At 33.7% G+C, this 144179-nt stretch overlaps 8 protein-coding genes and 1 long non-coding RNA gene across 12 annotated transcripts; 7 read left to right on the top strand and 2 right to left on the bottom strand.

The window, feature by feature from the left end:
- The first annotated feature begins 5027 nt into the window (after window positions 1–5027).
- Window positions 5028–13298, top strand: LOC139894275 (topless-related protein 4-like). 2 transcript variants are annotated; one of them, XM_071877485.1, is made up of 26 exons: window positions 5028–5132; window positions 5389–5481; window positions 6075–6254; window positions 6373–6486; window positions 6585–6743; window positions 6825–7008; window positions 7103–7226; window positions 7343–7455; window positions 7717–7897; window positions 8025–8134; window positions 8251–8320; window positions 8434–8507; window positions 8648–8743; window positions 8828–8923; window positions 9074–9201; window positions 9586–9820; window positions 10111–10281; window positions 10356–10448; window positions 10581–10730; window positions 10828–10938; window positions 11021–11200; window positions 11417–11545; window positions 11632–11727; window positions 12209–12397; window positions 12565–12731; window positions 12877–13298. In XM_071877485.1, the coding sequence occupies exons 2-26, from the start codon at window positions 5402–5404 to the stop codon at window positions 13079–13081; spliced, it is 3435 nt and encodes a 1144-aa protein (XP_071733586.1). In that variant the 5' UTR covers window positions 5028–5132; window positions 5389–5401; the 3' UTR covers window positions 13082–13298. The 2 variants fall into 2 exon arrangements, with proteins under 2 accessions (XP_071733586.1, XP_071733584.1); XM_071877483.1 differs by having other exon boundaries at window positions 7714–7897.
- A 56244-nt stretch (window positions 13299–69542) lies between these two features.
- On the top strand, window positions 69543–76073 carry LOC139894277 (uncharacterized). Of its 2 annotated transcripts, none has more exons than XM_071877488.1 (12): window positions 69543–70025; window positions 70421–71441; window positions 72605–72773; window positions 72902–73011; window positions 73119–73188; window positions 73373–73446; window positions 73590–73685; window positions 73770–73865; window positions 73992–74119; window positions 74507–74741; window positions 75066–75296; window positions 75703–76073. In XM_071877488.1, the coding sequence occupies exons 2-12, from the start codon at window positions 70512–70514 to the stop codon at window positions 76042–76044; spliced, it is 2481 nt and encodes an 826-aa protein (XP_071733589.1). In that variant the 5' UTR covers window positions 69543–70025; window positions 70421–70511; the 3' UTR covers window positions 76045–76073. The 2 variants fall into 2 exon arrangements, with proteins under 2 accessions (XP_071733589.1, XP_071733588.1); XM_071877487.1 differs by having other exon boundaries at window positions 70414–71441.
- On the top strand, window positions 76073–95195 carry LOC139894276 (uncharacterized). The gene is made up of 9 exons (XM_071877486.1): window positions 76073–76630; window positions 76820–77782; window positions 91130–91960; window positions 92090–92236; window positions 92963–93069; window positions 93303–93675; window positions 93764–93835; window positions 93982–94091; window positions 94519–95195. Exons 1-9 carry the CDS (start codon window positions 76220–76222, stop codon window positions 94709–94711), a joined length of 3207 nt encoding a protein of 1068 aa, XP_071733587.1. The 5' UTR covers window positions 76073–76219; the 3' UTR covers window positions 94712–95195.
- Window positions 95196–106949: 11754 nt separating this feature from the next.
- Window positions 106950–122002, top strand: LOC139887611 (probable serine/threonine-protein kinase PBL28). The gene is made up of 5 exons (XM_071870688.1): window positions 106950–107952; window positions 108218–109138; window positions 119492–120116; window positions 120390–120457; window positions 121082–122002. The coding sequence occupies exons 3-5, from the start codon at window positions 119882–119884 to the stop codon at window positions 122000–122002; spliced, it is 1224 nt and encodes a 407-aa protein (XP_071726789.1). The 5' UTR covers window positions 106950–107952; window positions 108218–109138; window positions 119492–119881.
- LOC139887614 (probable receptor-like protein kinase At2g23200) lies at window positions 107040–107915 on the top strand. The gene has a single exon (XM_071870691.1). The coding sequence runs from the start codon at window positions 107040–107042 to the stop codon at window positions 107913–107915; it is 876 nt and encodes a 291-aa protein (XP_071726792.1).
- LOC139887613 (probable receptor-like protein kinase At5g59700) lies at window positions 108260–111633 on the top strand. Its single transcript, XM_071870690.1, has 4 exons — window positions 108260–109138; window positions 109717–109822; window positions 111375–111422; window positions 111575–111633. Exons 1-4 carry the CDS (start codon window positions 108260–108262, stop codon window positions 111631–111633), a joined length of 1092 nt encoding a protein of 363 aa, XP_071726791.1.
- Window positions 116058–118616, bottom strand: LOC139887612 (protein FAR1-RELATED SEQUENCE 5-like). The gene is made up of 5 exons (XM_071870689.1): window positions 118469–118616; window positions 117434–117995; window positions 117187–117334; window positions 116560–117129; window positions 116058–116453 (listed from the first exon to the last, which is right to left on the bottom strand). The coding sequence occupies exons 1-5, from the start codon at window positions 118614–118616 to the stop codon at window positions 116058–116060; spliced, it is 1824 nt and encodes a 607-aa protein (XP_071726790.1).
- Window positions 122003–122171: 169 nt separating the features above from the next.
- LOC139890567 (uncharacterized) lies at window positions 122172–124267 on the top strand. Of its 2 annotated transcripts, XR_011773370.1 has the most exons (4): window positions 122172–122262; window positions 122427–122539; window positions 123190–123595; window positions 123794–124267. It is a non-coding gene; the product is annotated as an uncharacterized lncRNA (long non-coding RNA). The 2 variants fall into 2 exon arrangements; XR_011773369.1 differs by lacking the exon at window positions 123794–124267 and having other exon boundaries at window positions 123190–123748.
- Window positions 124218–125293, bottom strand: LOC139890566 (F-box protein At2g02240-like). The gene is made up of 4 exons (XM_071873446.1): window positions 125244–125293; window positions 125086–125160; window positions 124873–124985; window positions 124218–124766 (listed from the first exon to the last, which is right to left on the bottom strand). The coding sequence occupies exons 1-4, from the start codon at window positions 125250–125252 to the stop codon at window positions 124361–124363; spliced, it is 603 nt and encodes a 200-aa protein (XP_071729547.1). The 5' UTR covers window positions 125253–125293; the 3' UTR covers window positions 124218–124360.
- Between the last annotated feature and the right edge of the window lie 18886 nt (window positions 125294–144179).

Below are 144179 nucleotides of genomic sequence, written 5' to 3'. Positions count from 1 at the left end.
AACTATCTTAATCTTTGAATTTAAAGTTTGTTTTTTGGGAAAATGATTTTTCATATGAACATGATAATATATCTAAAAATGGTGGTTAAACTCAAAGTAGAAGTAGGTTTTTCAAAATGGTCATCAAGATGTCGTTCTTTCAACGGAAATGACTGCCTCTTTCAAATCCGACTTGCAATCTGTAATTTTGACTATAAACCACTACTTTTTCAGTTTAGCTTTAAAAATTTGAGTTCATTATAAAACCATAGCAATTTGATTCACTCAAAACCGATTTGTAACGAAGAAGTTATGGGCAAAACAATATTGGTTAAAAATGGCTAAAATGACTACGTGATTATTTTGATAAAATCTATACTAACCATATCCTAGCTAACTTATCTTGTATTATACATGTATTCTAACATGTCTTGAGTTTTTCCTTGTAATATACTGGTCTTGGTTAAGTCCGAGACAATATCATGTGATCTTGATTAGTTAAGACAATAGTTACACAATACGTCGGATAAATCGAAAGACACCATATACACAATACGTCGAGATTACTTCAAAGACAATAGATGTATCTTGCGTCATGATTGAGTCTTATACAATACGTGTACACTATATTTTGATTATTTCAGGGTGATACTTTGAACTATATATGTACTACTAACTGTGGACTACTAACGTTGGACTGCTAACTTAATCAACTTATATCGTCAACACGTAAATAAAAATATGATGTGAATGTATTTCTATCATACTTTGATATATATATATATATATATATATGTATATATTTGTTATAGGTTCGTGAATCAATCCGTAGCCAAGTCTAATTTTCGACGAATTGAAAATCTGTGAAAGTGAGTTATAGTCCCATTTTTACTATCTAATATTTTTAGGATGAGAATACATGAAGCTTTGTAAATGTTTTACAAAATAGACACAAGTACTTGAACTACATTCTATGATTGAACTATTATACTGTGTATCCCTTTTTGTTTAGCTTGATAACCTAAGAATTAGTGAACGCCACTAATTGACGCGAATCCTAAAGATAGATCTATGGGCTTTGACAAGCCTCAGTCAGAGAATTTGAACTGCTTTAGTACTTCGAGGTTTGTATTATATACAGATGAGGTTCCTGTATGGGGATATTCTAGATGCATTTTTGTTAATGTCGGTTACCAGGTGTTCATAATATGAATGGATTTTATAGCAGTGAGCAGACCTTCACTTATTACGAAAATGAAATCTTGTGGTCTATTATTACAAATTGATATATATAGGTAAACCTATAACTCACCAATATTTTTGTTGACATTTTAAGCATGTTTATTCTCAGGCGATTATTAAGAGTTTCCGCTGTTGCATGCTAATTAAGGACAAGAATTGGAGTCAGCATGCTTGTATGATAATGTTTAAAAACTGCATTCGAAAAACACTTCGTTGTATCATATTATTGTTAACCATTATGTAATGGTCGTGTGTAAACGTTATATTTTAGATTATCATTACTTGATAATCTACGTTATGTCTTTTAAACCTTTGTCGATAAAATAAAGGTTACGGTTTGTTTTAAAAACGAATGCAGTCTTTGAAAAACGACTCATATAGAGGTCAAAACCTCGCAATGAAACCAATTAATATGAAACGTTTATAATCGATATGAACGTGGCATTTCATCATACACTTTTACCTTATGGGGACTGGGGCTAAACATCCGGTCATTAAAAATCAAGAATCTTGCACTTTTGAGAAAAATGGTGGTGGAGGTTTAAAACCGAAACCAATTGTTTGTGGGTTAAAATTAAATGTCGAATTTATGGAATTGACGTGGCTTACGGTCGGAGAGTGGGCTTGCTTGTCCTCCAACATTGGGCGTTTGGAATAACATTGTGTATACAGGTAGTCAAATTGGTGACTTGCAAATACCATTTAGAGGCTCTTTCAAAAAAGCAATTGGCGATAGAGGATCGACCTCCTTTTGGTATGATCACTGGTGTGGTGATGATTGTATGCGATTCATTTTTCCAAGACTTTTCAGGCTCGAGACTATATAAGAAGCTAGCATCAAATATCGTGTTTCAATAGCAGATTCATCCGGCAACGTTTAACTACGGTGGCAATGGTCCATATCGCTTAGCGAGTTTGAGGCCCTGATCGTTTTAATTTCATATTTTTCTTTTGATCTCAGGTCGGGTAAATCTTGGACTTGGAACCTGGCAGCGAATGGATATTTTACTGTTAAATTGTTATCTTTCAATTATCGACAACAATTTGCTAACGGTTCCGACATCCTCTTCGCATGCGAATTGGAGAAATAAACTAGTTCCGAGAAAAGTTGAAGTGTTCCTATGGAGACCTCTAAAGAGACAAAGATAAATAGTAAAATGGTAAGCAACTAAGGATAGATTTCACCATGGTAAGTCTTCCACCGAAATAGATTGTTTTAGCTTTCCATTCCGGGAGTTGTTTTTGAACTTGCCATTAGTGGGCTGCCACGAAAATATTTGTTTTCTTTGATCCCGATTGGCATACCAAGGTACACGAATGGAAAGGATCCGGGGGAGCACTCCATACGCTTTTGCCATTGCTATTACTCCATGTTGTGATATACCTACACCGGATATATTGCTTTTCTTCAAATTGACCTTTAAGCCCGACATGTCCTCAAAATATTTTAGTAACTTTGAGATATTTGGTGCATCATGCTTACACCATTTTTCAAAAAATATCATATCATCCGCATACCTTAGGCCTACTTTAGTATTTATTTGTTTTAACTTATACTCTATGACATGATATTGAGTTTAAGTATAGTTAGGTTCTATAAAATCGTCTACAAATAATATGACATTGATTATGAGTAAAAATTGTTAGAAAATTTAAAATATCTCATAAATAATAATGGTAAACGTCCTAATATTGATCGAATTTTAGATTAAACGAGGATTTCGTACGAGTGAGGAAGGGAATCTATGGTGCTTGCGACTATGAGGATTATGAAAGAAGCTAGCAACAACAACGCCAACTAAGGTTTCAGGTCAACCACCTCAAACCCTAATTTATAAAAAATCCGTCACTCCATGTGAAGAAAGTGAGGAAACCCTAATTTGTACAAAAATCGTCATTCAATATGAGGCAAGAAACAAAGGAAAATGGCTCCCGATGACAAATAGATGTCAAAAATCAACAACAACAAGCGAATACACAACAATCAGTCGATTATGGGATGTCGATTTACAGAGCGTCGATATGGATGGATAATATGTGAAAATAAAGATAAAGGGTAAGAGAAAAACGGGCAGGGCTTCGTTTCCACAGTAGAAACCGCCATTTTGGGCCAATCAGAGTATTTTAACCATTACGTGATTTAGAAAAGATATAAATATACAAATTTCAATAACAATTTAAGATCGTAAAAAAGATATATGGATCACAATCAATTACATGTTAGATAAATAGGAAAATGAACTATACATACAATATATATATATATATATATATATATATATATATATATATATATATATATATATATATATATATATATATATATATATATATATATATATATATATATATATATATATATAGGCAGGATCAATGGGGAAGTAACCAATCGGGGGGAAGCAAAAAAAAAAAAATTCGTTTTTTGAAAAAACTTTGTTCACAAACATTATAGATTGGATGAAGATATGAACATTTAGAAAAGACACTTCGTGATGAATGTTATTATTTTGGCGAGAAAACGATCGACAAAAATAACATTCAAGATAATATTGTTCGTGAAGAATGTTAACGTTTTTTTCTTCTTCATGTTTTGTGAAGTAAAATTTAGTCCGATTTAGAGTTTAGGGTTTAGGGTTTAGGGTTTGGTGTTTTGGGTTTATTCCATAAACCCAAAACACCAAACCCTAAACCCTAAACTCTAAACCGTTCGTGTTAAAAACTCAATCTAAATCCTAAATTTAAACCCTAAATCTAAACCCTAAACCCTAAATTTCTAAACCCTAATATCTAAACCCTATAAACCCTAATATTCAAACTCTAATATCTAAAACCTCAAAATACGCTCGAAAAACACGATAATTGTTATATATTACTTCTTCGAGCGTTTTTCTCCAAAATAAAAACATTTATCACAATGTGTCTTTATTAAATGTTCATATTTTCATCCAATCTATAATGTTCGTGAACAAAGTTTTTTCAAAAAACGAAAAAAAAAATTGCTTCCCCCCGCTTCCCCCCGAATGGTTACTTCCCTCTTGATCCTACCAATATATATATATATATATATATATATATATATATATATATATATATATATATATATATATATATATATATATATGTTTGGAGAAATATTCATTTATATTCTTAATTTTGCTTGAAAATTCGGGAGATAAATTTTAGTCCTTGAATCAATGTAATTAGTGGCTAGGATTAAAAAACAGAAGTCAATTACATGTGATTGTTATGTGATTGGAAGATCCAATCACATGTAATTGTAAGATCTAAAATAAAATTAATGATTCAACTTTATATATTTGTGTTATACTGTTTTTTATCAAATGACCACAAATAAATCTATCTAGTTTTATAATTATTGCAATTCTCAACTTAAAGGAAAAAAGAAGGTAAAATACAATATGCATACAGCATGCGATAAACTCTTTAATGAAAAAGTTTTTTTTAGGTAAGAAAAAGAACGCAATTTCCAAAGCTAAGTCTTAAATGTTGACAAAGTTAGCAACATCAGAAGTGGACCCCACAGGAACACAGCATCTTTCGTGAGGTCGTCCCCACCGTATCCTTTCCAAATAAAAATTAAGAACTCCTTTTAAAAGAACTCGTCGATATGCGCGACAAATATAAATAAAATAAATCCTGTCCACTTTTGATAAGTTATTTAGCTTATCAAACGTAACAAATGATTATCTACCGTTCTTATCAAATTCCTAATCGGGGCCCCATCCCTATCATCGGTTGTATTTATATCTGTGTCTCGAATGGTTCTTCGCTTCACACCTCTTTCACTTTCTCTCTCTAAAAACACACCACTTTATTCTTTGTTGAAATTAAACCTAAAATTTCATTCTCTCTCTACAAACCCTACGTTTTGTACAATTTCTCACCAAAAGGTAACAACATCTTTTTAATAATTGTATCAATTTCATACTCATACGCATCTAAATTGCTGTATCATGATAATCAATTGTGTTTATAGATTACGTATTTTCTGATTTTGAGTATGTATAGATATAAATGTTTTGTATGTACGTTGAATTAGGGTTCTGTTTACCCGTTTAGCTGAATTTGAAAGAATTATTGTTTTAATTCTCCGATCTGTGATGATTTTAGGTATTTATTTGCTTTTTTGATTTTAATTAATTGCAGTTTTTGGAAAACTATGTCGTCTCTCAGTAGAGAGCTTGTGTTTTTAATACTTCAGTTTTTAGATGAAGAGAAGTTTAAAGAGACTGTTCACAGGTATGGTTGATCTATTTATCTTTAAATATATATTTGTTGTTCATTTATTATATATATATACACACACAGGGTACAGGGTACAGGGTAGTGTTGTATCAAATACACTTTTAAAATGGTAAGAAATCAAGTTTTAATATTTTATTTTATAACCATTTAAATTGACAATTTGACATATTTACAAAAGTTTACATTTTTATACATCAATCAATCAGATACTCATTGATGCATAGTTTGAAATTTTATGATAATTTGAAAAATCATCAATGTGTAACTCAGGTATATATGCGCAGAGAATAGATGGGCTGGTTTTGATTTTGTTGACTTTGGTTTTTTTTTTTTTTTTTTTTTTTACTTTTATGCTTTAAATGTTCTTAAACTCTTCAATGAAGGTTTAAAAGTATGCACTATGTTGGAATTGTACACTTAAACGATTCAAATAAAAAGGATTGAACGTTCTTATTGTTTTTATTAAGTGTTAATATTTGTTCCTTCCTCTCTACATAATACGGAGTAGTATGTAAAATGACATTTGGTAATTTTTAGTCATGCTGTGCTGTTTTTGTCTACACTATTTTTTGTATTTGTTTGTGTAGGCTGGAGCAAGAATCAGGATTTTTCTTCAATATGCGTTTCTTTGAAGAAATTGTGACGAATGGTGATTGGGATGAGGTTGAAAAGTACCTGTCTGGATTCACAAAGGTTGATGATAATAGATATTCAATGAAAATCTTCTTTGAGATACGGAAGCAGAAGTACCTTGAAGCCCTAGATAAGTATGCAGTAATACAACTTTTATTTATAGATATTAATGTTACTGAATGTGTACTTATGCACTTGTATTTTCAAACTTTACGCATGGTGATAAACACTTATATTATAATTAATTTATAGGAAGGATCGTGCTAAAGCTGTTGAAATTCTGGTGAAGGACTTGAAAGTGTTTTCTGCTTTTAATGAGGATCTTTTTAAAGAAATAACTCAGCTTTTGACCCTGGAGAACTTCAGGTTTGTGAGGATTTTTGCAATCTGTGATATTCATTTTGTACTATCTGAAATTTTGTTGTATGAAGTCGTCATTTTACTATTCAAATACTTGTTTACAGGGACAATGAACAACTATCAAAATATGGAGACACCAAGTCTGCTAGGGGTATAATGCTCGGTGAGTTAAAGAAATTGATCGAAGCAAATCCCCTGTTTCGTGACAAGTTAAATTTCCCTAGTTTAAAGAATTCAAGACTGCGGACACTTATTAACCAGAGGTTCATATCTTTTTGACCCGTTGCATTGTTTTTTTGTTTCCTTTTCAAGACATCTTTTTGATTGTTAGTTTTGGGTTGTAGTCTGAATTGGCAGCACCAGCTGTGTAAGAATCCGAAGCCGAATCCGGATATAAAGACGTTGTTTGTTGATCATACTTGTGGACAGTCACAGCCAAATGGCGCACGGGCCCCATCTCCTGTAACTAATCATTTAATGGGTTCTGTACCAAAGCCTGCAGGATTCCCCCCTCTTGGTGCTCATGGCGTAAGTGTAGTTTTTCCTTTTACAGTCGGCTTAAATTATAACTCGAGAACTGATGTTAATATTTACTAAAATTTACCTCATTTGTAATTTTTAGCCTTTTCAGCCAGCACCTGCAACCTTGCCATCTTCTCTTGCAGGTTGGATGGCAAATCCAACCCCTGTGCCTCATCCATCCGTTTCTGCTGGCCCTATAGGTTTCGCTTCACCTAATAATGCTGGTAAGGTTTTTTGTTTTTTTAATTTATATTTTGTGATGATTAATATTATCCGTGATAAAGTTATTAAGTGGTGTATTTCTGATAACTGGTTTTCCCTGTTTTGTATTAAATTGAAGCTTTATTAAAGCGGCCAAGGACTCCTCCAACTAATAATCCAGCTGTAGACTATCAAACTGCTGACTCTGAACATGTGATGAAGAGAACGAGGGCATTTGGTATATCTGATGAAGTATGACACTGCTATTTTTTATTTATTTATGTTTGTGACTAAATCAAAATAAATCATGAGCTTATATATTATTTAACGTGTGTGTAAATCCTTCTCTTAAATATTAACTTCTCAGTTGATTAAATCGATCTAAGCTCGATTTTATTCTGACTCTAAAATAGAAGGACATTAATTGCCTTATATTCCGATGTCAACTATTCCCAGGATAACCAGTATGTTGTTTTTCCATATTTTGACTGGATGTGTTACTGTTCTTAGCAGGTCAATCACATGCCTGTAAACATGTTGCAAGTTGGTTATATGGGTCAAAGTCTCGGTCAAAGTCAAGGTCAAAGCTCTTACTCATCTGATGATTTACCTAAGGCTGTAGTGATGACCCTAAATCAGGGGTCTGTTGTCAAAAGTATGGATTTCCATCCAGTTCAGCAAATCTTGCTTCTTGGTTAGTTCCAACTTTCTATGTATCTAGTTTTTATATTCCTGTCTTTAATAGTTTACCTTTCAAGACATCTAATGCTGGTAAAGTATCTTGTGTTATCTAATATTTGGTTTGTTTTTATTTACATTAGTTGGATCGAATAATGGAGAAATCATGATATGGGAGCTCGGTAGTAGGGAGAAGCTTGCTCACAAGAATTTCAAGGTTTGGGATCTTGGCGCTTGTTCAATGCCTCTGCAGGTTTGTATGCCACTATATATTTTTATCTATCATCCGAAATGTTTCCTTCTTAACCATATAAGATGTATTTAGACTGAAATGCACTGGATGTTGACTTTGACTTGTGCTTGAAATAGGCATCTTTGACCAATGACAATAGTGCATCAATCAATCGTGTAACTTGGAGCCCCGATGGAACACTGTTTGGTAATATAAATAATTGTTCTTTTCAGTAATTTGTTCATTATTAAGTACTTTGTTAATGTAACAATTGGGAAATTGTTTGAAACTTGCGTTCTAATCTTGGAACTTACATATAGGTGTTGCATACTCAAAGCACATTGTACAGATATACTCTTATCATGGTGGTGATGATCTGCGAAACCACTTGGAGGTTTGTGTGTGCTCTCATCTCTTTTGTTCTTCAAAGTTTTACCTCTATAACTTAAGTGGGACAGGCTGACAGCTGGCGTTGTCTAATTGGATGTCTATGGCTCGTGAGCTGTATCATTTTATCTGCTTTTTATTGTACAGATTGATGCTCATGGTGGCAGCGTTAATGATCTTGCTTTCTCTTACCCCAACAAACAACTTTGCATTGTGACATGTGGAGATGATAGATTAATAAAGGTTTGTCTTCTAGTTGTTTTGCTCTCCTCCAAAATCACATGCTGTTACAATCCTCTATGTGTAATTTGAAGTTTCTTATTACAGGTGTGGGATGCAGTAACAGGGACAAAACAATATACATTTGAGGGTCATGATGCACCGGTATATTCTGTTTGTCCACATTTCAAAGAAAATATTCAGGTATAATCGAACTCTAGAAGTGACCATCAATGATGTTAGCAAAATATCTTTTAGTCCTTTTTATGATTTATTTACTATGCTACTGTGTTACTAAAATAATTATGCGCTAGATATAAGCTGCTAATTGTTTTTTTATAATCGTTGTACCAGTTTATATTCTCAACAGCAACTGATGGGAAAATTAAGGCGTGGTTGTATGATAATATGGGTTCAAGAGTGGACTATGATGCTCCTGGTCATTCATCCACCACAATGGCATATTGTGCTGACGGAACAAGGTTTAAAAACTTGAATCTCCACACTTTCTTAACTTTTGAATGTTATAGGTAGAAATTTTAACCCATTAGAGTAAATGGGCTGTAAAGTAGCTCAAATTTTTAGTGTAAGTGACAAAATATCCCCCTTTTTGTTTTAATTAAATTAACTTTTTATTACTTAACATGGTGAAGTTACAATCTTCAATGGAATGAAATACCTCCCGTCCACTGACTACAAGACTGCAGCCTAAAACCCAATATAACCCTAAGTGAACCATGTTAAACCATGTTGACAATCTAACCCAATCTTCTTTGCTACCTCCATTTGGTTTGATGTTGAAGGTATTCTGGCTATCTATGATGTTAAGTAACATATTTGCACGATGATATTTGCACAACTGATAGGTTATTCTCTTGTGGAACAAATAAAGAAGGAGATTCCTACATTGTTGAATGGAATGAAAGTGAAGGAGCTGTGAAACGTACATATAACGGGCTTGGAAAACGATCAGTTGAGGTTGTGCGGTTTGATACCATCAAGAATCGTTTTCTCGCTGCTGGTGATGAGTTTATGATTAAATTTTGGGATATGGACAATGTTAACTTATTGACTACAACAGACGCGGACGGTGGTTTACCGGTACTCTTTAATACTTTCGTGTTATTTTAACCTTTGTAATTTATTTGACTTTGTGGCACAGGTCAAAACAACCCGCCTCTATATGTCAGCAATTATATACTTTCTTGATAATTAGCTACTGTTATAAATATGATTACGAGTTTCTGTCATTCCCAGAAAATATGACTATGGAGACTTCCTGCATTTAAAACACATTTTGGACTACTTCTGTTTTTATTAAAGCTATTTTAGTTGCGTGTTTGACTCGTTACTCGTTAGATATTAAGCATTTCTTGTTGATGTATCTGCAGGCTGCTCCTTGTATAAAATTCAATAAAGAAGGGATTTTGATGGCTGTTTCAACAAACGAAAATGGCATAAAAATTCTTGCTAATCCTGATGGAATAAGGTTACTAAGAACCATGGAGAATCGTCCTTTTGATGCTTCCAGAATTGCATCTGGATCTGCATCTGCTGTGAAGGTAATGCATTCTTATGTCTTTCATCTTGTTTATCTCTTTTTAACGTCATACTGAATTGCTCCACACATATACAGACCCCCATGATGTGCATGTTTGGTGCTGCTAATATGTCTGTGGGACCAAGTATTATGGACAGGGTTACAACAATGCCCCCCATGATGGCGATGGTTAGCATTTTTAATCTTGTGTTTTTTCATGATTACTGTTTAACGAGACTGTGAACTAGTTATGTATTTGCTTAGTTATGTTAACTAGTGCTCATGATCCATTTTTTTTTTTTTATATGTGTGTGCATGTAGAATGGTGACAATCGTAGTCCAATAGATGTGAAACCCAGAATTGGAGATGAAACAATGGAAAAATCCAGAATCTGGAAACTAACTGAAATTACAGAACCTGCCCAGTGCCGCTCCTTAAGGCTTCCCGACAACACATCTTCACCAATGCGGGTATTTCTACACTCCATTTTATGTTGGTAACACCCAATTCGCTAGGTTTGACCAGAAATATTAGTTTTATTGACTTTGGTTTAACTTGTTCTCTAAGGTTTCAAGATTGATATACACAAATTCAGGATTTGCCATTTTAGCTCTAGCTGCCAATGCTGTTCATAAACTATGGAAATGGCAAAGGAATGACCGTAATTCTTCTGGGAAGGTATTTATATTTAACATTCTGAGTTTTTTCTAAATGTTAACATATCTCCTTTTACTTAACATGTTTTCCCCTTTTTTTTTAGGCTACTGCTAACATTGTACCTCAGCTATGGCAACCAACAAGTGGTATATTGATGACTAATGATATAAGTGATACAAACCCTGAAGATGCCATTTCCTGCTTTGCATTGTCGAAGAATGATTCCTATGTTATGTCTGCTTCTGGCGGGAAAATCTCTTTGTTTAATATGATGACGTTTAAGGTAAGATGACTGTTGTGTATCTTAAAGAAGGGCAATTTTGATATCAATGTATATGAAGGGCCTTGGCCTATGTCTGGACATAATTAGTACCTAATAAAATTTGAGCATCTCTCTGATTCTTTAGATCCTGTTTCACGATACTATTAGTTTCGTAATTAGTTTTTTGTTTTGTTTTTTTGATTTGATACATCTACATACTGTTTTCTTGATTTGCAGACTATGACTACATTCATGCCTCCACCACCTGCAGCAACGTTTTTAGCATTCCATCCACAAGATAACAACATAATTGCAATAGGCATGGATGATTCTTCTATCCAAATATATAATGTCAGAGTCGATGAGGTTGTTCACTAGCTCTTTTTCAAATTTAACTCTCTAGTGAAGTTTTTTTAAATACATGAACTGATGCTGATAATTTTTATGAGTAGGTCAAAACGAAGCTTAAAGGCCATAGTAAAAGAATAACGGGCCTGGCTTTCTCCAACGTGCTTAATGTGCTTGTATCTTCTGGTGCTGATTCTCAGGTAAGATAAACTCAATGACCTTTGTTCCTGGTTTGTTGACATTTTCTTTATCCAAATGTTAAAAGTTCATTCGGTTAACATGCTCTGAGGAAAGGTCAATATCAAGAATATCCTTGTCAAATAGAGTTAGCAAAATGTGTACTTTTTGGCCTGGGTCGAGCTGACCCAAATCATTCAGTTTTTATAGATGGTGTATCAAATATTACAATGCAAGTTAACATCATTTAACTTACAGTTTATTTATTTTTATTTTTTTTATATTTTTGATAAAATGCTGAATGAGCTTTACATCGAGTGACTTCTGGCTCATTTGATCTGCACAACCTGTTTGACCTGTTCCAAAGCTACTATCTATTTAAAAAACCTGTCTGACCCCTAGAGAAACATAACCGAATTGACCCATAATGTTAATGGGTCTAAGTTGCTTATACACTATAAAACGTGGGTATGTGTACCGTCTGAGTTTTATCTTTGTGTGCAGTTGTGTGTTTGGAACACAGGTGGATGGGAGAAGCAAACAAGCAAACAGTTGCAAATTCCAGCAGGACGTGTGGCTGCTCCCCTTGCTGATACACGTGTGCAGTTTCACCAAGATCAGACACACTTGCTTGCCGTCCATGAAACTCAGATAGCTGTTTATGAAGCTCCTAAAATGGAATCCCCTAAACAGGTACTATGTTTCAATATCTTTGAGAACATCATCACCTTATCAATCTCATATTGAAGTTAGGCATCTGTTATTTCCTTTTTGTTAATGAAAAGATACCTACTTGCAATTCGTGTAGTTGTGATTCCAATCTAAATTATTTTTTGATTCGTATGATTCTTGTTAAATAGTGGTTTCCGCCAGAGACAAGTGGCTTGATCACCAGTGCTACTTATTCATGCGATAGCAATTCAATATTTGTCGGTTTTGAAGATGGAAGTGTTGGTATTCTTACTGGATCAACACTCAGGTTGCGATGTCGGATCAGTTCAACTGCTTATTTGCCAAACAATCCAAAGTAAGTCTTTCGTTAGTGTATTTATCTTTATAAAAAAGTTTGTTTGACCTGTATACTTTCTGGATAAGAACTCAGATTGATCAATTTATAAGTTAAAGGGTCGATTTCGACACTACTAGTTTTCTGATAGCATATGATTTTGCAGTTCAAGGGTGCATCCACTTGTGATTGCTGCCCATCCATCTGAAGTTGATCAATTTGCATTAGGACTTAGCGATGGTGGGGTCTGTATTATCGAGCCATTGGAGTCGGAAGGGAAATGGGGGACCCCACCTCCACTGGAAAATGGTGCCGGACCAAGCAATACTGCTCCTGTTGCACCAAGTACAACAGATCAAGCACAGAGGTAACATCAACTTTTTGCAGAAAGATGCAGAAGATTTAGGTACAGTAGCATGCAGAGGATAGGCATAATCCATCAGAAATTAGTTTAGACGCGAACACCTTAACATTATAATGAATATTTAGACGTGATGTTATACTCGGGAGTAGAAAGAGTTAACTTGTTATGGGTGTAAATTTTATGAACTGGCAGAGAGTGTGGTTTTAGTATTAGACATAATTATGCGGTCAGTCCTTCTGATTTGTTTAGATTTCATGTTCAGTCCCTTAACTTTTTTTGCTTGGGGAGTCCTTGTGGTTTGCACGTATTGCTAGTGCGGTCATTGACCTAACGTCTGTCAAAAATATCCGTCAAGTGGCAGCACATGCTTTGCACATGAGGATGTTTTTGTCTTTTTACCCCATTTAGATAAAACTACACGGTTACTCCTTGTGGGTTGTCAAAATTTCGTGTATAGTCCAATTTTTTCTTGGTTAGTCAAATATTTTTAACTTCTTATATTTTTAACTTCTTTCGTGGATAGTCCAACAGTTGAATGAAAGTTAATTTTTAATAGATAAATCTTGAAGCTTTACCGGACACATAACCCGAAACCGAACAACAAAAAACTAAAAGAAAGAGAAAAAAGTAGGCGAAACAAGTGATCACCTGAAACGTCAAGTTATGATTTGGACTCAGAAAGAAGAAAAATCTTGGCAAAAGTTGGCTCGATGTTTCAAAAAATCAGCAATTCGAAAACTCGCAAACGAATCGGAATACGATTGTAACCAACTATAATCGTGCGGCTCATTGCAAAAGGAACAACGATTAAGTAACTGGAAAATGAAATCAAAGTTTTTATTTCTATTCACAATTGATTCAAAGAGCTAGTGACATGGATATCATGGAAGCGGCACAACAACAATATCGATGATTTATGCACGAAGAAATGGAAAGTACTTCTCGATTGTCCAAAATTTAATTGTCAAGCGTAATGAGCAATTGTAGACGTGCACAACTGGGACCACCGATCACTTTGCGAGACGACAAACCTTTATGGGTTGATCCGAAACCGAATCACGATGATTTATTCGCAGATGACATGATCTGTCGTCCACCCGTTCGACTAGGTAGTCGAAAAAGTCATAAAAGTTCGAGTTCACCTGACGACGTTTCCTCACGTTGCTCATCCGATGAAGTTCGTTCTCAAACCATGATAGCCCAACTAAAAATTTTCAAAACTCAAGTAAAAAAACGTTAATCGTCAATAATTAAACGAGTCGCGCGTTTAAAGTGGTCAACACAGCAATCAACCTGACCTTGTCTAAAAAAGACCGAAGATATCTGTAAAATATCGCGACAATATGAAGTCGGTATTGACACCGGACGAAGCCGAATATGAAGAAGATCCGATGACTCTCGACTAGTTTTATTATTATAATAATAAGTTCCGTATTATTTATCTATGTAATGTAATGATATTTATTTATTTATGTAATGTTTTGTTTTGTTTATTTAATGTAATGTAATGTTTTATTTTTATTTAGTTAAATGTTATTATATTATATTATATTATATTATATTTTATACATATATACTAACACTCCCCCTAAAAATCGTAGTCTCAGTTTTAACAGATTGTCGTTTTGCGTTTGCGTTTACACTACAAACAGTCCCTCAAGTTCGGCTCAATTTACAAAACGACCCCTCAAGTTTACACTTTTTCAGGGATAGAAAGCGTAAATATATAATTTTATTAAAATAAAAGAAACTAATTCCACCCGAATTTTTAATGGGCCCTATCTTCTCGCTTGGTGCGAGTTAAATTTTTCCGAGACCACCGTTCAACTCGAAAACATCAGGCGAACCCAACGGGACTAACTATACGCGAAACGGACATCGTTAAAAAAACACTAGATAACGGGCCCTATATTCTCGCTCGGTGCGAGTTAAATTTTTCCGAGACCACCGTTTAACTAGAAATAATTTTACGAACATAACGCGACTAACTATACGCGAAACAGACATCGTTAAAAACACTAAATATTTCGGCATATATTACATACATATACATACACGTCCAACAAACAACCCAACCTACTAGATATATTAGGTACCAAACAACGTATATCCATATTCGACCGCGCTTCGAATACAACCGTAGCAACGCGCGGTCGAATTTTTTTCTAGTTTTATTTATTTATTGTATCGAGTAGTAATTTGTCACACCCCCTAAATTGGACCGGGGGTAAATGTGACTAACCAATACCAAAACATAAGTGTAGAAGCGAGAACGATTCTAAATGAAACGTTTTTATTAAAAATCAATTGTATTAAAGCAGCGGAATCAAATAGTAATTACAATTGAAAATCCAAAATGAAATTAATAATTGTTCAATGCTATAATGTAAATATAAATGCGACTCCAATGTCATAGCAGCATAGCACCACGTAGCAAGTAAAGCTTATCAATCATCACTAAGACAAAACATGCTTAAAAGTGTCAACCAAAAAGGTTGAGTGAAATTCATAGGTTTATCGGTATTAACCAGTGTTATTAGACCACAAGGTTTAGTTATAAAGCAGTTGATATAGACATATCAGTTGAAAGTACTGTTGAAGTGTATGATATCGAAACTAAACAAATTTACCCCATAACACTTTATTCGTTCGTGTCGTTAAATCATTATTATGTATCCATTGACCAACGGTCACCTGGATAGAGACGTTGCTCTCAATAGGCATACTCACAATAATTAAGTTTGCGTTATGCATAGTAAATAACGATATCATGATAGAGATTTAGCATGAAACATAGCATGGCAGCACAGTTATAGTTTAAGCACTTGTGTCTAAAGCGTAAAACAGTTTAAAAGCAAACATGTGTCTCACCTCAAAGTTTGTAAAGTAATTAAGAAATAGTAAAAAGTGGGGCTATGAATTGTTAAGTTTGTCAATCAAGTTTGTGTCCACTATAATCAAAGTTTAGATGTTGTACAACTTTGCCCAAACCTCGGTGCTATTAAGTAAGTCAAAAGATGACAAGATGCGGGGGTCAGGAACTTTCGGCTAGACTTAGTATACTACCTTTCGTTTAATCCAAAACCGTAATCCCATAAGCAGCTGAGACATCATCCCGTGACCGTAAGTAGCGGTGAAATTCGTATAAGTCATACGTTATCGGTATGATTATAGTTTCAACGTATTATGTGTATAGGAAAACAACACTTAAATAGATTACTTATTTAATATGTTCTTATAATATATTATATAAGTTATAATATAGTTATAATTAATAATGTATTTCTATTATTAATTTAATTAAAGTTATAAGTATTATTATTAGTTTAATTATGTTTAATTATTATAAAAAAGCTATTAATCATAATTATAGTTCAAGTATTATTAATAACTAGAAAGTGGTCCAAAACGCGCTTCGCTGCGTTCTAACATATTTAACCATTAGATAATCTTACACGCACAGTTAGTAATACATTATGCATCAGAATGCTCTAAATAAAAATTTGGAAGTTGTACAATTGATGTAATCGTCTAGTTGATGCACATGCATTAATGAAACAAATGAATGTTTTTCCAGTAGCCCTCACTTTTAGCTTCCTTCGTTTCTTCAAACATATTCAGTAATAGAGACAACAGATACTTAGCATACTATTCACTATCAAGTTATAAATTTATAATATACAAATATACAAAATACATACCTTCTTGAAGAGTTTCTAATATTTCGCACACATAGAAATGAAACTCATACTACCACCAATCAAATAACGAAACATATCTTTCTCTGGTATCGTTCCATCCAACATCATATCATTACATACATCTCTGAACAGCCATATCCTAGATACATGAACATTTGATAAAAACTCGCGGGCTATTAGCATCAGTATTATGTCTAATATACAACAACAAATGTAAAAAAAGAAAATAAAATACTTATAAAGGAAAGCAAAAACCACATAGTTTCATGAACATACATTATCCTAATAAATGTACTATTCTCATTGCACATTGCACAATAGGAAAATAGAGAATCATAACATGCATGTTCATTAAAAGCGAACATTTTAAGACTATGAATTCGTTGATCACAAAGGCACATCTATGTTAAAAAAATGCAAAGGAAAATCATTTTTCAGTCAGAACCAAATGGGTACCATTTCAACTCTAACACAAACAATTAATTGAAAGTAGAATCAAGACATATTCTACTAAGATCTATAGCATAACAATACGTTATAAAATATCACCATTTGAAAGGTTTTCTTGGTCACATAATATATTGTTCCAAAGTGGGTGAAGGTTGTAGCAAAGAAATCTTCAATAGTTGAAATCAACACTTATGGTTAATATGTTGTCCAAGAAAACCTTCAAATTATATCTTCACCCACTTCAAGTTAAAATCACATTATATATTGTTCCAAAGCGGCTGAAGGTTTTCTTAGAATGTTCCAACAGCTACAAATAGAATATTTAGTACATGAACATATAATTTGAAAGATAACAATGATAACTGACCATCGAAAGAGGATTGGAGTTGAAGCGACCGAGGAGCATTGACGGTGCAACAACGTCAGCCAACGTAACTGCTGTCATGTTTCAGTTGTTGCTTCTGATATGGCGGAGGACTGGCCAACATAAAAGAGTCAATCACGATAAGCTTGACTCACACACCAACATGCAAATACAATTTAAAACACGCACTTACCAAAACAACGACTAAATTAAATTAAAAGATGTCACAAATCCCCTATAACTTAGCTGCTATTAAAATTCCATCTCTTTAGTCTAATTGTATAAATATGTTTAAATACATAATACATCATATACCTATGCTCACAATTTTCGCATCTAAAGCACCTCTTTTAGACATTTTCACAAACAGGTTGTGGGCAACATGCCAACATCAGCATGAAAAAGAACCCCAAAAATATACACAAATGCAAATCCACAAACGTTTTTAATGGCATATTTTTACAGGGAAAACAGGCTACGCGATATACAAATGAACATCCACAAACATTCGATTAACTGCATATTTTCTCAAGGAAAAAAAAAGCTAGGCTAGCATTAGGGTTAACACAATCGTCATCACCCACAACCAAAAAACCAAATAACTTACCCACTAATTATGAACACTTAAAAAGTTAAAGGAAAATACCAGCAAGCCATTGCTACATCATCACTGGAATGGTAAAGAGGTAATCTCCAGAAAATACGACACGTATCCCAGTATTCAAATAATGAGCGGTGGTGGAGGTTACTGTTCCTACCGACCGTAACCCAAAAATGACGTATAAAGGTGAAAAAGACAAAATATTTTACACATAAAACTACAATGCCATGTTTGGCTGATATAACTTATGAAATTAATATCACACTTAGTATTTATTATATAATATGTATTAGATATTAGATATAACTAGTTGTTTACCCTCACTTCGCGTCGGAGGTTCGATTTTCAATGTATTTTATTGCGTTTAGTTTAACGATGATGTCGTTGAAGCGCAACTCGAGTCGAACTAAAAGGTATAACCCGTCAAAGATTTAAATGTTATTTTAAATTAATAATATAGGTGCATCTCTGCGGGTGGAGAAAAATATAAAGGAAACCAAAAAAGAAAAAAAAAATTGTTACAACGGGTAGAGAAAAATATAAAGGAAACAATCGGTACTATTCATATTTTTTGCCTAGTAGATATTTGCTGCTGCTAATCATAAAGAAACCATCAGTACTATTCATATTTTTTTGTCTAGTAGATATTTGCTACGGGTGAAGAAAAATATAAAGAAAACCAAAAAAGAAAAAAATGGGAAAAAAACTGTTACCAAAAAAAAAAAAAAATGCTACAGTACCGTGAATAGTAATGTTCACGTGAATAGTGACCGGTGTACAACCAATGTTGCGCGATGTACAAGTGATTAAAGCGTGCGAATGGTGCTGTTCATAACTTTTGTCTATTAGTATGTATGGTAATTATCATATTCTTTTATTTATTATTTGTAATTATCTTATTATGTATTTCAAGTTTATCCATAACTACTTTAATTCTAGATAAAATTCAAAATTATCTTTAAAATAATATATTTTATTTGTAACGACCCAAAATTCATTTACCAAAAACGAAGCATTTTTTTTTAAAAGTTAGGTCTTAATATACATTTCATAATACATGACCTTTTCGATTCTATTTTAACAAAACATAATATCATAACGTTACATTTAACAACTTAATATAACCCTTTGTGCACAAATGTCACATTACAAAAGCATTTGTAATAATGACCCAATTACACAAAACACGGGTTAATACTCAATAACCCAACCCGATACCAAGAGCATAATCCCGGGGACTACCAAATTCTCAATCCGCGTCCAAATGTCTGAAAGCTAATCCTCCAAGCTTAAGCAACGTCTAACAACCCTAGTCTAGCAATTAGGCAACTCCGCATCAACAATATCTATAAAAAGGTAAACAACAAGAGGGGTAAGCATAAAGCTCAGTGAATCCAATAATTATATATATACATATACAATTTACCTACTTGCACCCACTTACACAAGCACGCATAAATTCCGTATATCAATGCATACAAGCTAGCATTTTCAAACGTACAAACTAGCATCATCATTAGCACATAATCTCAACAATATAAATGCAGAATAATAAACAACACACAAACCGTTGATGTTCGCAACATCCGTTAGTATTCAATACTAGCCCCGCGAATGGTATCGTCAACATCGAACTTAAATCCCATCCGCACTACTTAATGTGGTATCGTCAACATCGGACTTAAAACTCACATATGAGGTATCGTCAACATCGAACTTTAAACCCTCTTCACGCATCACTGCAATAGTGGTATGGCATCGTCAACATCAAACTTTAAATCCATACATGAGGTATCGTCAACACCGAACTTTAAACCCTCGTCAACAAACAATAGCACACACAAGGATATGGTATCGTCACATCGAACTTTAAACCCATATCCCACAAGTAAATAAACCGTATACGTACATATATAATTATTCCACTCACCTTGGAATGCCCACACAAGTCATGTATGACATGATCTCCGTCCTCAAATCCAAGCAAGTAACCACCTATATCACACATAGGTACGATATGCACATAAATAGCCATTCTCTAAAAGAGAACCCGATACAAACATCCCTTAGCCGAGGGATCACACCTTGCTCTCCAAAACCAGCCCATTTAACACCTAATGAACACAAATCAATTACCACTTCGGGTGGTAATTCAAACCCACTCAACAAAGTACAATTTGACTCAAATTATACTTTACACCAATTAGACCAAACCTAGGTCTTAACACTAAATTACTACTTAGGTAGTAATCATTTCAAACGTCATTTACACCAAAACCCCAACACGTGCAATATTGACCCATATTGCGGTTGACCACGTTTGACTTATGTTTAAATACCATTTTAACCCAAAATCACTTTCCACGATTACTTTCATTCAAATACGCCACTTAATACTTAACAAAAGTGTTTAACATTCATTTGACCAAAACTAGTGTCATCATCAAGTTTGACCCAACTTAATTTACCCATTTTCACCAAAGTCATAAAAACACCCCATAATCACTATCGGCTAGTGATTATATTCCAAAACACCAATTAACACCTAAATCAAGTATTTACATACTTAATTCGCCAAAACTTGACTCAAAACTCATTTTGACACCAAACCAAAGTCAACACCCATTTTGACTAATACTTGTTCTTAAGAACATCAAAACCACCAATACACTTACAAACTAGTGATTAACACCCAAATTGTGACGACCCGGAAATTTTTGACCAAATTTAAACTAAATCTTTAAATGATTTCGACACGATAAGCAAAGTCTGTAATGTTGAGTCTCAAAATTTTTGAACTACCTACATGGTTTCAGATAACTTTTGACTATTCCAGACGATATACGAACAATTGTGCGAAAATAAATATATATATATATACATATATATATATATATATATATATACATATGTACATATATATATATATATATATATATATATATATATATATATATATATATATATATATATATATATAAGTGTATATGTTAAATTGAATTAATATAACATCAGTTAATCATTTGAATTAAATATGTAGAGTAAAATATAAAATAATTAAGATGTTATTAAATTATATATATATATATATATATATATATATATATATATATATATATATATATATATATATATATATATATATATGAATTATGTACACAATTAATATTATATGAATGTAGTAATATTATATATATAAATATTAACTATTCAAAATATGATATCATATAATATTAAGAATTAAATTTAATTACAAGATTGAATATAATTTTTATATTATCATTACTTTCATTATTATTATTGTTAAAATTAATATTTGTATTATTAATATTATTATTTCAAATATAATATATATGATATGTGTAAGTTGGTATATTATTATTAGTAATTAAATTTATTAAAATTATCATTGTTGTAAATAATAATATTATTATTTATCATGTATTATTACTAGTTTCTTTATTAATAATATTATTAATAATAATAATATTATTATTATTATTAATATTGGTACATTTATATTTGTTAAATATCAAAACTTAAGAATTAGATATATATATATATATACATATATATAAGCAAGATATATAATTACAAATATATATAAATACATATACATATACAATATATATATATATATATATATATATATATATATATATATATATATATATATATATATATATATATATATATACGGTTATAAATAAACATAGATAAATACGTATTAAATCATAGGATCCAAATTCTGTTTTGCATCACAATCAACTATACTTGATTTTTGTTTACATCTCTAAAGACGTTTTCAGATATCAATCAATCGTACAAATCTTTGAATTTAACAAATTTATATTATTTATTTGCTTTTCTGAGTGAATAAACTGTCAAAAATCAAATTGCTATATAATTGAACGAATTGATTAATGAGAGGAATTAAATCATTCAGCTCTTATATCATCTTTATCAAATACCAGTTCCAATCAACTCCAATTGTCATAATTAACACATAAAAATTTAGTAAATAACTCGTTCTCTGTTTTAGTGCTCATTTTTCAAATTAAATGATTTTGAAATAAATTTCAAAATGTGTTAATGCAGATGTGTTAGGAATCTTCCACTTAAACTATCTGAAAAGTTTCAAAGTCCAATTCATCCTATCGAGTTCTAATTTTGGAGTCAAACCTTTATTTCAAAAAGTCAAACTTTTTGTTCATCATCAAATTTGAACTCAATTCAATGTTTTAGATTCAATTGAGGTTAAAGAAAGTTTCTAGGAGAGATTTGAAACATCTTTCATGTTATGATCATTGTCTAAAACATGTTAAAATTTCGAATGTTATCTAGAGTTTAAAAACATGTTCATAAGTCTGTTACAGCAAATTTTTTTAATTATTTGATTTAATTGATTCAAGCAATAATTATGAATCGTTTATGGTTGATTTTTAATTTTCTAAATACAACAATGGGACAGTGGTCAGTAGGGATTCGATCTCTGGTTAATTGATTTCGATGTTGGAGAAGAAAGGGGAATCAGATAGGAGATAGATAAATATAACTTGAGTTTAATATAATTGAGAAAACAGAATTGGAGCCGTGGTCACGGGTGTGTGTTGTGAGCGGGAGGTCTCGGGTTCGAACCCGGTTCGGGGCATTCTTTTTATAAAAGCTTCTAAGGTAGTTTTACATTTTTTTAAAAAATCATTATAATTATTATAATTATTATTGTTATTATAATTATTATTGTTATTGTATTATTGTTATTATTATTATTAATAGTATTATTATTATTAAGTATTAGTTTTATTATCAATAGCATTATTATTATGTATTATGAATGTTATCATTATTATTATTACCATTATTATTTATTATTAATATTGTTACAATTATTAGTATTATAATTATTATTATCATTACTAATATAAGTACCATGATAAAGATTATCATTTATTCATGATTATTATGATTATAGTTAAAACTTGATTAATTATATTATTATTGTTATAAAAATAATAAAATTCATTATTAGTTTCATTAAAATTTATACTTGTATCATTTTATAATTAATAGTAATGTTATTATTATTATTACTAGCATTATAATTAATATTTGTATTATATTTATCATTATAAGTATCATAATCATTATTATTATTATTATCATTATGAATATTATTATTTATATTATAATGAGTATTATTATTATGTAAGTACTAAAATCACTATCATAACTATCATTAACAGTAAAATTAATATTTTTACGATATTATTATTATTATTATTATTATTATCATTAATAGAACTATTAACACTATTATCTTTATTAGTAATATTAAGTATTATAATTATTATCATTTTTACCATTAGTAATATTTTATTAGTATTATTATAATTACTATATTTTAACAAACCAACGATATATATTTTATACATATAACATAACAAAATTAATATTTTCATATACAAAATGAATATATGAAACATATATATATTTTTAATAAAAAAATGATATAACTAATAAATTTATATATATATATATATATATTGTTCGATTACAATTATATGTATTAATAAATAAACAAATGATATAGGTTCGTGAATCCGAGGCCAATCTTGCACTTGTTCAATGCCGTCATATGTATTTTTACTACGAAATACAGTATTGTGAGTTTCATTACTCCCTTTTTAAATGCTTTTGCAATATATATTTTTGGGACTGAGAATACATGCGCTGGTTTATAAATGTTTTACGAAATAGACACAAGTAATCGAAACTACATTCTATGGTTGAATTATTAAACCGAATATCACCCCTTTTAGCTTGGTAACCTAAGAATTAGACAGACTATAGGTTCTGTTCCTAATTGACGCGAATCCTAAAGATAGATCTATTGGGCCTAACAACCCCCATTCAGGTTATGGATGGCTTTAGTACTTCGAGGTTTATATTATACAGACGAGAGGTTCTGTTTGGGGATATTCTATGCATTAAAGTTAATGTCGGTTACCAGGTGTTCAATTCATATGAATAATTTTATCTTTATGCAGACGAGAGGTTCTGTTTATAAATATGAAAATCTTATGGTCTATTAAAATTATGGAAATGATCGATTATGATAAACTAATGAACTCACCAACCTTTTGGTTGACACTTTAAAGCATATTTATTCTCAGGATTGAAAGAAATCTTTCGCTGTGCATTTGCTCAATTTAAAGATATTACTTGGAGTCATTCATGGCATATTTCAAAAGACGTTGCATTCAAGTCATTGAGTTCAGTAAAGATTATGATTAAGTAAATGACATATTAGATCATTTATAGTAGGATATTATGAAATGGTATGCATGCCTGTCAACTTTCGATGTAATGAAAGTTTGTCTTTTAAAACGAATGCAATGTTTGTAAAATGTATCATATAGAGGTCAAATACCTCGCAATGTAATCATATGTTATTGTATTCGTTCTTATGGATTAGGACGGGTCTTTACACAAATCCATGACAAATACTTCCAAATTCGTCATCAAACCCTAAACCCACAATAATCGGGTTTACTTACACAATACATACAACAAAACCCCCAATTTCATGAGAAATGGGGTTTATAACCCTAACTAGCTCAAACCCCAAACATGAACAAGAACCTTAAACAATTACATTCAGAGTTATAACTTACCAACACTACCACAACATAGCCGTGAACGAGGTGAACAACTTTAACTCTTGAGACCCGACCCGAATCACTCTTCTTGTTCTTCCCCAAATCCCCAATTCTCTCTCTAGAACCACTCACTCTCTCTCTAGGGTTTGATGTGTGTGAGGGTGAAGAAAAGAGGAAGAAATGAGGTTGGGATAAGGTTTGGATCAGTTTTATGGCCAAAAACCTGTCCACATGTGAAAAGACAATTATACCCCTCATTTAATCTTTAAAAACGAATTCAGCATCAGCTGCAGCTTTAGCCCGCGATGCGGCTAAAGAGCCCACGGTGCGGCTTAACACTGAAAACCAATGTCGGCCATTTTAAATGCACCAGACCATCATCTCAAAGGTTAACCCGTGGCGCGGCTCAGAGGCCCGCGGCGCGGCTCGATGCTGTAACTGATTCTGATTTGAAGTTCAAGGACTGAAGTTGTCCGACTCTGATTCTGATGTAAATTCTGAAAATGCATACTTGTTAGGTTAACTTTTAGTGGCACTTTCTAATGCACACATTTACTGACACTTTCAGGAACATTTTCTGATGCACAAAATTCAGGATCTTACATTATTTTTTACAGATCTAGATAAGTATAATAATCATATAAAAATTTTAGATAACATTTTATCCTATTATTTTATTTAATTTCGAATTTAATCTTTAATTATCATAATTATCGTATAATAATTTAAATAAATACTTTAAATATACCAAATATTTATATAATTTAGTAAATAGGTTGTAGATCATGTTTAGGTATTTTCTTCGTAATATTTTCTGTATTTGATAATTCTAAACAATTAAATTCATTTTTAGATATATATATATATATATATATATATATATATATATATATATATATATATATATATATATATAATAGTTTTGAATATTAAATAAAGAATAAATATATATAATGACAAATAAATTAGTTTTTGACTTCAATAACATTGATATGATTATTACCATCTGTAAAAATTACTTTTACTGTTTTTACTAATTTATAACCATTTATATTGATATTTTTCTATACATATATACGAACCGATATACAAATAAATAATTAATAATTAATTAATTAACCAAATAAATATATAAAAATATATTGTTATCATATCTACTACAATACTGTTTCTCATTAGTTAAAATTTATAAAAATAAATTTTTCGTATTTATTATGTATTTTTTTTATCGTTATACAATAACAATAATTAATAATTAATAATTCTTATTTAATATTTAAAAAAATTATAATTTTTTTCCGATTAGTATTATAAATTATAAAGGTTAGGAAACCTGTGAAAATTATTTCTCTTAATTTTATATATTTTTTACATATTTTAAATCGTATATGTATTTAAATTCGATTTTAATAACAAATAAATATTAATTTCGTGTTTATAAAATATAAAAACATTTCCCGATCTTAAACATGTATTTTTAACATATTATTTGTATTTAATTTCGCTGTATATGATTTATAAAAAAAAAGAAATCGACTAGTATTAAAACAATAAAAATCAAAAAAATAAATAAAAGAAAAGAAAACTTACAATTATTTTTAGCATGAAAGCCTCAAAGTTTTTGTGAAAAAGTTTATGAAGCCTTATGGGTGTATTTATACTAATAAAATGACTTGGAGAGAAAAATAGAAAGTCAAAGATAAATACAACTTAAATAATTAATTTCTTTTTTAATTTTTTTTTCGGCCAATCCCTTTTAAAGGGTTTTTAATTTCTTTTTTAATTTATTTTGGTATTTATCTTTATTGGAACATTCTAGACTTTTTAATTTGTATTTATCTCTTTTTTTTCCTAAATTAATATATATATATATAATTTCGGAATTTTATATTTATAAATAGTAATTACTCTGTATAATTTTAATTCAATTACATTTATTACCTTATAGTTTTATTACTTATTTAAATGTCACAATACATTTTTAACACCTTATATTACTTATAAGGTTAATCACACATTTTTTTTTAAGTTTCTTATTATATAAATATAAATATAAATACTTAATATATACTCCATATTTATTTGAACCTTTAATTATATCCTATTAAATAACAACCCTAGAATTAATACACAGATCGCAAAGAAACCTAGGGGTAAAATAGTAAATTTAAAAGTAGAAAAGTGAGGGTTATTATATAATTTAGGTGAGTTAAAGTTTGAGATGAAAGTGTAAGATAAAAGGTACTCCGTAGTTAGTTAAAGGAATGTTAAGTTTTTTAAGAGAGGTAATCTTTACACACAACTTTTTGATTCATGTACACTTTTATCTCATAAATTCACAGTTATATCCATAGATTAATCTGGAGAGTTGAACTTATATTATTATTCTAAGTATAATTAAGGATATAATAGGTAATTAGGTGTACACGGATCAAAAAGTGGTGTGAGAAGATACCTCCTTTCAGGGCCGTCTCAACAATTTAAAGGCTCTGGACGAAAAATAAAAATGAGCTCACATATACGTTAATTTTTTTTACTACGCATAAAAAAATAATACCCTAATTTATCTATTTATTTACTTACATTGTATTTAACTATTAATAACAAGGTATTTGAACTTACTGATAATTTTTTATTTGATTTAATAAAATATATTGAGAAAGATATTTATATATTCAAAATTTTGGACCCTTCTAAATTTTTTGGCCCTAGACGGCTTCCCATCTTGCCTATGTTCGAAGACAGATATGCCTCCTTTTTTTTTAATGATGTAGACTAATGTAAACTGATGTGTAGGAGATAAGTTTTATTAAGAGAGCAGCTGAAAACTTGAAATACATGGAAAATGGACAAAATTGCGCCGATTGTCTTTCATGTTTGCATCAAACTGCATGGTAAACCTTTTTCTTTTTTTTCCGATCTAGATGACCCTCAACTATCAACTTTAAACACGGATGACCCAACCACTAACACCCGTTAATTTTTTAACGTTAAGTACGCTCACATTCCAAGCACGTGAGGGCAGTTTCGTCCACATAATTTTTATTTGAAAAGATCCATAATCTTTCTTCATCTTCATCCCAAATTTATAAATGGGTTTTATGCCAAATTCAAGAGGGCTGATACTCACACACTTGATTTTAGTCCATACACACCATGCCATTTATAATGAAGTATCTATTTTACCCTTTCCTTTGTTAATTTAACTAGAAATAGGGTGGGCTCGCTTCGCTGGTCCAAAGACATATAAAAAAACGCAACGAGTGAGATGATTATCGTTATACAAAACTATATATTTCCCGTTAAAATATGTTACTCGTCCCATCTTTAACAAAATTATTAAAAAAAACTCACTTAAACGTAGAATTTCACACGATTTCAGTTTATATAATTCAACCAATCCACATAATTTATTTGTTTAAAATTATCTTAATTACATATCATTATATACCTTAATAGCATATCACACAAAATACTTAAATGAAATTTGCTGTACGATATTTAGGTCGGGCAAAATCAAGTGAAATATCACACAATAGTTTAAAACATATATTCTCTTCGTTCCAAATTAATAGTCATCAGACAAGAAACACGCAGTTTTTGAAAATTCCACTAACTTCATTTTTCACCAATAAAATATCGTCTCTCTCCATTATAGCCTCTTTTATTGATCTAAATACAAAGAGAACTATTAATTTAAAATATTCCAAAATAAATATTAAGCCTATTAAATTGGGATAGAGGGAGCATAAATCAAAATATATTATAAAATATAAAAAGTACTCCAGTAAGAGCACAGTGTGTCTGTAGTCTATTTCAGTGTCCATTTTCAGTGTCAAAAATGAAAGTCGAAATTGACTGACTGTGATATGGGTAGAGGTATTCTCAGTGTTCATTTCAGTGTCCATTTTTATATTTTATTTTTTAAAATATTTTTTTATTACATATGAAATGGAAAAAACTTTCATTAATAAATATTTAAAAACTTTTTACTTATAATAAAAATATATAATAGATTACCTCAATTTTTTTGGCCCAAAATAAAACTTATAGCCCAAAATTAAAACAAAAAGGCCTATGTATCTAAACATAGGCCTGTTTACTTTGGACTTATTCACCTTAATTGAATGGGGGGATTTTTCGGTAAGAATACTAAGGTGTTTACTTTTGACTTTTTGGTTAATGAATGCTAAATGGATCGCTGTCTCAGAAATGCAAAAAAGGGGTGTGGTCCCCATACAGTTTCTTTTCCCAATGCTACCATTCTCCTTCCATTTATTTAATTTATTCACACGATTAAAAAAAATCCTACCTTCACTTTAAACCACCACCATTCAAGTAAACCACCATCAGTTTCTACTCCGATGAACACTGAAATTTGTGTATCTCGAAACCTACCACCATCATTGAACTGGATCTACGAAACCCAACACCATAGTTGTGACGACCCGAAAATTTTTGACCAAATTTAAACTTGATCTTTATATGTTTCTGACACGATAAGCAAAGTCTATAATGATGAGTCTCGAAAATTTTGGAACTATGTTCATGTATTCAATTACCTTCGACCAGTTTTGAGATTCACGAACAATTAAATGTAAATAGATATGTGTGTATATATATATAAATGGTAATTGAAAATATAATTTGAAATATTATGTGTTATTGCTATTAAAAATTTAATTATGTAAAATAAATAAAAATAAGATATTATAATAATTAATATCTAAAATATATCTATATATATAATAAAGTATATTAAATGATTGTAATACTCATTTGATGTCCCGATTGATATTAAGTAAGTTAAATTCAAACTTATATGATTTTAAAATAAACAGTGATTCGAAAATGAGTTCTATAAATTTTAGGCTTACTAGAAATGTATTTGGGATCTAGTTACTAAAGTTTAGCACTTTTTATATTTTACCCGGGATCGGGCGTGGACAGTGAGTTAATTTTTGTTTAATAATTTATGATCGAATTTTATACCATAATGACTAAAATAAATAAATATAGTTAATTTAAAAATATGGGATTCTTCTAAACAATTATATTCACCACTGAGTAAATAACGGAGTACGATACACATATCCGTTCTAAACTGTCGGTAATTAGAATCCAAATTAAAACAAAGGCTCACTGTTACTTTTGGATTCATCACATGTGTTGTTATAAAATGATATTAAAATTTTTATTATAATATTTATATTATTGTTTGTGTTTCCCACTTTTAAAATTGATTACAGATAGTGTCGATATTTTATATGTTTAATTTTTCAAAATGTAAGAATCCAATGATAATACACTGTTTAATTTAGATATCAATTACTCCGTACTGTTTTTTGATTGGTACCTCTTTTCATCAAAAGTATGCTTTTATATATACAAGCATATGAGTTGTGAATATAAAACAAACCCACAAACTGATCCGTGAATATGATAGAAAACTACTGTACTTAATTGATACTTTGGGATATTTTGTTTTCCTTTTATCACATACTATCTAACTATCGAAATCCTTTGGATATAGAATAGACATTCCATAGACAACTTAACACCATCTCTCTTTCTTCTATTTTTGCTCACCCTAACCATTCCCATAAAAACTCTCATCCCTCTTTCTCTTGTAACCAGGAAACCACATCTTCTTCTTTATTGTTGCTACGTCAACCATTAACAAAGTTTGATCACCATGGATAATCACAATCCACTATCTTCATTGAATCACCAAATTTTAGCTACTACACTACTATTCGATCACCATTAGCTTGTTATCCGAGACCATCACCACCCTACTCTTCCATCATGAATCACCACTACAAAGCCATCATAACAACTCACCACCACGTCCACTTTTCTGTTCGACCCATTCAACCACCATGGTCATTTTTGTTTTCGTTTTTCTTCCTATTTCAATGCAACGATCAAGTTAACCAAAAAAAGAAAAAAAACCTACACTCATCGAACAACCTTGGTTACTGCTGCTCAGTTTTCATTTTTTCTTGTTTTCTGCTGTCGTGACCAAATAGCCACATCACTTCATTTGTGCTTCTCTGTTGATGATATAAAATGTTACGTAATGAAAGACGTCTACATTTTCCTTTATCTTTTGGCCATTTGAAAGTGTTGAGCATTATTATATAATGCATTATCAAGTGATAGTGGGTATATGAGGTGAATATTATAAACACAATAGGAACGTGCAGTTAGACCAAGGTTGGTTCCTTCAAACCCACTTGTGCCAACCAACTTCCTTTTTCATTAAGTTAATTATGTTTGATAATGACACATCTTCTTTTCCATTCTTTTTTTTGCTCGAAAGTTTCAATCACATAACCCCACCCCCATCATGAACAAAATGCTTAATAATATTACCATGTGGTTGCCACTGCTACTAATGCTTTTATTAGAAATATTCGGTACCACTTGCAGTATCATTTTGTTTGTTCCCCTTTATAACCAACAAATACCAATATATAACCCCCACTTAAGCAACTTGTGAATACAACGACTATTTCACAATAATATCGAACCACTTAATCTTTTAATGATGGGGCCGAGAGGATCCATGAGGTTGTTGGACTGTTTTGTTTTGGATCCATTTAGCAAACAAATGAATTTATCTTAAGTTCACTTGGGTCATCATAAACCCACCAACAGTTGTGTTGCTAACCTCTTGTTCGAACCACAAACTGCAACCATGTAATAATTTTTTTTCTGTCATATCTTGATCGCAAACAAAGTCTCTGCTGATGCTACTATCTTCATGATTAAAGCTAAAAATTACAAGTCATGAACTTCTAAAAGTTAGAGCTAAAGTGGACTATGTTAATCATTGGATTATATATTAGTGGGATGACTTGATCATGGTAGGGTCTGAGGACCAATTGGTAGTGTGACGGGTTGTACATGGACATAATCGACTAAGCTGTAAACTGATTAAACTAGAATTGAGCATGGGCATTTTATTTATAAAAAGATTAACCTAGTAGATGAACTAAGTGTGGACCGATGGGTTATGTTTGGTGGGCCGAAATCATTTATGATCTGATAGGCCAAAACTTGATTTAATTCTTGGGCCGTAATTCCTTTTATAGTTGGGCCGTGTACTAGATTAACTTGGGCTGCCATGTTTATGTCTTTCTGTTAGGCCAAACGACATGATAATGAGGATGCGTATATTTATAAATGATGATGTACGAAGAAATGTTGATGACAATTACGTGATTACTTGATGATAATCACTATGATTAAGAGAGGTATGATACATGTTGACGAGGTGATTAAGATAGTTATGAGGAGGTGAATATGAATGTACATGATGATGGTTAAGGTTATGAGGTGAATGATACTGATAAGGCTAAAAAGGAACATATATTTCATAGCAATATCCCTCCTAAATAATAGGTTTTCATATGTAATTGTATTATATTTTCATTGTAATTGTTTAAATAAATAAGTGCGAAGACAAAAGGCGAAAACGAAGATTTGAAGACACAAACGTCCAAAAAGCTCAAATGTTCAAGATACAATTCAAAAGGTTCAATTTATTGATGAAAAACGTCTAAAAATGACAAGAGTACAAGTTACAAAACGCAAAGTACAAGATATTAAATTGTACGCAAGGACGTTCGAAAATCCGGAACCGGGACATGAGTCAACTATCAACGCCCGACGCAACGGACCAAAAATTACAAGTCAACTATGCACAAGAATATAATATAATATTTAAATAATTATATAAATTATTTATATATTATATATATTTAAAAATTATGTCGACAAGCTATGAGACAAATAATCCTGAGCTGGATTTTCAAACTCCGCTACTCGCGGAGTTTGAAGGCTAAAAACTCCACGACTCGCGGAGCTGTCAAAAATCAAAACTCCTATAAAAGGTCACGAATTCCGCGAGTAAAAAAATAACATAATAATAATAATACTCCCTAGTATAATATAAATATAATATATATATATATATATATATATATATATATATATATATATATATATATATATATATATGTATAATATAGATTAGTGTTATATTAGATTAGTTCGGGTTATGTAAAGGTTATTTTACGGGTTTTAAAGTCGGAGCTCTGTCCGTGTAACACTACGCGATAAATAATCAATGTAAGCTATGTTCTCCTTTTTAAATTAATGTCTCGTACTTAAGTTATTATTATGCTTATTTGAGCCAAAGTAATCATGATGTTGGACTAAATATTAAAGACGGGGTAATTGGGCTTTGTACCATAATTAGGGTTTGGACAAAAGAACGACACTTGTGGAAATTAGACTATGGGCTATTAATGGGCTTTATATTTGTTTAACTAAATGATAGTTTGTTAATTTTAATATAAAGATTTACAATTGGACGTACCTATAAATAACCACATACACTCGATCGGACACGATGGGCGGGATATTTATATGTACGAATAATCGTTCATTTAACCGGATACGGGAATGGATTAATAGTCTATGGAATTATTAAAACAGGGGTGAAATTATGTACAAGGACACTTGGCATAATTGATAACAAAGTATTAAAACCTTGGGTTACACGCAGTCGATAACCTGGTGTAATTATTAAACAAAGTATTAAAACCTTGTTACAGTTTAAGTCCCCAATTAGTTGGAATATTTGACTTCGGGTATAAGGATAATTTGACGAGGACACTCGCACTTTAAATTTATGACCGATGGACTGTTATGGACAAAAACCAGACGGACATATTAAATAATCCAGGACAAAGGACAATTAACCCATGGGAATAAACTAAAAATTAACACGTCAAACATCATGATTACGGAAGTTTAAATAAGCATAATATATTTTATTTCATATTTCCTCGTACTTTTATTTATTGTCATTTTAATTATTGTTATTTATTTTATCGTTAGTTAAATATCGTCATTTACTTTACGCTTCGCTTAAAATATAAAATCGACAAACCGGTCATTAAACGGTAAAACCCCCTTTTATATATTATTATATATAATTATATATATTTTGTACAAATATAGTTGTTTAAAAATATAGTGTGCAATAAGCCCGCTCCCTGTGAAACGAACCGGACTTACTAAAAACTATACTACTCTACGATTAGGTACACTGCCTATAGTGTTGTAGCAAGGTTTAGGTATATTCCATCTGTAAATAAATAATTAAAACTTGTGTAGTTTGTATCGCTTTTCGTACTAAAAATATATAGTATTTTCGTACCCCCACGCTGCACACATCAGATACATGAAGTCATAATGATTGATGTTAGATGATGATATATGATTTATTGATTAGATGATGTTAAGAATTATGATAATGGTGTTTAGGAAAATGATAATGATAATCGATGATCTTGAGAATGATGATGATATTAGATCATGATAATGATGATGAAGTGATAAATGTTTGATGAACTAGATAATCATGCGGGTTAATACCAAAACAAATCGTTGGTTCATTGGTTTAAAGGTGTTATCGGGTTAGCGTGACGTCGCGGGTTCGAGCCCGGTCTAGGGCATTATTTTTTTTAGGAACACACTCTTCAAAGGTTGTAAACTTATTCTTATTACTATTCTTCTTCTTATTCTTCTTCTTCTTCTTCTTCTTATTATTATTATTATTATTATTATTATTATTATTATTATTATTATTATTATTATTATTATTATTATTATTATTATTATTATTATGATTAGGATTATTATTATTATTATTATTATTATTATTATTTTTAATATTATTATTATAAATATTAGTATTATTATTAGTATTATTATCATTATTATTATTATTCTTATCATTAACATGACTTTTATTATTATAATTATTATTAACATTATTTTATCAAATAAATATTAGATACATAAAAAAAAAATATGTTTGATACATAATATAATTATATTAGTATTACATAAAATTTTAGAATAAACCTATTAACATTAATTATATAAATAGTACATATAACAAACTACTGATTTTTACTAAATTTCTTATATACATATATTAATATGACTATATGTATAAATATTAATTATTTTACAAAATAAGTATATGCAACATATAATTGAAAACATAATATAAGTAAAGTATATATATATATATATATATATATATATATATATATATATATATATATATATATATATATATATATATATATATATCTTAATTAGAATTGGATTTGTGTATTATAAAATACTTAATAAATAAATACTATATATTTTGTCCCTTTTTAATCGTTTTAGCGTAATATTTGTATTTTTAGCTCATATTTAGTTTTAAACTTAGTTTTTGCCATAGTTATTTTTACTTCTAGATTTTTAGGCTTTGCCGTAAAATCCCTTAAGTGCTTTTTCTTTAGACTAAGATTTAGGTGCTTTAGAATTTTGCGACGCCATTTTTATATTTTAGTACCTTTTTAAGTTATTACCATTTGGGATATAGTTTTTTCTTTTAAGCTTTAATATTTTTAGACGCAACTTTTAATTCTTAATTTTTAATTCCTTTTTAAGTTACGACGCGCTATTTTCTTATTTTTATTTTTCGACGTTTTTCGACGCGCATTCTTTTTCTTTCTTATTTCTCGACGCTTTAGTTTTTAGGACTTAGAAATTTTCTCTATTTCTTATCTAATATCTCAAACAGAAAGAAAAATTATTTAAGTGGTTAAATTAATGGACGTTGACAATTTTCTGCTTCGTAGTAATAGTTGGATTTGTTAGTGGCTGAATTGTGAGCTTCCGATTTAAAGGGTTCTGGCTCCCTGCTGCATCTTTTGGCTATTCGAAACGTGGGCAAAAGCAGAAAAGTCTATTAATTGGACAACTTATATAAGTTTTTCTATTTTTATAACTAATAGGATAATTAGTAAATGCACCACATTGTAGCTAAAATTTGGCCATCGCAATAAAATGGAAAATTTTGAAAACAAGGCTATGAAAACTCTTTTTGATATCCAAAATCAATTAAATCAATACTCTCAAACGAGTGTTGATGACAATTCGTTCGGTCAATCTTGGATCACGAATGACGAAACAATAACTGGTTGTGAAATCTGTGGAGATTATCACTCAACATGGGAATGTTATTATTACGTTCCTATGAAAAATTACGCACCCACGAAACCTGAATAGAATGATTATGAAGAATACAATTCAAATTGGGATTATTCCCAAGAATATATCCAAACTCAACAACCAGTAGACGAGGAAAATTACGTGTCTGAAAATTTATTAGACAATATGAAAATCAAACTCGAAGAACTCAATGCTCAAAATGAACAAATGAGAGAGTTTGTAAACCGGCAAGCTGAAACTCTATCAGACTACACACCTGTTGATCTGAGGAGTCGTGTGCAAGAAAATCTCATATCATCGAATTTTGATGAATTCGAGAGCTCCGAAATCACCAACTATCCCGATGATACTTTTTATTCAGTCTTACCAATTTCACAACATATCGACACATTAGCCTCTACCGACGAAATCATCGATCCATCAATGGATAAAGAAGAAGTAAGGGTAACAAATTGGTACTCTTGGGAATACGATAACGTTGAAAATTTTACCCCCAAGGCCAAACCGAACTTCACCATTCCACAACCTTCCAACCCAATATTCTCAATAGACGAGTCATCCACCGGAAATGAACTACGAGCTGTAATAGATAATGACACCTCGAATTTCACCCAATTGGGTAATAGAGGTGAAAACTTTGACGTCGAGAATAAAAGGAAGGAAACGTTAGAAATTATCCACCCTATAATATGTATGTCGGTGTATATCGATCCATTTGACCAAGAACCAGAAAAGAGACATATCCATTTACTAAAAGCTACACTTAAAAAGAATTAAGTAGTGACGATCGGGTGGGTCTAAACTTTAAACCCATTAATATATTTTATACCACCCGAGATGTAAATAACTGGCTCACTATTTTAATTCGTGGAACTTATTCTACCGACTTCACATGTCGTCAGCTAAGTGTGGGGAATTTTAACCCCACTTAACGTTAAATTAGGGGTTCTGGTTAGTGCATAACTCGTTAATAAACATGCATAATAAATTAGGGTAAAAGACGCATTTTTAAAGATTAGCAAACAGTTCAGAAAAGCAACCGTTTTTGAAGAAAAATATGTGTGATAAAACAAGAAGGAATGAACGATGAGCCGCGCCATCTATCATTCGACGAGCTTTGTAATTACAAACTGGGTATTTTCAATCACTTTTCTACACTAATCACCCTCATGAATTTATAATTAGAGTCTGATTTCATGCAAATGAGGGCATTGCATGATCTCAAGTGTGGGGAAGGGTTATAAATTCTCTCGGGTTTATACTTGGCTTATTTTCTAAATTTTATGAAAATTTGAAAAATTTTAAACTAAATGAATTTAAAATCATGTTTATATATATTTATGAACGGTGAAAACTAGGTGTTAATACCGAAATTATCGTTACCTCGGAAAGGACATAAATTGAGAAACTCCATAAAACGATTGAATTCATTTAAAATGAAATAAAGGAGAATAAAAAGGCAAAGAAAGAAACTAAGTGTGGGGAGAATGTGCCAAGTTATTCAATTAAAAACTATCTATCACATGTTTCTGTAAAGTTTATTGCAGGTGCTTTTGTTTTGGACTAAATTAACTATTTTACCCGATGAAAGAAAAGAAAAGATGGATCTACACGATGAATCAATTCCATCATTAAAAGGAAGTAAAGTCTTCCGAAAAAGACACGCGCTTCTTGATTTAGGTCAAGAAGTTGTCGTCCAGACCAGTTGTAGGTTGACAAAAAATCTATAAAAGTCATCACTAAAATCAGCAGGAAATCCACGGACCTCAGCATCAAACAAGGTCGCCAAGTGGTCAGACTTATCCTAACCATGAGAGGATCTGTCTCGTAAAATGGGGAGGACGCCGTGCAAATTAGCTTGATAAGACTAATGAATCAGACCCCCAGAAAGGATAATCTCCTTTTAAAGATTAAAAATCAGCTTTTAAGACTGATATTACTCAATCCTTGAGATTGACTTTAAAGATTGAGAATTACAAACTCATGGAATTCAATGATATCTAAACTCGAGCTTGAACGAGAAAATATTTTGATCAAAATTAAAACCGATTTGTTTTCTGAAAACCTATTTTCAATGCGTTCATTACCATTGAACGTAAAATCCTAGGAATTCACCTAGAATTCATTAGGTCACCTGAACCAAATCGGGTGTCAACCGTAAGAACGGTGGTTGCATAGCATGGTCGAAGACAGGACCTTGTGCCAGACCGAAAAATTATAAGGGTGAGCTTTACTATTGCTCCTACAAAGGATAGTAATTGTGTCCGACACGTTATAGACCATAATCAAAAGCATGTCACGGGACATTGCCTTAACAGTTGCTTGTTCATCGCTTTCCTTTACAACCGGACGGTAGTTTGCCGAAAGGTAATATACGGGACAAGTAAACTGGACGTGTTGCTTTCCTAATGCAAGGTTAGCAAGTGGGTAACACAAAACCACAAGTGTTGAGCTAAAATTTTCAAATCTGAAACCCACAAAACCCACAAAAATATTTTGCAACACCGGTGAAGGGTTATTCCGGAAAACTTGTCTAGGGTAAAAGCTAGATTGAATTTTCAAAAGATCAAATGTTTTCATAAAGATCCAATTTCCTAACGGATCTAAATTTTCATAGTCATGTGGAACTGTAAACTGCCTTTCAAATGTGCACTTTGCTTTGGAAACCGAAAGTAAATCGGCTATTTGATTGCAAGTGTCGTTGACCTAAACCCGAGGCAACTGTGGATGACACACCCACCTTTAACCATGGTTCTATCGTTACTATCATTGTTTATACCACCATATCAAAATCACTGATGTACAAAGTGTGATGAATAAAAAAGTGATTCATGTATGTTTTTATTTCAAATTCTGTATTGCTTGAGGACAAGCAACGCTCAAGTGTGGGGATGTTTGATAAGGCTAAAAAGGAACATATATTTCATAGCAATATCCCTCCTAAATAATAGGTTTTCATATGTAATTGTATTATATTTTCATTGTAATTGTTTAAATAAATAAGTGCGAAGACAAAAGGCGAAAACAAAGATTTGAAGACACAAACGTCCAAAAAGCTCAAATGTTCAAGATACAATTCAAAAGGTTCAATTTATTGATGAAAAAGGTCTAAAAATGACAAGAGTACAAGTTACAAAATGCAAAGTACAAGATATTAAATTGTACGCAAGGACGTTCGAAAATCCGGAACCGGGACATGAGTCAACTATCAACGCCCGACGCAACGGACCAAAAATTACAAGTCAACTATGCACAAGAATATAATATAATATTTAAATAATTATATAAATTATTTATATATTATATATATTTAAAAATTATGTCGACAAGCTATGAGACAAATGATCCTGAGCTGGATTTTCAAACTCCGTGACTCGCGGAGTTTGGAGGCTAAAAACTCCACGACTCGCGGAGCTGTCAAAAATCAAAACTCCTATAAAAGGTCACGAATTCTGCGAGTAAAAAAATAACATAATAATAATAATACTCCCTAGTATAATATAAATATAAAATATATATATATATATATATATATATATATATATATATATATATAATATAGATTAGTGTTATATTAGATTAGTTCGGGTTATGTAAAGGTTATTTTACGGGTTTTAAAGTCGGAGCTCTGTCCGTGTAACACTACGCGATAAATAATCAATGTAAGCTATGTTCTCCTTTTTAAATTAATGTCTCGTACTTAAGTTATTATTATGCTTATTTGAGCCAAAGTAATCATGATGTTGGACTAAATATTAAAGACGGGGTAATTGGGCTTTGTACCATAATTAGGGTTTGGACAAAAGAACGACACTTGTGGAAATTAGACTATGGGCTATTAATGGGCTTTATATTTGTTTAACTAAATGATAGTTTGTTAATTTTAATATAAAGATTTACAATTAGACGTACCTATAAATAACCACATACACTCGATCTGACACGATGGGCGGGATATTTATATGTACGAATAATCGTTCATTTAACCGGATACGGGAATGGATTAATAGTCTATGGAATTATTAAAACAGGGGTGAAATTATGTACAAGGACACTTGGCATAATTGATAACAAAGTATTAAAACCTTGGGTTACACGCAGTCGATAACCTGGTGTAATTATTAAACAAAGTATTAAAACCTTGTTACAGTTTAAGTCCCCAATTAGTTGGAATATTTGACTTCGGGTATAAGGATAATTTGACGAGGACACTCGCACTTTAAATTTATGACCGATGGACTGTTATGGACAAAAACCAGACGGACATATTAAATAATCCAGGACAAAGAACAATTAACCCATGGGAATAAACTAAAAATCAACACGTCAAACATCATGATTACGGAAGTTTAAATAAGCATAATATATTTTATTTCATATTTCCTCGTACTTTTATTTATTGTCATTTTAATTATTGTTATTTATTTTATCGTTAGTTAAATATCGTCATTTACTTTACGCTTCGCTTAAAATATAAAATCGACAAACCGGTCATTAAACGGTAAAACCCCCTTTTATATATTATTATATATAATTATATATATTTTGTACAAATATAGTTGTTTAAAAATATAGTGTGCAATAAGCCCGCTCCCTGTGGAACGAACCGGACTTACTAAAAACTATACTACTCTACGATTAGGTACACTGCCTATAGTGTTGTAGCAAGGTTTAGGTATATTCCATCTGTAAATAAATAATTAAAACTTGTGTAGTTTGTATCGCTTTTCGTACTAAAAATATATAGTATTTTCGTACCCCCACGCTGCACACATCAGATACATGAAGTCATAATGATTGATGTTAGATGATGATATATGATTTATTGATTAGATGATGTTAAGAATTATGATAATGGTGTTTAGGAAAATGATAATGATAATCGATGATCTTGAGAATGATGATGATATTAGATCATGATAATGATGATGAAGTGATAAGTGTTTGATGAACTAGATAATCATGCGGGTTAATACCAAAACAAATCGTTGGTTCATTGGTTTAAAGGTGTTATCGGGTTAGCGTGACGTCGCGGGTTCGAGCCCGGTCTAGGGCATTATTTTTTTAGGAACACACTCTTCAAAGGTTGTAAACTTATTCTTATTACTATTCTTCTTCTTCTTCTTCTTCTTCTTCTTATTATTATTATTATTATTATTATTATTATTGTTATTATTATTATTATTATTATTATTATAATGATGATTAGGATTATTATTATTATTATTATTTTTAATATTATTATTATAAATATTAGTATTATTATTAGTATTATTATCATTATTATTATTATTCTTATCATTAACATGACTTTTATTATTATAATTATTATTAACATTATTTTATCAAATAAATATTAGATACATAAAAAAAATATATGTTTGATACATAATATAATTATATTAGTATTACATAAAATTTTAGAATAAACCTATTAACATTAATTATATAAATAGTACATATAACAAACTACTGATTTTTACTAAATTTCTTATATACATATATTAATATGACTATATGTATAAATATTAATTATTTTACAAAATAAGTATATGCAACATATAATTGAAAACATAATATAAGTAAAGTATATATATATATATATATATATATATATATATATATATATATATATATATATATATATATATATATATATATATATATATATATATCTTAATTAGAATTGGATTTGTGTATTATAAAATACTTAATAAATAAATACTATATAATTAATAGATGTAATTATGTGATTATAGGTTTTAATATATATTACTGATATAGGTTCGTAAATCCGAGGCCAACCTTGCATTGTTTAGTTTCGTCGTATGAATATTTTTACTACAAAATATTGTAGAGTGAGTTTCATTTGCCTTTTTACCCTTTATATTTTTGGGCTGAGAATACATGCGAAATTTTTATAAATGTTTTACTAAATAGACACAAGTAATCGAAACTACATTATATGGTTGAATGATCGAAGCCGAATATGCCCCTTTTTGCTTGGTAGCCTAAGAATTAGGGAACATCACTAATTTTGAGAATTAGTGCACGCCTAATTGACGCGAATCCTAAAGATAGATCTATTGGGCCTAACGAACCCCATCTAAAGTACCGGATGCTTTAGTACTTCGAATTCGTTTTTATCATGTCCGAAGGATTTTCCGAAATGATAAGGGATATTCTTATATGCATCTTGTTAATGTCGGTTACCAGGTGTTCAATCCATATGAATGATTTTTGTCTCTATGCATGGGACGTATATTTATGAGAAACGAAAATGAAATCTTGTGGTCTATTAAAATAATAGAAATGATTGTTTATGATAAACTAATGAACTCACCAACCTTTTGGTTGACACTTTAAAGCATGTTTATTATCAGGTATGAAAGAAATCTTCCGCTGTGCATTTGCTCATTTTAGAGATATTACTTGGAGTCATTCATGACATATTTCAAAAGACGTTGCATTCGAGTCGTTGAGTTCATCAAGATTATTATTAAGTCAATTATAGTTGGATGTATTATAAAATGGTATGCCTGCCGTCAACTTTCGACGTAAAGAAAGTTTGTCTTTTAAAAACGAATGCAATGTTTGTAAAATGTATCATATAGAGGTCAATTACCTCGCGATGTAACCAAATGTAATGTATTCGTCCAGATGGATTAGGACGGGGCATTACATGTGGTATCAGAGCTGGTATAACCGCGTCCATGTGTGGCGGGTTAGTCGTAAAGGAGGTTCTCACAGTGTGACATGTGGCGAAGCATTGGCTCTTACTCCTTGCGATCCATTACGAGGGTTGGCAGTAGCCGAGAGGCATGGCCGTAAAATCAATGTCTGAGGTACACTCAGTGGTCACCAGGCGGTTAGCTGGGAAGGCACTGGGTGGGACGGTGGTTGTCCCCACATAAATTACATGTGGTATCAGAGCGGTGGTCTTAGTGAACCAGGTCTGCATTAGTGTGTCTAACTGATAGTCGTTAGGATGCATTAATGAGTCTGGACTTCAACCGTGTCTGCATGTCAAAAGTTTTGCTTATCATTTGTTGTCAAAAATTATCTGCTTATCATTCTTAGTCTAGACACATCTTATTGCATTGATTGCATGAATAGTGTATAGACAAAATTCATATCTTAGCGTATATGCTAATCCATATCTTAGCGTATCTGTTACTGTAGACTGCCTGACATATGCCGTAAATTCCTCTGCAGTCTACGAAATCTTTAGTACTATATATATATAGATATTCTATGTAATTAGAATGTCATCTGGTATCCGAAAATCATTTCATATCGAAAAATTCTTTATTCAATCGTACGAAATGGAACATGTCACTAGTTCAAATTCTTCAGAACCCGATAGCTATTCCGACATGGATGTTCACCTAAGTTCCGGAAGCAGCGTCACCAGAATGAATCAATCAATCATCCATCCCCAATTTATCTGATGGGTTCGTAGTCTACTTAATCACTGGAGACAAGAAAAAGGTGATCCCTTCCACCCACCTTATTGCCCTCTCAACGATGAACCTGAAGCACTTACCGGCGAACCTATCCGAAACACCATTTTCAGCCTCATTTCCAGGGTATCTCGACACGATTATATTCTATCCACAATTCTAAACCTTATTCATCCACTTGTTCCGACCGAAAATCATCCCGGAGTAATAGCAGAAGTCAACGAGCTTCGCACCCGAGTTGTAGCCTTGGAAAATATGGTGCAAAATGTACCAGCTTCAGCAACATCACCGACACCAACAGTACCACCAACAACCCAAGTTTCAACATCACATGCCTCAGCATCTCATTCTGTACCGCGAGTATAATCATCGTTCTACATGACGTTCTATATTATTTATCTTCGTTCGACATGACAATTATGTAATCCCTAATGTTTTAGAGATTATATATATTCTTGTTCTAACGGTAAATCAAATGAGTTTAATATCATATTGACTCATTAAATCCATGAATACATCTGAAGAAAATATATATGTATATATATTTTCAGAAATATTGTAATTGAAAATTCTTTTGTACAAACTGTTAATGGTGAAAATATTTTAACGGGTAGGTAATACCCGAGGAAATATTTAGTTTTCATATTAACATGTTATACTGTACATTCTTCCAATCTGATTCAACAGTCATTTACTATCCTACTTATACTCACAGATATACGTATCCGTTCACCGCAGAATTACCAATTTCATTCAATTTCATATCTGGATTTTGACCTATCAGAATTCAACAAGTGGCATAATGAAGAAAACACTGGACAAAAATAAAATTTGTTAGAAACAAACAAATTAACTATGAGAGATTTTGTTAAGAATCCACGCTAACTGTTCCTAGCTAACTGATTACATTTTATTTATCGCAATTTAATTATCGTAATTTATATTCTCGCAATTTTATTTATCGTCATTTAATTTCTGTTATTTATTTTACGCACTTTAATTATCGGGACACGTATACAAGGTTTTGACATATAATATCGACGCATCTATATATATTATTTGGAATAACCATAGACACTCTATATGCTGTAATGCTCGAGTTCGCTATACAGGGTTGAGGTTGATTCTTAAATAATATATATACTTTGAGTTGTGATCGAGTCTGAGACATGTATATAACGGGTCACGACATGTAATAATTAATTCGAATATTATATATTAAACTATATATGAATTGTTGAACTACCGATTGTGGACTTCTAACTGTGGACTAATAATATTGGACAATTAAAACGAATTAAAATATTGATTATAACATATGAAACTAAACAGTTCTTCAAAGTTTACCACTTGATTTTATCTTAAACCTCATTTGTATCTTGACGATTACATTATGCATTCAAACCTTTCATGATTCTTAAAAACACCTCAATCGAGAGAATGAACCAACCACACTTCATCAATGGAAGGAAAGATATATGCACATAGAGTTATACACCTGAAAAATTCTCAGAACCTAAGTAAACATTTAACACGTATCTGTGCTAGCTCCTTTGGCATTGTTATTTCCTAAAATAACAATGCAATTCCTTTTCAAAATAGTCAATTTTGTCACAGCTTCAGCAAGTCAACTTCAACTTTTCATCCGGATTGGTCTTATTATAACACGATTGCCCTTTTTATTGTTATCGGGAAAAACTTTTATATTCCACCACATTATCAGCAGATGTACCAGCAACTTCGTTACTCTTTGGCGTAAGCCTCCCCGAAAAAAATCATTATATGTACTCATTGAAACCCCATCATCTACTCATTTGCATATTGTAACGATAATTGTCATACCAATTACTGAGAATCAGCAATCAGTATTTTGAATCTCGCAGCAATTCTACGCCAACAATTATATATATATATATATATATATACATACATACATACATACATACATACATATAACATTTATCTCCTAGAATTATGATCTTCAATTCTAAAATTCTGAAGAGCACCCAGTCTACGAATCAATACTCTGAATTTTGAAAATGCTGATGAAGCAGCAAAAACTGTAAACGACTTTAACAGTCAAAAGTTTGATGATAAAGAAGGATACGTTGGAAAAAAAACTCAAAAGAAAATTGGTACTGAAAACGGTTGAGCAAACCATGAAGGAGGCTGTGGACAAATCACAAAGACTAAATCTGCCTTCAAAGAACCCAAATGATTCAGTATCTACTGAAGTCATTAACGAATACCTTTCTCCTGACTCTAAACCCTTACGGACAATATTCTTCATCATCTTCTAATTTTAGATATTTTAAGATATCATCATATCTTTCATTATAAATATCCTCGATATTTCTGAAGATATTTTCATAACTATTCTTATCTGAAATCACTTATCTCTTCGCGATATCTGCGTTACATCATAAAGGAAACTGTTTTAGTTTCTAAATTCTGAGAAATTCGAATTTAAAATATGAATGTTTTTGAAGTAGTGTTGGGAACTGAAGCATGAGTTAGTATAATATAATGACACTTGATCAATGTGATTATATTACAGTAAGTCATGCTGAGTTTCTAATGGAACGTGATGATTCACAGATCATAACGTCATCATGTGTCATGTTACACGACTCTTACATTCTATCTAAAATATAAACATATCAAGAACATAATTTCTTGATAGTTCTATCTTTTCTCTTAAATTCTGGTAATTTAACCAATCAAGATCATGCTATTACAATCTCTCTCTTAGAACATTAGTCATGTTCATTCGAAACTTCATATCTACAAATTCTGGACCATTATTCGCTTGACTTAAAGTCAGGAAAAGAAAACCAAAGGATGGAACTCCAAAAAAAAAAAAAAATTAAAGGAAACGAAGATGGTAGATTTGTAGTGAAATATCAGACAAAGCAATCAAGACAGATCATCGCATTTAATCAAAGAGGATCCTAATTTCCTTAATTACCGAAGAATCAAATCTTATTTCGAAGATTTTCTTTAAATTCTTTGAATTCCGGAAATCAACCATATCTACGTCAAAGGATATGACGAAACATTATTTTCTCATTTCACTCTTTTGTGATAGCTTCACTTATACTCTTCGCGTAATCGAATTGTTTTATCCATATTACTCAATGATGATAAAACTCTAATTTCTAGCTCGTATGCGTCATGAAAACATACTTATTGTCATCCATGACCATCCCAATCAAATTTCGGGACGAAATTTCTTTAACGGGTAGGTACTGTGATGACCCGAAAATTTTTTACAAAATTTAAACTTGATCTTTATATGTTTCCGAAACGATAAGCAAAGTCTATAATGATGAGTCTCGAAAATTTTGGAACTATGTTCATGTATTCAATTACCTTCGACCAGTTTCGACGATTCACGAACAATTAATTGTAAATAGATATGTGTGTATATATATATAAATGGTAATTGAAAATATAATTTGAAATATTATGTGTTATTGCTATTAAAAATTTAATTATGTAAAATAAATAAAAATAAGATATTATAATAATTATTATCTAAAATATATCTATATATATAAATAAAGTATATTAAATGATTGTAATACTCATTTGATGTCCCGATTGATATTAAGTAAGTTAAATTCAAACTTATATGATTTTAAAATAAACGGTGATTCGAAAATGAGTTCTATAAATTTTAGGCTTACTAAAAATGTATTTGGGATCTAATTATTAAATTTTAGCACTTTATATATTTTACCCAAGATCGGGCGTGGACAGTGAGTTAATTTTTCTTTAATAATTTATGATCGAATTTTATACCATAATGACTAAAATAAATAAATATAGTTAATTTAAGAATATGGGATTCTTCTAAACACTTATATTCGCCACTGAGTAAACAACGGAGTACGATACACATATCCGTTCTAAACTGTCGGTAATTAGAATCCAAATTAAAACAAAGGCTCACTGTTACTTTTGGATTCATCACATGTGTTGTTATAGAACGATATTAAAATTTTTATTATAATATTTATATTATTGTTTGTGTTTCCCACTTTTAAAATTGATTACAGATAGTGTCGATAGTTTATATGTTTAATTTTTCAAAATGTAAGAATCCAATGATAATACACGGTTTAATTTAGATATCTATTACTCCGTACTGTTTTTTGATTGGTACCTCTTTTCATCAAAAGTATGCTTTTATATATACAAGCATATGAGTTGTGAATATAAAACAAACCCATAAACTGATCCGTGAATATAATAGAAAACTACTGTACTTAATTGATACTTTTGGGATATTTTGTTTTCCTTTTATCACAGACTATCTAACTATCGAAATCCTTTGGATATAGAATAGACATTCCACAGACAACTTAACACCATCTCGCTTTCTTCTATTTTTGCTCACCCTAACCATTCTCATAAAAACTCTCATCCCTCTTTCTCTTGTAACCAGGAAACCACATCTTCTTCTTTATTGTTGCTATGTCAACCATCAACAAAGTTTGATCACCATGGATAATCACAACCCACTATCTTCATTGAATCACCAAATTTTAGCTACTACACTACTATTCGATCACCATTAGTTTGTTAACCGAGACCATCACCACCCTACTCTTCCATCATGAATCACCACTACAAAGCCATCATAACAACTCACCACCACGTCCACTTTTCTGTCCGACCCATTCAACCACCATGGTCATTTTTGTTTTCGTTTTGCTTCCTATTTCAATGCAACGATCAAGTTAACCAAAAAAAAAAAAACCTACACTCATCGAACACCCTTGGTTACTGCTGCTCAGTTTTCATTTTTTCTTGTTTTCTGCTATCGTGACCAAACAGCCACATCACTTCATTTGTGCTTCTCTGTTGATGATATAAAACGTTACGTAATGAAAGATGTCTACATTTTCCTTTATCTTTTGGCCATTTGAAAGTGTTGAGCATTATTATATAATGCATTATCAAGTGATAGTGGGTACATGAGGTGAATATTATAAACACAATAGGAACGTGTAGTTAGATCAAGGTTGGTTCCTTCAAACCCACTTGTGCCAACCAACTTCCTTTTTCATTAAGTTAATTATGTTTGATAATGACACATCTTCTTTTCAATTTTTTTTTTGCCCGAAAGTTTCAATCACATAACCCCACCCCCATCATGAACAAAATGCTTAATAATATTACCATGTGGTTGCCACTGCTACTAAGACTTTTATTAGAAATATTCGGTACCACTTCCAGTATCATTTTGTTTGTTCCCCTTTATAGCCAACAAATACCAAAATATAAACCCCACTTATGCAACTTGTGAATACAACGACTATTTCACAATAATATCGAACCACTTAATCTTTTAATGATGGGGCCGAGAGGATCCATGAGGTTGTTGGACTGTTTTGTTTTGGATCCATTTAGCAAACAAATGAATTTATCTTAAGTTCACTTGGGTCATCATAAACCCACCAACAGTTGTGTTGCTAACATCTTGTTCGAACCACAAACTGCAACCGTGTAATATTTTTTTTTCCTGTCATATCTTGATCGCAAACAAAGTCTCTGCTGATGCTACTATCTTCATGATTAAAGCTAAAAATTACAAGTCATGAACTTCTAAAAGTTAGAGCTAAAGTGGACTATGTTAATCATTCGATTATATATTAGTGGGATGACTTGATCATGGTAGGGTCTGAGGACCAATTGGTAGTGTGACGGGTTATACATGGACATAATCGACTAAGCTGTAAACTGATTAAACTAGAATTGAGCATGGGCATTTTATTTATAAAAAGATTAACCTAGTAGATGAACTAAGTGTGGACCGATGGGTTATGCTTGGTGGGTCGAAATCATTTATGATCTGATGGGCCGTGTACTATATTAACTTGGGCTGCCATGTTTCTGTTTTTCTGTTGGGCCAAACGACATGATAATGAGGATGCGTATATTTATAAATGATGATGTACGAAGAAATGTTGATGACAATTACGTGATTACTTGATGATAATCACTATGATTAAGAGAGGTATGATACATGTTGACGAGGTGATTAAGATAGTTATGATGAGGTGAATATGAATGTACATCATGATGGTTAAGGTTATGAGGTGAATGATACATGAAGTCATAATGATTGATGTTAGATGATGATATATGATTTATTGATTAGATGATGTTAAGAATTATGATAATGGTGTTTAGGAAAATGATAATGATAATTGATGATCTTGAGAATGATGATGATATTAGATCATGATAATGATGATGAAGTGATAAATGTTTGATGAACTAGATAATCATGCGGGTTAATACCAAAACAAATCGTTGGTTCATTGGTTTAAATGTGTTATCAGGTTAGCGGTGTAGTGACCCGAACTTTTCCATGTTTATATATATTAATTGAGATTGATGTTTACATGATTAAATGTTTCCAACATGTTAAGCAATCAAACTTGTTAAGACTTGATTAATTGAAATAGGTTTCATATAGACAATTGACCACCCAAGTTGACCGGTGATTCACGAACGTTAAAACTTGTAAAAAAAAACTATATGATGACATATATATGGTTATATATATAGTTAACATGATATTATGATAAGTAAACATATCATTAATTATATTAACAATGAACTACATATGTAAAAACAAGACTACTAACTTAATGATTTTGAAACGAGACATATATGTAACGTTTATCGTTGTAACGACATTTAATGTATATATATCATATTAAGAGATATTCGTACATCATAATATCATGATAATATAATAATTTAAAATCTCTTTTGTTATTATAAACATTGGGTTAACAACATTTAACAAGATCGTTAACCTAAAGGTTTCAAAACAACACTTACATGTAACGACTAACGATGACTTAACGACTCAGTTAAAATGTATATACATGTAGTGTTTTAATATGTATTTATACACTTTTGAAAGACTTCAATACACTTATCAAAATACTTCTACTTAACAAAAATGCTTACAATTACATTCTCGTTCAGTTTCATCAACAATTCTACTCGTATGCACCCGTATTCGTACTCGTACAATACACAGCTTTTAGATGTATGTACTATTGGTATATACACTCCAATGATCAGCTCTTAGCAGCCCATGTGAGTCACCTAACACATGTGGGAACCATCATTTGGCAACTAGCATGAAATATCTCATAAGATTACAAAAATATGAGTAATCATTCATGACTTATTTACACGAAAACAAAATTACATATCCTTTATATCTAATCCATACACCAACGACCAAAAACACCTACAAACACTTTCATTCTTCAATTTTCTTCATCTAATTGAACTCTCTCAAGTTCTATCTTCAAGTTCTAAGTGTTCTTCATAAATTCCAAAAGTTCTAGTTTCATAAAATCAAGAATACTTTCAAGTTTGCTAGCTCACTTCCAATCTTGTAAGGTGATCATCCAACCTCAAGAAATCTTTGTTTCTTACAGTAGGTTATCATTCTAATACAAGGTAATAATCATATTCAAACTTTGGTTCAATTTCTATAACTATAACAATCTTATTTCAAGTGATGATCTTACTTGAACTTGTTTTCGTGTCATGATTTTGCTTCAAGAACTTTGAGCCATCCAAGGATCCATTGAAGCTAGATCCATTTTTCTCTTTTCCAGTAGGTTCATCCAAGGAACTTAAGGTAGTAATGATGTTCATAACATCATTCGATTCATACATATAAAGCTATCTTATTCGAAGGTTTAAACTTGTAATCACTAGAACATAGTTTAGTTAATTCTAAACTTGTTCGCAAACAAAAGTTAATCCTTCTAACTTGACTTTTAAAATCAACTAAACACATGTTCTATATCTATATGATATGCTAACTTAATGATTTAAAACCTGGAAACACGAAAAACACCGTAAAACCGGATTTACGCCGTCGTAGTAACACCGCGGGCTGTTTTGGGTTAGTTAATTAAAAACTATGATAAACTTTGATTTAAAAGTTTTTATTCTGAGAAAATGATTTTTATTATGAACATGAAACTATATCCAAAAATTATGGTTAAACTCAAAGTGTAAGTATGTTTTCTAAAATGGTCATCTAGACGTCGTTCTTTCGACTGAAATGACTACCTTTACAAAAACGACTTGTAACTTATTTTTCCGACTAGAAACCTATATTTTTTTTGTTTAGATTCATAAAATAGAGTTCAATATGAAACCATAGCAATTTGATTCACTCAAAACGGATTTAAAATGAAGAAGTTATGGGTAAAACAAGATTGGATAATTTTTCTCATTTTAGCTACGTGAAAATTGGTAACAAATCTATTCCAACCATAACTTAATCAACTTGTATTATATATTATGTAATCTTGAGATACCATAGACACGTATACAATGTTTCGACCTATCATGTCGACACATCTATATATATTTCGGAACAACCATAGACACTCTATATGTGAATGTTGGAGTTAGCTATACAGGGTTGAGGTTGATTCCAAAATATATATAGTTTGAGTTGTGATCAATACTGAGATACGTATACACTGGGTCGTGGATTGATTCAAGATAATATTTATCGATTTATTTCTGTACATCTAACTGTGGACAACTAGTTGTAGGTTACTAACGAGGACAGCTGACTTAATAAACTTAAAACATCAAAATATATTAAAAGTGTTGTAAATATATTTTGAACATACTTTGATATATATGTATGTGTATATATTGTTATAGGTTCGTGAATCAACCAGTGGCCAAGTCTTACTTCCCGACGAAGTAAAAAAAATCTGTGAAAGTGAGTTATAGTCCCACTTTTAAAATCTAATATTTTTGGGATGAGAATACATGCAGGTTTTATAAATGATTTACAAAATAGACACAAGTACGTGAAACTACATTCTATGGTTGAATTATCGAAATCGAATATGCCCCTTTTTATTAAGTCTGGTAATCTAAGAATTAGGGAACAGACACCCTAATTGACGCGAATCCTAAAGATAGATCTATTGGGCCTAACAAACCCCATCCAAAGTACCGGATGCTTTAGTACTTCGAAATTTATATCATATCCGAAGGGTGTCCCGGAATGATGGGGATATTCTTATATATGCATCTTGTTATTGTCGGTTACCAGGTGTTCACCATATGAATGATTTTTATCTCTATGTATGGGATGTGTATTGAAATATGAAATCTTGTGGTCTATTGTTACGATTTGATATATATAGGTTAAACCTATAACTCACCAGCATTTTTGTTGACGTTTTAAGCATGTTTATTCTCAGGTGATTATTAAGAGCTTCCGCTGTCGCATACTTAAATAAGGACAAGATTTGGAGTCCATGCTTGTATGATATTGTGTAAAAACTGCATTCAAGAAACTTATTTTGTTGTAACATATTTGTATTGTAAACCATTATGTAATGGTCGTGTGTAAACAGGATATTTTAGATTATCATTATTTGATAATCTACGTAAAGCTTTTTAAACCTTTATTGATGAAATAAAGGTTATGGTTTGTTTAAAAATGAATGCAGTCTTTGAAAAACGTCTCATATAGAGGTCAAAACCTCGCAACGAAATCAATTAATATGGAACGTTTTTAATCAATAAGAACGGGACATTTCAGTTGGTATCCGAGCGTTGGTCTTAGAGAACCAGAAAATTTGCATTAGTGTGTCTTATCGAGTTTGTTAGGATGCATTAGTGAGTCTGGACTTCGACCGTGTTTTCTTTAAAAATGATTGCTTAACATTTTTGTTGGAAACTATATATTTTTAACATATGAATATTATGTGATATATTAATCTCTTAACGTGTTTGATATTATGTGATAGATGTCTACCTCTAGAACAAGTCCCATTGACTCACCTAATAATAATGAAGAGTCAAATGTAAATTGGAATGATTTGTGGACTGATTCACAAGTTCCCGAAGAGGAACCGGAAGAAGAGTCGGAACCGGAAGAAGAATCGGAACCGGAAGAAGAATCGGAACCGGATGAAGAAATAGAACCGGTGGGGGAAATAATAAAACGGTTAAGTAAAAGAAAATCCTCAACCAACCGACCAAAGTTAATTATGGTCAATGGTGTTTCCGCCAAGGAAGCAAAATATTGGGAGGATTACCAATTCTCCGATGAATCGGATTCCGACGAGAATTCCGATGATGTTATAGAAATTACCCCAACTGAATTTAAAAAGGCAAAAGAAAATAATAAGGGAAAGGGCATAAAAATAGAGAAATCTAATTCCAACCCCGATGAACTTTATATGTATCGTCAACCCCCGAAGTCCTTAAGTTGTAACAATGACCCAGGAACCTCTAAACCACCAGGTTTTTCTAAACCAATGTGGATAACGACGGCTCATATTAGGGGAAAATCATATATCCCTAGAAACTTGGCAAAACGAACCAAAACCGAAGAAGAAGAAACAAGCGAGTCGGAATAAGATAGTTGTATTCATGTGGTGTAATATATGTAATATAGTGTGCTTATGCTTTATGATATATGTAAAAATTGCTTGTATTAATAAGTATTTTTTTTTTATGAATCTAACTCTTGTCTATTTTACAGTATATAAACGCAAAATGGATAGACAACCCAATATTTTAAGAGACCTACCCGGAGACATGATTGATGAAATCTTGTCTAGAGTCGGTCAGAATTCCTCGGCACAACTATTTAAGGCGAGATCAGTTTGTAAGACATTCGAAGAACGTTCCAAGAATGTCTTGGTTTATAAGAGACTTTCGTTTGAAAGATGGGGGATATCACATTGGGAAACCCATAAGTTACGATGTGTTTACTTTGACGCATATATTGCGGGGAACCCAAATGCTATTTTACGCAACGGGTTAAGAAATTATTTTGACTCAATATATCCGAATATTGGACTTCGTGATTTAGAAAAAGCGGCTAACATGCAACATAAAGAAGCATGTTATGCTTACGGATTAGTAATGTTCGCTTCTCACCAAAGTGAGAACAAGAACATCGGGCTACAACTATTAAACAAAACGTTTCCACAAGTGACGGAGTCGGTAATTGGGGTAAGAAATGAGGTTTTTAGATTATTACGGGACTGTTGGACATTACGTAACCCTCGTCCCTTTGATGACGTTACAACACGCTGTCTTATCAACGGCCATAACGGTTATGTTGCACAAGACCAAGGATGGGAAGTAGTCCTAGTAAAACCAGAATGCATGACTTGTTTCTGGACGTATGAATTACGTGTCTTTATTGCCTTTGCTGAACGACTTGTGTACTAGCTAGAATTGTCTTCACAACTATCTTGTATCAAAGTTATTGTGTGCTATATTTCATGCTTTATGTAAAATAAGCGGTATTGTAAGTTTGTAAAATATTGTATAAAAGTTTGAACGCGAAATATTATTATAATCAGTTTTTCATATAGAATTGTAGTAGTTGAACTGTATATTAGCTACTAAGTATGAACTTAACGGGTAGGTACTACCCGAATTTAAACTTATAAAACGCTAATATGAAGAAAAAGCTTTTATAAATGAGTTCATATTATGCTACGAAATACTATTAACTACTCTTAATATTCTGTATGATTAACTTGTTCCATTTAACTATTTTGAAGGAAATGGCACCGACTACTCGACACACCGTGAATATGAATGAAGAGGAATTCCGTACTTTTCTAGCTTCAAACATAGCCGCAGTACAGGCTGCGCTACATACCAACAATAACCTTGGATCTAGCAGTACAGGAAATCGTGTAGGATGCACCTACAAAGAATTCACTGCCTGCAAACCTTTGGAATTTGATGGAACCGAAGGACCGATCGGATTGAAACGGTGGACCGAGAAGGTTGAATCGGTGTTTGCCATAAGTAAGTGTACTGAAGAGGACAAAGTGAAGTACGCTACGCATACCTTCACAGGTTCTGCGTTAACATGGTGGAATACCTATCTAGAGCAAGTGGGACAAGATGATGCGTACGCACTACCGTGGTCAGCATTCAAGCACTTGATGAACGAGAAGTACCGTCCCAGAACCGAGGTCAATAAGCTCAAGACAGAACTTAGAGGGTTACGAACCCAAGGATTTGATATTACCACGTACGAAAGACGATTCACAGAATTGTGCCTATTGTGTCCGGGAGCATTCGAAGATGAGGAAGAGAAGATCGACGCGTTTGTGAAAGGATTACCGGAAAGAATCCAAGAAGATATAAGTTCACACGAGCCCGCCTCCATACAACAGGCATGTAGAATGGCTCACAAACTAGTGAACCAGATTGAAGAAAGAATTAAAGAACAGACTGCTGAAGAGGCCAATGTGAAGCAAGTCAAAAGAAAGTGGGAGGAAAACGGTGATAAGAATCACCAATACAACAACAACAGCAATTACAACAATAATCGCAACAATTATCCCAACAATCGCAACATCAATCGCAACAACAACAAACGGCCCAACAACAACAACAACAACAACAACAACAACAACTACAACAATCATCCCAACAACAATAATAACCGCAACAACAACAACAATCAGAAGCAACTATGCCAAAGGTGTGAAAAGAATCACTCGGGGTTCTGCACCAAATTTTGCAACAAGTGTAAAAGAAATGGTCATAGCGCGGCGAAGTGTGAGGTCTACGGACCAGGGGTTAATAGAACGAAAGGAACAAATGGTGTCGGAACGAGTAATGGCGGAGCAAGTAGTGTCGGAGCAAGTTATGCCAATGTAGTTTGTTATAAATGTGGAAAACCAGGCCACATTATTAGAAATTGCCCGAACCAGGAGAACACGAATGGACAAGGCCGTGGAAGAGTTTTCAATATTAATGCGGTAGAGGCACAGGAAGACCCGGAGCTTGTTACGGGTACGTTTCTTATTGACAATAAATCTGCTTACGTTTTATTTGATTCGGGTGCGGATAGAAGCTATATGAGTAGAGATTTTTGTGCTAAATTAAGTTGTCCATTGACGCCTTTGGATAGTAAATTTTTACTCGAATTAGCAAATGGTAAATTAATTTCAGCAGATAATATATGTCGGAATCGAGAAATTAAACTGGTTAGCGAAACATTTAAGATTGATTTGATACCAGTAGAGTTAGGGAGTTTTGATGTGATAATCGGTATGGACTGGTTGAAAGAAGTGAAAGCGGAGATCGTTTGTTACAAAAATGCAATTCGCATTATACGAGAAAAAGGAAAACCCTTAATGGTGTACGGAGAAAAGGGCAACACGAAGCTACATCTTATTAGTAATTTGAAGGCACAAAAACTAATAAGAAAAGGTTGCTATGCTGTTCTAGCACACGTCGAGAAAGTACAAACTGAAGAAAAGAGCATCAATGATGTTCCCATTGCAAAAGAATTTCCCGATGTATTTCCGAAAGAATTACCGGGATTACCCCCACATCGATCCGTTGAATTTCAAATAGATCTTGTACCAGGAGCTGCACCAATAGCTCGTGCTCCTTACAGACTCGCACCCAGCGAAATGAAAGAACTGCAAAGCCAATTACAAGAACTTTTAGAGCGTGGTTTCATTCGACCAAGCACATCACCGTGGGGAGCTCCTGTTTTGTTTGTCAAGAAGAAAGATGGTACATTCAGGTTGTGTATCGACTACCGAGAGTTGAACAAACTTACCATCAAGAACCGCTACCCACTACCGAGAATCGACGACTTATTTGATCAACTACAAGGCTCGTCTGTTTATTCAAAGATTGACTTACGTTCCGGGTATCATCAAATGCGGGTGAAAGAAGATGATATTCCAAAGACTGCTTTCAGAACACGTTACGGTCATTACGAGTTTATGGTCATGCCGTTTGGTTTAACTAATGCACCAGCTGTGTTCATGGACCTTATGAACCGAGTGTGTGGACCATACCTTGACAAGTTTGTCATTGTTTTCATTGATGACATACTTATTTACTCAAAGAATGACCAAGAACACGGTGAACATTTGAGAAAGGTGTTAGAAGTATTGAGGAAGGAAGAATTGTACGCTAAGTTTTCAAAGTGTGCATTTTGGTTGGAAGAAGTTCAATTCCTCGGTCACATAGTGAACAAAGAAGGTATTAAGGTGGATCCGGCAAAGATAGAAACTGTTGAAAAGTGGGAAACCCCGAAAACTCCGAAACACATACGCCAGTTTTTAGGACTAGCTGGTTACTACAGAAGGTTCATCCAAGACTTTTCCAGAATAGCAAAACCCTTGACTGCATTAACGCATAAAGGGAAGAAATTTGAATGGAATGATGAACAAGAGAAAGCGTTTCAGTTATTGAAGAAAAAGCTAACTACGGCACCTATATTGTCATTGCCTGAAGGGAATGATGATTTTGTGATTTATTGTGACGCATCAAAGCAAGGTCTCGGTTGTGTATTAATGCAACGAACGAAGGTGATTGCTTATGCGTCTAGACAATTGAAGATTCACGAACAAAATTATACGACGCATGATTTGGAATTAGGCGCGGTTGTTTTTGCATTAAAGACTTGGAGGCACTACTTATATGGGGTCAAAAGTATTATATATACCGACCACAAAAGTCTTCAACACATATTTAATCAGAAACAACTGAATATGAGGCAGCGTAGGTGGATTGAATTATTGAATGATTACGATTTTGAGATTCGTTACCACCCGGGGAAGGCAAATGTGGTAGCCGATGCCTTGAGCAGGAAGGATAGAGAACCCATTCGAGTAAAATCTATGAATATAATGATTCATAATAACATTACTACTCAAATAAAGGAGGCGCAACAAGGAGTTTTAAAAGAGGGAAATTTAAAGGATGAAATACCCAAAGGATCGGAGAAGCATCTTAATATTCGGGAAGACGGAACCCGGTATAGGGCTGAAAGGATTTGGGTACCAAAATTTGGAGATATGAGAGAAATGGTACTTAGAGAAGCTCATAAAACCAGATACTCAATACATCCTGGAACGGGGAAGATGTACAAGGATCTCAAGAAACATTTTTGGTGGCCGGGTATGAAAGCCGATGTTGCTAAATACGTAGGAGAATGTTTGACGTGTTCTAAGGTCAAAGCTGAGCATCAGAAACCATCAGGTCTACTTCAACAACCCGAAATCCCGGAATGGAAATGGGAAAACATTACCATGGATTTCATCACTAAATTGCCAAGGACTGCAAGTGGTTTTGATACTATTTGGGTAATAGTTGATCGTCTCACCAAATCAGCACACTTCCTACCAATAAGAGAAGATGACAAGATGGAGAAGTTAGCACGACTGTATTTGAAGGAAGTCGTCTCCAGACATGGAATACCAATCTCTATTATCTCTGATAGGGATGGCAGATTTATTTCAAGATTCTGGCAGACATTACAGCAAGCATTAGGAACTCGTCTAGACATGAGTACTGCCTATCATCCACAAACTGATGGGCAGAGCGAAAGGACGATACAAACGCTTGAAGACATGCTACGAGCATGTGTTATTGATTTCGGAAACAGTTGGGATCGACATCTACCGTTAGCAGAATTTTCCTACAACAACAGCTACCATTCAAGCATTGAGATGGCGCCGTTTGAAGCACTTTATGGTAGAAAGTGCAGGTCTCCGATTTGTTGGAGTGAAGTGGGGGATAGACAGATTACGGGTCCGGAGATTATACAAGAAACTACCGAGAAGATCATCCAAATTCAACAACGGTTGAAAACCGCCCAAAGTCGACAAAAGAGCTACGCTGACATTAAAAGAAAAGATATAGAATTTGAAATTGGAGAGATGGTCATGCTTAAAGTTGCACCTTGGAAAGGCGTTGTTCGATTTGGTAAACGAGGGAAATTAAATCCAAGGTATATTGGACCATTCAAGATTATTGATCGTGTCGGACCAGTAGCTTACCGACTTGAGTTACCTCAACAACTCGCGGCTGTACATAACACTTTCCACGTCTCGAATTTGAAGAAATGTTTTGCTAAAGAAGATCTCACTATTCCGTTAGATGAAATCCAAATCAACGAAAAACTCCAATTCATCGAAGAACCCGTCGAAATAATGGATCGTGAGGTTAAAAGACTTAAGCAAAACAAGATACCAATTGTTAAGGTTCGATGGAATGCTCGTAGAGGACCCGAGTTCACCTGGGAGCGTGAAGATCAGATGAAGAAGAAATACCCGCATCTATTTCCAGAAGATTCGTCAACACCTTCAACAGCTTAAAATTTCGGGACGAAATTTATTTAACGGGTAGGTACTGTAGTGACCCGAACTTTTCCATGTTTATATATATTAATTGAGATTGATGTTTACATGATTAAATGTTTCCAACATGTTAAGCAATCAAACTTGTTAAGACTTGATTAATTGAAATAGGTTTCATATAGACAATTGACCACCCAAGTTGACCGGTGATTCACGAACGTTAAAACTTGTAAAAAAAAACTATATGATGACATATATATGGTTATATATATAGTTAACATGATATTATGATAAGTAAACATATCATTAATTATATTAACAATGAACTACATATGTAAAAACAAGACTACTAACTTAATGATTTTGAAACGAGACATATATGTAACGTTTATCGTTGTAACGACATTTAATGTATATATATCATATTAAGAGATATTCGTACATCATAATATCATGATAATATAATAATTTAAAATCTCTTTTGTTATTATAAACATTGGGTTAACAACATTTAACAAGATCGTTAACCTAAAGGTTTCAAAACAACACTTACATGTAACGACTAACGATGACTTAACGACTCAGTTAAAATGTATATACATGTAGTGTTTTAATATGTATTTATACACTTTTGAAAGACTTCAATACACTTATCAAAATACTTCTACTTAACAAAAATGCTTACAATTACATTCTCGTTCAGTTTCATCAACAATTCTACTCGTATGCACCCGTATTCGTACTCGTACAATACACAGCTTTTAGATGTATGTACTATTGGTATATACACTCCAATGATCAGCTCTTAGCAGCCCATGTGAGTCACCTAACACATGTGGGAACCATCATTTGGCAACTAGCATGAAATATCTCATAAGATTACAAAAATATGAGTAATCATTCATGACTTATTTACATGAAAACAAAATTACATATCCTTTATATCTAATCCATACACCAACGACCAAAAACACCTACAAACACTTTCATTCTTCAATTTTCTTCATCTAATTGAACTCTCTCAAGTTCTATCTTCAAGTTCTAAGTGTTCTTCATAAATTCCAAAAGTTCTAGTTTCATAAAATCAAGAATACTTTCAAGTTTGCTAGCTCACTTCCAATCTTGTAAGGTGATCATCCAACCTCAAGAAATCTTTGTTTCTTACAGTAGGTTATCATTCTAATACAAGGTAATAATCATATTCAAACTTTGGTTCAATTTCTATAACTATAACAATCTTATTTCAAGTGATGATCTTACTTGAACTTGTTTTCGTGTCATGATTTTGCTTCAAGAACTTTGAGCCATCCAAGGATCCATTGAAGCTAGATCCATTTTTCTCTTTTCCAGTAGGTTCATCCAAGGAACTTAAGGTAGTAATGATGTTCATAACATCATTCGATTCATACATATAAAGCTATCTTATTCGAAGGTTTAAACTTGTAATCACTAGAACATAGTTTAGTTAATTCTAAACTTGTTCGCAAACAAAAGTTAATCCTTCTAACTTGACTTTTAAAATCAACTAAACACATGTTCTATATCTATATGATATGCTAACTTAATGATTTAAAACCTGGAAACACGAAAAACACCGTAAAACCGGATTTACGCCGTCGTAGTAACACCGCGGGCTGTTTTGGGTTAGTTAATTAAAAACTATGATAAACTTTGATTTAAAAGTTTTTATTCTGAGAAAATGATTTTTATTATGAACATGAAACTATATCCAAAAATTATGGTTAAACTCAAAGTGTAAGTATGTTTTCTAAAATGGTCATCTAGACGTCGTTCTTTCGACTGAAATGACTACCTTTACAAAAACGACTTGTAACTTATTTTTCCGACTAGAAACCTATATTTTTTTTGTTTAGATTCATAAAATAGAGTTCAATATGAAACCATAGCAATTTGATTCACTCAAAACGGATTTAAAATGAAGAAGTTATGGGTAAAACAAGATTGGATAATTTTTCTCATTTTAGCTACGTGAAAATTGGTAACAAATCTATTCCAACCATAACTTAATCAACTTGTATTATATATTATGTAATCTTGAGATACCATAGACACGTATACAATGTTTCGACCTATCATGTCGACACATCTATATATATTTCGGAACAACCATAGACACTCTATATGTGAATGTTGGAGTTAGCTATACAGGGTTGAGGTTGATTCCAAAATATATATAGTTTGAGTTGTGATCAATACTGAGATACGTATACACTGGGTCGTGGATTGATTCAAGATAATATTTATCGATTTATTTCTGTACATCTAACTGTGGACAACTAGTTGTAGGTTACTAACGAGGACAGCTGACTTAATAAACTTAAAACATCAAAATATATTAAAAGTGTTGTAAATATATTTTGAACATACTTTGATATATATGTATGTGTATATATTGTTATAGGTTCGTGAATCAACCAGTGGCCAAGTCTTACTTCCCGACGAAGTAAAAAAAATCTGTGAAAGTGAGTTATAGTCCCACTTTTAAAATCTAATATTTTTGGGATGAGAATACATGCAGGTTTTATAAATGATTTACAAAATAGACACAAGTACGTGAAACTACATTCTATGGTTGAATTATCGAAATCGAATATGCCCCTTTTTATTAAGTCTGGTAATCTAAGAATTAGGGAACAGACACCCTAATTGACGCGAATCCTAAAGATAGATCTATTGGGCCTAACAAACCCCATCCAAAGTACCGGATGCTTTAGTACTTCGAAATTTATATCATATCCGAAGGGTGTCCCGGAATGATGGGGATATTCTTATATATGCATCTTGTTATTGTCGGTTACCAGGTGTTCACCATATGAATGATTTTTATCTCTATGTATGGGATGTGTATTGAAATATGAAATCTTGTGGTCTATTGTTACGATTTGATATATATAGGTTAAACCTATAACTCACCAGCATTTTTGTTGACGTTTTAAGCATGTTTATTCTCAGGTGATTATTAAGAGCTTCCGCTGTCGCATACTTAAATAAGGACAAGATTTGGAGTCCATGCTTGTATGATATTGTGTAAAAACTGCATTCAAGAAACTTATTTTGTTGTAACATATTTGTATTGTAAACCATTATGTAATGGTCGTGTGTAAACAGGATATTTTAGATTATCATTATTTGATAATCTACGTAAAGCTTTTTAAACCTTTATTGATGAAATAAAGGTTATGGTTTGTTTAAAAATGAATGCAGTCTTTGAAAAACGTCTCATATAGAGGTCAAAACCTCGCAACGAAATCAATTAATATGGAACGTTTTTAATCAATAAGAACGGGACATTTCAAGCGGGACGTTGCGGGGTCGAGCCCGGTCTAAGGCATTATTTGTTTAGGAACACACTCTTCAAAGGTTGTAAACTTATTCTTATTACTATTATTACTATTATTATTATTATTATTATTATTATTATTATTATTATTATTATTATTATTATTATTATTATTATTATTATTATTATTATTATTATTATTATTATTATGATGATTAGGATTATTATTATTATTATTATTTTTAATATTATTATTATAAATATTAGTATTATTATTAGTATTATTATCTTTATTATTATCATTATTATTATTATTCTTATCATTAACATGACTTTTATTATTATAATTATTATTAACATTATTTTATCAAATAAATATTAGATACATAAAAAAAATAAAAAAAATATGTTTGATACATAATATAATTATATTAGTATTACATAAAATTTTAGAATAAACCTATTAACATTAATTATATAAATAGTACATATAACAAACTACTGATTATTACTAAATTTCTTATATACATATATTAATATTACTATATGTATAAATATTAATTATTTTACAAAATAAGTATATGTAACATATAATTAAAGACATAATATAAGTAAAGTATATATATATATATATATATATATATATATATATATATATATCTCTTAATTAGAATTGGATATGTGTATTATAAAATTCTTAATAAATAAATACTATATATAATTAATAGATGTAATTATGTGATTATAGGTTTTAATATATATTACTGATATAGGTTCGTGAATCTGAGGCCAACCTTGCATTGTTCAGTTTCGCTGTATGAATATTTTTACTACAAAATATTGTAGAGTGAGTTTCATTTGCCTTTTTACCCTTTATATTTTTGGGCAGAGAATACATGCGAAATTTTTATAAATGTTTTACGAAATAGACACAAGTAATCGAAACTACATTATATGGTTGAATGATCGAAGCCGAATATGCCCCTTTTTGCTTGGTAGCCTAAGAATTAGGGAACATCACTAATTTTGAGAATTAGTGCACGCCTAATTGACGCGAATCCTAAAGATAGATCTATTGAGCCTAACGAACCCCATCCAAAGTACCGGATGCTTTAGTACTTCGAATTCGTTTTTATCATGTCCGAAGGATTTCCCGGAATGATAGGGGATATTCTTATATGCATCTTGTTCATGTCGGTTACCAGGTGTTCAATCCATATGAATGATTTTTGTCTCTATGCATGGGACGTATATTTATGAGAAACGAAAATGAAATCTTGTGGTCTATTAAAATAATAGAAATGATTGTTTATGATAAACTAATGAACTCACCAACCTTTTGGTTGACACTTTAAAGCATGTTTATTCTCAGGTATGAAAGAAATCTTCCTCTGTGCATTTGCTCATTTTAGAGATATTACTTGGAGTCATTCATGACATATTTCAAAAGACGTTGCATTCGAGTCGTTGAGTTCATCAAGATTATTATTAAGTCAATTATAGTTGGATGTATTATGAAATGGTATGCATGCCGTCAACTTTCGATGTAAAGAAAGTTTATCTTTTAAAAACGAATGCAATGTTTGTAAAATGTATCATATAGAGGTCAATTACCTCGCGATGTAACCAAATGTAATGTATTCGTCCAGATGGATTAGGACGGGGCATTACAATAGTTGAACACGAAACCCACCGGGCCACCACCAACGTTGAACTTGATCGATTGTCGTCACCGGTGGCCTTCACACACTATCGAACTCGAAACCCACTTTAATGCCTGGTGACCTTCACGTTTGATGCTCTATATTTTATGCTTTTTTGTGTTCTTGTTATTAAATTTTAACTCATATGGTAGATCTTAATTTGTGTGATTCGTTTTGCTACTCCATCATATACTTTTGTTTTGTTTGGATTTGCCCTTCACACTCCTCCGTTAGTAGCCGATGATGGTTTTGTTTAAATTGTAATTTTTAATGTATTATACGGAGTAGTAGTTAATTTTCGTATGAAAAAGTAATTTAATAATAGTATTATTTATTTTAGTTATTTTTATAATTATATAAGTGGTAATGGTAATTGTGGAATAAAGTATGATAATATAATATACTCCGTAGCATTTAGTTAGAAGTTTATTAATTAAATATTTAGTTTAGGGGTAAGATAGTAATTTTCTTTATTCAGACGGATTATTTGCTTTGAAAAGTAAACGTGATTATTCATTCACCAATTACTACATATAGCCTGTCCATATCTATTCTATCATCTATATCCATAAATGACTTAATAGAAAAAAAGTAAACAGCCCCATAATCTTCTTCTTCTACATATAGCTGCTTCTTCTTCCAAAGTTCAACAACATCACACCACTTCCAAGTTCTAACCTGCAAAAAAAAAAAAAGAGATTAATTAAGTGCTGCAGCACATAACGGCTATAATTTAAAAAAATAAAAAGGGCAACGGTCGAAAAAAGCAGCGTCTGTGTGACGACCTTGAAAATCGACGGTGAAGGCGACGGCGGGCCGGTGTCGACCGACGGTCGATACCAGCGTCAATTTTGGACGACGGCGAGAAGTGATTGCGGACACCGCATGCTCTAAGGAGTTAAAGGGATGTGGTTAATAGAAAAAATTGTTTGTGGGTAAAATTTGGATCCGAATAGATAATATGGGTGGCACAATTATACACTATCTATTATACACTAAGGCCCTGTTTACTTTTATTTCCATCAAGTCCTGAATGGATATAGATAATGAAGAGCTATATGCAGAACAAAATTTGTTGTTTACTTTTTATACTTAACAAGTGACTCAGTGATAGTAATTGACTATTTTAACCTTAGAAATATATCACCTTTGTTTTTACATATCTGTAACGGGGTGTTTTAAAACAAATCAAGAAACAAATATGGTGGATCATGAACAAAAATGAGAGATACACAACCATATAATACATACATAATACATAATTTATATAATACATGCATATCTACAATTCAAAACTAACATAATCTTAAATCAAAGAATACACAATCTATAACAACCGATATGATGATATTTGGCCATAATTAAACCCTACCTCGAAGAACTAACATCAAAGCCCCAAATCTTCTGTCCACTACCACCGTCAAAAGAAAACATGAACTCCCACTCTTCCCATCAATAAATCGATTACCACCGTCAAAAGCTCTATTAATCTCATTCTTACATTTAATATAAGTATCAAGTGAACATGAAAATCAAATGTCGGTGAATATCAAATGCCATGGGAGACCTTACATCTATGGCTTTGAATCTGGATTTATTTAAAGCAGAATCAAGTGAAGAAGTAGGGGAGAATTGATCATCGATTTACTTGTTGCAACTTTAATTTCTGGTGTAGTTGAAGAAAGAGAGGGCAACAGTGGAAATAAATGGCCATATGGGGACAACACCCATTTCTTACATTACCGAATAATCCTTGTAGAGAGTTAAGCTAAAAAATTAAGCACTAAGTAAACAGCTATGAGTGCTTACCGAATAATCATTTTAGAACATTAAGCCCTATTAATGCCTAAGTAAACCGGCCCTAACTATTTGTTGTAGTAACTGGTGCCCTCCCATTCGTCCAAACCAACTACTCATCCTATTCACTTTTTATTACATATACATAATAGCAAATATATTTTGCTGATAGCGTGAAGAATGGGTAAAAAAATATTATACACTATCAAATAAAGATCCCATCTTCCTTTTTCAACACATTTTTCAACAAATATGGAGTGACAAATATCAAATAATCAAATAAATATAAATAAATCTTGATGGCGTGTTCTCAGTCACCATACACCATATCCAAAGCCATACCTGGTTCCTTCCAAACCTGCTTCTTCACATTTTCTACACTCTTCTACACCAACTTCCAATCTCCTTCTCCCACATTTGCTAGATAACAAAACCCCATCCTTCAAAATCTTTTGAAACCCTAAATTCGTTTCAATCAACCTACCAACTTTATCTCTCCCTCTTTGATTTCCCCTCGAATTCCCTACAAATTTCACGTTCATGGAGGCCGACGATGGTTTTCGTTGAAGTCCGTCAATGATACTGCTCCCTGAGGTGATCCATGAGTATGAGGCCGACGACCTGTTCCAAAATTGCTTTTGGTCCCGGAGTCTTCTACTAAGAGTAAGGATTTTTTGTTGTTATAAGTTACATTTTTTTCCCGGTTTATGTGTTGATTATGGAATTAAGTTTTGGGTTTTATTTGTTAATTGAGGAACTAAGTGTTAAGTTTTGTTGATCTGATGTTTTTTTCGATACAAACGGTATCTCGAGAAAAAGGGAAAGAAGGCAGCTGTTGAAGTCTTCCAACATTGTATGTATATTAAGTCTTTGTTCGTAATTTGTTGGTACGGTTTTATTCATCTGTGTTGTTGCCAACACATTATTCTTGATCCACCATCATGCAACAAATTTTTTTATAGTTCTTGCTATGTATTTATAAAAAGGATTGTAGTAGTAGCTGGCAATTGTGTAGACGTAACAACATCTTTCTCTTTTCAAAGATTTATTTCATTTTTTGTATGATGTCTTAACTTTAAACTCATCCCATAATTTTAGGTTCGAGGTGGTGCGGAGGTAAACTGGTGTTATGTGGGGTTGCACAAGATGACGAGTTCATGTTACAACCTTTAGATTATGAAATGAAACTTATATTTTATCTTTAATAAGTTAACATTGCTCTTATTCAGGTTGTGCCATATGTGTATGTGTTCGCGATGAGCTACAACCGTAACAACAATTTGAGTCTCTAAACTGGTAAAGCGAAAGTTTTATATTCCGTATATTATTTGTCTGTTAGTGGTCAAATGGGCATGCTAAATGGTTTGGGTAATGGGTCAAAACAGGTACTTATTCTACAGGGTGGTGTTAAACATAAACACATTATTGACATATAAGATGAGGGGTGAAGGGGAAAAAGATGGATTTGTGTTGAAAGATTCATATATTGAATTAGTGAGAGTTTTATCTTTTTTTATGCTATTTACAAATGGTATAATAGTTGATGTAACTTCAAGTTGACATGTAGATAGGCACTACACATCACAACCCCAAAAATTTTATATGAATTACGTAGCTTTACCTTTTTCAAAATTTGATACTAGCAGTACTTTAGTTGTACGCATGATGATTATTTGACAAGCAGGCCCCTTCCATTTTTGAAGTTGTTGGAGCTTTTCTTTTGTGTGAGCTTTGACAATTCTTCAACTTTTTGCAATCATGTGATTCCTGGCCAGGTATGGTTATTAGCTTATGATTAATTTGACGTTGTTAAGTAGATGTTTGCACATGATGGTAATTAGTAACAAGGGGTTTTTTCATCTTTCGATTTAGTTATTCCAAAAGCTTATTTTAATGTGGTTCCAATGTGTTGCAGCATCTCTCGAGTACTTCAGCCTTGGCAATAAGCACTTCCAGAGCAGAATGAATGTTTCAGCTGCTGCACCTTCCATGTCCCCATATGTTAACTAACATATTTATAATCGCATATGATTTATGACTATTGTGGAGTATATACAAACCTCCTATTATTATCTTTCTTTTTTCTATGGAGTAATCGTATATATTTTATCTTTTGTAGAGGTAGTTTATATAAATTACTACGCCGGCCCAACAACCAACTCGATTATCGTCGGCGTTTGAGGATGTCACTTGATACTGTATGCACTCTTTTAGAGGGCGTTTGGAAGTGCACTTAAGACTGCTTATTGTAAAACAATAATCAGTTTTGAGTGTTTGGGTAAACCGGTTGTGATTCCGGTTTTCTGCTTATCACATTTGGATAATCAGGTAAGAAGTTGTTGTACGAAAAATGTAAAATTACCTAGCTGTCGCTTGTAAGAAGTTGTTGTTTACTTTGTTGAGTAATTTATTTATTTTTTTGAATAGTTTTGTGCAGATTAACACATTCATGAATTTGTTTTGTGCACCTTGGTGATGTTTCTAAATGCAATTTTAGTTGCTGAAGTTTAGATTTTACTTTTGTTATTTAATTATAGGCGATAAGAGTGTTTGAATTTATTGATGACGAGGGATTTAAATCGATAAGGTTTCTTTTCTATTCTTTGTTAATTACTTGTGTTTGCTTCTTTTGTGTTTATACTTTTCAAGAAGTATACATGAGTGTTAGTATGTTGTTTACGGTTTTGTCAATATTGTATTGGTGTGACAATTTAAACCCATATAATTTATATAGGTCGTTCAAAGTTGTCCCTAAAATAATATCACTGGATACTATTTTGAACATTTATATGTGAGTTGTTCAAATTCTACTGATGTTTTTACTTGACATCATGAAGATTTCTTAGACAACAACTAATCGGGTTTAATATTCAAACTAGGCAAGAATGAATCTCTCTCTTTTCACGGTTTCCCTCTTTTCCAATTTTACTTCATCTACTATAGAGTTAATGCATAATGAATACGTATTTAAACAATTGCGAATGTTTCTTAGCCGCGAAGCGCGTGACGCATGTTCTTGTTGTTTTCAATCATTGCCCACAATATTTGACCAAAGGTAGTAAAACTACATATAGTATAAAATATAAAAGGCCATTCCAAGCACTCACCACCAACTCCAATCACCACTTCCAACCATCACCTCTGACCACCTCCGCCATCTACATCCCACACCGCCGTCAATCTTCACCCCTGTCCGCTACCACCGACGTCCATACCACCGTTTTAAAAAAAGTTGTTAATTTACTTTGAGTGATAAAGAAAATAAACTTATGTGGGTTATATTATTTCTCTGTTTTTCAAATATGTGAAGAAAAAAGAATATATAAAATAGACAGTAATTGGGAATCAAAATAGGGTATCAGATTAAGGGAATATGATGGTGGTTGCCAGATTGTCATACAGTCCATGTGATCAGTTTTTTTTTCTTTTCTGTTTTTTGTTCAATGGAGTGATTGTAATCTTGCTGGTTGACTCAGAATACTTATTTATTGGGTAGCGATAAATTAATATTCAAAATGGAAGTGTAAAATATGGACTATAATTTAGTAGTTGGTCATACAGTCTCTTCAACTTCCGGTGAACTCATCTTGACCTCCGGCGAACTCTATCTCTACACCACCGTACTTCCACCACCACTTCCTAACATCAGGTAATAAAATCCATTAGTATATTTTTAGGAGGGCTCATATTTTGGCCCCAATTTATTATCTTTTATTAAATAGTAAGTAGCATACAGAGATTTCCTGCACAAGTTATAATCCCTGATTATTTTTGATTCTTTATCCAAAGTCCAACACATATATATATCACACAAGGTTTTTATATTTTTGCGTTTGTAGATAAATGAGAAAAATAGAAATTAAGGAATGTAGTAAAGGACTAATGGTCAACACTTTATTTGTGAATTGTGAAATGGATGTTTTATTAAGAGGAAAATGTGTGTCCATTGATAATGTTTTTCGTTGATGTTATTATAATTTTGGACCTAGATGATCAATACAGTATATATTGACGAGTAAATGTTTTAACTTATTAAGGGTGCAGGGGCGAAAATTAGGTTTTCAGTATCGTTTTCCATTTGAGAAACAACGCATAAGGCATAAACGAAAAGTGTTTCATCTACCAAATCCTTAGCATGAGTTCTTCAGATACTCTGGCTGCTTTATTGGACATCGAGTCTCATGATGTGGTGGCTATCTTGAGGCCAAAACTTGCTAACTTACATGTCCCGTTAAATGAAATGTTATCTGCTACCAACAACTTTGCGGATGATAATCTCATCAAACGAGGTAGAATTGCTGATGTTTACAAAGGAAAACTCCGCTCTAAAGAACTAAACGATGTTTTCATTCGGAGGTTTCGTACTTCGTCGGGGCTACCACATTTTGAGTTTTTGAGGGTGGTTGCCACACTTTCTCGTCTGCATCATACGAATATCTTGTCTTTTGTTGGGTTTTGTGATGATAATGATGAGATGATGATGGTTTTCAATTATGAAATTCATGGAAGTCTGGATCAATATCTGAGTGATTCAAACCTCAAATGGTCCCATAGATTGAAAATATGTCTAGGTGCTGCACGTGCATTAAGATACATTCATAAGGATATCGAAAGCTGCTTACGTCACGGCTATCATCATGATATCAAGAGCACTAAGATTTTGTTTGATATTGATTGGGAAGCTAAATTATTTTGTTTTGGATTTCAAATAGCATATGATGTTGTCTTTCGTTCAACGTCTAGCTACACAGATCCTAGTGGAGAACGTTGGTGGAGCCATATGTCAGATGTTTACTCATTTGGTGTAATATTGTTTGAAGTTCTGTGCGGGAGGAAAGCAATGTTTGTAGACGGCAAATCTCTAGTTCCAATGGCCACTCATCTTTATAAAAAGGGAAAACTGGTTGATATGATTAATCATGGTCTTAGGAAACAAATGCACCCACTTTCACTTTCCATTTTCTCAGAATTAGCTTATGAATGTGTCAATAAACGCTCCACTATGGATCTGATCGTGGAAAGACTTCAGGAAGCATTGGACCTACATTCATTACACGAAAGACTTGTAAGAGAAATGATTTTGATTATACGGAATATTATACTTATTTGAAGATTTGATATGAATATTAATATTAATTACATGACATTGATGGAATTGGAAAATAAATAAATGTTTACAATATTTATTCCTTATAATTGAAAATGTTTCAAAATGATATTTTTAAGAATCCGGTTTGATTATGTTCTGAACTTATTCGAACCGAAAACGTATCTATAATAACTCCATTTATATCTGATAAGATGTCCAGGTTCCTCTGCATTGTTTTTTATTTGTTTGTTTTTGGTTAATTTTGTCAATCAGGATTGCACTTTCTAAAAAAGATTATTTGTAATTTAGCTCATTTCTCATTGTTGCAATTGGTAATTAAATGATGATAGTTCATTCGGTATTGTTAGAAGGAAAATGATTTTTCAAGCTACCAATTCAACCTACCATTCTAGTATCATGACATGGGTCTTTCATTAATTCTCTCTCTCTCTCTCTCTCTCTCTCTCTCTCTCTCTCTCTCTCCATGCCGTGAATCTTAGATCTTCCATTTGTCATTATGCTACTGAGTAGGTTGAATTGGTATTAGAGATTAGGGATATAATTAATCCAAGTATATTTTTTTTTGTCTCCTTGTTTAATTAAAAAGTTTCCTTTTCATATTCCTGTTCTGACCTACATATATTCCTGTTTCCGTTTCTGTACTGATCCAGATTTGTTCCCATAACCTATTTCTAATTCCTGTCCTTTTCATGTTCTTGATTACTGTTCAAGATCCTGTTCTGTTCCTGTTTACTGTTGGAGATTTTATACTCGATTCCTTGTTGTCAGCTTGGTTCCTGATACCGTTTTCTGTTATTCCCGAGCCCGTTTCATGTTCCATCCCGCGCTCTCTGTTTCCATATTCGGTTTCTGTCTTTATCTGTATTCATGTTCCGTCCCACTCAATGGGATGGAACATTAAATCACCATCTCTTATATTATTTTTCAATGTGTGTGTGTAAACTCCCCTTCTCTTAAATATTAACTTTTCAGTTGATTAAATCAATTTAAGCTTGATTTTATTATTTAATTTGTTTTTTAAATAGAATTAATTGTCTTAAATTCTGATATTAACAATTCTCACGATAATCAGTAGTTTGTTTTTCCATATATTGACCGGATGTGTTACTCTTCTTAAGGTTAATCACATGTCTATAAACATGTTGCCTGTTGGTTATATGGGTCAAAGTCATGGTCAAAGCTCTTACTCATCAGATGATTTACCTAAGGCCGTAGTGATGACCCTAAATCAGGGGTCCGTTGTCAAAAGTATGGATTTCCATCCACTTCAGCAAATCTTGCTTCTTGGTTAGTTCCCACTTTTTGTTTACTCTAGATATCATATTTCCACCTCTTATGGTTTAGTTTTGCATAACTTCTAACAGTTAAATATCTTATATGTTATTTAATCTTTGGTTTGCTTTCATTAATATTAGTGGGGTCGAGCAATGGAGAAATCATGATATGGGAGCTCGGTAGCAGGGAGAAGATTGCTCACAAGAATTTCAAGGTTTGGGATCTTGGCGCTTGTCCAATGCCTCTCCAGGTTTGTATGACCTATTTTTATCTTTCTTCAGATATGTTTCCTTCGTAACCATATAAGATGTATTTAGACATGCATTGGATGTTGACTTTGACTTGTGTTTGAAATAGGCATCTTTGACCAATGACATTAGCGCGTCAATCAATCGTGTAACGTGGAGCCCTGATGGAACACTCTTTGGTAATATTTTATTGATAAAAATTTTTGAGCTGTTAAAAAAATATATATATATATAATTGTTCATTTCACTAATTTCGGTAATCTGTTCATTAGTAAGTACTAAGTAGTTCGTTAATGTAACCATTAAGTTTAAGCTGGGAAATTGTTTGAATTTTTTCATTCTTATGTTGGAACTTCCATATAGGTGTTGCATACTCGAAGCACATTGTACAAATATACTTTTATCATGGTGGTGATGATCTTCGAAACCACTTGGAGGTTTGTTTGTGCTCTCGTTATCATTTTTGCTCTTAAAATTTGTACTTATGTAACTTAAGTGGTATAGGCTGACAGCTGGCGCTGTTTACTTGGATGTCTATGACTCATGAGCTGTACCATTTTATATGTATGTTATTGTACAGATTGATGCCCATGGTGGCAGTGTTAATGATCTTGCTTTTGCTTACCCCAACAAACAACTTTGCATCGTGACATGTGGAGATGATAGATTAATAAAGGTTTGTCTTTTAATGGTTTTGCTCTGCCTTAAAATCACATGCTGTTATAATCCTCTATGTATAATATGAAGTTTCTTATTACAGGTGTGGGATGCAGTAACAGGGACAAAACAATATACATTTGAGGGTCATGAGGCACCGGTATATTCCGTTTGTCCACATGTCAAAGAAAATGTTCAGGTATAATCTATCTCTAGAAGTGACATTAAATGAAGTTAGCATAAAATCTTTCAGTCCTTGCTTATGATTTAATTATGCGCTACATATAAGCTTCTAATTGTTTTTTTATTATATTTGTTGTACTAGTTTATCTTCTCAATAGCAACTGATGGGAAAATTAAGTTGTGGTTGTATGACACTTTGTGTTCAAGAGTGGACTGTGATGCCCCTGGTCATTCATCCACCACAATGGCATATAGTGCCGACCGAACAAGGTTTATAAACTTGAATCTCCACACCTTTTTAACGTTTGTATGTTATAGGGTGGTAATTTTAACCCATAAGAGTAAATGGGTTTTGAAGTAGCTCAATATTAAATCTAAGTGACAAAATATCCCCTTTTTTGTAATTAAATTAATATTTGATTACTTAACATGGTGAAGTTACAATCTTCTACGGAATGAAATACCTCCCGTCCACCGTTCTACAAGACCGCAGTCTAATGCCCAATATAACCCTAAGTGAACCATGTTTACCCGTTGACATTGTTACCCAATCTGCTTTGCTACCTCCATTTGGTTTGGTCTTGGAGCCATTCTGGCTATCTATGATCTATGATGTTATCTGAAATATTTATATGATGATATTTGCATAACTAATAGGTTATTCTCTTGTGGAACAAATAAAGAAGGAGACTCGTACATTGTTGAATGGAATGAAAGTAGTGGAGGTGTGAAACGTACATATAATGGGCTTGGCAAACGATCAGTTGAGGTTGTGCAGTTCGATACCACCAAGAATCGTTTTCTAGCTGCTGGTGATGAGTTTATGATTAAATTTTGGGATATGGATAACGTTAAAATATTGACTACAACTGATGCGGATGGTGGTTTACTGGTACTCTTTGATACCTTCGTGTTATTTTAACCTCTATAGCTATAATGTATGTATGTATGTGTGTATGTGTGTATGTGTCATGGGTCAGAACAACCCAACTCTAGATGTCAGCAATTTTATACTTTCTTGATAATTAGCTATTGATATAAATATGATTACAAGTTTCTGTTATTCCTATGTTAATGATGTCATTTTTTAGAAAAAATTACCTAGGAGACTTCATGCATTTAGAACACATCTTAGAAGAAATGAACCAAAAGCTATTATTATTATTGTATGTTTGACTCGTTTGATATTAAGTTTAGCTTGTTGATGTATTTGCAGGCTTCTCCTTGTATAAAATTCAATAAAGAAGGGATTCTAATGGCCGTTTCAACAACTGAAAATGGCATAAAGATTCTTGCTAATCCTGATGGAATTAGGTTACTAGGAACCATGGAGAATCGACCTTTTGATGCTTTTAGACTTGTATCTGCATCTGCATCTGTTGTGAAGTTAATTAGTTCGTATGTTACTAAGAACAGGGTTACACCAATGCCCTCCATGGTGCAGATGGTAAGCATTTTTTATCTTGTAATTTTTTCATGATTACTGTTCGACGAGACTGTGTTCAGAAAGATGGATTTCAAGCTCAGCAGATACAAATAAAAGAAGAAATAACCTTGTGGAACCCACTTCTTCTTGATTGGTTGGCTTCTCTTACCGTTTGGCCAAAAACAACATAAAAAAGAAATTACTCGAAGTCAAAAGTGTAATACGTTCTTTATGTTAACTTAAAGAGTAATGTAAGCTAAAAGGTTATATATGCAAGTGATAAATTAAAAGAATTTTTTTTAACAAATTAATTTTTAGCAGTGATATGATAAACAAAGTATGTAGTAATAAGGTTGCTTCATTGTATATCTTTGCTAATAATTATAGGTTGCGACTCTCATGTTCTCATTTACATGTAATGTTTCAGGAGAAAGAGTATGCATACTTGAAGATTCCACTCGATGATATAATGATGGCCACCGAAAATTTTGCCTCAACATACTGCATCAGGTCACACCGAGATTATATGGTGTACAAAGCAGACATTAACCATTTTGATATTAAAACTGAAGGGAATAATGAAGGTGAAATTCTTAAGATGTGTGGCCCAGTAACTATAAGACGCAACATCCGTAAAGACTACGAACAAGTAGTAAAAAAGTTCATTGCAGATATTAAATTGCTTGCTAGGCGTAAGCATCCCAATATAGTCTCTCTTGTTGGATTTTCTTGTGAAGATTGTGAGATGATTCTTATATTTGAATCTTAGCACTCTTTATAGTCTTGCTGATCATTTGGGAAGCATTGGTGTAAAAACCAATCTTACCTGGAAGCAACGAATACGAATATGCATAGATATTGCACAAGGATTGGACTACTTTCACGAAAACATTGAGGCTGATGGACTAGGCAAAATATATAAAGGCTTGCAGAGTGCAAATGTTATGTTGGATGAAAAGTGGAATGCTAAGATAGCTACCTTTAGGTTCATACATTACACAGACGACAACTTACGTTTAAATTATCCTCGGTATCAAGAAGATATTTACTCGTTTGGAGTAGTTTTATTTGAGATCCTATTTGGGAGGTTGGCCAATGATCCAATTTACACTAAGGAATATATGGAGGGGCTTGCACCCATTGCACTAAGGTGCTTCGAAGAGGGAACAATAAAGAATATGGTAGATCCTAATATAATGCAAGAAGTTTGCGAAGACAGTTATATAATAGGACCCGATCAACGTTCTTTGGACTCATATGTAAATATCGCATACCAATGTTTGTCAAAATCTGAAACGTGGCGTCCAACACCGAAAGACATCATCAACTCCCTTAATAGAGCATTAACCTTTCAAGTAAGTCCATTTTTTGATACCAATGTTTGGACAAATTATCCGGTTGTTTTTTGAATTCCTAAACTTTTCCAAAGAGGCTTGACAAAGTATTAAAGAGTCAAATTTTTAAAAACTTACTAATTATCATCCTTGATAGAATATAAAATGTGTATAGTATATAACTCTCTTCTCTTCCCTTAACGCATGCAGGAAGAAACCTCCTTGGAACATATGAAGATTCATCTTAGTGACATAAAGGTGGCCACCAATAATTTTACTGAAACATATATTGGAAAAGGCGCATATGGAGTGGTGTACAAAGCAGAACTCGATGTTTTTGATAAAACGCACCGTAGAAGATGCACCGTAGCTATAAAACGCATTCCGGGGAAAAAGAGTGAGCTACGAAACATAGGGTTTTTTGACGAACTTGAAATAATTCATAAATGTAAGCATCCCAACATTATCTCTCTTCTTGGATTTTGCTTTGAAGATTCTGAAAATATTCTTGTTTCCGAGTATGCTGCAAACGGAAGTCTCGATGAATATTTGGAAACGGGCAAACTGAGTAAACTACCATGGGATCGGCGTTTAAAGATGTGCCTTGATATTGCGTACGGACTAAGTTACCTTCACACACCTGATGACGACAAGAAATGTATAATACACCGTGATATCAAAAGTGGAAATATTCTGTTGGGCGAGAATTTAGAGGTCAAGATTGCTGATTTTGGGCTCTCGATCTTTCACCCTAAGAATCACCCGTCTAGCACTATCAACACAGAGCATTGCGCTGGCACACATGTGTATCTAGATCCAGAATATCAGGAAGGTAAGTTGAAAATAGAATCAGATATATACTCGTTTGGAGTTGTATTATTCGAAATCCTATCAGGAAAGGTAGCCTATCATCCAATTTACATGAAAGAAAATGGGAATGGGATTGCTCCTGTCGCAAGACAACACTTTAAAGATGATAAGTTAATGGAAATGGTGGATATTAAAATCATGGAAGAAGCTCATGAACTTAGTTCTACGATAAAAATAGGACCAAGTCGAGCTTCTTTGAATGAATTTTTTAAGGTCGCATTTAAATGCATGGCGGAAGCACAAGCCGGTCGTCCAAAAATGAAAGAAGTCATCGATGGACTTAAGAAAGCAATAGATTTTCAAGTAAGTCCATATTCAAAACTACATCATCTTTTCGTTTCATAACTTTCATCTTAGAGCATCTCCGTTACAAGGAAATTAATTAAAAAGTAGAACATACTTTTAGTTAATACGCAATCTGTCCCGTGTTTTTGGACGAAAAACACACAATTTAAGAAAAACATAATTATTACTACTTACTTTGTGTATAATGAGATTCTTAGTCAGTGGCGGATCTAGATCTAGAACATTTTGTAATAACATATGCATATGAAACTGAAAATACAAATATCACAATAATCATAAAACAACATGCGATGTATATAAACTGAAAATTAAATCGATCAAACCGAATTTAAGGGTTGAACCGGGATTGTGTTTGACACAATTCCCTTAAACAGATTCGACGTCTGTTCCCAGAGTACACCGGTTCAAAGATGGTGTACTGCCAGACCTAACACTTGCTTGAAAAAGAGATCGGAATTGGAGAGACGTGCGACTGAGAATGGAAGACGATGGTGAACATTTGCTTTTGTTTGCGTATTCTGTATGTGTGTGTTGTGTATCTCTGCAGAATGACTAGAAGCCCCAGTATATAGCATAAAACACAACTGAATGGAGTGGATTTCGGTCATGATCTCCAACAACTGAGTGAATTTTGGTCATGATCTGATCATTACTGATTCGGTCTTATCTATGACCAAGTCAACAACGTGGAAATCAAGTTGGGCCAAAAAATCGTACTGCAAAAACGGGCCTCACACGGGTCCGGATTTTTGGAGCTGCATTCGTGTCCGCAGGTCGCGCGGGCACGCATTGGATCGCAAGCCCAGATCCAGTTTTTTAGCACCCCCTGCGCGAGGGAATGAAAGGGAGTAAAATATGTCATAAGATCTTGACATAGCTTATGCCCATTCCACTTATATACTACATATGAGTTCTTTTCCACTCCTATGTGGGACAAGTTCCACTTCCTTCAAAATCCTTCCATTTTGCACTAAACTAGCAACTTTGAGACGCGATATCTCATTCACCATTAAACCGTTTTGGACACGCTTTAGCTTGTTTTAAAGCCCTCAATATGGACAATAAAACCCACTAAATAGTCGTTCAAATATATTACTTTATTATATATTAATTTGTGTCCAAACATTGGTGAAACACACTTTTTCAACCAAAATTTTCAACAATCCCCCACATAAATGGAGATCGCTCTCAGGATTAAATTTCAGCAGTTGAATCCTGCATACGATAGGTAGGTGTTACCCTTTGAACCTTCGCTTATGAAACACACTTAGTCTACTGGCTCTGAGTAGACGGCGATGTCTTTAAACTCGTCTGTCGTTTGTGTAGGCGACAATACGCTTCACACAACTCTCCCTGATAACGTCAAGTCCTCGTAGTTATGTTCGTTATGGTCATGAACATTAGCCTGGTTCTGCGAGAGCTTATCAAGTATTGTGTCCCAACAATACCCTTCGAAGCGACCCCACTTCTCTCTCACATAGGTGATTCACCACCGAATGGCTATTGACTAACCACGCATGGTTATTTCAGTTGAGCTTATCCTCGTACATCTCACTTTTAAGAATGGACTATGAAGTCTACTCATAATTAGTAAACTCCCTTTAAAAGTGTAGGGGTTGCTAGTTTAGTAATTAACTCCCCTACAGTGACTTCACTAGTTCATACAAGTAGGTTGTCCTATTGAACTCAGATCTTGGGATCTCCAGTCAACTGCGTTAGGTTTTCCTTCATATAAACTTAGCCTTTCAGGGGCTTCAGTCCCATTCCCACGCACGACTTATACACTAACTCTTTGCTTAAGCCTTTTGTCAGCGGATCCGCAATATTATCCTTTTTGTTAACATAGTCAATAGTGATAATTCCTGTAGAGATTAGTTGTCGTACTATATTATGTCTATGTCGTATATGTCTATTCTTACAATTATACATTGTGTTATGAGCTCTACCAATCGCCGATTGGCTATCACAAGGTATACTAATGGCCGACACCGGCTTAGGACATCTTGGTATATCCTCAATGAATTGACGTAGCCATTCTGCCTCTTCACCAGCTTTATCTAAAGCGATGAATTCTAATTCCATTGTGGATCTAGCAATAACCTTTTGTTTAGACGATTTCCTCGATATAGCAGCACCTCCAAGTGTGAATACATATCCACTTGTCGCTCTGGATTCATTTGTATGAGATATCCAGTTTGCATCACAGTGACCTTCGATCACTGCAGGATATCTGTTATAATGCAGCCCGTAATCCCGAGTGTATCTTAAGTACCGGAGTAACCTGGTCATACAACTCCAGTGGGACGTACTTGGATTACTCGTGTATCTACTTAGCTTGCTTACAACATATGCTAAGTCGGGTCGAGTACAACTTATTGGATACATTAAGATGTCAACAATTCTTGAGTACTAATTCTTGAGTACTCCTCTGTTCTTAGCTAGATATTGACTCGTGTTAATGGGAGTTCTAGCTACATTAGAGTCATTTGCATTGAACTTCTTAAGAATTTTATTCACATAATGGGTTTGACTTAGAACAAGTCCACTTTGGGTTCGTGTGATTTTCACTCCCAATATCACATCTGCCAAGCCCATGTCTTTCATGTCAAACTTCGATTTCAACTTGTCTTTCGTAGATTTAATTATCTTCTCATTATTATCAGCAATGAGCATATCATCTACATATACATATAGACAAAGGATAACATATCCACTTGGTGTGTCTTTCACATACACACACTTGTCACATTCTTGTCACATTCATTGATCTTAAATCCTGAATCAAGCATGACATGATCAAACTTCTGGTGCCATTGTTTGGGAGCTTGTTTTAATCCATACAAGGATTTAACAAGTTTACAAACTTTCCTTTCTTGTCCTGGCGCTTTAAACCCCTCGGGTTGTTCCATGTAAATCTATTATTCGAGATTTCCGTTTAGGAAAGCTGTTTTCACATCCATTTGATGTACTTCCAAATTCCGAATGGCGGCAATGGCAAGTACTAACCTAATGGAATTAATTCGCGTTACAGGCGAATACGTATCAAAATAATCTAAACCTTCTCGTTGTCTATATCCTTTGATCACCAACCTTGTCTTGTACTTGTCAATGGTGCCATCTGGCTTCATCTTCTTCTTGAAGATCCATCGATAGCCTAGTGTCTTGCATTCCGGAGGAAGATCCACCAATTCCCAAGTATGGTTTTGTAAAATAGAATCCATTTCACTTTTAATGGCCTCCTTCCATTGAGGTCCTTCCGAGGAAGTCACCGCTTCACGGTAGGTTGTAGGTTCACTTTCAATCATGTAAGTGTGGAAATCGGGACCAAAAGACTTTTCTGTCCTTGCTCGTTTGCTTCGTCTAAGTTTGAGCTCTTCTTCCTCGGGTGGTTCTAGTTCTTGTCGAACTCACTCATTAGATGTTTCATATTGTACATCTTCATCGTCTATTCTAGACGAACTTCCACGTTCATGTGTAAGGCAAGGAAACACATTCTCAAAGAACGAAGCATTTCTTGATTTCATTATCGAACCTTTGTGTATATTCGGAACCTTGGAATCATGCACAAGAATCGATACGCAGTACTGTGTTCAGCATATTCAATAAATATGCAATCAACAGTCTTGGATCCTATCTTGTGTGCCTTAGGTAATGGAACAATTACCTTTGTTAGGCACTCCCCACACTTTGAGGTACTCATATGATAGTTTCCTTTTTCACCATAATTCGTATGGAGTTTCATCCCTTTTCTTCTGAGGTATTGTTAGGACTCAAATATGATGTATGTTGTGGAAATGTTAAGTGATGTAAGTGGTGATGGTATAGACTATAAATACCATCACCACATTATTAGCTCTAACCTCTTCCCTTATTCTATACCAAATCCCTCACCATCACAAACACACACCTCACCAATACTCTTTCAACCTCACTTTGTAACTAACTTCCCTACCTTTGTAATTTTGGCACAAAGTAATATAATAATCAGATTCCCTCCTGTATATTCATACATATACTTATACATATTCATACACATTGTACAATCATGAATCAAAGCCTAAACAAGAATTCGAAGCTAAATTGAGTTTAACACTTGGTATCAGAGCAAAAGAAGCTAGTCTTCATCGATCCAGATCCAAATTCGTGTTTCTAATCGATCTCTGTTCAAAATCATAATTCTCTGTTTTCAGTCATTAATGTCAAAATCAATTTCAGCAGTGTAGGTTGTTAATTCATGTGGATCCTAGCAACGAAGGAGTGACTTAATCTACTGAATCCGTTGCTACTTGAATCAATCAATTTCATTCAAAAACAACTGAGAAGAAATCAGTGATTTTCAGGTTGAAATGTGTCAAACTGTTTTCTGATTCAATTTCACTGATCCATTGCGTTTTTGGAAAAATCAGTCATACAGAAGTGTTTAGAATCGAATCACGTACTTTTTTGCAGTTTTTGGTGTCCTAATTCCAAGTTTCGACTCCGACCACCGTAGAGCCACCGTAGCACCACCATAACGAACTTTTCCGGTGACCTGAGTTCTAACAAACTTGAAGAACAGCAACCGTGTTTCTTCTTCTTTCCGTATCCTTCAATCCGTGTCATTTTCCACGGATATCTTTTGCAACCGTTCCAATTCTTGTCCAATAAGATAGCTATCAATCGTGTCTTTTGTAACCGTATCACTCAAACACCATAACCCGGATGCATTCTTGCAACCGTATACATTAACCTGGATACACATCTACATCCGTACGGATACAATTCATCAATTTTCTTCAACTGCACCGTCATGCTCTGCTCAAATTTTTTGAAATTAGGGTTTAATTGCTGTGATTTGGGGAAGAACACGAGAAATTAAAAAAGACAAATTGCAGGTGTACTTTTAGGGTTTTAATTGAAGAAGACTAATTACAATCGTGACTCAATTAGGGGTTTTGATTAAGGGGTTTTTCGATTGAAGGTTGTATTTTTAGTTCTTGAGAACGATTAAAAAAAAGAATAAGAAGGATACATAGAAGGTGGGTTAGTTTCTGTTCGTGGGTTATATTGGGAAAGAAAGAGAGTGCAAGTGAAAGTTGATTCAATCAAGTTTCATTTAACTTTAGACAAACGAGTTAGTTCAGCTGGTAAACTGTGTAAGGTGTCGAGCACAAGGTCTCAGGTTCAATTCTAGGCAACAACATTGTTTTTTTTAAAGCTTTCAACCTGCTCAGGCCCAAGAGACAAAGCCCACTAACCAAATCAGTCCTACTTATCTTGTCTAACCCAAATCCAAGTTGAGTAATAAATTCATGACACAAGCTCATTGCAACAACATTGTTTTTTTTAAAGCTTTCAACCTGCTCAGGCCCAAGAGACAAAGCCCACTAACCAAATCAGTCCTACTTATCTTGTCTAACCCAAATCCAAGTTGAGTAATAAATTCATGACACAAGCTCATTAGCCAAGGCCCAAGTGCTTTTGACATTAGTTAACAAATCCAGTTACTCTCAAACAAAAGGATTACGAAGTCAAGAAATTTAATAATCCTCGTTATAATTTCTAACGATTTTTTCAGAAGTTCAGTTTCTTGAGTTCAAAAACAACTTTATATGACGAGTACTTCGGTTATAACTCCGATACCTGATGAGGTTCCAGAAGATTTTGATGAAGATGTACTTCTTCTTAAAGAAATACGATTGGCTTCAAAACGATTCAGTTCACAATATATGGAACTTCAGATGCTTAAAGAACAAAATAAGGAACTCTAACGTGAGAATGATCAGCTCAAATCAGAAAATGATTTTGCAACTCGGACAATTCACACTATTCAAGATGAAAATAATCATCTCAAGTCTGAACGTGAGCTTGATTCTAAGATCATTCTACAACTTCGCACTGATTTTGATCGTATTCAAAATTTTAACCGACAATTAACTCATGACTTTGAAAAGCGCATTTCTGATTTGCAACATGAGTTAGTTGTTAAGTCAACACAAATTCTAAAACCAACAATGGTGTCAATAGGTACACAAGTAGAAATCCCCAGTTGTGCCAAGGCGCGTCCTTCGGAATTACAACATTCTTCTTCTACGATTGAAGAAGAACACTCATTTACCAGAAATTCCCAAGGTTTCCAAACCTCACAAATCCGTTTCTCACGGATACCGAGTTTACTCCAATTACCAAATCAAAAGAAATCCATCGTTTTTGGAATCAACTTATGGGCAAAATGGAGAAACCACCGGATTTCGTGATCAATATGATTGGTTTGCTCATACACAAAAGCAATCAAACAACAAAGAAACCAAATCAAGTTCAAAGATACCAAATCAAATTCAAACTAAATCTCCAAACCCCTCTCAATTGAATACAGAATCTGAACAACGCACACCAAGGGGGAGACACTCATTTGAAACAAAGTATGGTGTGCATTGTAATCAAGACGTATCCAACAACTTCATTAATAACCAACAACAAAACCAGCAACGAAGAACCTTTCAAAAGAAGAAGTTTTTCCGTTTCATGTCAACAAACAACTATGCCTATTCCAAGGGGGAGAGTTCAAATAATTCAATGAAATCCTGAGCCTATTCCAAGGGGGAGAGTTCAAGACTTAAAGAGATTCTTCAGAGTTCAAGATCAGATAGATATTCTCCCACAACACACATCAAGGGGAAGAATGTTAGGACTCAAATATGATGTATGTTGTGGAAATGTTAAGTGATGTAAGTAGTGATGGTATAGACTATAAATACCATTACCACACTAATAGCTCTAACCTCTTCCCTCATTCTATACCAAATCCCTCACCATCACAAACACACACCTCACCAATTCTCTCTGAACCTCACTTTGTAACTAACTCCCTCACCTTTGTAATTTTGGCACAAAGTAATATCATAATCAGATTCGCTCCCGTATATTCATACATATACTTATTCATACACACTAAACAATCATGAATCAAAGCCTAAACACGAATTCAAAGTTAAATTGAGTTTAACAGGTATCTTATTTAAAAGATAGTTTGCCGATAGGATGACATCCCCCCACATCGACCGAGTTACACCAGAATTAACCAACATGACATTTACCATTTCTTTCAAAGTTCTGTTCTTCCGTTCTGCAGTCCCATTTGATTGTGGAGAGTAAGGTGCAGTGAATTCATGTCTAATGCCATTTTGTGAACAACATTCAGCAAACGGTGTGACGTATTCACTACATCAGTGTGGATCATATCAAGGGGTTCGATTTTTTGTTCAACCGACTTGAAAGATGATCTCATTAGTTTTGCTTCAACACAAGTTTCACATTTATAGTTTGAGTCGATATTAAAAGTTTGTATGCAGTTCAATTTAATCAAGCGACGAATGGAATTAAAATTAACATGACCTAGTCTACCATGACACACGTTAGAAGACTCAACAATATAAGCAGAACTAGTACCAGTTTTATTAGCTTCATTGTTAACAACCATTACATTTAGCTTGAACATACCATTAAGGGCATAGCCCTTACCATCATACATGCCATTTTTGGTCGGCACGACCTTATCAGACTCAAATACAATTCTAAAGCCAAATTTATTCAACAACCACCCAGACATAAGATTCTTACGAATCTCAGGAACATACAACACATTAGTCAAAGTGAGTTCCGTTTCAGAGGTCATCCTCAAGATCACATTTCCTTCACCCTTGATATCAGTAGTAGCTGAGTTTCCAAGAACAATTTATCTCCATTAGTTACATCCTTGAAGGTGTTGAACATGCTCTTATCAGCACATACATGGCGGGTAGTCAGTGTCAACCTACCACTTCCTGGTATTAGAATTCCTGGTATTAGAACCAACCAGATGAACCTTAGAATTCATAATCGCGAGGTCGGAAACCATTGCAACAAGGTTTTCAACATCATCAACCATGTTAGCTTGTTTAGAAGTTTCTTTCGTTGGCTTAGTGCACTTATCAGGACGATGACCCGACTCGTCACAATTAAAGCATTTTTCAGAGAACCTTTTCTTCTTGGCAACACCCCTTTTAGGTCCAAACTTGAACCCTTTTCCCTTGTTATGCTTCTCAGTCTTCCCTTTGCTCTTGCTACCTTTCGAGGATTGACCATGTTCAACAATATTAACCTTTGCTGAATCAGGGGTAATGCTCCTTTAAAGAGCAACTTTGTTGTCTTCTTCAATACGAAGACGGACCACAAGGTCTTCAACGATCATTTCCTTTCACTTATGTTTCAAATAGTTCTTAAAATCAACCCAACTTGGTGGCAGTTTCTCAATCATAGCTGCAACTTGGAAACTTTCACTTATTACCATTTTTTCCAGCATGTATGTCATGAATTATGACCTATAATTCTTGGATTTGACTCGTAAATGTCTTTGAGTCAATCATCTTAAAATCCAAGAATTTAGCTATTACCCATTTCTTAGTACCAGCATCTTCAGTCTTGTACTTTCTTTCTAAAGACTCCCATAATTCTTTGACAGTCTATATTGTGCAGTACACGTTATAGAGAGAATTCTGCAAACTATTCAAGACATAGTTGCAGCACATGTAATCCAAATGTTTCCATGCCTCAACCGCGCTCACAGTTTGAACATCCCCAGCAACAAGTTGGGTAGCGGTTTCGGTTAAGACCCTCGCAAGGTTTAACGTTGTCAGATTAAAGAGCATCTTTTGCTACCAATGTTTAAAGTCCACACCAGTGAACTTTTCTGGTTTCTCAGCATGAGAAACAACCGTATTCGGTAGCGGTGCAACTATCGCAACAGTAGCATTAATAGTGGAGAAGCTCGGGTTCGATAGTGTTGTACCAATATTCGTAGCAGCAACAGTAGTGGAGTCCGGGTTCGACTGAGTACTCATTCTGAAAAAGAGATGGAAAAACATTAGTAACAAGGCCAAAGTTACAAATGATTGTGGTCTGAAATTCGTAAGTAATCTCTTGTACAGACAAAGATTATTTATATACTAGAAAATCTCAGTATGTTTTAAGTTCATAAACTCAACTCTCATAAATGATGAGAAATAACAACATCACCTTAATTAAATAATAATCAGACAGAAAATGAACAAAGATACAAGAATAAAAGCAACAATTAAATATGTTTAATTAACTCTCACATGCATACTGAAGCCTGTTAACAGAAGTTATAAAAATAGCATTCATAATGGCAAAGAACTACATCATGTTAGGCCATTACACATGCAAATATTAAACTGAATATATTCAACAGTACTAGATACCATGGATACGAACAAGTTTGTCTATTTAACCTCAACATAATAAATCTTAACCAGTAGAAATAAGAACCACATGCAAATATGCAATACATATCACAACATACAACAATACTTTAATAAAGAACATGCCGTCACATTTATGTGACCCGATTATAACGTGTTTCGTATACCGAATTTATCAAGGTTAGAAAACAGTAGAAAATATATGCATATATAAATTGCAAGTTTATAATTCCAATTTACGATAACAGCATATAAAACCCAATAAGTTATATGCGAATGAACGATGTGGCAAAACATATATCATGTAAACATGGATTATAAAGTGATCTAGAGCCGCATAAAGAAATCTAATTTATTAAGAACATGTTTAACAGGCGCAGCAAACAGAGCAGATAGCAGTAGTTCGCCCAAATGTTAATCGAATTATTTATATACATACACGCATCAGTTTCAGTTACATAAGAGCAATAAAATAATTTTCGTGAACACGAATCTGTTTAAGACTGTAATAACATATGCATATGAAACTGAAAATACAGATATCACAATAATCATAAAACAACATGCGATGTATATGAATTGATAATTAAATCGATCAAACCGAATTTAAGGGTTGAACCGGGCTTGTTTTTGACATAATTCTCTTAAACAGTTTCGACGTCTGTTCTGTTCCCACTTCCCAGGGTACACCGGTTCAAAACTGCTGGACCTAACACTTGCCTGAAAAAGAGATCGGAATTGGAGAGACGTGCGACTGAGAATGGAAGACGATGGTGAACAGTTGCTTTGTTTGCTTATTCTGTATGTGTATGTTGGGTATCTTTGCAGAATGATTGGAAGCCCCAACATATAGCAGAAAACACAACTAAATGGAGTGGATTTTGGTCATGATCTCCAACAATGAGTGGATTTCGGTCATGATCTGATCGTAACTGATTCGATCTTATCTATGACCAAGTCAAAACGTGGAAACCAAGTTGGACCAAAAAATCGTATTGCAAAATCAGTGTGTTGTGTATCTCTGCAGAATGACTGGAAGCCCCAATATATAGCAGAAAACACAACTGAATGGAGTAGATATCGGTCATGATTTCCAACAACTGAGTGGATTTCGGTCATGATCTGATCGTAACTGATTCGATCTTATCTATGACCAAGTCAAAACGTCGAAACCAAGTTGGGCCAAAAAATCGTATTGCAAAAACAGGCCTCGCACGGGCACGCATTGGATCCCAAGCCCAAATCCAGTTTTTTTGCACCCCTTGCGCGAGGGAATGAAATGGAGTAAAACATGTCATAAGATCTTAACATAGCTTATACCCATTCCACTTATATACTACATATAAGTTCTTTCCCACTCCTATGTGGGACAAGTTCCACTTCCTTCAAAATTCTTCCATTTAGCACTAAACTAGCAACTTTGAGACGCGATATCTCATTCACCATTAAACTTTTTTGGACACGCTCTAGCTTGTTTTAAAGCCCTCATTATGGACAATAAAACCCACTAAATATTCGTTCAAATATATCACTTTATTATATATTAATTTGTGTCCAAACATTGGTGAAACACACCTTTTCAACCAAAATTTCCAACACATCAAAAAAACAATTCATAATCAACTTTGCGATTTGTTCATAAAAATTTTGATCGAAAATAAAAAGGCTAAACGGTTAAAAATACCCCAATACTTCTACTAAAAAATTAAACATTATTTATTTATTTCAAAGTTGCCTTTTTTTTTTTTTTACTTGTGATCGACTTTTGTATAGGTTAATGGAATTAAAGGAGTCCTGCTTTTTTTTTTTCAAAATACAAGTTGAAGTAAAACATAAAGATCGACTAAAAAATAAATTACAAAAACTTCTTTGTTACACACTTCATTTTGATATTCTCGAATTTAGTTATACTTTAAGTAATGAAAAATAAAAACTTATATATCAATATATATTTAATGAAATTAATCATGTAGTTAGCTTCTCTCTATTTTTTTAATAGAACATATATAAAGTGTTTAAGTACTTTAAAACCATTTATTTAGGTGTTGTATAACTTAACTTTGTATACGTCATTGATGTTTGAAAATAAATGATTAATATGTTAAGTTTTACAAATTTGTGAACAAACATCACTTGAAGAAATTATCACGATCAAGATATTTATTTTAATCAAATTAGTAGACAATATAAGGACTGAAATTACTATTAAACTAAATGTTGGGTTTTAAATGAAGCATCTAGTAGAAAAAGATAAACTGGTGGGTGTTTATTGAGTTATATAAATAAATTCAAGGGTTTAGGGTGTGTTTGGCACACAAGCTTCTTAGAGCTTATGAGAGCTTATTGGAGCTTGAGCTTATGATTTTAATAAGCTCCAAGTCATAAGCTTTGTTTGGTAGACATAAAATGTAGAGCTTATGAAAATTATAAGCTCTTAAAAAATAAGCTGGGTGACGAGCTTATGGGAGCTTATAGGAGCTTTGAGGTTATGATTTTAATAAGCTACAAGTCATAAGCTTTGTTTGGTTGCCATTAAAAGTAGGGGTGTGTTTGGCACACAAGCTTCTTAGAGCTTATGGGAGCTTATTGGAGCTTGAGCTTATGATTTTAATAAGCTCAAAGTCATAAGCTTTGTTTGGTAGACATAAAATGTAGAGCTTATGAAAATTATAAGCTCTTAAAAAATAAGCTGGGTGACGAGCTTATGGGAGCTTATAGGAGCTTTGAGTTTATGATTTTAATAAGCTACAAGTCATAAGCTTTGTTTGGTTGACATTAAAAGTAGAGCTTATTAATTTCATAAGCTCTTAAAAGATAAGCTACCTATAGTAGCTTATGAAAAAAAGTATAGCTTATGAACTGAAAAATAAGCTCCAGTTAGTTTACCAAACACTTATAAAAAATAATAAGCTCCAGCTACCATCTTCAAAAATAAGCTCCAGCTCCAGCTCTATCTCAAAAGCTCCAGCTACTAGCTCCATCTCCAGCTAGTTTCATCCAAACACACCCCTAGTAGCTTATGAAAAAAAGTAGAGATTATGAAATGGAAAATAAGCTTCGGCTAGTTTACCAAACATTTATTAAAAAAAATAAGCTCCAGCTACCAGCTTTAAAAATAAGCTCCAGCTCCAGCTAGTTTCATTCAAATACACCCTTAACATGAAATATTTGATATAATATATATTAGTGGGGCCCGATATGCTGGTACCTGCATTTCACCATTTTCATTTTCAAAAACCTCCATTAAAATTGCGTTTCAACTTCTCTTACACAAATCCATATATGTAAATAAACATCAATAAAATTTCAGTCGTTTTGACCCATTTTGCACCATGGTGGCTCAGCCACTGGTTGCACTTTCATATAATTATAGAAAAATCATAAAATTTTACACTTCATACGCTAGATTGACTAGTTGCACGTGCTACCAGTCAATACAAGGTAGATCCGCCCCAGAAATTCTTACCCCTAATCAAGTTAATTTAAGATTCCTTTGATTCTATAATTTAAAATAGTGGACTGGACAACCGAAAAAAAAAAAAAAAAAAAAAAACATGTACTATTAAATTGGGATGAGGGAGTATTAGATTAACTATGTCCACTATTTTTTATTGTATAAGTCACCTATAACTATTATAAGATTTGATACAAAGGCCACTCAACTATTAAGGGGTGTTTAGATTTGTGTCTTGAAAACTGATTATGCGTTTTAAATAATTATAATCAGCTGTTTAAAACGTCGTTTAGGTGAATGGTGTTTCAATATGTTTATTCTGTTTGATAACGTAATAATCTGATACCAATTAGGCACACATTCAAAACCTGCACACACAAAATAGCAAGAGAAAGCATATGCAATTCAAGTAGAAGATTGAACAATAAAAACCATAACATTTTAACAAACTTGAGGTCTGTGAGATCAAGCAACTAATATTGATCAAGATGTATAGCAATTTAATGGAGTAAGATGTATAAAAAAGGTTAGATGATTCTTTAATTGAGTAATGCTGATTCTATAACATATATATGCTTAAATGTATATATACTCAAGACACATCGAACACATTTTTTTTAATTTTAATATTAAATGTCTCATGATTCACAGAAACACCGCAATGACACGCTGGAAATTTCCCTTGAAGACATAAGATTGGGGGGGAAAACCTTGAGTGATACCAACTGTATTATAGAAGAGGGATATGGTATGCACAATGGAGAAATTCAATACAATAATGAAACTAAGCCCGTTACCGTAAAGCGTATGAGCAAATGTGGTCAAAAAACACCTGGCAATTGGAGAGAATTTGAAATTCCTTACAAGTATAAGCATGAATTTGTGATTGGTCTCATAGGCTACTGTAAGAAAATGAATGAAAAATTCATTGTTTATGAGTTTGCGATTAACCAAAGTCTCGATATGCACGTGGGAAATGCTACACTTACATGGATCAAAAGACTAAGGATAGCCATTGATATCGCCAAAGGTTTGGAATTCCTTCATGGAAGGGATGGGGGACAAGATGTAGTGATACATAAAGACCTAAAAAGTTCCAATATCTTACTAACTGGAGATTGGACAACAAAGATTTGTGGATTTGATAGACCCTTAATATTTCCAAAAAATATGAATATTCACTACGTTAATGACGTAATCAGAGGCTATGACATTTACTCGTTGGGTGTGATTTTATTTGAGCTTTTGTGTGGGAGATTGGCGAGCACAGATCGCGATCACTTTTTTGACAGTTTGGTTAAAGGCCAGTATGAAGTAGAAAGACCAGATAAGTTGGCGTTCGAGCTTATAAGAGAACAAATTGTACGGGAGTCATTGATTACATTTACAAAGATTGCCTTTCAATGCTTACATGATAAAAGAAACCAACGGCCTACAGCGTCCGAGGTGGTAGTACAGCTTCAACAAGCATTAGCATTGCAAGTAAGTTATAATAGTGTTGAAATCGTAATCTTCATTTGTATGTCAACAATATCATGTACTTATCATAAACTGGAATATTAATGTTTTTATATATTTATGTAACTTAAAACGAAATTGTACTGTTTGCAGGAGGCTGGCATATGGGAGGCCAAATTGCCTACAAACTATCGACAAATACTCGAGTATTCAGAGTCCCCTGAGGTTTACTCCACAATGGAAAAAAAAGATATCTACACCAAACTTATCAACGGAATCCTCCTTCAGGAGGGCAAACTGGTACTTAACATATATTCATAAATATCTTATTTTCTTAATTCTCATTCTTTTACCTTAAGGGTGTGTTTGAGATTTTGCTTAAATATAAGCAGGTGAGTGATTATATGCTTATTTTTAAGTACATATTCCTTAACAAATACTCTACAAGCAGATACCTTCATAAAAGTGTTTGTGCTTAGTTATTTGATATAATTTTAAAAATAAGCAATTATAAACAGGTAAGCACTTAAAATAAGTAATTACAAACAGTCAAACACCCCATAATAACTTTTAGTTGCAAAGTATTTTGGGTAAAACAAATATTGTGAATAGTCTAAACTTTACAAGCACCCAATCTCTACAAAACTATAGATCTTACAACTAGAATCTATCGAGAACAATCAATTGATATATACCAAAGTAACTTTACAACGAAGAATAAATAGTCTCAAACAACATAAATGAAACTATAGAAGATGAAATTGTATTTATTAATGTACACTTCTACACTTCAGCCACACTAACTGCACTGCTACATCTCTAAGCCTTTTCATACCAATAAACTTTACACTGCAGCAGGTATTCCACTAACCAAGTCAAACTAAAGTCAAACCTTAACAAACAAGATTGGCATATCAACTTACCTTTTTTTTTTTTTATCACAATTCACGAATGTGAGGTATGAGAGTCCAAACTTACACATAATCAAAATTGGGTTTGATTTGTTTACCTTGTTGTATGTGACAGTGGTTTTCAATCGATGGTAATGGAGAAAGATATGAGATGATTTCAGCAAAAACCTTTTCATACAAAAACCGCTGGTTACGTAGGTGGCAAACTATTGAAGATTCAAGGTACCTCTATAGTTCTAACTTTCAAATTCTCTTTGTGTGCTGTTAATTTTTTTTTTCTTTTTCAAATAATAGGACACGAGCTCAAACTTGTCAAACAAATCAGTTCATTTTTGTTTATGCATGGTTGAAATATGCAACAATCTCCATGAATGTAAGGGTAATATTGGAAAAATAAGTCATAAGGTCTAATATCTTATATCTTAAATATAATATAATATTATAATGTACTGCAGGTTTAAGAAAGTAGCAGAGATGTTAGATGTTTCGAATTTAAATGTCCAAATTAAGAGAGGACCTCAGCTTTTACTTCCGAGCATCGGTTACAGCCTTCATCTAATCTTCAAATTTTGTCGTCCGAGAAAATCCCGTGCTAAACGAATGTATGTGAACCTTAAGTACAAAATAGGTAATGAAAACCTAAATTCGTATTTTGCTACATGGAGAGAAGACGGATGGATGACGATCGAACTGGGTCGATTCTCAAGTAACAAGGAGGAAACAGATATTAATGTCTTACTGGAGAACTTTTCACGATGCTATTGTGATAGTCGTGCCTTCTATATTGAAGGCATCGAGTTTCGAGCCGTTGACGATACAAGTTTGATAGTAATTTCTAATTCTCACTTTAAATTTTGGATAATATTTTGAAACCAATGGAATTGTATGGTTGGGTAACTCCAAAACTTTTGTGCAGGTGAAACAAGAAATCAAAAAATCTGACGAAATCCAACAACCAATTTCAAAATCCAACTCAGAAATGACTAAGGTGCGATGATAGCTAATAAGAATAAAATATTCAAATTTCTGAAAACGATGACATGGGAAAAATGTATCTTATATTTCTTAGAATTGTTATCAATTTTTCCTTTTTATGCTATGATGGTTAATTATGTTACTTATTCGATGGAACAGTTCCCAGGTAGTGAAATGGGAAGTATGAGACACACGGTTCATGCGATGTGGCTTCTCAACAACTATTACGATGCAAAGCTATCTTATTCAAACGCCTCATCCCAATGCAGGTTAATGTGCTGTATGTAATTTCATTGCATTCTCATCCAAACCCTCACCTTTCTAGTTGATCCCATATTTATGAAATGCCCCAAGAGCTAAAGTAATAGATTCATCAGATATCTATCTTCAGGCTTCAACTAAAAAAACCGTGTCGGAAGATATTAGTTAACCAGAGGGTTATAATGACTCAAAATTATTATCCCAAGATGATGTAGGAAGGGTTGTTACATATGCATATCCTCAAACAGTATGAACTTGGTCACAAACTTGGAATTTATAATCTGAAATAAATTCTTGTCTATATTAACATTCATTAAAGCATTAGTAGATGGTTTGCAAAAGCTTTGCCTCTCACCGCTGTTCTGTACGCAGTAAATTAATTTAATGTGTGTATACACACATTATGTAGAATGTGATATATCGTATATTATGCAGATTAGAAGGGATAGAGTTTCTACGACAGACAACATTTAGTATCAAGTGGAAGATCGGTAGTCAAATGGTTTCACCTAATACAGACAATGTGTGTTACCTTGTATTCAAGCTTTCTGAAAATTGTAGCGGGTTGCATTGTCCTGTGTTAGTTCGAGATAAGTACCGTTGGAAAAGTAAAGAAACTCTATTTTAGACGCCCAAGTCCGTGGAATGTACATGAAACTGATCGAATTCCAAAAGAGAGGAGTGATGGATGGATGGAGGTTATTGTGTGGATTTACAACAACTCTAATTATAAGCTTCGTAATGATTCGCTCCATGTTAAGTTGAAATTCACAACTTACGAAGGAACTATGTCTGGCCTTATTATACGCGGCCTTGAGTTTCGACCAATGGAAGAATAGATGATTATAGAACCGATGTTTTAGCATGTGTTGAAGAGTGTGGTGATCTAATTGTGAAATATGATAAAGGGACCTGTGTGTTACATATATTTGTGTAATGTACATTATGTGGAAGAAAAAAAAAATAAAGGTTAGTTTCTTCGTGGTTAATGTTTGTATTCAGGTTGTAAAGTTGAAGACTTAAGTTACTGGTTATGTAAATATAGGTTTAGTTCTAATATGCGTTTTGTTGTTGTGTTTCATTATTATTCCATTCATTTTGTAAACGTTTCATGATGGAGAGGAAATATATTGGGTAGTGTTTTGTTATGTGTATGTGATAAGTGAAAGTTGATTGCGCTGATGTGGGAAAATGATTTACATCATAGGATCGTGTCATTTAATCATAGGAGACTTTACAAAATAATTTACTCCGTACTATCTATATATCTATAGTTTCTATTAAAATCCTATAATGATGATGTTATTATTAGGCTAATTCTTTTGTTAAAAAAAATCAAAAACAAAAGAAAAAAAAATCTAAGCAGGTGATGTTGATCTAAATAATTTTGAATTAAAATAAAATCTTATTAAATAATTATTATTATTAAATCTTATTATCTTATTAATAATTATTTTAATTATTAAAATTAAATAATTTTGAATTATTTTAATTGATTATTTTGAATTGAGTACGAGAAGGTATAAAAGCTAGGCAGAAGGAACTAATTTTAAATTTATATATTAATTTACACTTTTAAAATAAAATGACAACCAATATTATCTCTTATGATTGCATTTAGATTGTTTAATATGCATTTTAGGTGTTTGATGAAATGTTCAGCTGACGAGTTTATTAGTCGGACTCTGTGGTTTCACGGGTCATTAAACTAAATGACTTTAACGTTTACGTTCATTTAATATAAAAAAACATAGCATTAAACTGTTTCGTTTAAACAAACCCGTGATTCCACGGGTCATTTCCCTAGTTTTACTATAAATTTGATTAGGTTGCACTAAGTGGATATGCTCATGTCAATCTTAACACCACTAAACTATATAACCGCTTTTAAATTAAGTTCATTTATAGTAAACCCTCACTACACATTTGGTCTATGATGCGTTTGTGGTTATAAAAGTTATATTTGAAAACATATGTTTCATAATGAACAAGCACACAGAAATAATCTTCCAATCACAGGAAGTAAAACTTCCAATCATAAGAAGTTAAAATTACAAAACCAAAAAATCCTAACTACAATCAAAGATTGTAACTAAACAGTATGATCATATAGTCACTCACTATCAAGTTCAACATATTTGAACTTGATTGCACTCACAGTAGCAGTAATCACAGAATTATAGAATGAAAATCCTAACTATGGTTAGAGAAAATCGAACGAGAGAGAGAGAGAGCAAAAATACAGAAAAAATTAGAATGACAAAATCAGAATCAAATAAATTAAAACTAGTATTTATAAATAATCTATTTGCAGTTTAGCCCCTTGAAGTCTTGTTTCCATCAACTGCATCAATCTTTTTTTTTTCTTTTTTTTTTTCCACCAAACTTCAAGAATAAGAAAGTGACAGCTTCAGTTGCACATGCTTAACCCAGAAATAAATACAAATATGATAAAAAAATGTTTAGATTAGAAATGTATATAATTCAATACATAACCTAAGTAATAGACACCGGAACCGTTATAAATGAAAACATCACATATATGCACCTAAAAAGACAATACAAAATAAGCACTCTCAGATTTTGGCGCGTGTGTGTGCATGTTTGTGTGTGTTCCATTCCTAAGCTAAGCTGTTGGTCTCACAACGCGGGTCCAAATGTTGAGATGCATCCTTCTACAGATGACAGATCTACGTATCTATTGCTAACACCAAAGATCATCCGAGTTATTCCTCATATAATTTCCATTGTAAAGCAACTAGTGTTGCTAAAGTGGCAATTGAGACTACACAATTTTAACTAAAAGTAAAAATAAAAGTAGAATCATTAAGTACCTTTTTTTTTTGAACGGCAGCTTTGCATCAGTCCAGACCGAAGCCTAGTCATCATTTACACACACACACACACGCGCGTTCGGGCAGAAAACCCGAACCACACTCAGGGGATCCGACCCTTAAACCATCCCATACGGGGCAGGGAGGCCGGACCTTAGTCCCGGAGCGGGTCGGTAAAACCTTCCCTTTGGGCCACCCTCAAAGAATTTCTTTCAAATAATATCCTTTGTAGGTGACGAGGCTCGAACCCGAGACCTCTAGCCCGGCGGGGTTGCTAAGCACCACCACATGTCCACTGAGCCAAAGTTGCGGGGACAGAATCATTAACTACCTTTACCATAAGTACCAACTTTAAGTTTGAAGAACTTTCCCCAGTCCTCTTCTTCTTCTTACCCAGTGTGAAAAAGTTGTCGACTTCATCATCTACCTCACCTTCCTCAACTTACAAAGTATGACATCCTTACATGTAGGGATGGCGCCCGCGGGTAATGGGCATGGATTCTATATACCCGCGATCCGCCCGTCGGGTTGTTTTTTTGTTTGTTGAGACCCGTTACCCGCCCGCGGGTAAAAAAGTTTCGCCCATGCCCATGACCCGCTGATACCCATAGCCCGCGGGTAATAATAATATACTAATTCCTTAAAAAAATTAAAAAGTTCTATAATTTTATTAATTATGGACTATATGTACAAGCTACATGTCTAAAATGACGTGAAATTCAATTTTTTTTACTTATATGTAATATTATATTTTTAATCATTATTACATTACAAGTAAAATCATTTTTAAATTTGATAATTGTATATATAAACTCGCGGGTAAATTTAAAAAAGTCTCATGAATTAGCGGATCGGGTTTTACCCGCGACGGGTAGTATGTACCCACGACCCGTCCGCGACCCGTTGGCTGGTATAATTTTTTACCCGTACCCGCGCCCGCAGGTAGAATTTAATAATTTTACCCACTCATCACGTATCGGGTACCCGCAGATCACCGGTTACAACCAAAAAAGAAAAATACATAGTTAAAATAGTCAATAAAACATGTTACTTACCAATCTTTTCACCTGATGAGGAGAACAACTTGGAAAATAACCTCCACGATCACTTATATATGGTATCATCTATGAACGAAACCCAAAAGCAACAAACGAAAGAAGTGTGTGAAGTTAGTAGTATACTTAAAAATAATATCAAAATATTAAACAGCAATTGCTTCAAGCTTATCTTAAAAATTAGTTTTTTTAGCAATTCTTTATTTGCTTCTCCAAAATTGATATTTTCATCAAAATATCCTAATGATAATGTTATAAACTACAAGCCTACAAATTTACACGCAAGAGTACATTTTTCCGGGAAACTAAATTATTAATCTATATATCAATTGGAAGGGGCTTGGACATAGATTGGCGCTTTTCTGACAGGCTCGCATTGGATAATCACTTTAGTTTTCTACTGTAGACTCCCAACTTTTCTTGTATCAATATCAATATCAATATCAATATCAAAATCCGGTTCCACCGCCTTTCTCTTCATATGCTTCTCCACCTACTTCTTCACATCGTTATCAAAATCCAACCACCATCCCCGCTAGCAGAAAGCTTACCACCACTGTTGTTGTTGTTGGAGGTTTTATTGAGATTTCGTGTAGGGTAAAATAATCGATAGCCGGATAAATCACTGAATCGTGGTATCACTTTCCGAAAGTAATTATTCGACCCTTATTGCCTGGGTTACACGAATATCACTTTGGGATAAGACAGAGATTAGTTCTTGTTATTGGCAGTAAACAAGAACTCTTTTGCATAAGAGTATTAAGGTGTTTTTCGTATATCTTATTCTCATAAATGATAGTCTCTATTTATAGGCACCCAAAAACAAGTATTATTCCACGATGGAGATGTTTCACTAACTAATTTCGTTTTCAAATCTAAAACAAATCCTTTACATAAAGTTGTTTGTTTTATTTCAAACATCCTAATCAATGAAATCGTTTTCAAATCTAAAACAAATCATTTACATAAAGTTGTTTGTTTTATTTCAAACATCCAAATCAAGGAAATCGTTTTCAAATCTAAAACAAATCCTTTACATAAAGTTGTTTGTTTTATTTCAAACATCCAAATCAAGGAAATCGTTTTCAAATCTAAAACAAATCCTTTACATAAAGTTGTTTGTTTTATTTCAAACATCCAAATCAAGGAAATCGTTTTCAAATCTAAAACAAATCCTTTATATAAAGTTGTTTGTTTTATTTCCAACAACCAAATCAAGGAAATCTAGATTAAATCCTTTTCATAAAGTTGTTTGTTTTATTTCCACCTAGTGCAAGAATAATACTTCCGTAATCACTCAAATTTGTGATAATGGAAAACCATTTTCGGGTCCGGGCAATCTATCACTTAATGGGTGTACACTCCGTACCTCCTAACCCATTTACAAGTATAGATTAAATCCCTCAATTACACTAAATTTCTAACAATCCTCCCCAATTTAGTGCAATTCGTTTCATGAGAATTAAACAAATTAAAACAAAAACTCATGCATAAATGAAAATATCTTGAAGATTGAATTTTCACCTTAGTACATTACACATTCCAAATATTCGAGAATCAGGGTGTTCTAAGAATTGAACCCTTCAACCCATTTTGAATAACTGAAAATAACATACACATAAGTTTTCAAATACTCTAAAGCTATCCTGACACTTTACAAGCCATGTGTCCATATCCTTTCATGAATGTATCCAAAGCTAAAAGTCCAAGCTTTGTTGAAGCGGCAAAACTTCACATTCACATAGGTAGTTCACTTCAGTCATGCACCTGCTCTTGCACTTTTTCAAATGAACTATTAAGAAGCTAGACTTCAACCTGACCTTCAGCAGGTCCGAGTACATACCTTACCTTGGGATGATATAAAATTTATGTACTCCAAATTTCTAAGTATAAGCCTTCCGCATTGAATTCAACTTCTAATTTTCATCAGAAGGGAATTGGGTATCTTATAATTAGAAATTTATGTGGACTTTAAACCCATCCCCACAGCAGACTTGTCAACCAAGTCTCTTGCCAATCCCTTCGTCAAGTGATCAGCTAAATTCTGTTGTGACCTTACGAACACTATAGAAATCACCCCATTCATGATGAGTTCACGAATCATACTATGTCTGACACCTAAGTGTCTAGACTTTCCATTGTACATCTGGCTATAAGCTTTTGCCAATGTCGCAGCACTATCACAATGGATAGACATGGGTGCTATAGGTTTAGGCCATAATGGTATCTCATGGATCAAGTTTCTAAGCCATTCTGCTTCTTTACCAGCAGCAGCTAAAGCAACAAACTCAGATTCCATCGTTGAGTTGGTAATACATGTCTGCTTTTTAGAAGCCCATGAAATAGCACCTCCCCCAAGCAAGAACACCCAACCACTCGTTGAAGAATGATCTTCAATATTAGTTATCCAACTCGCATCAGAATATCCTTCTATTACAGAAGGAAATCCACTGTAAGATAAACTATATGCCATAGTTTTCTTTAAATACTTCAGTACCCGCCTAATTGCTTGCCAGTGATGAGTACTAGGATTACTAGTATATCTACTCAGTTTTCCCACAGCAAAAGCAATATCTGGCCTTGTACATGTCATGGCGTACATCAAACAGCCAATCACCTGAGAATACTCAAGTTGTGATATAGCTTTACCTTGGTTAGGCATAAGCTTCTCACTTGGATCAACAGGTGTACTCACAGGAGTACATTCAAAGCAATTAAACTTTCTCAACACCTTCTCAATATAATGAGATTGAGAAATTGAAATTCCTTTGCTTTCACGTTTGATCCTAATACCAAGGATAACGTCAGCCTCCCCCATATCTTTCATGGAGAACTTTGATGACAAAAATTCTTTTGTTAAATCAACTTGACTTTGGTCAGTCCCAAAGATTAACATGTCATCAACATATAGACAAATTATAACTCCTTTACCAGAATCATCAAATTTGCTATACACACATTTATCTGCTTGGTTCAATCTAAAACCACTAGATAAAACTACTTCATCAAACTTCTGATGCCATTGCTTAGGTGCTTGTTTCAAACCATATAAGGACTTCACAAGTTTGCACACCTTGCTTTCATTTCCTGGCATGACAAAGCCCTGAGGTTGGTTCATATAAACCTCCTCATCCAAATCACCATTCAAGAATGCTGTCTTCACATCCATCTGGTGAATAACCAGATTGTGAATTGTAGCCAAAGCAATCAGCAGTCTAATGGTAGTGATACGTGCCACAGGAGCATAAGTATCAAAATAGTCAATTCCAGACTTTTGTCTAAAGCCTTGAATGACTAACCTTGCCTTGAACTTTTCAATAGTTCCATCCACCTTCATCTTCTTTTTGAAGATCCATTTGCAACCCAAAGGTTTGCAACCGGGAGGTAGATCAGCTAACACCCAAGTGTTATTGCCCATGATGGAATCCATCTCATCATTAATTGCCTCTTTCCAGAATGCAACATCCTGAGACCTCATTGCTTCATCATATGTTTTAGGATCATCATCAACATTGAAACAATATGAATATTGGGTAGAAACATCATCCCTAGAACCTTCAACTAAGTATAGTTGAAAATCTGGTCCGAATGATTTAGGTTTCCTTTCTCTTTTGCTTTTCCGAAGCTCAAGTGACTGATCAACAGCCTTTTTAGAGACTTCATCATTACAATCCTTATTGATTCCATTGTTACTTGGAATCATATCCTTTGGTCTAGGTATAGATGAAAATCGATTTTCATCAAAGATTGCATCCCTTGAATCAATCACAGAATTGATTGAGACAAATTCATTAGGCTCTATTACATAGAACCTATATGCCTTGGAATGTTCAACATATCCAATAAAAATGCAATCTATACCTCTTTCACCTAAACTTTTCTTTTTGGGATCAGGCAGTCTTACAACCGCCCTACAACCCCATACACGAAGATAATTCAAGTTAGGTTTCCTTTTATTCCAAAGTTCATAAGGTGTAATCTTGTTTCTTTTGTTAGGAACTCTATTAAGCAAATAACAAGCTGTTAACATAGCTTCCCCCCAAAATCCTTCACTTAAACCCGAATAGGATAACATGGAATTAACCATTTCCTTAAGGACCCTATTCTTCCTTTCAGATATACCATTTTGTTGTGGAGTATAAGGAGCTGTGGTCTCATGGATAATACCAACGGATTGGAAATACGATTGGTCAATGTATTCACCTCCCCTATCTGTTCTAAGTCTTTTAATCAAAGCCTTTTGTTGTAATTCTACTTCAGTTTTAAATATTTTAAATTTATCTAATGCTTCATCCTTAGTATGTAACAAATAAACATAGCAAAATCTAGAAGCATCATCAATAAAAGTCACAAAATATTTCTTGTTTCCTAAAGTAGGAGTAGCATGCAAATCACATAAATCACTATGTATTAATTCCAAAATTTCAGTATCACGATGTACATTTTGAAATGGTTTCTTAGTGATCTTTGTTAACATACACGTTTTACACTTTTCATTGTTCATGTCAAAAACCGGTATTAATCCATCTTTAGACATATCTTGCATTCTTTTAAAGTGTATATGTCCTAGTCTAGCATGCCAAAGTGTAGAATTATTTATGCTAGAAGTAGATATAAAAGCAAAATTAACATTCAAGTGATTAATGTTAAGTCTAAACATTCTATTGCATAAATAACCAAAACCAACAAACATACCATGTTTTGACAAAACAAACTTATCAGATTCAATCACTTGTTTATAACCACAACAATTTAACACACTACTGGAAACTAAATTTTTTCTTATTTGTGGTACATGCAAAACATCAAACAAACAAATAGTTTTTCCAGAACTAAAACACAAATCCACACTTCCACGTCCATGAACAGAGGCTGTTGACTCATTTCCCATATGAAGAATTGATCCATCAGTCACGGACTCGTAAGTCTTGAACCAAAATCTATCCTTGCATACATGGGTGGTGGCTCCCGAGTCAACCCACCACGCGACATCATCATCCTGCACAAAATAAGCCTCAGATATATATGAAACATAATAATTCTTATTTGAATTATTAAATATATTCTGACCTTTCGAGTTGTGGTTGTTTAAACCATTTCCCGAACCGCTTGTGCTAGATCCTTTGGCATTATTATTACCAAAAATAACCTTGCAATCCTTTTTTATGTGTCCAGTTTTACCACACTTCCAACAAGTCAATTTAGACTTCTTGTTCGGATTAGCCTTGTTATAACCTCGATGTTTACGTTTGCCCTTTTTGTCATTATTACTAGTGAACTTTTTATGTTCCACCATATTGACAACAGACGTACCAGCAACTTCGTTGCTTTTTGGCTTGTCATTATCCTGCAACCTGAGGGATTCCTCAATACGCAGATGACTACCCAACTCAACAAGAGTTAACTCCTCCTTCTTATGTTTCAAAGAATGTTTAAATTCTTTCCAAGATGGAGGTAGTTTATCAATTATGCTTGAGACTTGAATAGACTCATCCATGTTCATCTTATGTTGTGTGAATTGACCAAGTATACGAATGAGCTCATTGTATTGTTCCAAGACCGGTCTAGAATCGACCATCTTGTAATTATTAAAATTACTAACAAGGAACTTTTTACTAGAAGCATCCTCAGACATATACTTGGTTTCTAAACAGTCCCATAGTTCTTTAGAAGATTCAACATTTAGGTAAATATCAAAAAGGGAATCAGCCATACCATTGAGGATTAAACCTCTAGCGATGTAGTCATCGTTCTCCCACTTGCACCTTTTCCGAATTTGTTCAATAGTGGCATCATCACCATGATCTTCAGGAATTGGTGTGCTGAGTACGTACACCACACTCATGCTGCTCAGAAAGAAGTGCATCTTCTTTTGCCATCTCCTAAAATCAATTCCCTCAAACTTATCAAGTTTGGAGAAATTCGCCGTCATGTGTTTCATCGTAGCCGCCATCGATTATAACGAATAATTACTTTCGATTGTTGGAGGTTTTATTGAGATTTCGTGTAGGGTAAAATAATCGATAGCCGGATAAATCACTGAATCGTGGTATCACTTTCCGAAAGTAATTATTCGACCCTTATTGCCTGGGTTACACGAATATCACTTTGGGATAAGACAGAGATTAGTTCTTGTTATTGGCAGTAAACAAGAACTCTTTTGCATAAGAGTATTAAGGTGTTTTTCGTATATCTTATTCTCATAAATGATAGTCTCTATTTATAGGCACCCAAAAACAAGTATTATTCCACGATGGAGATGTTTCACTAACTAATTTCGTTTTCAAATCTAAAACAAATCCTTTACATAAAGTTGTTTGTTTTATTTCAAACATCCTAATCAAGGAAATCGTTTTCAAATCTAAAACAAATCATTTACATAAAGTTGTTTGTTTTATTTCAAACATCCAAATCAAGGAAATCGTTTTCAAATCTAAAACAAATCCTTTACATAAAGTTGTTTGTTTTATTTCAAACATCCAAATCAAGGAAATCGTTTTCAAATCTAAAACAAATCCTTTACATAAAGTTGTTTGTTTTATTTCAAACATCCAAATCAAGGAAATCGTTTTCAAATCTAAAACAAATCCTTTATATAAAGTTGTTTGTTTTATTTCCAACAACCAAATCAAGGAAATCTAGATTAAATCCTTTTCATAAAGTTGTTTGTTTTATTTCCACCTAGTGCAAGAATAATACTTCCGTAATCACTCAAATTTGTGATAATGGAAAACCATTTTCGGGTCCGGGCAATCTATCACTTAATGGGTGTACACTCCGTACCTCCTAACCCATTTACAAGTATAGATTAAATCCCTCAATTACACTAAATTTCTAACAGTTGTCTTCAAATACAAATACAATTGTAGTTACTATTATAATTAGAAACCATAATCAAAATAAACACTTTTCAACGGTTCGGTTCCCTTGGTGAACCCTAACAAAGATGATAGGGTGGTTAATGGCTTATGAGCGAAGTCAGATCAGGGAAAAACCTACAAGGAGTTTAGGTAAAACCCTAAATGAGTGTGATGAGAGGCTAAAGCCGTATCTCATAGACCATAGATGATACTCCGTATCACGTTAGCAGGTATAACCCTCTACTTATAAAGGGGTATTAGGGTTTTGGAGGAGGAACAATGGGCCGCCCACATGCCAGACACAAGTGTGAATTCGATGGGCTACACACATCATTAGAAGGGGTGTATATATGGTGTCGAGTCTGTTTCATTTTTTGAACGAAAACCACACACATTCAACTATACATAGTCCACCGTACTTGAACTTCAAGTTAATAATTTACCTCAGCGCTAGGTCAAAGGGCTTTTGATCTCCGAGTCTATTTATATAGATAAGACAAAATTACATGGATAGTTCTTGTGGCTTGTCAAAAATTTTGCAGATAGTCCAAGTTAATTTTTTTGACACGAATAGCCCATTACTTTGCATTTATTTCATAGACAGTCCAATCGCTAACTAAACATTAGTTTTACTCTGTTAAGTCACCCATGTGTGCCAGACACGTAAAAGTAATTTTGTCATTTTATATTTCTTCGAATTTTAGCTTATCAATCATCATCTAACCGATGGGCCAATAGCCTAGTTGTTAAATGACTCACTCTCCCTTAGGGGAGGTGAGGGTTCGATTCACTCTAGGTGAGGATTTTCCAAATAATTGGATCAAAAACCGGGCCCAAATGATACCTTCGTCCCACGCATGCGAAGATTGCAACAATAACAATCGATTCTCGGGCCTGACATGCTGTGGGGTAATTGGTGATGGTATTTCGCCAGGCTTCAGTGGACTATCGGAGACCGCTGGATGGGTTGATAAAGTCAACACATGACTAACATGTCACTGCCGATACACACATGTTTTGCAACAACAACAAAATCATCATCTAACTTCATCTTCACCTTTATCCAAACTAAAACCCTAATCAAATCAAATTCTTCAACATCAAAACAAAACCAAACTATATCTAAAACTCAAAATCAAAAACCAAAATCACCTTCTTTAAATTAAATATATGCCTCTTCTTTCATTTTCATAATATATTATTAAAAAAATGAAGATATAACCTGAATTAAATAATATTTTTGTACCTCCACTAGAGGAAAGTGCCTCTGCTGAAAAAAGTAACTCCACTGGAAATGTTAACTTCGATCCTTTATCAAAGTTCAGAAGCTTAAATCTGGCAACTATCAATCTTCATACCTAATAATTATATCCAAGTGCAGACCTCAATTCTTCATTATCAGCTTAATTAAAAGCCCTAATTTTAATTGCTTCAATATAATCCCTCAATTAATTCAGGTAATCTTCTCCGGTAATCACTGGAATCATTGTGGTGGAGGTCATGACCTCCAAATCATTCAATTACTATGGCCGCCGTTTAAATCTCCCAAACACAACCAAACAACCAACGATTAAACCATCAATTAAAAGAAAAGGTCAGATCTGTGGTGGAAAAATCGTATTTATGAGATACCGAGGTTCAGGTCCACCACTGGTAATAAACGTTATCTTCAACTTCCGGTGAACTCATCTTGACCGCCGGCGAACTCTATCTCGGCATCAGCGTAGTTCCACCTTCACTTTCTAACATAGTTAGGTAAGGATCACATCAGAATCATAATCCATATTATATATCACACACCAGTAGCAAACAGAGATTTCTTGAGATTATCCAACACATATCACACACATTTTTTTTTAGAAAATGAGAAGAATAATTAATAATGAATGTTGAAAAGGTCAAGACTTGATTAATTATAAACGATGGTTTAAGGGGAATTTTTTTGTCTGTTAATGATGTTTTGGGTCGATTTTTTTCTTTCTGATTTAGGACCCTCTGTGACAGAGATTGCAGAAGAGCATTTGGGAGACAGTTTGCAAAGGAGAAAATGTTATGACTTGTGGGATTTAACGGTGATGGGCAAAAATAATGTGATTGACATTTTTTTTTTTTTTTTTTTTGTATCTTATCCGATTTGAGAAACAGAAAAAGTCATAAACGAGAACTGTTTCTCCTACCAAGTACTTAGCATGAGTTATTCAACTCTTATGGCTTCTTTACGGAACATGAAGTCCGATGACCAAATGATGAATTTGAGGAAGAAAGTTGTTAAGTTACATATCAAGTTTGATGACATAGTATCCGCTACCAACAACTTTGCAGATGATAATCTCATTAAACGAGGTAGCATTGGTGATGTTCACAAAGGAAAACTCCGATCCAATGAACACAGTGATGTTGTTATAAGGAGGTTTCGTCCTTCGTCGGGGATACGGTATTTTGAGTTTTTGAAAGAGATGGCCACACTCTCTTGTCTTAATCATACAAATATCTTGTCTTTTGTTGGGTTTTGTGATGACAATCTTGAGATGATGCTGGTTTTCAAATACGAAGATAATGGAAGTCTAGATAGATATCTAAGTGATCCAAACCTCACGTGGTCCCAAAAATGGAAAATATGTGTAGGTGCTGCAAATGCATTAAGATACATTCATAAGGTTATTGAACGCCATTTATATCATGGCTTTAGTCAAGATATCAAGAGCACTAAGATTTTGTTAAATAAAGATTGGGAAGCTAAGTTATTTTGTTTTGGATTCCATATAGGCAGCAACAACAAAAAAAACGATATAATCCATATAGAAATAAATAATGACGTTGCCATTCGTTCACCTTCCCATGTGTCTTACTCATTTGGCGTAATATTGTTTGAAGTTCTCTTTGAGAGGAAAGCACATATGGGAGACGATGAATCTCTTGTTTCAGTCGCCACACGTCTTTATGAAGAGGGAAAACTGGAGGATATGATAAATCCTGATCTAAGGAAACAAATGCATCGACTTTCACTTCCCCTTTTCTCACAATTAGCTTATGGCTGTGTCAAGAAAAGCCCCCCGTATGGATCTGATCGTGGGAAGATTTGAGGATGCATCTGACCTAATTTCAACACATGAAAGACTTGTAAGAGAAATGCTTTAATTTTAGTTTAGCTAGAATATATATATATATATATATATATATATATATATATATATATATATATATATATATATATATATATATATATATATATGTGTGTGTGTGTGTGTGTGTGTGTGTGTGTGTGTGTGAGCTAGAATACCCCAGACTAAGCTCAGTCTGTGGAGGCAGAGTCAGTGCCAATTGGCATTGACTCGTAGGCACATAAATATTTTCTGGGCAAATAAATTATGTTATCATTACACAGGAGAAAGAGTATGCATACTTGAAGATTCCACTCAGTGATATAATGTTGGCCACCGACAATTTTGCCTCAAGATACTGCATCAGCTCACACAAAGATGATATGTTGTACGAAGCAGACGTTAACCATGCTGATGTTAATAGTTTCTTCACAACTGAAGGGAAAAATGTAGGTGAAAATATTAAGGTGTGTGGCCCAGTAACTATAAAACGCAACATCAGTAAAAACTACGAACAAGTAGCAAAAGAATTCATTGCAGAAGTTAAAATGTTTGGGGGTCGTAAGCATCCCAATATACTCTCTCTTTTTGGATTTTGTTTGGAAGGTTATGAGATGATTCTTATCTTTGAATCATGCGCTCTTTACAAAAGTCTTGCTGATCATCTGGGAAGCATCAGTGAAAAAACAAATCTTATGCAACGAATAAGAATATGCATAGATATTGCACAAGGTTTGGACTACTTTCACGAAAACATGGACGCTGACGGAACAGTAAAAATACATCAGGGCATGCTGAGCACAAATGTTTTGTTGGACGAAAAATGGAATGCTAAGATTGCTACCTTTAGGCTCTACCCAGAATATATTAAGCCTCCGAGAGAAACTGAAATTTACTCTTTTGGGGTGGTGATTTTTGAGATCCTATGTGGGAGGTTGGCCTATGATCCATATAACACTCGGGAAAATTCAATGGAGCTTGTACGCATTACACAAAGTTGCTTTGAAGAGGGAACATTTCAGTCTATGGTAGATCCTAATATAATGGAAGAAGTTCGTGAAGACAGTTATATGATAGCACCCTTTCGACGTTCTTTGAATGCATTAAAACGTATCGCATACCGATGTTTGTTCGAATATAGTATAATCTTGCCTCTAACACTGAAACACATCATCAACTCCCTTAATAGAGCATTAAGGTTTCAAGTAAGTCCCATCATTTGACATTCAAATATGTTTCGCTGGACATTACAAATTAAATGTCAGATATCTTTTAACATTAAAAAACTATATACTTCAATAAAAAAACCAAACTGGTTTTGCATTTGTTATTGACAATCTGAAAGGTATATAGTCTGTTCTATTATTTGTTTTTTTAAATTCTTGAACATTTGGGAAGAGGCTTGACAAAGTATAAAGGAGGCGAATTTCTGAAAACTTATTAATTATCATCCTTAAACCAGTATATATATATATACATACATACATATAATTATGTATATATAATATATATATATATACATACAGGGTAAGGTTCAATACAGAACCAATAAAATATATATAAAATACAGAACTAATGTGCACCGTACGATTTAATTTTTAAAGGTTGTGATCAATCTTCTAAACTGAAACGTTATTTCTAATGGAAAAGGGTAATTATGTCATACGATGTTATTAGTTTTATCAATATTAAATAATAATATATCGCAATTTAACAATTAAAAACGGTTTAAAAACTACTCCGCCAAACCGTCTGACAGTTTTTAGGGATTTCGATATATCAGGAAGCAACCATGAATCTGATTAAAAAACTAACAGATAAAAAATCTTTGTTTCAAAATATATTGGCGACCGCTATAGTTGAAGGAGAAACTTCTGAACCGATTCGAAGTGGGGATTAAAGTGATAAGGTATAGATTTATAGTAATTGCTTTTCTGTATTTTGAAGCGATATAATTAATAGTTTATTAGTGCATAAAGCACTCTGTAATTCACTAATTGAGGGAGTTTTGATGCTATTTTATTGAGTTATTTTGAGTTTTGGGTTACACATCGAGTCAATAGTAGGCTAAAATTGTAGGTTCTGCAAATTTGTGCACAATGAATTATACTGGCTGCACGATTATATTGTAATGGAATAAGAATTAGGGAATAACAGTTGACGAATAGCTATATAAGCAGTAAAGTCTTGCATTGTGCACAAGAGACACACTTGAAGCCAAATTTCTTGTTTTTGGTTTTGTTGTGCACCCCTGCTTACAGTTGGCTAACTTGTAAAAAAACCTAATATTGTGTTTTGTTGTGCATAATGGTTTACAAATTAAGGAATGCACACTTGTTATAGTGTTAACTGTTAAATTTTTTTTTATGTTGTTGTGCACACGTGTGCATAACTGGATATGTAGTAATTAAACCTTGTATTGTGTATTGATGTGCACATTAGTTTACAAATTATGAAGATATATTTATTATAGTGTACTCATTGATCTACGTTTTACACGTCTATCTTCTGTGAAAAAATCGTTAAGATGTTAGAGCACAAATGTGCACTTAGGTTAATCATGACAAACCAATAGATCCCATTTGTATGATAAACTTTCCCCATAGATTTAGTGTGTGTTATAATGTGCACAAATTAATCTACTTGTTCACAAAGGTGTGGACGTTTCTCACTTATACCTTTTGTCCGTAAAGTGTGATGCTGTAAGTGAACAATTGTGCACATAGCATGACAAACAAAATAATCCCATTTGTATGATATCATTTCCCTACAGATTTAGTTTGTATTTTAATGTGCACAAATTAGTCTAGTTGTTCACTCTGATGTGCACATTTTACGCATTTGGATCTTGTGCACAAAGCGTCTAATTGTAAGTGAACAATTGTGCACATAGCATAATCATGACAAAGTAACAGATAATTTTTTTTAGATAAAATTTCCAACCGTTGTATTTTGTGTTGTAATGTGAACAAAATAGTTAACATGTTCACAAATGTGTGCACATTTTAAACATTAAGATTTTGTGCATAAAAACGTTAAGTTTTAAGTGAACAGTTGTGCACCTAATCATTACAAACAAATTGATCCCATTTGTATGATAACCTTTCCCCACACATTTAGTTTGTCGGTTATTCTGCTCAAATTCGTGTATTTGTTAACTAAGATGTGCACATTGTATGCATTGAGATGTTGTGCATACAGTGTCCAATTGTAAGTGAACAATTGTGCACATAGCGTAATCATGACAAATTAATTGAACTTGTTTGTATGATAAAATATTCCAAAAGATTTAGTTTGTGTTGTAATGTGCACAAAATAGTGAACATGTTCACAAGGATGTGATGTTACAAGAGCTGATATAATATAAGAGCACAACTACATAAATAGTTTATTTGTGTTAAAGATCATGATTTGTCTGAACGTAATATTAATTTAATGCAGGTATAAAAGTTATGAGTGAGTTAGAAGGTAAGAATAAAGATGGATCAGGTATGGTTTTTTTTGTATTATAATCTTTCCTTTCTTTTTCAAATGCCGATGATATTTTGATCATCGACAATTAATACATAGCTTAGGTTGTCAACATCAAAATATTTTGATGTTAACTGTGTAATGTATTTGAATTAATTTTATTTATGAAGGTGATAGGGGAAGTAAGAAAAGGAACATTAGTGGCGCGTTAAAAAAAACACACTGTTGAACAAATCAGATTCTAGTGTCGGTGATGTAATTTCACATGCTTCTATCCGCACACGAACGTCTCCAAAACCATTGTATGATGCTATACTTTCATTAAGTGAAGCTCAACAAAAGTGTATAAATGAAATGGGGTTTGGTCAGTTGAGAAATTTTAAGATAAATCGAATACCCGGGAAAATAGGATACTATGCAGTAGATAGTTTTGAAGATAATGTACTAGAGATGGAACTGGGTTCGCAAGCTATAAAAGTGAACAAACAATTAATCCATGAACTGATAGGAGTCCCAGTTGGTGGGGTATCATTGAGTTCATTAAAAAGAGGCAAATCAAAAGATTCTATATGGGAGGAATGGATGAAGCAGTTCCCTAAAGATGAGATGAGTCCTGCCCAGATTCAACGAAAAATAATGGAATCAGATGTAGCTGACTGGAATTTTAAACTGAATTTCTTGATGTTATTTACCAACATCATGGGTGGGTGCCATAAGCGCGGTGCATGCATTTTGGGTATTTCACAGTATATACGAAATGATACAATTATAAAAACTATAGATTGGTGCGAATATCTTTGTGAATGTTTGAAGAACTGTAAATCTGGATGGCGGAGAGATGATCCTAGCAATTATTTTGCTGGATCTGTAACCCTCCTTACTGTAAGTTTATATTATATGAAAATATTTGTAATTTGTACAATACATTGGTTTTTGGGGGTACCAAATTTTTTAATTAATAATTATTATGTAGCTGATTTATGTGCATTCGACAAAATGTGCACAAATGGAGGTTAATCGTGTTAGACCAGCAATGATATCATGGAGTTTTAAAAGTTTAAAGAAGCGTGAAGATACAGAGATCAGAAATGGAAGTTTTGGTTTGGGAGAATTGCAGCCTAATCTGACTGAACAAATAACACCTAAAAAAAGGTTCAGCTTGGTGATGATGAAGTTAACAATGGTGTTTTAATTGTTTCAAACTCTATTGGCACAAAGGTATATGAACACTATATTTATTAATTATATTTGAATGATAACGAATTGTGATCAATCTTCGTTTGTCAACATTCTTATGTATATAAATAATGGGGTTTTATTTTGCAGTTGTACGTCGACGAGATTAGGCGTTTTTATGACAATATTGTGAGTGACAAGACAAGTATGGAGACCATAATGAGAGAAGCTATTAACAAGTTTCCTATGAATAAAGAAGTCCGATATTGGGCTGAGAAAATGAAAAAAATGTTTGGGAATGTAACAAATGATATACGTGCCACAACAAATGAAGATGGTTGTCATGATCTTAGTGATCCAGAGGTAAATACGGATGCGGTAAATACATACGGTATGCAAACACCGGTAGATGCTGGTACCACATGTTTAGAGACTCCGTCGACTACTGTGCGTAATGTAACTGCAGGTATAGATATTTCAGGGAATGATTTTGAACCAGCAAGTCCATATTGGACGGAGAATATTTCTGAGATTGAGGAAATTGAGAGGAGTTTTAAAAAGGATTCTAGAAATTCAAGCGAAATTACAAAAAGTAAGGAAGATGTTCCGTCCTTTAGCCTGGGTCTTACACAACTATTCATTGATGCTGAAATGAGACTTTCTGTAGCATCACCACGCAAGGAATCTTCAATGGGTGTTCACCGAGTCAATGTAAGTGAACACAAGGAATCTTCTGTGGAAGTTGACCCATTGAATGCAAGTGAACCAACAGATAAAGGCATAATTCTGGCGAGAAAGTCGAACAAAGAAGTTATTGCAGAAGGACGAGATTTGAGCGTTCCTTCGTTTAGCTTAGATCTTACACAAGAGATGAATGATACTGAAATAAGACAAGTTGAAATATATCCACCAGAAGATTCTTTTGATGATGTTCGCACACAGAATGAAAATGAACCAACAATAGGCGTCACACAAGAAGGTCGTACAAAAAGGTTGAAAAAATTTCTGACTATGGAAGATCTCCATTTGCTCCTAGAATGGTCAATTTAACTGAACCTATAAGAAAAGAAGAAAATGAAGTATGGAAATACATTCGTGCACATTCTGGAATGCGTCATGTGTAAGTGAACTGATAACTATAATGTAGTTGGCTTTAATGTCATTTTTTTATATAATGTCATTCAGAAGTTTGTGCACGAAATGAACATTTCATGTAAACATAGTCATCGTTTTTTTTTTTTTTTAAATTAGAATTTTAATATGAACATGTTAACTAATGTCGGCGTCTTCACAAATGTTTCAAGGGAAATCGTGTTTAGAACCAAAGAAGGTGTAGAAGCTATACAAGACATTTTTGAAACCCTGATTTCCGGACAATGGGTAAGTGCACACATTATAGATTGTTGGTCAGCGTTGCTAAACATTGAAGAAAAAAATCGGGGCCGAGATACATGCCGAAGACTATTTTTCCATACGGGAATAATGGTAAGAATTTCTGTTAGTAATTTTTTTTTTTTTTTGAAGCTGGAAATGAAGTATGCACAAGTTTTGTTTTATTTTGTATATAAGGAAGGAATGCTTGCCAAAACAATATCTAATGGGGATAGATTTAAAATGTTCGTATCTAATATCAACGAAGTTGTGAAGGGTGATATTATTCGGCGATCTGTTAAAAATGTGGATATTGTAAGTGGTTTGGTTTATATTATTAGTTCACTAATTGATGTTTGAACGGAAAAAAATATTACACTAATATGTTTACATGCAGGTTTTTTTCCCAGTTATCCAGGAAGAACATTTTTATTTAATATGTTTCAATTTGATGCATAATCGGATAGAAATAATAGATAACATGCATAGCTTGGATACAACAGATGCTCAATACCATGGAGTTCCCTGTAAGATGGTGAGTTTCGTAAAAACGTGACATACATATAAAGATGAGCTTTCATTTGATGATATGATTTTGAATTTATGTTGATTAAGAATATAAATAAACATAGATATCAGTGGTGGGAAATACAAAATGTTTTTTTGGGATACATTGGGGAATGTATATCATAAACGTACTTTCTGTCTAATACTGTATTTTCGGTTAATTTGGGTCTGATGATATATTCTAACATCAACATTTTGTTGTTGCGCTTGTGTGTTTGTAATTTCAGAAAAACCTATTTGTAGAATATTTGTATTCTATCGATCATATTAAAGCAAAGCATATGGAAGCTGCTGGTATTGTTAGAGTTCCTTTGAAGTGGTCTACCAAAAACAATACAGTAGATTGTGGTGTTTTTGTAATGCGGCACATGGAGTCGTACTTTGGACAATCGTTTACTAGTTGGGACTGTGGCTTGGCTGTTAACAATCGAAAACAAAAGTCACAATTGAACAGGTTAAGGAAAAAGTATATGATCAAGTTACTTTTGTCAGAGCACAACCAACAAAGAAATCTAGTCGATTTTCATGCGTGTTCATATGAGTGTGATATGAAAGCTAAAAACGAGATTGCTAAAAGGAATACAAAAAGTGCCCAAAAGAAGATCGCTAAAAGGAATACAAAAAGAGCTCAAAAGAAGAGTGTTAAAAAGAATTAGAAAATTGATAAATGACCATCTGTTGGTATTTTAGTGTTTTATGTTTTGGATTTTAAGTTGCAGTTTTATGCACTAAGATTGATGAATTTTAAGCATTTTGGGTTATTGTATTGCATTATTTTATAGATTAATTGCTTGTCTTTGTGGTTGGCAATGTGATTTCATGTCAAGTAATGTGTAAATGATCTCAAAGTTCATTGTGCACAATTGAAGTGGTGAACAAACTGACTATGTTGCTACCAAAGCGAATGTTACAGTGCACATGACAAATGAATTTTAGTCATGTTGTGGTAATGTAATCATGTCAACTAATGTGCGCAAAAGTGATCACTATCAGATAGGGTTATGGTACATCACCTTAATGTTAAAGTTACATAATTCATGGTGAAAAACAAACTGGAATCGCATTGCATACATGAGAGCACCCTATTGTTCATGTTGTGTAATTGTATGCTAGTTATGGTAACAAAAGTGAACAAATTGTTTAAATGGAAACATTTAATATCTAATACAGATCTGCAAACAAACTTGTAATAAAACGATACCAAGTATAGTTGGAAAATATCTCTGCCTTGCAAATACAAACTAAACGAAATAAAAACATAACGAAATGTTATAAGTGAAAGTGAAAAGGTCACTATCCATCAATAGTAATGCCAGCATGCGCTTTATTTCGTTTCATTTTAAGCATCTTTTCTTTCTCTGTCACAATTACGAGAGTCGTGTGTATCTTGTCTTATCCCACACTTTTTGCATAGTCTCATTAGCCGTTTCGTTTTTTTAACATGCTTCTCATCTGGAGCTGCAAATCTTTTTCGTGGACGTCCGGATCCTTTAGTCTTGACATTTGTGGGAGGCCTAACTAGAACTTCATCAGGTTCTGTTACTCCCAACAACTCATAACGTCTTGTTTGTTTTTATGTGCAGATTGGTCTGGTTGGTTTTGCAAAACCTCGACTTTGAACTGTTTAATCTTCGCCGCAAAATCAGATAGTTTCTGAGGGTCATTCCTCAACCTGCTTACTATTACCTCAACATCGTTAATTATAGACGTGCACAACTTTGTATTCTCACCAGTTTCCATTCCATATCTATGTCGTTTGTCAAGTAAATCTTTGGGTAGTGTGTCTTTACACCATCGCCTCTTAATGTATTGTTGAGGGATTTCTTCAACTTGATTACTTTTGAATACACAAAATATGTGACGACATAGCCACCCATGTCGACCAAAATGATTGCAACTGCAAGAAATGGTATCCTCCAATTTATTTTGTACAACCTGATATTAAAAAAAAAAATAGTGAAACATCTTAATAAGTAACATCAATCATTTAACTGTTCGCAACTATGTCAATATTAAAACACAAAAACTTGTTAATAGTTACCTCATGTCTAGACACAACTTTAGTCTTCTGGTTGACGTCTCTTATCTCAGATACTTCACGAAAATCGTCCGAAGAAATGACCCTTTGTGAACAAAACCAGACTGATCTATATATTTCCTTCTGAACCTTCCAAAATATGGCTAGAGTATATACAGTTGATGCATGCACCTCAATACTAAGCTGAGTAACCAACGAAGGCTCCACTTTCTTGGTTTGATAGTCCAAAACTTGGTGCATATGGCGTTGTTTCTCCATTGCAGACTCGAAACAAATCATAAACTGGACGAGTGTATGACCAGGGTCAGTAAAAATGTGAAAAAAATGATTGGCACTCTCTGCCCTAGATGTGGTCTTCATTATGCAACACATAGGCAAATGGGAAAAGTATCCAGGTACCCATCTGTCGCGTATTTTGAACATGTCAGCTAGCCAGGAGTTGTCTTGGAGATTAAACTCTTCAATTAATGACGTCCATCTGGTCTCAAACTTTTCATTTGTTAACCAAACATCCCACACGATCTTGTGTATACGCCTCCTCAAATCAGTGTTTTCCAATAACTCACCACATACCTAACAGTATTAGTGATATTACATGTTAGTTCGATACGTGGCATCAAATGCTAGTACGTCACCAAATTCTTTGTAGTTACATTTGGAAGTCTCATCAGCCCAAAAAAAACCGATAAGCTCGTCTTCTTCGGTTTTGTACTCATAAGATAATTCAGGGTTGTTTAGCTTCCTCTTGGCGAACTTGTTTATCAACATTTGTGCATCCCTATCCCCAATAAAAATGTTCACATCTCTCTTAAAATTCTTATAGTCAACATCGGTCCCTCTGACTTTATCATATCATCCTTTTAAACAAGAACGCAACCGATACGCCTTGGTTGGTCCGATGTTATTCATCCCAACCGTTAGAATAAATAGTTGGTCTTCAAACTCCAACTGTCTTTGTGAACGAGAAAGATGCTTGTCTTCTTCTTCATCTAGTGGGTGATTGTGACATTCTTCAAATCCATAAAAAACCCACTGGTTGGTACCCTTGATAAGCTTTAGCTTGATTCTGGCTTTGCAGTCTGTAACTTTGATGTTTGAGTTACGTTTTGCTCGTTCCGGCTTCTTTACATTCTGCTCCAGACTTGTATCTTGTATATTATGTTTATCTTTTTGCAAGGTATCGACTGATTTTTTCGTTCTTGGTTTACCCTCCTTACTGCACAAAAGATATCTATGTGATACATCGCCCTTATTCCGTTTCTTTAATGATTTTCTTACGGTGAACCCAGCTTTATCCGCGTATGCTTCGTACATAGCTCTTGCTTCATCATAAGAATCCCATATGGTTCCCTCCACCGGTTTATACGTTAGAGGTACCTCAGGTATGTAATAACGACTCCCGTTAGGTGTATACAATACACCACGTGAGCTTGAACCACCTGTAAAATAGTAGTGATTTATTTGTGTGAAATTACAATGTGAACAAATACATTGAATTTGATAAAGCTTCATAAATGAAAGATACTGTAATACATTAGAAATCTAAAAAACAACAATATCGCATCAGGCATTAAAGAGTCTAGATATGCAAAGTGTAGTTCAATCCATGAAACACAGACTATTTAGCGTTACACATCGGACAAACGTAAACAAAGTGAGCAATGTGAACGATATGAGCATTGTGTACGTCGAAGTGTAAAATGTGAACGTCATGAAGAATACCTTTATACACACTTTTGTGTTCCATCAAGTGGAAACACCATTAAGACCCAAATAACTTGTATAAATCGATTCACGTTTCCACATTCATGTTTCCACCATACATAAAAAAAAAACTAAAATAGACTAGAAACAACATGATATAAATACGATTAAATTGTGGTTTATAAAGATCAAGTGATACTAAAATAACCTGCATCTTCCATCCATATATCATCTTCTATAATAGGATCAAGTGGAATATTGTACTCTCCATCATTATTTTGAATTTCACTTTTGTTGAAATTTACGCCTTCAATTAGGTTGTCATTCACGACTTCATACTCTTGAGAGTTGTCCATTTTGTTTATTATATTAAGATGGAAATAATACTGAATTTCAGAAAGATGAACGACACATTTGAAAGTTAATTGGAATGAATGTTTGATAAAATGATTTGAATAAGGAAACTGTAACTTGAGATTGATGGGTGGGAACACGTAACTTCCATTCATGTATTCAAATAATTAGTTTTTTTGTATTTTCCATTTGTAATATTATTTATATAATTACTAATTTGCCCCTTGGATATTTGGTTCTGTAGGTTCTGTAGAAATAGTTGGTTCTGTATTGAACATTTATCTATACATACATACATATAATTATGTATATATATATATATATATATATATATATATATATATACACACATATATATATATATACAGATATATATATATACATATTATATAGGTGGCTAATCAAGAGGGAAGTGAATTTTTTTAAGGAAGAGGGAAGTAAATTTTTTCTTTTAAAAAAAAAAGTTAGTTATGAATGTCAAGATCAGGTGAAAATATGAACATTTGAAAAAGACACTTAGTGATGAATGTTACAGTATTATTTTGACTAGAAAATGCTCGAAGAATAACATTCATCACAATGAATGTTATTCCTGATGACGTTAGGTATAACAATCATCGTGGTGATGAATGTTTTTCTTCAAGCGTTTTCTGGTCAAATTAATAACATTCATCACAAAGTGTCTTTTTTAAATGTTCATATTTTAACCTGATCTTAATGTTTGATCTTGTTTATGAACTTTTTCTGAAGAAGAAAAAAAAAAATTACATCCCCCTTCCTTCCTAAAATTTACTTCCCTCTTGATTAAAACACACACACACACACACAGAGTATACAACACTCTCTGCTACACATGCACAACTTACATTACCTGCAGGAAGAAACCTTGGAGCGTTTGAAGATTCAACTAAGTGACATAAAGGCGGCCACCAAAGATTTTACCGAGACATATATTGGAGAAGGTGGATACGGGGTGGTGTACAGAGCAGAACTCGATGTTTTTGATAAAAAGCACCACAGTATACAATAACGCACCGTAGCTATAAAACGCGATCCGAGAAAAAATAGTGAGCTAGGAAACAGAGGGTTCCTAGCCGAACTTGAAATAGCTTCTAGATGTGAGCATCCCAACATAATCTCTCTTCTTGGATTCTGTTTTGAAGATTCTGAAAATATTCTTGTTTTTGAGTACGGTGCAAACGGAAGCCTTGATGATTTTGTGGAAAAGGGCAAACTGAATAAACTTCCATGGGCTCGACGTTTAAAGATGTGTCTTGATATTGCGTACGGAGTAAGTTACCTTCACACATCCGATGACGACAAAACATGTATAATACACCGCGATATCAAAAGTGGAAATATTCTGTTGGGCGAGAATTTGGAGGTCAAGATTGCTGATTTTGGGCTCTCAATCTTTCACCCTAAAAATCACCCGTCCAGGACTATCAACACAGAACATTGTGCAGGCACACATGTTTATCTAGATCCAGAATATAAGGAAGGTAAATTGAAAATAGAATCTGATATATACTCGTTTGGTGTTGTTTTATTTGAAATCCTATTGGGGAAGTTAGCCTATGATCGAATTTACACCAAGGAAAATGGTAATGGGATCGCAGCTGTAGCACGGCAGCGCTTTAAAGATGGAAAATTAATGGAAATGGTAGATATTAAGATCATGGAGGAAGCTCACGAACTTTGTTCTACAATAATAATAGGACCAAGTCAAGATTCTTTGACTGAATTTTTCAAAATCGCATGTAAATGTTTGGCAGAAGCTCAAGCCGATCGTCCAAAAATGGAAGAAGTCATCAATGGACTTAAGAAAGCTATAGATCTTCAAGTAAGTCCATTTTCCTAAATTACAACATTTTTTCTTTTCATATGCTTCATCCTAGAGGATCTCCAATACCAAGAGAAAATTTTAAAAAAGTACAACATACCTTGAATTAATATCAATCAAGTACTTCTACATACTAATGTTTTTATTAAGAAGATACTTAATTATTAAATAATATCATCAAATATCTCTACCATTTTTCTATTAAAAGAGTCACTGTCTTTTAGTTACTAATAATAGTTAATCTTCGATACAAAGAATTTTTTTTAAAAAGTATAAGTTACTTTTAGTTAATATTCGATTACCTACTCTACCAATAGAATTGGTAGCTAGAAACCATCACAAGATAGCCCAGTGGTTTGGGCCATTAGTTCCTACAAGAGGTCTCAGGTTCGAATCATATATACGACGAATATTTTGTGGTGGCCAGGGAATGGTTGGAAACAGCCAGGGATTAATCATGATGGGCTGCATACATCAGTGTATGGTTTCGGGTTACTCGCCCTCCCGGGTAACCCGAACATGGAAAACCTTCTACCTTTTACCTTTTTAGAGTTGGTAGAGATATGTTTATGCATATACTCGAAGACACATCAAACTATTTTCTTTTTTCATATCATCATCAAGAGTAGAGAAAAAATGTGTCATGATTCACAGAAAAACCGCAAAAACACGCTGGAAATTCCACTTGAAGACATAAGTTTGGGGGGAGAAAACTTCAATAATACCAACTGCAATATAGAAAAGGGATATGGTATGTACGATGGAGAAGTTCGATACGGTAATGAAACTAAGTCTGTTATCATAAAGCGGATGAGCAAATTTTTTCAAGAAACACCTGGTAGTTGGAGAGAGTTTGAAATTCCTTTCAAGCATAAACATGAGAATGTCATTGGGCTCGTAGGCTATTGCAAGAAAATGAATGAAAACTTCATTGTTTATGAGAATGCAATTAACCAAAGTCTCGATATGCACGTGGGCAATGCTACGCTTACATGGACCAAACGACTAAAGATAGGCATTGATATCGGCAATGGATTAAAGTTTCTCCATGGAAGTGGTGAGGGACAAGATGTAGTGATTCATAGAGACCTAAAAAGTTCCAATATCTTACTAACTGGAGGTTGGAAAGCAAAGATTTGTGGATTTGATGTGTCCATAATATATCCAAATAATCACAACATTCGCTACACTGATGATGAAATTGGAGGCTTTCCTGGCTGTTGTGACATTTACTGTTTTGGTGTGATATTATTTGAGCTTTTGTGTGGGAGATTGGCGTGCACAGTTCGCGGGCAGTCTTTAGACAGTTTGTTCGAAGGCCAGTTTGAAGTCGATAGACCGGATAAGTTGGTGTTTAAACGTATAAGAGAACAAATTGTATGGAAGTCATTGGTTACGTTCACAACGATTGCCTTTAACTGCTTACACGATGACAGAGACAAACGGCCTACAGCATCCGAGGTGGTAGTACAGCTTCAACACGCATTGGAATTGCAAGTAAGTTATCAAAGTGTTGAATACGTAATCTTTATCTTAAAGCAGTGATACTCAAATCAAATTGTACGTATCGTATTGAATACACTCTGTTTTGTATGTCAACAATATCAAGTAGTTCGTCATACTTATTCTATCTAATTCTTTTTTTTGTTTTACAATATTTTTATGGTTTCACAACAAAATGATAGTATATTGATTTAAAAATAGAAAGGGGACCAAGTATTCCTTCTATGCAGGTGAAACAAGAAATTGATAAGTCTGGCGAAATACAGCAACCAATCTTAAAACCCAACTCAGAAATGACTAAGGTGAGATAATTGCTATTGCTAATGAGAATCTACATTTAAAATCATAAAAAATGTTGACAAGGGCAAAATATGTCTTGTATTTCTTAAACTGCTATCACTTAATTTTATTTTTTTAATTTTTTATGCTTTTGATAATTAATTTATGTTACTTCTTTGATAAACAGTTCCCTGCAACTGACATGGCAAGTATGAGACAAGAGGTTCTTGCAAAAAAGTGGATTCTCTACGATTATTCTAATGTAAAGCTTGTTTATTCAAACAGCTCATCCCGAACCAGGTTAATCTGCTGTTTGTATTTATGCACATCCTCAATTAGTAGGAACTTGGTCACAAAACTTGGAGTTTTGTAATCTGAAATCATATTCTTGTGTCACTACAAATTTATCAATTGTTCGCTCATATTTTTACACACTTGTAGGAAAATGTGAGCTTTTTGTCAAATTCCTCACACTTATAAATATGTATAAGTTTGCTACATTTATAAATGTTGAATGTTATTTAATTTTGACACATAAAATTTTAGAAAAAGTTTGTTCACCCTTATTAGTGTGTACAAACAAAAATTTAATCACATTTAAAAATGTGAGTAAATTTGTTACACCTCATTTCTTCACACAAGGGGGAGCGTGAACAAATCTAGTGTGACAAAATTAACTTAACACTCTTAAGTGTGGTTATATTTATGATTATACACACAAATTAGTGTGAACTTTTTTTCCTACACTTCTATGTGTGAAACTATAACGATATTCTACACTTATAAATATAATACATTTACAAGTGTGAGGAATTTTACAAAAAAGTACGCATTTTTTAAAAGTGTGTAAATTTATGCGTGGGTAATTAGCAAATTTGTTGTAGTGTGTATATTTATTTAATGTGTGCTAATGTGCAGTATGTAAAACGTGATATGTCTGATATTTGTAGATTTGAAGGGATAAAGCTTTTACGATGACAATCAGCATATAGCATGAAGTGGAAGATCGGTAGTCAAAAGGTTTCACCTAATAAAGATCATGTGTGTTACCTTGTGTTCAAGCTTTCAGAAAATTGTCGCGGGCTACATTGTCCTGTGATTGTACGAAATCAAGACCGTTGGAAAAGTAAAGAAACTATTTATTTTCGATACCCAGATCCATGGAATGTACATGAAACGGATCGACTTCCAAAGGAAAGGAGAGATGGATGGATGGAGGTTATTGTCTGGATTTACAACTCAAATTATAAGCTTCGTAACGATTCACTCCATGTGAAGCTGAAACTCACAAGTTACGAAGGAACTATGTCTGGCCTTATTTTAGGCGGTCTCGAGTTTCGTCCAATGAAAGAATAGGTATATACGGAACTGTTATTGTAGTTTACTCTAAATAGTCATCGTTGTATATCAATGACTAAATGGTTACATAACTGTTGTATCATGAAAATTGGTTACAGAAGTGTTCTACCAAAATGTCAGATAAATAAATGTTGCTAACATTATTTTGCAATTTCAGTATATTTGTTGGTTATTAAACAATAATCGTCCTTGCAGACTCTGTTTTGGAGAGTTATATTAGTTGAAAGAGAGACCTGATGTGGCGATTTATAGAACTTTGTGACCCATATGAGACGACATAGTATTATCCACACAAGCCACAGAGTGATTTAGTTTACTAATCCGTGAAGTCGAATACGAGAATGGTCAACACGACGTTGCGGAGGTTTCAGAGTGATTTAGAGTACTAATCCGGCAACATTCTTATGGACCCTTATATGACGGTTTGTATTTCCACTCCCGCAGCTGTGAATTAACAACACACCCGGTTTATTTTTCTACTCACGCAACCATCAACTGAAATAACAACTGAAACGGGTAACTAACATACATCTACCTAATTAAATTTATTACAACAATGTCATAACTGATTAAACACCATGTACATCTACCTAAATTTATTTTCATTTAGTTTGCAGTCTACCCTTCTTTTAAATTGCCAAATAATAATTTTAAGAGTTCTATAACAAACTTTCAAGATACAACATTTCTGTAATTATTTATTCGTTGTTGTATAACAATAACTATTAAGAGTATACTCCAACATGAACAGTCTGTAATCATCTATTCTTCCATTGGTCGAAACTCGAGGCCGCGTATAATAAGGCCAGACATAGTTCCTTCGTAACTTATGAGTTTTAAGTTCACATGGAGTGAATCATTACAAAGCTTATAATTAGAGGAGTTGTATATCCACACAATAACTTCCATCCATCCATCATTCCTCTCCTTCGGAACTCGATCAGTTTCATGCACATTCCATGGATCTGGGTATCTAAAATAGATCGTTTCTTTACTTTTCCAGCGATATCGATTTCGTACTATCACGGGACAATGTAGCCCGCGGCAATTTTCTGACAGCTTGAACACAAGGTAACAAACGTTATCTTTATCAGGAGAAACCTTTTGACTACTGATCATCCAGTTGATACAATATGCCGACTGACGTAGAAGCTCCATTCCTTCAAATCTGCATATATGATATATCATGTTTTATTTAGTGCATGTAAACACACATTAGTTTACTGTTTACAACAACGCCAAAAGGGTTTGGATGAGAAGGCAATAACATTAACCTGGAACCCGAGGAGCTGTTTGAATAAACAAGCTTTACATTAGAATAGTTGTAGAGAACCCACTGTTTTGCATGAACTTCTTGTCTCATACTTGACATTTCACTTGCTGGTAACTGGTCATCAAAGAATTAACATAATTAATCATCAGTCTAAAGCATAAAAAAGATTCTTACATTTATTTTATATATAAATTATTATTAGCAACAATCGCACCATAGTCATTTCTGAGTTGGAATTTAAGTTTGGTTGCTGGGTTTCATCAGACTTCTCAATTTCTTCTTGTTTCACCTGCACAAAAGGGATAATTTCATTTTCGTATACTTAAATAAGGATAATCCTTTGCTTATGCAGTTACTTGGCAATTGTTGCACCTTATCCATTTCTGACTTTGATACCAAGATTTGTTGGATTTCTTCTTGTTTCACCTGCATAAAAGATTAAAGATGTAACACCGTGAGACTTTTAGCTAATAATTAACCACGTAGAGGTCCTCTAAAATATACTCTGTATTAGTATAAAACAAGTTAATAGTACGCTGTATAATTTAGAAAGAAAATTAAAAAAGTATATCCAAACTTGCCTCGTCAACGGCTTGAAACTCAATGCCTTCAATATAGATGGCACGGCTATCACAATAACAACGTGAAAAGCTCTTCAGTAAAACCTCTATAACTGTTTCCTTGTTGGGATTTGAGAACCGACATAATTCAATCATCAACCACCCATCTTCTCTCCATGTAGCAAAGAATGCATTTAAGTTTTCGTTACCCATTGTGTACTTGAGGTTCACATACATCCGTTTACCATGAGATTTTCTTGGACAGCAAAATTTGAAGACAAGATGAACGCTGTAATCCACGCCTGGTAATAAAAGCTGAGAACTTATCTTGATTTGGATATTTAGATTTGAAATATCTAACAACTCTGCTACTTTCTCAAACCTGCACAAATAGTATATTATAACACATACCATCAGTTGAAGTTTATATGTGCCTATTTCTATTTCTATTCATTTCTATTCAATGATACTGGACAACCAAATATAAATGACATATTTATAATCTATTTGACAAGATAGAGCTCAACTTCACAGTTTACATTCTATCAACATTTTGTCAAGAAAACTGAGACATATATTTCTTAATTTTAAAGGGCCCAATCTTGTTACTATTCTGAATGAACTCATCTAAATTGCAGTTTTTAAAATAAAGAAATCAACTAATTAAATAATAATACAGTACATTGCAACATTGTTGAACTTTGTTTGATTTTATTTTGACACTCATCTATTTGTAAATTAAATTTACTTAGTTCTATGGTTTCATTTTCCCTCACACCCCTGTCTTGTTCAAATTTGGGAGTAACACTTAGATAAAGAGAGAAAAACCTTGATTCTTCAATAGATCTCCACCTATGTGACCAACGGTTTTTGTATGAAAACATTCTCGCTGAAATCATCTCATTTCTTTCTCCATTACCACCTATTGAGTACCACTGTCACATACAACAAGTTAAACAAATTCCAACTTTTATTATGTGTAAAAGTTTGGACTTCTTCACAATATTTGTTTTACTTGCATTAATATTTTTTAACTTAAGGTCATTTAGGGTGTGTTTATAATTGCTTATTTTAACTACTTATCTACTTATTGCATATTTTTACAGCAGATAAGTAAAAACAAACATTTTTTTTTTAGAAAAAAAAAAAAAAAAAAAAAAGCTTAGGAAGTAGTATTTCTTATAAGTACTAAAAAATAAGCATGTTGCCATCTGCTTAGATATTAAGCAGAAAACCGCTTAAAAGAAAGCAATTCCAAACACCTTATAATAATAATTAAGATAAAAGAATGAGAATAAAGACATAACATATGGAAATATGTGAAGTACCAGTTTTCCCTCCTGAAGGAGAATTCCTTTTAAAAGTTTGGTGTAGATATCTTTTTTTTCCATTGGGGAGTAAACCTCAGGGGACTCGGAATACTCAAGTATCTGTTGATAGTTTTTAGGCAATTTGGCCTCTCGTCTACTAGCCTCCTGCATCGTTACCATTTTATTTTATAAGAACATTCCGGTTTAGATTTTGTGTATAAATCAAACAATATAGTAGCACATAGATTGAGAGCTGTTTTCAGTCTGCACAAAGACATGAGAATGGTTCTTAGTTTGCACAAAGACGCACGACTCAGTCTATACAGAGACTTACCTCTCGGTCTACTCAATCTGCACACATACTCACCACTCAGTCTACACACAGATTGTGAGTGGTTCTCAGATTGAGAGTGGTCTGTATGATGTAATTTAATAAAACATGAACTTACTTGAAAATCTATAGCTTTCTTAAGTCCGTCGATGACTTGTTTCATTTTTGGACGGTCGGCTTGAGCTTCCGCGACACATTTACATGCGACTTTAAAAAATTCATTCAAAGAATCTTGACTCGGTGTAGAACCAAGTTCCTGAGCTTCTTCCATCATTTTAACATCTACCATTTCCATTAACTTTCTATCTTTAAATCGCTGCCGTGCGACGGGTGCGATCCCATTCCCATTTTCCTTGGTGTAAATTCGATCATAGGCTAACTTTCCTGAAAGGATTTCAAATAATACCACTCCAAAGGAGTATATATCAGATTCTGTCTTCAACTTACCTTCCTGATATTCTGGATCTAGATACACATGTGTGCCTGCACAATGTTCTGTGTTGATAGTGCTGGACGGGCGATTCTTAGGATGAAAGATTGAGAGCCCAAAATCAGTAATCTTGACCTCTAAATTCTCGCCCAGCAAAATATTTCCACTTTTGATATCACGGTGTATTATACATTTTTTGGCAGGTTCAGGTGTGTGAAGGTAGTTTAGTCCGTATGCAATATCAAGGCACATCTTTAAACGTCGAGCCCATGGAAGCTTACTCAGTTTGCCCTTTTCCAAATAATCATCCAGACTTCCATTAGGAGCATACTCAGAAATGAGGATACTTTCAGAATCCTTAAAACAAAATCCAAGAAGAGAGATTATGTTGGGATGCTCACATCTAGAAATTATTTCAAGTTCGGCAAAGAACCCTGTGTTCCGTAGCTCACTTTTTCTCCCCGGAATGCGTTTAATAGCTACGGTGCGTTTTCTACGGTGTGTTTTATCAAAAACATCGAGTTCTGCTCTGTACACCACTCCATATCCGCCTTTTCCAATATATGTTTCAGTAAAATTATTGGTGGCCGCCTTTATGTCACTAAATTGAATCTTCAAAAGCTCCAAGGTTTTTTCCTGCATGAAATGAATGTGGTGCATGTCTTACGGTAAGCGAAGATTGTTGTAAGTATACTATATTTATTAGATGCTAGCAAGCAAAAACAAACGGATAATTTGTCCAAATATTGGTGTGAAAGAAGAATATTTGAATTTTAAAAGATGACTTACTTGAAAGGTTAATGCTCTATTAAGGGAGTGAATGATGTGTTCTAGTGTCGGACGCGAACATTCAGATTCTGACAAACACTGGTATGCGATTTTTTCATATGCGTCCAAAGAACGTCGATCGGGTCCTTTCATAGAACTGTATGCAAGAACTTCACTCATTATAGTAGGATCTACCTTATACTTTAGTGTTCCCTCTTCGAAACACCTTCGTGCAATGGGTACAAGCCCCATAGGATTTTCTTCAGTGTATGTTGGATCATAGGCCAACCTCCCGCATAGGATCTCAAAAAGAACCACTCCAAAGGAGTAAATATCGTTTTTTTTCTGAGACCGGGCATTTTCTGTATCTGGAAAGTACGCATTTGAATAATCGTGTCCATAGAGCCTAAAGGTAGCTATCTTGGCATTCCACTTTTCATCCAACAGAACATGTGTGCTCTGTATGTGTTGATGTATTTTTCTTGGCCAATCGGCCTCCATGTTGTTGTGTAAGTACTCCAATCCTTTTGCAATATCTAGACATATTCGTATTCGTTGAGTCCAAGTAACCCCGTCGCTTTCCAGATGATCATCAAGACCTACACCTGATCCTTGTGCAATATCTAGGTATTTTTGTATTCGTTGCTTCCAAGTAAGATTGGTTTTTACAGTAATAATGTTTCCCAGATGATCAGCAAGACTTGTATAAAGAGAGCAAGATTCAAAGATAAGAATCATCTCACAACCTTTCCAACAAAATCCAACTAGAGAGACTATATTCGGATGCTTACGACCCGCAAGCATTTTTATCTCTGCAATTAATTCTTTAACTACTCCGTAGTTTTTACTAATGTTGCGTCTTATAGTTACTGGGCCACACATCTTAGGAAACTCACCTTCACTATTCCCTTCATCAGTTTTAATATCAACATAGTTAATGTTTGCTTTGTACACCTGGTAATCTCTGTGTGAGCTGATGCAGTAAGTTGAGGCAAAATTCCTAATGGCCAACATTATGTCACTGAGTGGAATCTTCAAGTATGGATAGTCTTTCTCCTGAAACATTGTGTGTAATGAGAACATGAGAGTACGTCGCAGGGTATAAATGTTAGCAAAGATATATAATGAAGCCTCCTTTTTACTTTGTTTATCATATCACTGCTAAAATTATTATAAACTCCTATAATTTGTCAAAACGAATTCTTTTAGTTTATCACTGTCATTGACATACACTGAATAGATATAACATACTTTTAAGTTTAATGTGCTAGACATATGTATCATTACTCTTTATGTCAACATTAAAAGTGTTGGAAATGGTGAAACATTGAACAAAAGGGAAACAGCAAGTTAGTATTTTTAGTTGGTTGGTCAAATTATGAGTGATATAATATAATTACAGCAAGTTAGTATTTTTAGTTGTTGTTTCAACGTGCAATTCCTAACAAATGGAATCAGAGTTTTAGAGATTTGGGAATGATAGCGAATGAAAGAGATAGTTTACGGATTATTAGGTTTATTTTTCAGAAGGAATGTGGAGACCTGAGATACGTCTAGATCCGGAAGACATAAATCATCAGGTGAACGGTAATGATACGGTTTAGAATTTGACTGCAACATGATACTGAGATCATATCAAATAGTTCGATAGTTTGTGACGAATTCAGATATGGTCTATGTACTCGGTGAGCTGGTTTTCCAAGATTAAATAGGTTCAATCTTTCTGGTAGGTTGTGACGTGACGAAACTCAACGCATTAAGACTGTGATGGTTAATGTTTCCGGTGGATTGTGACGTGTCACATTATGAATGAGGGTTCGTGGTTCTAGCTCGGACCCATATTATGGATTTTGATTCGTCATTTGGCCGTAGGTCCTTATAGAAGCAGTCTCTCTATTCGAGTAGAGAGAGGATGACTTTTTGTAACGGTAGGTGGAGAATCAATCTTCTCTACGTGAGTGGAGAAAGCACTTCTCTTGTATTCTAGGGTAGCAGAAAGGATTGTCTACATCTTACCACCCCATACCTCAATTTCATGGGTTTGGGTATTGTTGTTGTATTTGTTCCGATTCTATGCAAAAGAAAGGTTGGACGTTATTAGACCTAGGGGCCAAATATTGCGAGTGTAAAGACGAGATGTCTTAGAAACTATGAATGATACGGGCTAGATTATTCAATAACGTGACGTTTGTTACAAAAGCTCAACATGATGGTTTTCTCAGGTTTAGGTAGTTCGGTAACAAATGAAACCATTTTCTCGGTTTAGGTAGCTCGGTAACAAATGAAACCATATTCGTTTGGAAATCGATAGTGGGAGTTATCGGAGAAGTTTGGTGATCACTTGCGGGTTGAAATAGGAGAATATGTTGTTTGGTCGGATACTCCATGTTCTCTGGAACATATGGACAGGTCAAAGCTTTGCTCATTTGGAGGTATTGGTTGCGGAAGGTGTCGGATTGTCCGATTTGTTGGAGTGTGGGAAGGCGATTGAAACGAACGTTTGCAGCTGGTGGAATCTCGCGACCTGCAAAGTTCTTGGTGCTTGCGGGGTTTTGAAACAGGAAGACCAAAGTTTTTGGTCGAATATTCCGTGGTTTGTGAAATATGCTGGTAGGTTAGAGCTTCTTTTCACTAAAAAAAATTGGTTGTCGAAGGGTGTCGAATAGAACGCGTTCGACGGTTGCTCAGTTCGGTTGATAGTTCAACAAAGGGAGCCGTTTTCTTCAGGGGTGATCAATTAGGAGTCTTTAGGTGATATATGGAAAGGATAACCGTGTAAGTCCTGGAACTTGAGCTTTCTAGGATCGTTGAGGGTGTTGGAAACTCAGTGTGAGTCTCGTAACCAACGGAAGTTATCGAGCTAGTAGGAGTTGAACGACTAGTGAAGTTGTGGAGATAGTTGAGCGACATGTTTCTCCAATGTTCTCGAAATTTAGTGTTGATTCCGGATAACACTAGGGCTTCAAATGCTTGTTTTACTCTCCGATTGGCAAAGAAATTTGCGACTGACCGTGGTACGAACCAAGTTTCTTTTCGAGTAGCCGCGGTTTACTTCTTACTCGTACAGTGGTAGCGTGCTTGGGATGAGAAGATGAGGTTTGTGAAATTCATAGCTATGAGGAGGTCAGTATACCAGCCAAGGTTGTAAAACTAGCGACTCGGGGAGAACTCGGCCGGAGGTTTTTGAGGAGTTCTCGGCGACTCGGGGAGAACTCGGGGGAGAACTCGGGGTTTGACTAATGTTGACTTTTAATATAAATATATATATTATGAAAATATATAAATTACAGGAGCTGTTATTGTCATTTATTTAAAGGTTCTAGAGTTCATATCAAGTTTGTTCTTGAAATTAAAGTTTTGTAAAAGTTGAGGGGCTATTATTGTTCTTTGATAAAAGAAAAAAAGAATACTCCGTAAATAATACTCTGTATACTTCATCTCAGTACCAGACAACCAGACCAGATCTAAAAAATTCACGTGCTTCCTTCTTTCTCCATTATTATCATACAACCTAAACCCTAAAAAATTAAGAAAGACCGCAGCCACTTGATTCTTTGCAGGTTTCACCTTTTTTTTCTTCCTTTCTTCTCTTCTTTTTTATTTTCGCGTTCTCCTTCCTCAACTTTACTCGATTCCGGCAACATTTAAGTTTTCCGACACCGGTAAATGGTGTTTGACCGCCGTTAACCGGCGGTTGACCGAGTTTTTAGCGAGTTTGGTCCCGATTTCTCGTTAGCTCTCTTCTGCCGATTTCCCGCCGAGAACTCGGCCGAGTCGGCCGAGTTTTGCAACACTACTACCAGCGAAAGCGGAAAATTGAAAAGGTGGTAGATTTTGAGGTGGTGATTACTGTAACATCCCGCCTTACCACGACCACAATATTGTCCGCTTTGCCCGCAGGCGCACGGCTTTTTCTTGGTGACCACACGAGGTCTTCACAGGAGGTCACCCATCCTAGTACTACTCCCGCTCGAGCACGCTTAACTGCAGAGTTCTGACGGGATCTGCTGTGCTTGTAGCCCCAAAACGCGTTGTGTCTGGTAAGGATGAAAGTTAACTTATAAGGGACTCACACTTTCTTACTTAAGCCGATGTGGGACGGGGTTGTTACAAACTCCCCCACTTAGAATCCTGACGTCCTCGTCAGGCCGAAACAAATTGATACACAGGATCTATACCTCAGGAGATGCACGAGCCGAGTGCCCGTCACACTCCGAGAGGCTAGTGCTCTTCGTTTTTTGATGAAATAAAATTCTCCGCGGTACCGTCCCCTTTTTCCGAACATCCCGCCTTACCACGACCACAATATTGTCCGCTTTGCCCGCAGGCGCACGGCTTTTTCTTGGTGACCATACGAGGTCTTCCCAGGAGGTCACCCATTGATCCTAGTACTACTCCCGCTCGAGCACGCTTAACTGCAGAGTTCTGACGGGATCTGCTGTGCTTGTAGCCCCAAAACGCGTTGTGTCTGGTAAGGATGAAAGTTACCTTATAAGGGACTCACACTTTCTTACTTAAGCCGATGTGGGACGGGGTTGTTACAATTACGTTCTCGCTGGGTGATGGATAGTCTACAATAACATCCGTTGGGATTTTCTGATTGCTAGTAAAATAAAAATCATAGATAGACGAGTTAATCTGTACGGATGATCGTTGACATGTGGGTTAAGGAATGGACGTGTCTAGAGCGATGGGAGAGGCAATGTTGTCTAATGAAAGAATCCTGTAACTGAAGTCTCTCTCACTTCAATGTGTCTTTTGGTGTAAGAAGATGATCTTCTAGTTTAATAGTGAAAATCACTGGTTTGCATTATAAATACGTACCCATGTAGCCTGTAATTATGTGCACGAAAATTAATAGTGAAAATCACTGGTTTGCGCCTGTGGAATAAACCCTTCTCCGTGCTTTGGAGTTGGGATTTGCCACGTTAAACCCGCGCGTCTATTTTTTTTTTTTTGTTTGGCAGTTTGGTTAAACGATAGAGCGGATCTTCTGAGATAATCTATTAAGAATTTTTATGTGGAGTTATGGTGGATAACCTTGCAAGTCCTTGCACTTGAGCTTATGGATATTGTTTGGCAGTTTGGTTAAACGGTAGAGCGGATCTTCTGAGATAACTTATTGAGAATTTTCACGTGAAGTTATGTTAGATAACCTTCAAAGCCCTGGTACTTGAGCTTTATGAATATTTTTTTTTTAATGACAATTTTATTAAAGCTACAACCTCGCTAGTGAGAAACTAGGGAAGGGCACAACCATCTTTACGAATATTGTTGAGAGTGTGAGAAAGACTCTTGGGAGTTAACCAATGGGGATACCGAGGCTAGTCTTTTGTTCAACTCGATGCTCAATGATGAAATGCTAGACATCCTATTTAATGTTAACAGTGTCGAGTACAAAAGAGGTGATTACTTAGCTGGTTGGATTTACCCAACATGGACATCATTCGTTAAGTTGTATTATAGTGAACCTGATGAAAAACGTTGTTACTTTTCAAAGAAACAAGCTTTTCCACGCAAAGATGTTAAGAGAACCTTTCGTATTTTACAGGGACGTTAGCATATACTACAACAACCGGCACGAGCTTACAAGGTGAAAGCTATTCAAAGGATCATGTATGCCGTATGCGTGTATCATTCTGCACAACATGATTGTTGAAGATAGCGGGTATAACGTTGCTGAGAATGCTGAGGTTTATGAACCGGTTGTAAACATGCAAACTAGTTGGATTGATAGGGTGTGACACGTATAAGAGAAGGGAGAAGGAATTACACAATAGGGAGGTGCACGAAGTTTACGATCAGATTGGTAGAACATCTTTGGGCTATACGCGAACGCGAGTAGTTACACAAATTTTAGTTGAATGTTTTAAATTTAATTTACTTTGATGTTTTATGAATTGTAGTTTAGTTTTTAAGGATGAATTGAAATATTTTTCCTAGTAATCCAAGTTTTATTTTATTTATTTTAACTTATATATATATATATATATATATATATATATATATATATATATATATATATATATATATATATATAGGGCAGGATCAAGGGGGAAGTAACCAATCGGGGGGAAGCAAAATTTATTTTAATTTTTTTTGTTTTTTCGAATTTTTTTTTTCGGGCATCAAGATCACACGAAAATATGAACATTTAAAAAAGACACTTCGTGAAGAATGTTATTATTTAGGCGGGAAAACGATTGACAAAAAATAATATTGACCGTGAAGAATGTTAATCATCGAACGTCATGTTTTGTGAAGTACTTTTTGTCAAAATTTAGCCCGATTTAGAGTTTAGGGTTTAGGGTTTAGGGTTTTGAGTTTAGGGGGACTAAACCCAAAACCCTGAACCCTAAACCCTAAACTCTAAACCGTTCGTATTAAAGACTCGATCTAAATCCTAAATCTAACCCTAAATCTAAACCCTAAACCCTAAATTTCTAAACCCTAACTTCTAAAAGCTCAAGATACGCTCGAAAAACACGATTGAAGAATAACATTCTTCACGATCAATATTATATTGAATGTTATTTTCCTTTTTGCGTTTTCCCGCCAATATACATTTATCACAAAGTGTCTTTTTTAAATGTTCATATTTTCATCCAATCTTTAATGTTCGTGAACAAAGTTTTTTCAAAAAACGAAAAAAATAAAATCAATTTGCTCCTCCCCGCTTCCCCCCGATTGGTTACTTCCCTCTTGATCCTACCACTATATATATATATATATATATATATATATATATATATATATATATATAGGGGCAGGATCAATGGGGAAGTAACCAACCGGGGGGAAGCGGGGGGAAGCAAATTTTTTTTTTTTCGTTTTTTTGAAAATTTTTTTTCCGGCATCAAGATCACACGAAAATATGAACATTTAGAAGAGACACTTCGTGATGAATGTTATTATTTAGGCGGAAAAACGATCGACAAAAATAACATTCAAGATAATATTGTTCGTGAAGAATATGAACGTTTTTTTTTTCATGTTTTGTGAAGTAAAATTTAGCCCGATTTAGAGTTTTGGGTTTAGGGTTTAGGGTTTGGTGTTTTGGGTTTATGTCGTGTTAAAAACTCAATCTAAATCCTAAATCTAAACCCTAAATCTAAACCCTAAACCCTAAATTTCTAAACCCTAATATCTAAACCCTATAAACCCTAATATCTAAACCCCAATAGCTAAAACCTCAAAATACGCTCGAAAAACACGATAATTGTTATATATTACTTCTTCGAGCGTTTTCCCGCCAAAATAAAAACATTTATCACAAAGTGTCTCTACTAAATGTTCATATTTTCATCTCATCTATAATGTTCGTGATAAAAGTTTTTTCAAAAAACGGAAAAAAAAAAAAGTTTTTGCTTCCCCCCGCTTCCCCCCGAATGGTTACTTCCCTCTTGATCCTACCACTATATATATATATATATATATATATATATATATATATATATATATATATATATATAGGGGCAGGATCAATGGGGAAGTAACCAACCGGGGGGAAGCGGGGGGAAGCAAACCCTAAAGCTAAACCCTAAACCCTAAATTCTAAACCGTTCGTGTTAAAAACTCAATCTAAATCCTAAATCTAAACCCTAAATCTAAACTCTAAACCCTAAATTTCTAAACCCTAATATCTAAACCCTAATATCTAAACCCCAATAGCTAAAACCTCAACATACGCTCGAAAAACACAATAATTGTTATATATTACTTCTTTGAGCGTTTTCCCGCCAAAATAAAAACATTTATCACAAAGTGTCTCTACTAAATGTTCATATTTTCATCTCATCTATAATGTTCGTGAACAAAGTTTTTTCAAAAAACGAAAAAAAAAAAAAAAAGTTTTTGCTTCCCCCCGCTTCCCCCGATTGGTTACTTCCCTCTTGATCCTACCACATATATATATATATATATATATATATATATATATATATATATAAAATTAAAAAAGTATCATATCATATAAATAATAATAAAATATAACCTAATGCATTGCTCTTACCAGTCTTTCATGCTCTGAGAGTAGGTCTGATGCTTTCTGAAGTCTTTCCACGATCAGATCCATAGGGAAGCGTTTATTGACACAATCATAAGCTATTTGTGAGAAAATGGGAAGTGATGGTATGTGCATTTGTTTCCTTAGATCAGCATTGATCATATCCTCCAGTTTTCCCTCTTCATAGAGACGTGTGGCGACCGAAACTAGAGATTTGTTGTCTCCAATGATCCGTGCTTTCCTCTCAAAGAGAACTTCAAACAATATTACGCCTAAGGAGTAAACATCAGACATATGGTTCCACCCGCAACCTATTGATCCAGTAGGATCTGTGTAGCAAGATCTTGAACGAAAGACAACATCATATCTTATTTGAAATCCAAAACAAAATAACTTAGCTTCCCAATTTTTATCTAACAAAACTTTGGAGCTCTTGATATCATGATGATAGCCCTTAGTGAAATGGCCTTCTATATCCTTATGAATATATTTTAAAGCACGTGCGATACCTATACATATTTTCAATCTTTGGGACCATGTGAGTTTTGGATCACTTAGATATTTATCTAGACTTCCATTATCTTCATATTTGAAAACCAGCATCATCTCACCATTGTCATCACAAAACCCAACAAAAGACAGGGTATTTTTATGATTAAAACAAGAAAGTGTGGCCACCTCTTTCATAAACTCAACATACAGTATCCCCGACGCAAAAGTAAATCTCCGTACAAAAACATTGATCGGTTCTTTGGAGCAAAGTTTTCCTTTGAAAATATCAGCAGTTCTACCCCGTTTGATAAGATTATCTTTCGCAAATTTGTTCGTAGCGTAGAAGATGTCATCAAACGGTATATGTAAATTATAAAGTTTTGGCCTCAGAACTTCCAACACATCATCATAAGACTTGATGTTCAATAAAACAGAGAGAGTATCTGAACAACTCATGCTAAGGATTCGGTAGAATAAACACTTTCCGTTTATGAAATTTGTGTTGTTGGGAAACGATACCAATACCCTCACATTATAATTGCCCCCTTTTTTTCACCTTAATAAGTCAAAACATTATCTTATGCCCTGTATTTCAAAGCCTTTCTGCAATCTCTGTCAACATGGATAAAGAAAAATAAAAATAAAAACAAATTCCTCGATAGAAAATAAATGAAATCAAGTCTTTGACCTTTTCAACATCTTAATTTATCTATTCTTCTCATTATCTACAAAAATAGAAGATAAAGAATCTTAAGTAAGATAGGGTTTTAACTTGTGCACGAAATATCTTTATGCTACCTGCTATTTTAGGGAAGATAATAAATTGGGAGAAAAATATAAGCCCTAAAAATATAATGCGTTTTGATGTGATCCTTACCTGATATTAGGAAGTATTTATTGGTGGAGTAAGTTGGTGCCGAAATAGAGATCGCCGGCGGTCAAGATGAGTTCACCAGAAGTTAAAAGAGAGTGTACAAGCTTTTATTACCACTAGCTTTGACTTTGATTCTTTCAATAGGGAAATATGGGTTCTGTTTTTTCTTTTTATCCCACCCTATTTCACACGGCAAAAAATAAAATAAAATAAAGATTAAAAAAATTACACTATACCTGTGATTTGTTTACATTAGCATTATAACGCCTAAACCTTTTTTTACGTAGTTAGTACTTACATTTTGTGTAATTTGCGTAGTTGGTACCTGTAATAACCCTGATTTTTCCGTTACTTCCGTTAACCTTCCGTTAGTTTATTTAACGGCGATTATTTAACTTTTATGCGTTTACGTGTATAGAATGCGTACTTGATCTTCGGAGGGTTTTAATAATTAATATGGGTTGATATTAATTCAAAAAAATATTTCGGATAATGAAATACGATAAAAACGATACGATTTTGATAATAGCTTTTTGAGCAACGAAACGCTCGGGTTTATTTTAATAATTAATTTTATTAATTATTAACTTTTTAAAATATTTAATTTATTGGGTTTTTAATAAATTAAACAATTGGTTGCGTTTAACGATCCGATTAGCGTTCCGGCCCTTCGGTACGACTAAACGGCACTTAAAACGGACCACGATTACACGGGATTGCAAAACGAGAGCTCGGGGATACCCCATGGGGCCCATTCGGCAGACCCCACCCCCCTCCCCCCTTATATTTTAATTTTTAGCATAATTAAGGGACTTGTTTGTAATAGGTGATAGTTAAACCCTAATTATATAAGACTAACCTAGCCCTAAACACTATAACCAAATCCCCATAATCTTCCAGTCGAATTTTTTTGCTCTCCCTGGCCTCCCTCTGCGTCGACTTTCAACCCCACACAACAACACTCAAAATTAATTGTTAGATTAAACCTTCAACACAAGAATTGCAATTCACAACGCTAGCTACACATCGATATAAACGATTTTGTGATCAAAGGTATAATCACATGAACCCTAATTTTTAAAATCGGATTTTTATTGGTATTTCATAGTAGATGATGTCTATTGCTCGAGTCATGATGATTGTATGCGACTACATGTTATAATTTGCTCGATTACTATGTTTTCATTAAATCACGAATTTGTTTATGGTGTGTATAGAAATTTAAATTTTTCAATTGTATGATATTATCTGTTAATTAGATTCCTTGCGAAAAACTATTGATTTTAGGCTTTGAATTCGCTTGATTTCGTTTCCGTATGATTAAGTTATGTCAATTTGAATTATCGTTGTGTTTTGATGCTTGATCAGAAATCTGGTATTGATAGACAACGAATTGGCATGTGAGACTTATACCAATGGAAAGATAATTTAAAAACACTCAATTTAGACTAGGATATCATGTCGTTTGCTTATGTATAGCCAGAGATATGCTTGAATTAGTGTAAAATTAGTTTTATACAGCACTTGCATGAAAATAACTTTGTATGATAAAATGTGTTAACTTATGTGGTTAAATCTTTGCATATTTGAAAAGTAGACAAAAATTACTTCATCTTTCATGTGGATATCATAGGCTAATTGTATCTAGATCTTCCGATAATCGCGTGCGAATGTGACTAACTAAATGAGAATCGAATCTGTAAATTGCACACGGATTTGTACTCTGTAGATTGTGTTTATTGATTGAGCATGTATGCTTCTGGAAAATTAAACTTAACATGATATGTGACTTATTGTTAGTTTATGTCAATCTCTGAAACCTTATGTATTGGGCACAATAGAGCCATACTTTATGTGAATTCTGATTTGAGCTGAAAACTGAATGTTCAACTTGCACGAATAAACTGTACAAATTGGCTAAACAAAAGTCACTAGATTTTTTATATGTGTTACTTTGATTTGTCCTTGAACTATGGCCACTGGACTTGTATCAATTGCATGTTCCTAACTCCGGTTATAGCTAAAACGAAATCAGTGCGCGGTCAAAAACTGACTGGGCAACCCCAAATGTATCCCTTCTGATTCCTGACTTTTAATTGTCGTATGAGTCCCTGGCTGGACTTTTTGGAATTGATTTTAAGTATATTTATGATCTGGAGTTTTTCATATTTACTTGAATTTTGTACTATGAGATAATGTGCTAAGTATGCTACGTGTTTATAAACTTTGTGCATGACGATAAACTGAAATTGTGAAAATGATCATTCATGACCTAAAACGTATTGTTTGACTTAGATTTGACATGTTGACCAATATTTGACATGAACCTACTTATGTTGACTTTATTTGACTACTTTGACCAAGTTTGACTTTTGGTTTGACTTCGGTTGACTTTGTTTGACTTGCATGATATAGTTGACTTTTACTTTGAAACGCGTCGAGTCGAGCAATAAGACAACGTACACTATGAAACCACACTTATTTAAGATATATATATTGACCAACCTACATGCGTATACTTAGGTTGCATTACTCGGCTATAAACCGTACAAGTTAATTGTTCACTTTTTAATCCGAGCTTATTTCAAAGGTGAGTCTACAGTCCCGCTTTTTACATGTTTTCAGGGATGAGAATACACGCTGTTATATTTACATTTTCAAATACTTTGTATTGACATGAGTACTACACATATGCATAATGAGTTTGTTCAAAAAGCCTCTAGCTTGAATACTTTTAATACCATCGGTGTAAGCACAATTTAGATGGACGGATCCGTTAGGTTGACAACCTCACCCGCTATAAAAACAGTGGTGCATTTACTTTGAACATTAAATACATTTGAACAAGTGTATAACATTTTATGAGGTAAGGCAGGTATAGTGGCTTCTATACTCGGGTCATTGCTAGTATCCAGGTGCTCGGTTTATGCAAACGATAGAATCTCGTGGTCAAGGAAATTAAACTATTTTTCTGATAACTGTTTTTCAGATACTGTTACATTATTTTAAACCTGTAGATTCACCAACATTATTGTTGACCTGTTTTTGCGTATTTTATTCTCAGGTATTAATTGCTTCCGCTGTAGAATATTGCTGTTACATAGAAGTCAAGCCAAGCACTGGGACCAGAGTTAACATTCCGTTAAAGGAATTTTTGACGGGGTGTTATATATGGTATCAGAGCTGTGGCTATAGGGAACTAGGATACATTAGTGTGTCTAACCGTAGGGCGCATTAGTGAAGTCTAGTCTATAGCCATATGTCTTGGACGACTTTTATACACCATACCTGCACTATTTGCTTCACAATACTACATGTAGGGCTACACATTACATCAAGTACATATACACCTTATACCCAGATGATATGAACTCGAACTAGACGCTACACTACGAATCATATACATACACACGACGCGAGATTTAACTAAATTAAGTTGACTACGCCATCTTGAACTTATTGAGTGATGTCGAATGGAAATGTGAGATAGAGTAATGTAATGACCGGGATTACATTACGGTAACTCATATAGAAGTTCTGACATCGCGAAATAAGGAATTGGGGCCGAGTCAAGTAGGTTACCTGGATAGACAACGTTTAGTACACAAACCGTATAACCACGAATGTGAGAAGAAACTTACCATGTGCAAATTAATTATTAATATAACTTGTAAGTAACTTGTAATCTTGACCCAACTCATCACTGCTCGACACTGTCTGTAACCACCAATCACTACTTGTCACTACTAAGACACTACTTGAACACACTCGTCATCTCATACCACTACTCAGTACTGTTTATCACTGATAACTACTACTCAACGCCGCCTCTCACTGCTAGTCACGACTGATCACTACTTCTCACTGCTTGTCATTACTAAATACTACTTACTACTACCCCTTGCTACTTGCTACTACTCAATACTACTCATTACTGCTTACCACGACTAAGTAATACTCGACACTACCAACACCTCCGCGTTTTACTACTCGCTACTGTGCATCACAACTCATTTCTGATATGTCTTTACAGGAGGAATTCCTGATAACAGCCCGCACAATGCGTAGTAGATATTGTCCACTCGATTACCAACTTACCTATCATTCAGCCACCCGTCGTCCATGGTTTTGTTATCCAACACGAGCCTACCGACTGATGGCCATTATGCCTTATTGGGAGCATTAGAATACATGTGCATATACTTATGATGCGAACATGCTATCTAACAACTTATACGTCACTACTATCATCACTGCTTATCACAACCCATCGCTACTTATCGCTAACGCCATCACTCATTGCTACCAGTAATACTACCTGTTACCAAATCCCTTCTCATTTTGTTCCAACGTACTATTCTTAAGCAACAATCATTTTCATTATACCCACAACCATTACCAACCAACTTTGAAAGCATCGACGCGAACTACACTTCATCTGTTTCCGTGAGACACACCCGTCTGGGAGTTTGTACCAACACTTATCGATTAACTATCATATTTTATTTGAGTTGCCATTATGCCTTGTTCATTTTCGTTTTCCATGAAATTCGTCACGAGATTGTTCTCACTCATCAATCATACTGTTTATATATGCTGTCAATCCCGGTGCTGAGAGAAGCTTTAAAGCTAGAGAATTTGGGCACAACGTTTATAACCCTGTACCTTCCTTAGACAACGTGTACTCTATTGAACTATTAAACTGGGAAGTTCTAACCACGTGGTTGAAACAAACTGGTTATCTGACGATATAACTAAAGCAGCTACGACCAGAAGGCTATTCAAATTCCTTTCACCGACGATAATGGTGTACGGAGAGGAGATTAGTACACCGTCATGTTACACTAATTACTCGAAGGTCCAGAAGTACATGAGATAAGAATATCTCGCAATTCTGGCACATGTAAGTAAAGATGAACCGACAATTAGGAGACCCGAATATGTCCCGACTATTAGGGATTGTCCTAGGATTACACGTCCACCTCACCGAGAGACGAATTTCAGATTGATCTAGTGCCAGGAGAAGCCCCAGTGGCACGTGCACCGTTTAGACCTTACCCCTGGAGCTATAAGAGTTGTTAGCTATGAATGCCAAGCTGAGGAGCAAGGTGCTTACATTGAATAAGAACTCTCCATGATGAAGAATATCGGGGTTGTAATACTTTGATCCGTGTCTGGCACAACCAGGTGAACTTTATAACCGAGGAGTTCATAGTTCAAGCTCCAGTCTTAGTTATTAAAAAGAAGGATGGGTCGATGAGATTGTGTATCGACTACAGAGAATTGAACAGGTTGACAATCAAGAATCGATATCCGCAACCGAGGATTGATAACTTATTTGATCAGCTGCAGGGATCCAGTTGTTATTCGAAGATTGATTTGAGATCCGGGTATCACCAATTGAGAGTCAAAGAAGCTGATATCTCGAAGACGGCGTTTAGAACACGCTATGGACATTATGAGTTTACAGAGATGCCGTTTGGGTTGACGAACGCACCAGCAGTGTTCATGGACCTTATGAACCGTGTGTGTAAGCCATACCTAGATAAATTCATCATTGTGTTTATTGATGATATATTGGTGTACTCCAAGAACAGAGAAGAGCACGAGCAGCATCTACGTTTGATATTGACTATGCTTAGAGAAGAGCAGTTGTATGCAAAGTTCTCTAAGTGTGACTTTTGGTTACCCGAAGTACAATTTCTTGGCCATGTTGTAGGGGCCAATGGAATACAGGTCGATCCAGCAAAGATTGAGTCGGTTAAGAATTGGGAAACTCCAAAGACGCCAACGCAGATTAGACAATTTTTGGGTCTAGCTGGTTACTATCGGAGATTCATTGAAGGATTCTCTAAGATAGCCCGACCATTAACCGCATTAAGGGCAAGAAGTTTGAGTGGTCAGAACCGCAAGAGACTGCATTTCAGTTATTGAAGGAGAAGTTAACAACTGCACCAGTATTGTCTCTACCCGAGGGAAGTGAAGATTTTATTGTTTATTGTGATGCCTCACGTCAAGGAATGGGTTGCGTGCTTATGCAACGAAACAAGGTTATTGCTTATGGATCGCGTCAGTTAAAAATTCACGAGCAGAACTACACTACGCATGACCTTGAGTTAGGAGCTGTTGTCTTTGCACTTAAAATGTGGAGACACTACCTATTTGGAACCAAGTTCACTATCTTCACTGACCATAAGAGTTTACAACACATATTCGATCAGAAACAGCTCAACATGAGACAACGACGTTGGATGGAACTACTTAATGATTATAACTGCGAACTTCAATACCATCCGGGTAAAGCGAATGTTATGGCAGATGCCTTAAGCAGAAAGGAGCGAGAGAAACCTCTTAGGGTTAAAGCTCTTAACATAGTTGTCCGTACGAATCTCACATTACAAATCCGCGAAGCACAACAAGAAGCCATGAAACAAGAGAATGTAGATGTTGAATTTCTCAAAGGGATGGATAAGAAGTTTGACATCAAGGAGGATGGAACACGGTACTTTGCTAACCAAATTTGGGTACCAAAGTTTGG

The sequence above is a fragment of the Rutidosis leptorrhynchoides genome, chromosome 2 (assembly GCF_046630445.1).
Source record: "Rutidosis leptorrhynchoides isolate AG116_Rl617_1_P2 chromosome 2, CSIRO_AGI_Rlap_v1, whole genome shotgun sequence".
NCBI classification, from domain to species: Eukaryota; Viridiplantae; Streptophyta; class Magnoliopsida; order Asterales; family Asteraceae; genus Rutidosis; species Rutidosis leptorrhynchoides.
The sequence above is the reverse complement of the archived record's forward strand: the minus strand, read 5'-3'. Positions and strand labels throughout refer to the sequence as shown.

What these genes read in the sequence shown, in the direction of transcription:
- LOC139890566 (XM_071873446.1), bottom strand. An exon ending in CCAACTCAGAAATGACTATG is followed by an intron (nt 124,986 to 125,085) that starts GTGCGATTGTTG and finishes TTTGATGACCAG; the next exon opens with TTACCAGCAAGTGAAATGTC. An exon ending in AACAGCTCCTCGGGTTCCAG is followed by an intron (nt 124,767 to 124,872) that starts GTTAATGTTATT and finishes TCATATATGCAG; the next exon opens with ATTTGAAGGAATGGAGCTTC.
- LOC139887614 (XM_071870691.1), top strand. Translation starts at nt 107,040, where the DNA reads ATGGCTTCTTTACGGAACATGAAGTCCGATGACCAAATGATGAATTTG.
- LOC139887613 (XM_071870690.1), top strand. Translation starts at nt 108,260, where the DNA reads ATGTTGGCCACCGACAATTTTGCCTCAAGATACTGCATCAGCTCACAC. An exon ending in AACTTCTGAACCGATTCGAA is followed by an intron (nt 109,823 to 111,374) that starts GTGGGGATTAAA and finishes AATTTAATGCAG; the next exon opens with GTATAAAAGTTATGAGTGAG. An exon ending in TAAGAATAAAGATGGATCAG is followed by an intron (nt 111,423 to 111,574) that starts GTATGGTTTTTT and finishes TTATTTATGAAG; the next exon opens with GTGATAGGGGAAGTAAGAAA.
- LOC139894275 (XM_071877483.1), top strand. Translation starts at nt 5,402, where the DNA reads ATGTCGTCTCTCAGTAGAGAGCTTGTGTTTTTAATACTTCAGTTTTTA. An exon ending in TTGACCCTGGAGAACTTCAG is followed by an intron (nt 6,487 to 6,584) that starts GTTTGTGAGGAT and finishes ACTTGTTTACAG; the next exon opens with GGACAATGAACAACTATCAA. An exon ending in ATCTGCGAAACCACTTGGAG is followed by an intron (nt 8,508 to 8,647) that starts GTTTGTGTGTGC and finishes TTTATTGTACAG; the next exon opens with ATTGATGCTCATGGTGGCAG.
- LOC139894277 (XM_071877488.1), top strand. Translation starts at nt 70,512, where the DNA reads ATGAGTTCTTCAGATACTCTGGCTGCTTTATTGGACATCGAGTCTCAT. An exon ending in CCCTGATGGAACACTCTTTG is followed by an intron (nt 73,189 to 73,372) that starts GTAATATTTTAT and finishes ACTTCCATATAG; the next exon opens with GTGTTGCATACTCGAAGCAC. An exon ending in ATGTCAAAGAAAATGTTCAG is followed by an intron (nt 73,866 to 73,991) that starts GTATAATCTATC and finishes TTGTTGTACTAG; the next exon opens with TTTATCTTCTCAATAGCAAC.
- LOC139887611 (XM_071870688.1), top strand. Translation starts at nt 119,882, where the DNA reads ATGTGTCTTGATATTGCGTACGGAGTAAGTTACCTTCACACATCCGAT. An exon ending in AGATCCAGAATATAAGGAAG is followed by an intron (nt 120,117 to 120,389) that starts GTAAATTGAAAA and finishes AATGTTTGGCAG; the next exon opens with AAGCTCAAGCCGATCGTCCA. An exon ending in AGAAAGCTATAGATCTTCAA is followed by an intron (nt 120,458 to 121,081) that starts GTAAGTCCATTT and finishes ATCATCATCAAG; the next exon opens with AGTAGAGAAAAAATGTGTCA.
- LOC139887612 (XM_071870689.1), bottom strand. Translation starts at nt 118,616, where the DNA reads ATGGACAACTCTCAAGAGTATGAAGTCGTGAATGACAACCTAATTGAA. An exon ending in TATATGGATGGAAGATGCAG is followed by an intron (nt 117,996 to 118,468) that starts GTTATTTTAGTA and finishes ACTATTTTACAG; the next exon opens with GTGGTTCAAGCTCACGTGGT. An exon ending in ACTACAAAGAATTTGGTGAC is followed by an intron (nt 117,130 to 117,186) that starts GTACTAGCATTT and finishes TAATACTGTTAG; the next exon opens with GTATGTGGTGAGTTATTGGA.
- LOC139894276 (XM_071877486.1), top strand. Translation starts at nt 76,220, where the DNA reads ATGTTGGATGAAAAGTGGAATGCTAAGATAGCTACCTTTAGGTTCATA. An exon ending in AGAAAGCAATAGATTTTCAA is followed by an intron (nt 77,783 to 91,129) that starts GTAAGTCCATAT and finishes CATGATTCACAG; the next exon opens with AAACACCGCAATGACACGCT. An exon ending in TTGACGATACAAGTTTGATA is followed by an intron (nt 93,676 to 93,763) that starts GTAATTTCTAAT and finishes ACTTTTGTGCAG; the next exon opens with GTGAAACAAGAAATCAAAAA.